Raw genomic sequence first — 144,179 nt, forward strand, 5'->3', positions numbered from 1 at the left:
TAGGGTATTACAGGGGAGATACAATTTGCAGGTCAAAATGTAATGGTAACCCTTCACTGTGCAAATTGAAAATTAACCTTTGGTGGTACTGAATCATTCACAGCTGATGCTGTATGTGCACGGCAAGCGTTTTTTGGCTGTGGTGGAAACAGTTGTTGGGACGTAGGAGGGCGATCAGTGGTGATGAAGATCATATTTATGACTCTGTTTTTCTTTCTCTCATTTGTTTCTCAGGAACGAGATGGAGCTCTAAGAGGGCAGAGCGTGTACTGTCCTGTTTTTTTTTAAAAACTTTTTATCTCCATCGCATATCATAAAAAAATACATTAAAAAAAAGTCTGTTTTGTGGCCCACTGGTCATAAATCAAGCTCTTCTGTGTAAATGAATGAGGTACGAGCGCTCTCCCTTTCCAGATGATTCCGTCTGCAAAACAAAATACCACTCATTTTTCATAGAATTATGAAATCCAAAAACAAATGACTCAAGGTCCAGTGTGTTTTTCCCTCCTGGATTAATGCATTTATACAAATAGGTTGGCCTCTTTTCACTGTTCCTGGGGCATTAATCCATGCCCTAAACCCCCTCTGCAAGAAAAGGCTTATGATGCTAACCTTGTCATATTCAGCAGCTGTCAGCGAAATGGCCACTGTACCGGGCCAAGCAAGTAAAGTGGCCTATTCATTATCCTAATCTCATTAGTTAAGATCTGTTAAGTAGAGACTGGTTTTAATGCATGCTTTTCCCTTTTAATTATTGACCATAAATACATTGGAGTGCATTAGGGTCCTGGGGCGAAGAGCAGAGCGGCTACTAATAGATTAGGGGACAAGCACATTATCTAAATGTACATATCTAGCTAATCATGCATCAGCAGCAGCCATGTGAGCAGCGGGACATCAATTGCAGTTTGACATTTGACCCCCTCGGCTGTGGCCTCTCTGAGGTCCGGTCTCATAAAGGTCCGTCCGAAAAACAGGAAGAGAAGGAAGAGTGACGTCATGATTGCAGGAACGCAGCCCCCGCTCTGCTCCCCATGATGATTAAGACTGTCGTGTTATTTCTGAATGCTAACAGATTATTTCTAAATTGCTCCATGCTTAATCATGTTACAGATTAAATCATTTGGGGATTAGGTTTGAATACATGAATAAGCGCTGTACTGTGCTGTATGTCAGCCTGCGTGGCAGTGATCTCATGTTGAGGAGACTCAGGAGAGAAAAGGAGGAGGAAGAGGAGGTGGAGGGGACGAAGGAGGACTACCTCTGTTCTCTCTCCTTCTCTTTGTCACTTTTGCTTTCCGTCAGTCTTGAACGAACATTTTTCTCTCTCTTACACACACACGCGCACAAACGCACACACACACACACACACACACACACACACACACACACACTCACTCAGTCAGGCTCATTCTCTCAGTGAGGAGTGTGCCGGTCGCCACACAGAGGAGCTCTTATACAGCTGTGAGAGCCTATTGTGTAAAACAAGTACGAGGGCACGCTCCTCAGAAGTATCATCCCAGCTGAGGATCATCATTGCCTTGTCTGTGTGTGTGTCTGTGTGTGTGTCTGTGTGTGTGTGTCTGTGTGTGTGTGTCTGTGTGTGTGTCTGTGTGTGTGTCTGTGTGTGTGTGTGTGTGTGTGTCTGTGTGCGCGTGTTCTTTAAGCACATGGAGTTATGTTCACTGTCCTTTGGCCTTAATGTTAAAGGTCCTATAACAAGTTATTAGTTTTGTATCAGATCAACTGTGGGTCATGACGAGCGTGATGCACTCTGATTATATTTTACACATAACTTGATTTTATTTGACAAGCAACTGATTGGTTTAATTGACCTATAAGGTCATTAAAATAGTGGATCCTGATTGGACAAAAACATCTGATGAAATCCAGCTGTGATGCGTTCACTGGTAGATATTCTGAAATAAAAGTATTTATTACATAAACTATATTAGCTTTAAATTTAGAAATGCGAAAATAAACAAAATCCTCATCAATCAGCTTTTACTGTATGTAGAATTCAAAATTTTGAATACATTTGTAATAGTATAAAAATGACAATTCAAGAAAATTAAGAACCAAAAGAAAAAGAAAAGCATGACCGCATCGTATTTATTGCTTTTGTACCCTCTCAGTGCATAAAATCTGTATAAAGCATTGAATAAACCTAATAAATATGCAGAGTAATAAAAAGATGTGTATGAAAATGCTAAACCCCTCGCTTTCACCTTCACCCTTTAATTTACTCATGTTTGTTTAATTTTTTATGATCCTATAATATTCCATCTGATGAAAGGTTAACATCCAACCTATTCTGTCCATACTCGTATATGTTAGTGCAGCATGTGGCTACAGAGCAGCTGTTGAACTCCACAGCACAGTCATCCCCTCACTCCACGTCCAGTCACAGACGCACAGAATAAGGACTATTGTCTCGTCCAGCAAATATCCATAACAGCATACAGTGTGATTGTGTGTAAAAGAAGAGCTTCAGTGTTGCTTCGCCTTCACGACTTCTAGCAGTCACCAGAGGAGTAAAGCACAAGTGTAATGTAATGTCTCTCTCTGGTCTTTACATTCAGATTCATCCTCTTTCTGTGGTGTATTTGCACCGCTGTCCGCAGCAACAAAGTCATTTTCTCATATTTAAGTGAGTCAAAAACACAAACAAAAATATTTCCCCATAAGGCAAACAGCACCGTTACGCCTCGGCAGTCTTTTCCCAGCACACTTCCTGTTTGCGTGCATTTAATAAGCTGCTAAAAGGATTATGAGTTTTCAGCATCACTGTACATCGAGATCTCTGCTTGAAATAACACACTGCGCACACAAACGTCTCAGTAATTGCAGTCTCCTTTTCTCACGTGAAATACAGGTGATTCCCTTTGATCCATTTAATTACTGCATGTATGACAACACGTGTGTGCAGCAGGCGTGTTTGTATAACTCCCATCCGACCACTGCTTCGTCATTGTCAGCCTGCTCCATACGTTACAGTCTAATTCAGCTGAGGCAATTATTGCGGGGCTAACATGTATGGATGGATGTCTGGGAGCAGCAGGTCATAACAGTCATATTGTATCGGCCATATTAGCGAGTCAATAGGACCCAGGGCAGGTTGATTTAATAACACTGTTATATATTAGGTTGATTAGACTGCTTTCCCTGGAGTAAGTACAGACTATATGTCATAATTATAAGAAGGGTGCAAATGATGAACAGTTCAGAGTAATATCCCTCTGTGGTTCGTCATTGTTAATCATTGTGGTTAATGATTGTGTGTTGATGTGAATTCATGCTGTGCCTGCGGTGTTGATTTTATTGGGCTTTGACAAACTGTAAAGAGAAAATGAAAAATGGCATCAGATCTGAACATTGTAATAGAAAAACATTTAATTTCACATTAGTTTTTTTCTCAATATGAGAAAATAAAAGCAGAAAATCTGTGTTGTGACAGTATATACAGATGTGCATAAATGACACCCCGGAGCTGACATATTCATATCTCCTGAAAGCATGCTGGGTAAAAAAAAAAAAAAAAAAACGGGAATAATTTGCTTTCTGTTATGTTCAGAGACATAATGAACGACTCCAATCAAAGCAAACTCGACATTTAGTCGTTGTCTTAAAACAAGTAAATAAATAAATGAATAAGGTGTTGTCTTTGTTTTAAATTAAGGATTACACCCCAAACTAGCACCTATCACAACGCAAAAATAATTAATTTGGAAATGTTATTTAGACATAATTTACATATAAATGTGTTTTGTATGAAAATAAAGAAATAATACAAATACACCATGGTGAGAAATGACACCCTCAAGACTACTATTTATAATTAAAATGTTAAACGTGCTGATTATATTCAAGAACAATTTCTTCTTGACCTTTCTTCGTTCCGAGTGTTTGGGCCTCGGCGGAAAATTCACCTTTTCTGTTGTCACCAATATTGTCGTGTTATGTTACAACACCTGGTAATGTTGCTAATAATGTATTATGAGGAACATTATAACTGGTTAATATAATAGTCAGAGGTGCAAAGTACATTTCTAACTTTAAACTTCTACCCCCACTGCATTTTAGAGGGAACTATTAGACATTTTACTACATTTATTTTATTTACATAACATAAAATTGGAGATCATCAGGAGCACTTTGTTTTGAATGTAACCAAAACCAATCAGTAATTGTTATTAATTATTTTATGGACTGGAAAAGGCAATAACATTTCCATTCAGAGTTGTTTTTCTCATCCATCCAAAAATGCACTTTATAGTTTCTATTATATATTGGCACTGACTAAAAATCTGGTAAACAAGCTTATTATTAATAATAATCTTAAAACTGCGATGTGATTTCCTTTTAGTTTAGAGAGTCTGATTCAAGATTTGTTTAATATTAATATCATTATCAACCCTCTTTGGCGGTAGGTTTTGTTTAATTTTGTTAATTTAAAAATAAAAAAAGAGCCAAAGGAAATCTTCAGTGAAGACATAAAAATGAAACATTACATTTTGTATTACCTTGTCATTTGCAAACTGCCTTCATCATTTCAACTAACAGTTAAAAAAAGAAAAAAAATTTTTTTTATTGATCCCTAAGTTTATTTTATGATAATAGCACACAATAATTGACGCAGGTGCATAAGATTAAAAATCAGCAACAACTGAAATTAGGCTCATATTATGCTAATGAAATAGGACATTTAGATAGTACTTTAGTTATGAGGCTGATACTTCTTCATTTCTACTAAAGTACACAATTTTAAGGCAGGACTACATACATTATACATTAAAGAATCTGAGTACTTTTTTTTTTTTTTTACCACTGACTGTAATCAGAGCATGAAATGTCAACAAATGTAGAATAACTGAAAAGCACACAAGACATGTTGTTATTTTATCTGCCTAGAAATAAGGTGTGTGTTTCTTATATTTTTTTTTTCTGTCGTTGGAAAATTGTGACCAACTATTCCTCTATATTCTATAAATCTCTTCTACAGAAATTAAAACAGATTAAAGCCCAATCATGGAGCTTCAAGCTCCAAAAAAAACATTGTTACACACTGTATACCGTGTTAAAACATGAGTGTATAAATGCAGCTCCAACTTAATTTCCCTGGGTTACATGTGGAGTTAATGTGCCAACAACATCCCATTGTTGCCTCCAGAGTAAGCAGTGCCATGCCTTTTCCACACGGTGGCAGCAGACGTGTGCATTTTGCATGTGTCCCCATACTGTACAGCTGTGTGTGTGTGTGTGTGTGTGTGTGTGTGTGTGTGTGTGTGTGTGTGTGTGTGTGTGTGTGTGTGTGTGTGTGTGTGTGTGTGTGTGTGTGTGTGTGTGTGCGCCTGCACATGTGTATGCTATCACATGTTTGACAGCACTGATCTGACTGACTGACTGACTAATGACTGACAGACTGACACCAGGACAAGAAAAACACCCTCTTCTCTCCGACGCCTCCATCTCTGAGCCCGTAAATAGCCCCCACGTAGCCCGCTGCATGTTTATTAGTCATGTATCAGACCAGCAGCTGATGGACACGAATGCTCATTACCAGTTAGTGTTGCTTCACAAGAGACCAATCAGGCGCCCTGTGAGGGTCGTCACTCGGAGCCAAACAGGCCTGGCAGTAGCAGAAGTTGAGCTTGAACAGGAAATGTTGCACATTATATTCAACTGAATGAAAAGGCAGCTTGTGATTAGATGAGTATTCATGCAGCCTGATTCTGCTAACAGTGCAGAAAGGTCCCACGAGAGTTTCCACTACTAATATTCTCGTCTGTGTCCTTTCTTTCACCTCTCCAGGTATTTTCTCACTGGCTTCAGTTACCTTACATCTGCATAAGTAACACACGTCTTTTTTTTTTCTTTTTTTTTTGAATGGGGTGTTATGTGATATTTTGGCACTTGTGCAGTGTGACACAAGCAGGCCAGAGAGGCAGACCTGCTACTCCTCTCTCTCTCTCTCTCTCTCTCTCGCTCTCTCGCTCTCTCTCTCTCTCTCTCTCTCTCTCTCTCTCTCTCTCTCTCTCTCTCTCTCTCTCTCCATGCATGACATCACCGTGTATGCTTTTAATTAAAACACAGCAAATAGCATTGTGGGAAATATGAGCAAAATATTTGAATTTCAATCACTATCACATTTCCACTTATTTCACACACACTGCATCTGTGGAATGTGCCAAAGGGCTGCATATCCAGTGATTGGATCAGTCACTGAGCATTAGGCCTGTGAGTGGAGCAGGAAGGACAGGAGAGGACTGGGGGACAGGGGGGGGGGGGGGGGGGGGGGGGTTGACAGGGACTGAAGAAATGCAGTTGAGTCTGTCTGAGGTAGCAGGTGTCTTTTATATGAGAGGATTCAGTTTGCAGGATAGTGACATTTTGACTTGATTCACTTTTGGAGCCTCTAACGGTGTTTGCACTGGCTGTAGTAGACACGCAGATTTGAAAACTAACCTGGGAATACTTCTCCTTTTATGCAACAAACTTTTCCAAGGCAAATCTCAAAGTGATCTTCTTTTTATGGTCAACTGTTAAAAAAAACAAAAACATGCTCTAATACTTCTATGATGATTTGCTCATTTGCATCTCCTTTTGTGGTTGTTTTTATTATTCCTGGAGGCACTTAAAGGAATAAAAAAAAAAATACGATTATGTTCTATGATATACTGTTTAGTCTTAATGTTTTGTCGTTATTTTGTGCACAAAATACAATGCATGGAGTAAAATGATGGTGCAATATAGTAAGAGCCCAGCAGATGGCAGCAGCAACACACAAACCAGCATCACCACACAGTCCAACTTTTGAGGGGGAAAAAAATAAGTGCTCTGCAGTTACCTGCAACCAGTCATCTCTTCTATTCTGTACAAACCTGGCTGCATTATCTCAACCTTGTATAAGTCTTACTTCAATTTAGTTAAATATCCACTCAGTGAGTTGCACACACTATAAATGTGTAAGATCCTCTTTCAAGTTATTAGTCCACTGCGAACTTGGAGATTATAAGATTCTGATGGCGTGCGAAATGACGTGTACAAAAGCAAATTCAGCATTTAAACTTTAATCTGGAACCTTCACTATCCTGAAACAGTCTGATCACAAAGAGGATAACTCTTCTGGCTCTATAGGCAAGTTTACACCAGTCTCACCTTTTGCCAGATTCATAACATATAATTTCATGAGGGGAGCAGTTCACCATCACGTGTGCAGTCTTTTTAAAGTGACTCAAACAGTTGGCAAAGCGAGCTGCTTACACACTGTAAAAAGGCCTTTGATATGACAGAAATAATCCGTCTGTAATTAAGAGCTGATCTTCAAAGTTAGACTCGGATCTATTCTGTAATCCTAAAAACTGAATAGTCCCATCAATTTGTTCCTCCCAGGTAGTCTTCAGCTGTGATTCATTATCACTTAGCCCACATTCTACCTCTCTATCATTGTTGGTGGGCTGACATCCAAACAAAATATATACTCTGGGTGCTGGACGTCAAGAGTTTTCGGAAGAAAGTCAGTAGTGACCAAAGTCTGTGTAAACTCAACCCGTCTGCAGTTATTTTGGCTTTCCGTACAGTAACTTTGTTATTCAGGGACAGAAAAGTCGAGGCATTCACGTGAATAAAACATTGTGGTTTGGTTTGAAGAGAGTTTCCCTGCTGACTGGAAATGCAACAGAGATTCAGAGAAACTTCAAAGCTTCTTCATCAACAAGTTTGATTTGATCAGAGCTACTTTTTAATCCTGTATGTGCTTCTTTTTTTTTTTCTTTTTTTTTTTTACCATTCTTCTTCTTTCTTTTTAACATTCAAATTCAGAGTTTGTGCTTAAAAAAAACTAACTTTAAGAAATCTGAGGCCCTGATTTTTTCTGTTTCATCAGACTGATAGAGCTTTTATCTTTCGCTACAGATATATCAAATTACAAACTTTGAGTTAACTTCTCAGCTCTGTCTACAACTCTGTGCTAATGTTATTCCTTTCATTGCATCACAATGTCTTCAAATTGCACAAACTACAAACAAATGCAAATGCCCTTGTCTTTTGTTATAAAGATATTCAATTACATTATTCTGAGTACAAGTGTACCCCAAAACTTTGTCCAATTTATACTATGCTATAGTTCTGTCTAGCTGGAGTAACTAGTTTTGTACAACTTTTAAAGTGCAGTGGTCATGTTTCGTTTACACTGATGGTTCCCAAAGGAACCCTCACGTCCAACATGGGACTTCAGGCGCTGCATCCCTCTGAAACCACCTCATGGAACCATGACTGAAGTATAATAACATATTTGCTCCATGAGTTTTGTAACCGCAAGTCTGCTCTGGTACCTAATGTGAAGCAAGGACACAGCTCTGGTTCTTGTGATGATATGTAAATACTTCCAGGAGCTAATTTTCCACCTCAAGGATCTGTGGAGCTCCGTAAAAACCCACAAGTGAGTGCACACGCAGACACAGTACTAATGTGTTCCGACGGGAGACCGACCACTGGAGGGTCTCCTCAACTCATGGCCTGGCACGGCTTTCTGGGAAGTGCGGGAAGCTGAGACACTGAGTCACTCTAGACAATGGGTCAGGGTGGTTTCAGATGGTTGGAAGAGAATTATGTCAGATCTCAGCCGGGGCGAGCAGGGATTCCCTCTGACAAGACCTGAGCTTTATTTTCTTATGAGGCAAAGGGAGGGGGGGGTGATGATGTGTGAAATGATATTGTCCAGGTGTATTTACACATGCAGCCACAATTGCAAGAGAAGAGAAAGCCATTATATTTGGCATCGACCCTTTCTTGACATGTGTGCACAGGTGTCTGTAGCTCACACCCATTTCCTCGTACGTACATTTCCTCGAACACGTGTGCATTTCTTAGCATGCTTGTGTGTTTTTCCTTGGCAGAGTGGCAGCTCCTGATTTGCTTTTACTGGAGGATGATTATGAGTCCAGACGGTTTCCCAGAAGCCGGAGCAGCGTACGGAGATAGTGGTGCAGTTGTGACACATGGGAGCCACTGAGTAACACTGCCTCCTGCTGCCAGAGCTGGCGAACTAACAAACCATGAAGTTATGCAGGATTTCACAATCTTATGTCTTTGACTGGTAGGAATGCGTCAGAATCCCGAAACCCATCATGCATCTAATCAGCGAGGTATTATTTCACCATATGTTCTGGTAAATATGATACTGTAAAGAAGACCGATAAATCCACTGCACCACATGGGCAGGAAAAATACAAATAGTCCTATGATTCCTCTTCATAAACTGTAAGTCCCAGGGCATCAAATACTGTAGTTTGACAACCTGGGCTGAAGAAGGAGGTCATGTGACAGTGCAGAAAGAGTGACAAAGTCAGGATTAAGAAGAGGTTGGGGGTGGTTGGGTGAACCCAACACAGGGCTTTCCACCAGGAGACTGATGTTCAAGTGATTGACTGTATATATAAGTGGATGTAGCGTTCGAGTTTGAAAAATAAGGCTGATGCGGAAGTGCCTTAAGCTGCAATCAACGAGTGCCACTAAGGGTTGTTTCCAAAACGCCTCCGGCTCCATAGATTCCTATTCAACTACTAAATCAATAAAGTTTTTACACGACTTATTTCGGATTTGCTAGCTAAAGTCATTCGCCGGTATCGCCGGATTTCCAATCCCATCGAGTCAGATCCACTGCTCGCTCCTGCCGAGCTCGTCCAATGGTTTCTTCAAGCACCTAAGCTCCCGGTACTAGCAAGATGGCGCCGGTCAAAATCCAAACTCGAGGCTTCATAACGGCCGTTCACAAACTAATGGGTGACGTCACTTTTGGTTGCTGCTTGGTTCAAGTCCGTGAAAAAGAAAAAGCCATTGTGTTACTCAAAGTATGAAATATGACTTGCGTAAAATTACTTCCCCAAACAATAATCTTTTCCTAATCAAGTAGTTTTTGTGCATACGCTTGCAAAACTGCAACCACGTCATATTAACCCAAACCGTGTGGGTTTTGGTGACTATCTTAAGTACCTTTTTGCGGCTCTCTGAGACGTGGGCGAGCCGTGGCAAACAAACGGGTTGTATATCCCTACTAATGCTTTGGATGAATTAAACAAACCCTCAAGCTGTATAATAAACGATCTTGTATGTACATACAAACGCTTCAGCTGCAGCCATGCCCTCTTAGAAAACACCACAATATGGATACCTGCATTTGATCACAACTTCTGGAGGTCGTGTCAACAAAAAGAAACACCCAACACTAGGCAGGTAGCACACGATCACGCCCGGTCCATTAACAAGTCAGTCCAGTCAGAGCTAGTCCTACATTTACTAACTTGCATACACATTCTGAATGCATGAAAATGTGCAACTGTGCAGACGTGGTATCAATGTTTTATCAATTACACAACATCCACAGTCGCAGTATGGTAGACATCAGGCTCCTGATTTATTTCAGACACTATTCAGTGTTTACTTGCTGGAAAAGAACTGGACTTCATGAATCATCACATTTAGAGTCATTTGTCTGCGAGAAAATATGACAATGTTTTAACTGAAAATGCTGATTTGTACTGTGGGTAGCAAATATGACTGTGGCATTGGCAGGCACAACTAACCTAAAAAATGAATCCCAGATCCCAACAGTCACTGAATATGAAATGGTAATTTGTAAATTGAGACTATTACTTACTGAAATTGTGCTTTTATAATAAACCATGCAAGTTATCAGCTGGAACAGCAGCCAGTTTTCCTACTTGACTATGTTTCCTGGAGAGGGATCCCTCTACACGATTATACTATTTGGTTTCAGTGGAGAGGGTCCAAACTGCAGCATCAGGGTATTCCTCCTGATTGGGATCACTGTCTGAGGTCAGGAACACCACTGTAGAATTCGAGTGAAAAACATACCAGCAGATTAGGTTTCCAGAAACTGGGGAGACGTTTCAGGCTGCAGGGTGGAAGGGAATGACTTCAGATGGATCCACAGCAGGGCAGCACGCTCTCTCCCTGAGGAGCGGCACCTTATTAGGTGTGGATTCATCTAAACAGTATTTTAATGGTATGAAATCGACTATCACAGAAGAAAAACTGTTTCTCCTCTTCCGTTGATGTGTGTGTATATATATATTTCAGTTTCGTGCGATTCAGCCACACGTGAGTCATTCTGACCTGATGAGTTTTTCATCCGGACACGCACATTCTAATTTGGCCTGTGCGTCTGTGTCATGCACATTTAACACATGCTGGTTAAATGTGTGTGCGTGTGCGTGTGCGTGTGCGTGTGTGTGTGTGTGTGTGTGTGTGTGTGCGTGTGCGTGTGTGTGTGCGTGTGCGTGTGTGTGTGTGGTTGCTGTTAGACCTTGTAAAGAGCTTAAAAAGCAGAACACAGCCCGATGTAAACCTGACATCTACCAGCTCTGTCAGGTGAGAGATGTGAAGGTCAGGTCAGAGGAGTCGTCCAACACTTGAACGTCACACAATGTGGATTATTCCATTCTTGCCCCAGTCGTATCAGAGCCAGATGGGGGTGAATCAAAGGAGGTGGCTGACTAATAACACAGTGTGAATCACAACAGGGCTTTTGCGTTGTGCAGCTTACAGCCACAGGCACAAATGCACAACGTATGTGACCGAAATAAATAAATATTATTGCTAAATTAGTTTTTTTTTTTTTAAGCATTTTGACTTAGTCAAGTCAAATATTTGCTAATATTAATTGTTGTTACAAAAGCAGCCTCCTGAAGTCAACTCAGCAATTTCTAAACAAGATACGAGGTTCGATCAAAAAGTTCTGAGACTGTGCCTAAAACAACCAAAGTCTATACCTGATTTAAATCTGGCCGCTATCTCTTTTAAAGTAGTCCCTTTGACACATCGATGCCAGTGCTCCTTTCATACTCTAAACTCTCCCTGGAAGCCCCGTTTGGGAAACGTGTCAACCCCAATCTGCTATTTGCGCTGGATCTCCTCCACAATGTCAAAAACGGTGGCCCAAAGGCCACTGGGAGGTGTGGGAGGTGCTCTTGGACAGTGTCTCGGGCAGCGACGGTCAAAACACCTCTTTCACAGCTCAGTTTCCCTGCCGTAGGCTTGTTCGAGTTTGACAGATAAATGTGGGCCCTGGGTTCAAGTTTCAGGTCCATGGTGAAATTGTGAATGTGCGTGTAACTGGTACACAAAATCATGTGAAACACAGGTGATGATGTTGATCAAACAACCAAACTTGGAATACTTACAACTTCCTGCTGCTCCATTCGTGCACTCCAATAGGAACGGTGTCGGAGCTCTTTGATCGCAGCCTGTATTTACATATATCAAACATGGACAAATGAAATTAGAATGACAAACACAAAAGTACAGATGGAGAAATGTCAGGTCTTATTTATTTATCTATTGTTAGAAAGACTAATTAATGAAAGGCTCCATTAGCGATTGCACTGATTTACACAAGCCAATGAAATATTGGCTAGCTCAGAGAAGATGTCAGGACTTTGTGTCTGGGTTTATCAGATTTGCACATAAGAGGTGAGTTCTGTGGCTGATGAGAGTAAACTAAAACAGCGGTCCCAAAACAGTGAGCTAAAAGATGATAAATTGCCTCATAAAGCAGGTAGACGACAGAGTTAGGTGATCCTTTTCCATAGCTTTGTCACTAAAAGTGACAACATTTGCATTATACATAGTAATGCGCACTATTTTTGATTTTAAAATATTGATTACTGCAGCTTTAAAACTAAGTATGGCAGTTATACAGAGTTACATAAAGCCACGGTAAAGTACCAAAAAGCAACTATGAATATGAACCAAAAGTAATTACTCCAAATTTTGTAATCCAAATTAGATTTTTCAGATTCATTTTAACATACTTTGAATAACTTTAACTTTGTGTATTGCTGTAATTTCCACAGTATTTTAAGGTTAAGGAGGTGGATAAATCAATTTAGTGGAACGGGGCAATACTTTCAATGCCAACATTAAAACTGTGAAGCATTAAACCCATATGCTGAACTTGTAACCCTCTAACCCCCCAAGTCACACTAATAAAAAGACCAAAAAGTCCCCCCCCAACTGGACAGCTGCCATGGTTTCCAAGCAACTCACAAACAGCAGGAAACAGAACGGGAGATCCCATCACAGGGGCCGTGAAGAAGGAAAGGCTTTGGCTAGAGACAGGAAAAGGAGAGAGAAAAGAGGAAGAAGACGGGGTTGGTTGTTCAGTTGACCCCCCCTCCACATAAATGTCCAGCAGGGGTTATTTTTTCTGGACTCCTCCGAATGCCTGCCGGACGATCTTACACCGGAGTGTGACTTGCTGCAGCACTGTAAGCCAGGATCTAGTTATTTTTAATCTTTTTATGACATGTCAATACCAACACCAAGGGCAGGTCACATAATCACTTTAACAGCAGTGGAAGTGACCTGCTTCAAGCCTTCTCTGGTCTGTACATGAAAGGCTTTATAGATCCCATCTCTTCATTTGCATTGAAGGACACCAACTTGAAGTTAAATATTTCTCTTGTCAATCAGCTGTTTTTGTTTCCATGAGTGGCATACTTACATTTGTCATTTAAAACTTGAATTCACAAACCTTTGTAATAGACTAAAATGCAGGTATTTCTTCACTTGTTTCCATTTTACAAGAAAATAAACCGAGAACTGAGAAAATTCACGAGTGAGCATTTACAGCTGCACAACATGACAAAGCTCAGTAGAGTATAAGCTTCCACCAGAGACTAATAATTAAGCCAGTTTGCTTTTATTTTCACAATCAACATAAAACAGAGTAGTTCCAGTGGGTTGGTTGTTGTTGTTTGGTCCATTGGCCGAGCGGGGAAAAAGGTCACAAAAATCAATAGGTTTCCTCATGGTGAGAGCGAGAAAGCACACAGCAAATATTGTGTGTTTTTATTAGCAAAGACTCAGGAGATGTGGAGTTATTTGAAAATGTAAAGGTTAGCTTGATTTGGGGCCAGTAATGCAAAGGTCGTGGGGTCACCAAAGCTGACTTTTTTTTTTTTTTCTGGTGATTTTCATGCCAATCAGCCCATTAATGACAGCTAGTTTGAATTATGGAGATTACAGAGAAACAAATAACAGACCATAGACTGTACATCACAGTGGATGTAGCTTCCGGGTCAGAAAAGTGAAGCCAATGCAGAAGTGCCTTAAAGTGTAATACCACTGAGGGCCACGAGGGGTTGGTACCAAAAAACTCAGACTTAAATAGACTCCCGTTCAAAAAGCACCAACTTCTCTCGTTAAATATTTAGTCAATCTTCTTTTTCACAAGCCATTAGGTGCCATTAGCTAAATTTCTTCCTTCTGATCAATGTTTCGATGACGTCGCGGTGGGCTGCCACTTGTAACAGACAGGTGGAACTCAGTGTGTTGATGGAAATAATAACAATGAAACATTGAAGAGCCTTAGAGGGGAGTATGATTTAGTGCAACACTAATTATGGGAGATGTTACTGGTTATTCAAGAGCATTTCCTCAAACAGTTATACCCTCCTCTTTTCATGTGCCCACATTTTTAAAGGAATAGTTCAACAACTTGTGAGATATACCCTTCCACTTGGCCCCATTCACCTCCTTGCCAGTAGTTAGATGAGAAGATCGAGCCAACCCAAACTACTCATCTAAAAGTGAATAAACTTATTTCCCAAAATGAATTTGGGTGACTTCTGTTTTCTAATCACATTTCTGTCCATTTAGTGTTTCATAAGTATCATTCCAAACGGGGTAAGAACAATAACAATTAGCGTCTTCATCAGCAGGGGGGAATGTTTGATCCTCACTTGCAAATGAAGCATCATGCAGCTTTGAGTTCAGTAAATTATGCATACAAAATTGGCAATCAACATGTAAAAAGGAAAAAACAATGACTGCAGTAGAATGCTTATCGATCAATGACCTTTTATTCAACAACATACACATTTGCAAAGCAGTAATTTTCTTTGTTAATTCTAAATATGTATGCAATTACAGTTGTATATGTGCCCTGAAGCCCTTCTGTCCTGCCATCTTCTACTTAAATCAAACAGCAATGGAAACAATGACTGCCTGTGACAAATCATCTCAGTATTTAGTCGACAGGATGATTCAAAACGCACGGAGATTGAGCTCCGATTTGTGAGCGACCCTGTCGCATAACCAGGACTCTGGCTGTGCTGGACTATATAAATGTGTTTTAATGTATAGCAGCCAAGCTGAAGAGCCCTGCAGTAAAAACGCTCTTGGCATATATGCTTGGGTTTAAATCACTGTAATGGACCTGGATGTGACAGTCATAGGCTAGAAAAATGAAACCATCCGCCCTCATAATCCCATAACCATTACTGGGATTGCAACAAAACTGAATGGATGCACATTTTGGTAGAGGACAAAAAAACAAAAAAAACCAACAGTGCTTACGTCATACTGTTTTGTTTGAAACTGACATTATGGCCCTCCTCAGGTGTCTTGCCTGAGTAATTATCTGTGTTAGAAGTGATGTAGGAAAATTGTCTCATAGGTCATGTGCCTTTGACCTATAGAAATTGTTATTGGCCACAGGTTTTGAATTAGCTACACATGTGGGTAAGATACAGTACCCATGGTGGAGCTCTTATCACAACTCACACCGTCAGCAAAAGCAGTCGAAGAGAAAACAGCACTGACAAAGTGCAGTAATAGATCATTAGTTAGAAAAACACTGTTCAGATGCTTCAACCCTGTGGAGCTGTATTTAATCTAGACAATAACAAACAGTGGAGAACATTATCATACTTTAATGATTATGCTTTCCCTTGGAGTTACTGTTGGCTGAGTGTTTTTTTCTACTTTAAATATACTATTTTTCTCTATATTTCACTAAATTCAGCCATGCATCACATCAAAGCGTGTAACACACCCATCAGTCCACTTGAGTGATATTGTCACATTTTGCCTCACTTTGGTGTGAAATGTACACTCATGTATGACCGGAACAAAAAAAGTAATGAGACAAAGTATAAAGTCGGAGTACAGAGCTAGGTCAGACCAAGTGGCAACCAACCGTGACGTCACCCACTGGTTTGTGAGTGGCTGTTCTGAAGCCTCGAGTTTGATTGAAATGTATTGATTTCATGAGTGAAGTTGAATGGGAGTCTGTGGAGCCAGAGCCAGTTTGAAGCCAGCCCCTAGCGGCCATCGGTAGTATTGCACCTTAAGGCACTTCGGCACTGGCCTCATTTGTCAGCCCGGTAAGCTACGTCTACTGTTATGTAAAGCCCATGGTCGTGGGGTGGTTGGATAAATCAAACCCAGGACTTTCATCCAGGAGACCGGGGTTTGGTTGGTGAGAAAGTACCGGAGATTCATTTTAAGTAAATTCCTCACGTAACTTATTTAACTGATGTAACATCCGACTGCATCTGAGGTAACTTGTGCAAAGTATGTAAAGTTACTAATGCAAAATGACTTATTTTAACCCAAACCATATAGTTATTTTCCTAAACCTAACCACATGCAAAACTCAGGCCACCTTACTTTTACCATTTTAGACGAGACATAGCATGACACTGACACCTGTACCCTGTAGTGGAATGACGGGTGTGTTACAAACTTTGGCATGATAATGGGTATCTGGTCTCTTACATCTGGTCTCTTGAAGTGACATTAACTGCACGGTTGCAGGATATGCAGAACAAAGTGTGTAGCAATAGTATGAAGTGGTTTATTAATCTCACTTATCACAACAAAGCAACAATGGTGCCCAGAGACATGTTCATAAAGATATCCATCTCCTGTATAGCAGGTAAAGAATAGTGACAAAGCACCGGCTTCACGCTGTTCCTTCCTGATTTTCCAACCACACAGAAACTTAGTCAATGGCCGTGTGACAATGACAGCCCTCCTTCTTTGGTTTACAAGCCAGACATGAATGCTACTTCCTGTTCATAAGAGGAATCTCTGAAAAAAGCCAGGAGCTAAACATACAGCGGTGCCCAGACATGCCTAAGATAGCTCCAAGCAGTTCTCTATTGTGAGCACAGAAGTATGCACCTCCATGCATCTGTATACTAACAGAGGAAAAGGAGAAGTGGGGAAGCGTGTACAGCCCGTGCCCGCGTGTACACTCACGCCAAAGTACGGAACTGAACTCAGCCATTCACAACTTGCCTTCATTAACCGCAGACTTCTTCATTTAACAGCATCACCACTCGCATCAGACAAAAAAACAAAAAAAAAATCACAAGAGGTGACTAGTAACCACGTCTGTGGCTGCGGTAGCTGCCACTTATGCTGTAGGGTTAAACACGGATGAGTAATAAACTTGTATCAACAGAGTGCACACAAATTTGTGTTTACGGCTATTAAAAGCAGCCTGATTCAAGTTATGGCTCACAGAAAAACTTAGAAAATAGATAATAATAGTGTAGGGAACTCAAGATGCCAGTGTGCACATTTCCCCGGATATGTCAAACATGAATTATACGTTGTAAAAGGAGAGGATTAACTGTGCAGCTTAAGGGAAGTGCTTGGGTTTGCAGCCTTGATTTTTATGTAACACAAAGATTCACTCGGCGTGAGCTGCACTTCTCCGGGTTTACACATCTTGTTAGTGTCCATGGTCTTATTAATATCTGCCTAAAGCGCCCTGTTTTTCCAAATGGTAGCGTTCCTGAAGTCTAGACAAACAAATATGACAGGACTGAGCCCCGAGCTTGGAAAGCCTCAGATGTGATTATTTATACCTGTCAAGTTTTGGTTTGTCTTTTACGTGTAAATCTGTTATGGAGAGTTCTAAGAAACACACTCTGACCATTCCAGGATGGAGCCGGACTCCTGGGCCAAACCACTGGTTTTAAGTGCACCACTCATGCTGCAAAACCTACTCTTGTCATTTATTGTGTCATCAGCTATGTTGGCAGAGATTCCCTGTCCCTTTACAGTGATGCACCGCACTGAAGCGATGCACAGCCGAACAGCAAGAGCACAGGAGGAGAAGCATAAGAAACCAAGTTGGAGCTCCGCATCGGACACTCCTGGTCTGGGTTTTGGCACATGGTGATGCGTGAGTGGATCACAAATACCCTTACTTTAGGGAATAACAAATTATAGGAAAAGAGCAAAACAAAATAGTAACAGCTCAATTTGTGCAAATGAAAAAGCAGCATGTCTCGGTTTACAAGGACACGAGAAATTACCATTTTCTGTGAAACACACGAGCAAGGAGCAGGCCACTCGTAAATCTGAGCCCAAGACGTCCTGTGTCTCTAATGCTCTCCGCAGACATGTTGTGGCTGCTCAGTGCGTGCAATGTCACAGGGCCAGATGTAGTAACACTATAAATTATAATCGTACATTTCCAGAACAGATGTTAAGTCCTTCCAGTCTCTTCAAAACAACCTGTTTAGAATTCAGCTTTACTGACGATGTGTGGCAAATCATAATATTTAACCAAGAAAGACACAAAGACAAACTTTATCATCAGTGCAGTCAGTATCACATCGAAGTATGTAATACACCTGCCAGTCTGCTAGAGGATATTGTGTCAGTGTCACGTTTTGCCTCGCCGACCTGTGTAAAGTAAGGTGCCTTAGGTTTAGGCAGCAAAAACATCATGGTTTTGGTTCAGGAAAAGAAAGTGGTTTGGGGCAATGCAAGTCATTTTACGGAAATAACGTCATGTACAGTACGTCTAAGCGGCAACCAACAGTGATGTCAACCACTGGTTTGTGAACGTCTGGTTTGTGAACATCCGATCTGGGGACGCGATTTCGGATTTTGTCTGTCTTGTGAATTTGGAGCAGTTTGGAGCAAGAAGTGACCATATTTGGACGCGCTTCCTCGCAGATTCAACACCTGTCTCTCAGGTGAAAGTCCTGCATTCATCCCATCCAGCATACCCCGTATCGTCTCTGTATGGACTTCATCACTCTGTAATTCATCGTATGACTTCCCTCTTCAAACGGGCCAACCAGACCATCACCAAAGTGCCCCTTTGTGGCACTGCCAATTGCTTTGCATTGCACTCATCCTGGGAATGAGAACGAGATGATCGTACGAGATGAGTATCTTCCTGTTGGGTGTATCACATACTTTGGTGTGATAAGAGGGTGGAAAATGGCATGACACCAATGCATGAGAGAATTCCAATGTAACACATTTTATGCACCAATTAAAGCTTTATAGGCACATTTGTTAGGTGGCAGCACGAAGAGACAACATTTTGACAGCCAGCAAGCTTATTAAGTTTCTCCCGTGACAAATCTGAATTAGAACTTCTCAGTGTGGATATTTTTTTTACATAAAAGTCTAGGCATAGTTCAACTGTTTGGGGGATTTGAACATGAACCTGACTCTCACTGCTAAGTAATACACAGCCATTACTTATTAAAAAAGGTAAAGTTACTTAAGCATAGTTACTTCACTACCTTCTGAGAATCATTAGACCAGCAGGTTCTCACAACAGGGCATATCTTTTTAAATGATTTATAGACTGCTTAATGACCTGATGGCTATAATGTCTGTCACTGTAGATGGTCTGAAGTGCTCTGACTATTGTTGACAGACTGTAGCTAATGGTTCTTTATTCAGTATCACAGAATCCATCAAGATAAGCCTTCAGACTGCCACTGAACTGTGCCCCACCACAGGGTTTTAAGGTTGTTCAACAACTAGTGCAGCCCCGTCGCGCTGACAGTGCCAATCAGTTGTGTGGCTACTTTTTTCCTACCGCTGGTTTGTATCATAATTCATCTCCCGAAGTATGTGATTCTGCTTTTTCATCTTTGAGCTCACACATGCACATCGGCCAAGCCGCAGCTGACGCCAGAGAGCTACTGTAGGCAAAGAAAACACAGCGTACTATTACTTTCCCCCGTGCAGTCTGCTTACGCCTGCCCCACAGCCTGCCTGCCCCCAAAAGGCTGTCTGCTTCTGATTATGTGTGATCATCTTCAAGCTTGCCAGCTACATTTCAGACTCACGGGAGTCTGTTTTTTTTCTTAAAATCTGGACGCCGTTCAAAAGAAATTACATCGTAGCTTGTCTAAGGCATTGTTAATTGCGCTCATGGCAGCTACCAGCACTCCAGTTCCACTTGTTATACGGGATTTTTCTATTTGTCATTATCATTTCCATGCTATTTGTGACCCATATAATGGAGACTCTATTTTCAGGGCTTTGCACATGCCAAAAGATATGCATTCAACAGATACATTTTTACCCCCCATTAGATTCTCTCACCTTTTAAAAGCCTCTGCGGGTATGTAAGGACACACATCTTTACAATTTCTTAATTTATCTGTGTAAGCTTACAGTGTCCATTACACTGTCAGTTGCTTAAGTGTTCCTATTATGGAAATCACTGCAGTTGGCACTCAAAGATTTATATCATTTCTTCTGCTCAACCATATTTAAATGTAAATGCAAGGTATATTTACATTCCCCAACATTTTAATCATGTATATATTCAGATAGCAACACCTATTTTTATCTTTCTGTATCAGTCTTGACCCCATAATACAATAACATCATATAATAAGAACTATTACTGTGAGGAATGGCAGTATAGTGCAATTAAGAAAACAAGTAGACGAGTGAACCTCAGTATTTTCCTCAAACAGAAGCAAAGCACAAGGCATTGCCGCAGATTCATTGGGGACCGAGTTGATGCAAAGTAGCGGAAAGCAGAGATGAAGACCACGGAGCGTCTGTGCTGTCTGTGGTTCAGGATGGTTGTTTTGGGCGAAACTGTGAAACTATATTTCCCTCAAACACAAGGAAAACCAATTTGGAAACGATATGTGATCGTGTTTGAGTTCTGATTGTAAACGTGGGGATCGGGTGAATGTTTGAATAACGTTAATGATCTTATAATAACATGATTGCAGATGTTAACGGGGAAGGTCTTTATGGTCATATCAGTAAATGTACTGCAACACACGATACGTTGTTGTTTCTGCAGGGTACCTCCATCCACCCTTCCACTTAAACTCCCCAAAACTCTTCTAGGGGGAAATCAGACTGCATTCAGGGTCTTCTATGAAAAACATGGAGAAACATTAGCTTCATTGTGTTCTCATCATCTACAGAATATATAACTCTTGAATTATGCTACATTTACATGTTGGAAAAACTAAGGGCCTGTTGTGATAAATAATACATAAACATATCATTTCATTCAAAGACATCAGTTTCAATGTAAACATGTAAGCTATTAAGTAAAATGTAAACATCTAAGATTCCATAACAACAAACAAAAGCTCCCATAAGTACAAAAAGAGAAGCTTGTGCTGATTGTTTTGTTGACTATTTACACTATAATGTGATGGATCACTTGTTGACATCAGTTTACTATAGTCTGTCATTCTCTGTCAGTCTCTTACTTTCTCTCCTACCTCACTCTCTCTCTCTCTCTCTCTCTCTGTCTCTCTCTCTCTCTCTCTCTCTCACTCACACACACACACACACACACACACACACACACACACACACACACACACACACTTCCCACCTCCTCCGATGGGATCCCATGCTGGAAGACATCATCAGGCGGTCCAGGAGGTTGCAAAAGCCGCTCGCGTCATCCTCAGATGGGCGGCGCACTGACAGGAGGACGGAGGGTGTTTTCCAGCTTTAAAAGCACGGGAGCCGGCCCCTCTGACAAACCGCGCTGCGTCATCGACCTGGGGAGACTCTTTAAGGTCTTCATTGAGCCGAGGAGAGCCAAACTCACCTCAACTACGGTCCCCTCAGCAGCCGTACCTGCTCCGGTCTCCTTCTCCATTCCCACATTTACTCCTGTTCCAACTGGTGCGCGCTGTCCTCCGCGCCGTGTTTCAGAGTTGCTTTTCTTTGCGAATCATGCTTTTATTTAACGGTGTATGAAGTGAATCAGTTGTGTTGTGAATAGTCATCGGTGAAAGCGTTGCTTATCAGACTCGCAGCCGGACAAAGTTGCGCATCGCTTGTTGAATGCAGGATACCTTCTGCCAGAGCGTCAATTTCAAGTTCAGCTTTGGAGCAACAGCTGGTAAGGAGCGGGGACTCCAGCTTCGCACCGCCGAGATGAAGTCTGCAGAAGAAGGTAAAATACATTTACTTTTTTTTTTTTTTAATTCTAACTTCTAACAGGCGCTTATTGCCCGTCTTCGCTCTTCTTCCTCTTGGTTTTAACGTGCCTTGACGCCAGGTGCTGCATGCAAATAGACGGGAACCTTGTGCACTGCTGGTCTGGGTCAAGCGTTTTGTGAGCTTTTATTTGGGTACACTAGAAAACTTTTCATGTAGGCTACTGCAATGTAATCCTCGAGACAAATACAGATCCTTATTTGGGCACTTAGATATATTATTACAAGTTATAACCATTAACTTCAAGGAAACGTCTTTTATGTGGAGTGACTTGTATTTATTTTTTTATTTTTAAATGTCACCAATTAAATGCTACATAATATTTTTGCTTGATCATTGGACAATAATTAAATTAGCTCAGGGATGTATAGTGAGAGGCATGCACTCATTTTACATCTACACCATTAAGGTTCTCCAGCTGACTTTGCAGGTGCTTCTCATCATATGCAGTGAAAGATAACAGAGTCACACTGCTGCTCTCACCTGCACTATCACTTTTTAAAATCATTATTCATTATTGATTCCCCTGGTGCAGTGGGAGGTCAGGGGTCAGGGACCAGCTGAGGAGCAGCCTTCAGGAGCTGCTAAATATTATTTTCTTTAGAGTTCGCTGTGGAGGATGATTCAGCTTCAGTTTGCCACTAAAAGCAAAGTCTAACTTTGAAGCTCTTTGATTCAAGATTTATGGTGGCAAAATCAGATTTGGTCCATCAGAAGTCATCGATAGTAGGTTCTGTCTCAGCTCACTCTGCTGATGTCACTGTCTTTTTGTGGATTTAGGAAATTTAATTTAGTCTTTGAGGTTTCAGACGGATGGTGGCAAGCTGTATTCATTTCAGTCCCTCTGTACTAAGCCTTATAATTGGTTGCAGACGTGTGTGTGTGTGTGTGTGTGTGTGTGTGTGTGTGTGTGTGTGTGTGTGTGTGTGTGTGTGTGTGTGTGCGTGTGTGTTGTTTGTGCGAGAGAGCTGTGATCTGTGCATTCAGGGACGCTTGCTTGACAAGGAGACATACTTAACCACACACAGCTTCAGCAGTATGCTTTACTGTCACACATAAACCTCCACACACACACACACACACACACACACACACACACACACACACACACACACACACACACCCTGCTGGTGTTTTGCCATGGAGCCCATAGTCAGCCATGTGCAATAAGTGGCCCCAGGATTCTTAGTTCCAGAGGCTGCAGATGACTTCTTTGGGCGACCACCTATCTCTCACTGAGGTCCCGTCAGTCTGAGTCTGGACCAGACCGCAAACCCCGTGGATAAACCCATCCATTCTTTAGTCACGCTGGTTGGCTTGTGGGGAGAGAGTGTTTTGATCACGATAGCATAATTGAGAAAAATTGTGGAGGACAGACAGCACGCTATAATCTGTGTCATAGTCAGTGTTTTCTAATTAACTCTGCTTACACCACATTTTGAACGCACTGCAAACAATTGCAGAGGCTTGGCCTTGTGTTGAAGATTGATTCTTTTTTTTTACTTTCATTCGTGTCACCCTGTGAGTTCTCATCTAATATCATTTTGTTAGCTCAGCAGACGTGACACGTGTGACCTGGAAAAGCCAAGTTTCAAGATCATGCAGCACACATAAGTGAAAGCCTCAGTGTGTTTGAGTGGGTGTTAGAAAAAGTGAATTATGTTGCGGCGCAGTGCACTGATCACACACATTCAAAAGGAAAAAAAAACAACAACAAACAGTTGAAACTCTAAGCAAAGTCAGTCAGGCCTGAAGTAAGGAGGTGTGTCCCAAAGAGTGGAGTGGGCAGGAGATTTGCATCTGTTCAAACCAGAGGAGAAAAGCAGAAGACTGAGCTGAAGGCATTACTGGTTGTTGTGTGGAAACAGTTTATAATTCTCAAAGATGAGTTTTCAGCAGGAAGAGCAAGAGTTTGATTTCAGATATACGTTTGAGTACAGCCAAGGTGTCCAGAAAGACCCTGAGAGAGGTGGGTACGAGGGTTTCTTATGTTTATTCTGCCATCAGAAGGAAAATGATGCAGGTGAGTGTGTTTCTCTGTGAAATAGGCTGTAAAAAAATCTCATATTAATCATTCTGATAACCCACTTTTTTTTTTTTTTTTAGAAAACTATACTTTCTTAAATCTCTGTCTAATGAATAATGTGTTTCACAGTTTTCAAAAAGAAAGAGTGTATTTCAGATTGCATTTACTATACAATTATGCCTGAATAATTCCAACTGATATATCAAACATTTCTGCGTCACATCGCACATCCACCTCTGAAAATAGCTCGCCCACCCACGTACAATTTGTGTGTGACAGATTTGTCATTTCATGTGATGCACAGCATTGTGGTTGACAAATATAGCATTGAGGGGAATGCCCTGTGCTGGGTTTCAGACTGAATGGTATTCTTCCTGTGACCCCTTTTACCCTCATTGACATTATCAATAAAAAAGGCAGGGGTGAGGTTTACAACTGTTGACACAGCAGCCAGCATCCACTCACTGAGGAGACGTACCTGCCAGGCTGTATGACTGAGTCTGCATGTCATTGCACTTGTCTGTCTTTGATTTCCTTGTGTGCTTGCTTGTGCCTGCCCTTTGTTTGTGTGTGTGTGTGTGTGTGTGTGTGTGTGTGTCGGCGCATCTGTGTGTAACGCTGCAGCAAACTCTCCTTGACTTAATCACGAGCTCAGAGCGATGCGAGAGTGCTGTCAGTTTTCCACAGGGGAGGGCCTAATTCACTCAGTGAGTGATGCAATCAATCAAATAAAGCATCCATCAGCGCTGCTGGAGGAATTCCTGTAGAGTACATATGACAGCAGGGTGTGCCAAATAGAGCCTTAGATGAACTGATCAAACAAACAGAGTGGCTGTGCAACTTGCAACTACACAGCAACCGCATACAGTAACTGCTCTGAGATGATTGCTAAGCTTCTCCAGATGTTTGTACGTATGGGGGGTAGTCGGTCTCTGCAATACGTACTGGTAGGATTTGTGTAGGGGTATTGTTCTTAATCACAGTTAATTACCACCATAATGTACTATTTCCAAGCACTTATAGTTCGACATATTGAAAGTCTACTTCTTTTTTTTTCAGATGCATACTGCTACACACCAAATGTCAGCCTGTCTATTCCACTGGGTATGGGCAACCCCTGTCTGGCCAGTCAGTACCACACCTTACAGTCCAGCCCAGTCATCTCCGTTTCTTCCTGCCACCAGACAGGCTACAGCCTCCAAAATGACAACCATGCAGCGTCAGGCTATTACCTCCCCCACGGCTTGAGACCCAACGGGGCTCCGGCCCTGGAGAGCCCTCGTATCGAGATCACGGCCTACAGCCAGTACCCGGAGGACGAGGTAGAAGAGAGCAGCAGTGAGGACCACATCATCAAACGGGGAGTTAACTCCATCGTCACGCTGACACTGCCCAACGCAGACGGCTACCGCGACCCCAGCTGCCTCAGCCCCGCCAGTAGCATTTCCTCCCGCAGCTGTAACTCCGAGGCGTCGTCCTACGAGTCTGGCTTCTACAACTATGACAACTCCCCACAGAACTCCCCTTGGCAGTCTCCCTGCGTTTCTCCCCGTGGGTCGTCCTCGCTCCTGTCATGTCCGCATGCCGTCGGCCCTGCAGGATCCCCTCACCATTCCCCCTCCACCTCACCTCAGATAGGAGCGGTGGCAGAAGAAGGCTGGCCAGCGCAACCTCGCGGCTCCAGGCCAAACTCCCCTTCATGCAGCGGAGGCGGCGGAGGCAATGGCGGCAGCATGGGGAAGAGAAAGTACAGCTTCAATGGCACCTCCTACCGCCAGACATCCTGCTCACCCAACCAGTCGCCCATCCCCTCTCCGCATGGTTCCCCCAGGGTCAGTGTAACAGATGAGAACTGGCTCCCCAACACCAACCAGTACACCAACTCCGCCATTGTGGCAGCCATCAACGCCCTGACCACAGACGGAGTGGTAGACATTGGGGAGGGAATACCAATCAAGACGCGGAAGACAATGCTGGATCACTCCTCCTCCATGGGTCTGAAGGTGGAGCCCGGCGGCGAGGAGCTGGGTCCTGATGGGGAGCTCTGCCATGAGGACTACGCCTCCCGCCTGGCTCTGAAGAAGGAGAACTACTGCGGCGGCTTCCTGGATGTTCCCCAACATCCGTACTCCTGGTCCAAACCCAAGCCTTACCTCAGGTAGGTCGACCTGCTCCGTCTTCCAGTGTCATCCTTTATCAACATTTACCATGTGTATCCACATTATGAAACACCCAGCTATCGTGCTTAAAAACTGCCTTGACAAGACAAAGACACACGTGTTTTACTTATTTAGATTTACAGTTTCTATCATTAAGTCTAAGGACCATTATTTTACAGACAGTACAATTCATCCAATAGCATCCCTATGTTGTTGTTGTCTTTTTGTCTCCACATTTTGTGTTGTTATTTATTGCAATGACAAGATTGTTTTCATTTTTAATCTTCAAAGGCCATATCAAAAGGCAGAAATCCAAAGTTGCATGCTCTTCACTTCCAAAAGAGCTCTCTTTGAAGATCAAAACTATTTCATAAATCATATTTCACAGGGAGGAGTTGTCCAGCATGTGCCACTGTTGCTATAACAACCCACACACAAACATAAAAATGCATAGACACGCACGAACGCACACAAATACACTCATGCACTCAACAATGCCATTGATTTTTGTCTTTTAAGCAAGGTAAGCTTTTTTTTTTGATTCCCTTTGTTTCCTTCGTGGTTTTTTTCTTTTTTTTTTTCCAAGCCAATAACACACTTTCCTGTCGGAAATCAAGTGTTTGATTAAGATAGTGAGCAACAGGAAGTAACGGTGACAGGCCTGGCTGAAGGGGAAGCAGCCTGCGGGTTAATCAGCCTGCTCGCTGCGTTGCTCTGTCGCGCCGTCGGCCCATCTTTCTCTGTGTAGCTAATGTGATGTCATGCACTGACGGGGTAGATAAAGCCCTCCGGGGGGAAATCGGTTCGTTTTGGGTCAACAAACAGCCCGCGAGCTCCACAAAGATGCCAGAGATTGGTTTCAGTCGAGCCACCCTTCAGGTCAGGGATTTGCGTTTACCAGGCATCCGGCACAGACAAATATTGTCTTGCGCGTGTTTGTTTTGGTTTAGATATCTCCACGGTGTTCACATGGGAAGCTCCGACTCGCCATCTCGAGAACAATGATGTTGAGGGAGGCCAGCTGTAGCTCTGACAAAGAGATATCATGCTCCAACGCAGGGTGTACTGCTGACCTTATTCCACTATATATACAATAACTCCATTGTCTAAACACTGGTGCTACTTTATAATTTTTTAGTTATCAATTTGAAATGGATAATAATTGGATCAAAAAGACAGCCTTATTGCCAGTTAGAGAGATTTGTTTTTGTGCCCCAGAAATGTCTTTCCTCCCACTGTCACTTTCATAACTCCCCATGTCTGTTTCCACCTGTCACACCATAAGGCAAAACACACCGCTTTCTAACCAGGGCACATTTGTCTCTCGTTTATTTGTCACAAAAAGAAGGGCGACTAATTATTACCCAGGCCAAAGGAATTACACACGTCAGGGAATGACTTCAATTGATTAAATTATGGCCCATGATGAAATGGAGGAAGATCAAGCCAGTTGGATTACAGTAAAGTGTCCCAATTCAAGAGTAATTTAAAGCAAGTTTACAAAGTTTTGATTCCGACTTCCTTGACAGCGATGGGACCACTGATCCCTGGGGAAAAAAATGCAACCTCACCATTACTATTTTGGCAAATAAAATGAAAACTAAAATAGAGAAAACAGAAAGACAGTGATTCTCCATGTGTCCTTATGGTTCTATTTCAAGTAAACTGGAATTGTAAAACACAGCACCTGCTGTTTTAATACAAGGAATAACCACACACTGTTTAGCACAGAAAGTTAACATCTTTGGACCAGATAAATGGTAAAACTTTCACTAAATAACGATTAATGTGTCGTATCACTGCAGCCCATCTCTGCCAGCACTCGACTGGCAGCTTCCGTCGTGCTCCGGCCCGTACAACCTACAGATTGAGGTGCAGCCAAAGTCCCACCACAGGGCTCACTACGAGACGGAGGGCAGCCGAGGAGCCGTGAAAGCGTTGTCTGGAGGACACCCTGTGGTGCAGGTAAGTCACCACTTTATGTTCAGAGGGAAAATATTTTTTGATTGAATCGGATCTTGACGACTCACTGGGACCTTTTTTTAAATACCAGAGATCAAGTTATCTTTGTGTGTTTAAACTGTGTACAAATTTGCTGTCATTACAGCAGAAGTGGCAACAAGTGCACGCTGATTAACGTCAGCTTCTCTGTCCAACAACAGCCGAGTGACATGGACGTTTGGCTGGTGCTGACTTTATGACAGCATGAAGTCACAGAGCAAGGTCACAGCAGCCATGACATACTGTAACTTTCATGAGTCTGGACTTTGATGTTCTCTTGCTACTTGTTTTTTCTTCATTTCAGTAACAAAATATTAAAATCAGTTTGGATGATCAGTTTAAATCTCAATGATAGTTTAAGATTTCTGTTGAAACCATGCACACATTATCTGATAGATCTGTTTCTGCTTTTTATTGAGAAATAGGATTACCACATACTAGATGTACCAAAAGATCAGATTTAAGCAGACTGTCTCCATCTATTAAGGTTTAAATCTGAAATATTAGAAACCATTGTAGGAGGTGCGATCAAAATGTTCAGAGAATGTTCCTGCTGCACAGTGAAGAGCACAGAGCAGGGGGAAGCAATAAGTGTTTGAAGTTACATCACTTGATCAACATCAGCACTTGTGTTACACATTGTTTTGTGTTCATCTGGACAGTTTCATTTGCAATTTAAACATGAAGCAGAAACTTGAGCAGCACATCAAATTTTTTGTAAAATTTTAGGGAAGAGAAAGTAGTCGGAGGGACCAAATCTGTTGAGTAGGAAGGGTGGACACTGTTTTTTTTCAGGCACAAAATTGGCACATTTTCAACCTACCATGAGTGGGCAAGCCAAAGTGCCATTGTGCCACTGTTCACGTAGTGCAACACTGCAAATGTCAAAGAAAACCCACCTTGTTGAACTCCTGACTTGATGTACCATTTTCGGTTTTGAACAGTAACTTTCTGCCCCTCCTGAAACAGGAACGCCACTCAAAACACCTCACCTGGCTCACTGCTTCATTGCTGTAGGCTTTCTGAAGCATTTCACAGGTCTCAGTTGCCGATTTATTGACTTTGACTCAATATGTGCGCTGTCGGCTCAAATCCATGGCGAAATCACAAATGCACATGTACAAGTGGTCAAAAAACCCCGAATAACGCAGGTGCTGATGTTGCTCAGTAACTTTGAAAACTTACTTCCACCTGCTCCATGTCCATTATTGTGCTCATTAAAAGTAACTACATTGTACGGGTCACTCATTTTAAACTGACATGATATTCAATGGTCCAATGCATTATCATTGCAGGTTTAGTTAGCTGGCTTTTAAAAAAAATTGTGTAACTTTTGACTGCAGCAGTCCTGTATTTCCACTGTTCAAGCTACAGTAGATGTTTCAGTATGCGCTTGTATACAGTGTTATTAATGTTCCCTGTAACTAAGAGTCAATTTACTGCTGTAAAAGGTCACCCTGACCAGCAGCAGTGCACGCTGACTCAATTAGTATAGAGGAGGACCATCGCCTCTCACTATTGTACTTGGCGAACATTTAAAGAGCACGCGTCATTCTCACCAGCAGCGCAGCACAGACCTCCTTTATGTGCTGCGCTGTCATCCCACTGTGCTGACATCTCCGTTTACACAAGGTGAGGATTTAGTGGCCTGTGTATGCCCTGAAGAGTGACGCTAAATTTGCCTTTAATGCACTTCATCCAAACTAAAACTGGATTTATCCTGGTAGTTGTCGGGGCATCTGTGGCTAATAGCTTTGTAAAAGAATGAATATTTTACATGGCAGATGCTCTATTTTTCATGCAGCCAAAGCAAACCCTGCACCGTGAAATACTTTTTTTTTTTATTTTTATTTTTTTTTACACAGTACAGTTTAAGGTTGGTGGTCATTCCTTGTCACACACTTAGCATTGGATGTTGTTAGTGTTGCAGCTGTTTTGTAAATAGATGTTGTCAGCACATCCTGGTCTGCTCAATGTCAAATGCACTTGACAGCTGTTGGCCAATGTGGTGTTATAAACATTCCTGTCAGCCCTTCAGGTTTTCTCTGTAAATACAGGTAATTATCCCCCTTCATTACAAACCTTTGTATATCAAACATGCGGGTGAATCGTCGGTTTACCCACAGACCCTCTCATGCTACAGCAATACGCTGACCAGACTGAGCCTGCGGCGCCCAGCAGTGGCAGGTGAAACACGTTTTTTTTAGTTAACGCCCCTGTCTAACTCTGTAGGGGCCAGAGTAAGAAGTCACCAGTTTGTCTTTGCATACAAACTGTTGTCCAGATTATTTGATTATTTCATGCTTCGCAGGCACTAAATTATTGTCTACTTTGTGAGTCTTACTGCATATCCCGATCAGTTTTAGTGAGCAGTAGCCACGGAGAAAATATGACGACAGCTGTTTTACCGTTACACCTGCTTGCATGCTTGCATAGCTCACATTTTACTCTTACTTCTTGGTGAGGAGTGATTTATGCCTCTTATTTTGCATGTGCAGTCAATTGGGACACCTCGAGCGTTTCATAACAGTGGAAAACACTGCCAGCATGGCAGCTGGCAGAAAGATAAATCTATAAGGATTAGGCAACCATGTGTACATGCTAGAGGGTAAAATGTAGAAGAAGGAGATGCAGTGTGTCTGCAGGGAGTTTTTGCAGAGTTTTAAGTACAGAATCTTTCATGAACCTGACTTTCTTACTCTTTATCACACTCTTTGTCTTTGTTGTGGTGTTGTGTGAGATTGTGTTGTTGTAATCTTGGATGATAGGGCATGCTGTAGTCCCCAGTGCCCTGTGGTAATGAGTGGCAGGCAGTGGATGGGTGAGGTGCAGTCAAGGAGAATGAGTCAATAATGACATGGGGGCACGGGTGTAGGAAGCAGCTAAGAAAGTGTGTGTGTGTGTGTGTGTGTGTGTGTGTGTGTGTGTGTGTGTGTGTGTGTGTGTGTGTGTGTGTGTGTGTGCGCTTGCTGCTTAACAGTAGTGTGTAGAGGGAAAGAGAGAGAAGGGGCAGAGGGAGTCACCAGGCAGCTGGGGCTTGGCTTTGCTGCCCCTGGAGATGCTCTGTATCCTGCTGATTAAGACCTGAGTAGCCCTGAGGTTGGCTGAGCGTGGGGGTGGATAGGAGTCAGAATCCCAGCACCCATCGGACGTCACCTCCCCTTTTCCGTACACCGGTGCCTCCCTCTGTCCCTGGGGGGCCCGAGGATGTCACTCCATGTGAAACGTTCATCCTTCAGCCATCTCCCAAACCCACACCAGGAGGCCTCCCTCGGTTGAAGCCCAGTCATCTAAGCCTCCAATGTGTTTTTATCTCACGGGTGATCAGACACACAACGCCATGAGTGATGGTGACATTTGTGTTGGAAAGCAACACTGGGTGAAAAAACAGCCAGATGAAAAACATGTCAGGATACAGTGTTTCTTTAGACTACGATATACTCTGGAGAGACGGCAACTGACAGATAGTCAAACCAAAATGATCAGGTACTCATTTGCTGTTGTTGTCTTGTTATTCCTTAACAGACGTGTTTTTTAGCCAGGAAAGTTTAGCACCTATAAAATGTGACATCATCCTAAACTGCAGCTAATCTACGAGACCACATTCAGTGCTGCCAAACACACAGGATGGAGAGAATGTGGGATGGGTGAACGCATGGAGAACGGAGTGTCTTTACTCCGGCCGCACACCGATGAAAACCTCGAGATTATGGGTTACCTCGACTCATTGCCCTTCTGCTGGTTGCACCCGTCTCTCAGCGCTTCCCGTTCCGAATCTCGGCCATTTATTCTGCACTCCGTCCTTCCCTCCCTTCCTCCGAAGCCATTGGTTCACTTTGTGACCCCCGTGGCTGCTTTTCCACTTTATTTACTGCAGCAGACCACAACGCCATTAAGGGGATCAAGGGCACCCTATCAGCTCCTCTCACACTGTTCCAGACGCTCCCCTCTCTCACCACAGCTATGCCAAACGTCTAGAAGATGATTTTGGAAGCAGGAAAAACCAACAACCTGGTCTACCTTTGCTCATAGTACCGCCACAACAATGATTGATGGGTTTTTCCAAAGGAGAACATTGGGGAAAAAAAGTGGAATTGTGCCGGATTATTTGCATTGAGAATATAGTAACCGAGGACGTGACCTTGCTCTGATCTAAAATATGGGTTCAGTTGAACACAGACATCCGCCAGGCCTCTTGGTAACAGCAGACAACAACACCTGTAGTGTATTAAACCCACTGCACAGCTCGCAGTGCAGTCCTGCTTATGGCTAGTTCATATAGGATAATCACTGGCCTATAGGGCTTCCCCCCCCTCACACATACACACACTCTCTCATTAAGTCTAAAGCAGCAACAGACATGGTGTAATTTCAGCAGGATGTGGCCATCATCCCTATTAACGTGTGCGTGGCTTAATACCCATCTCCCTTCCTCTGCAACTGTATGTAATGCACATCAAATTTGCAGTATGTTTCCGCCACGACGACATAAAAGACCTCGGCAAACATGTGCTCGGTTATTCACGTGTGCGGTTTCACCTTGGGATCCGGCGCTCGCTGGCTGCGTAATGTCTCGGAGAAAAACCCTGATCTACAGCACCCTATACTGGAGCTGCTAATTGCTCATTAAATCTACTGCCGCCTCTTGTTTGATATTCAAAAGGGCTCGGCGTACCCTGAAGTAATGTTAGGGCTTAGTCAGGGCTATTATTCGTTGCCCAAAGGGGTATTCATGCCACTCGCAAATTGTGGTTCTCCAACTGTGGGGCTTCCCTTACACTGGTATTGGGCTACCACTAATTACCAGTTAATAACAAGTGGAAAAAGTGGAGCGAGATGTGCATCGTTTTCACTGGTCTGAGGTGATAACCAGACAGCCCACAGATTTATGAGGCAAGACACCAATGGGTAGTCTTGCTTTTGGGGGAGCACAGCAGTCATCCGTACATCATCTTACTCAAATTCTCTGTAGGTTTGGATAATATTTCATATGGCAGGCTGCGCTGGTGACAAAGCCATTCCTTTTATATGGAATTTGGACCATCACTGGTCTAGACATGGGCTTGTGTTTGAAACTATGCCCTCAATGACATAACACCAGCGCACTCAATTCAACAAAAACTTAAAGGCTGTTTGGTTGCTTATAAAAGGAGCTGCTTTTGCAGCCATGGAAACGCAGCACATTAAAAGATTGCATATGTTGCCTTATGCATTCAATATGAGGCGCTGGAGACATCGGCAGGGCAGAGGGGTGATCGAGTAAAGTCTGGAAGGAGAGACAACTTGGATGAGTGTACATTTAATTGGGTACAGCAAAGGCTGGCTGTGTGAGTGTGTCAGCACTTGACAGAGAGGGGAGCGTGATAATGGGAAAAAGCCTGAGTCTGCTGTTGTATTTCAGTCTGCCCCCCACCCCTCCCCACCCCCACCCCACCCTCCCTCTGCTGCTTCCAGTCGTCTTCTCCTTCTCTTCTCCCCCAATTCTCTGCGCCACGTGGACTTCTACGAGTCTTGACATTTCTCCAGGCAGTGATGAAATCACTGCAGAGGGATAGAAGGCAGCACACTGCAGGTCTGTGGAGTGTATTCACACTCAATTTCTAGCCAGGTCAGACGCATCTAATTTACCACCAAGTCATTATTAAACGTTAGCCAGTCAGGCCAGGTGCAGGCAGCATTGAGGCTGTCACCATTACTGAAGAAACTCAAGGATGAAATGTCTTATGAAAACAACACTGTTTAATACATAGATTTAGGTGTTAGAAAAACACCCTCTATCATTATTTTTTTTTATCATAACAGATTATCAATGCGTGAAGCAAATAGGAAAATTAAGAAAACCAGCATTTGGGGGGGCTGTATCCCAGGGCTGAAACTTTCTGCACTTTGATAAATCTGAAATGGTCCAAAGGCGAATGAGAAACGAACGGTGGAAAGGGAACAAGTTTCACTCTTCTCTCCCTTTTTAGCTCACCCCATCACAACTGACCCAGACAATGCAGCTGCCTACAATTACACAATTAATGCATCAGCTGCCATATCCGCAATGTTTCACTTGAGCCTCAGCTATCAGAAATGATTCGTGCAACAGTGGCTTGCGGTGGGAGGTGTAAATGGATCGAGCTGAGCACAGTGGCAGAAGTTGGCACCCAGAAACAGCTGCAAATCAAGCCTCGCTTTAAAGCCGGTTTAGATTATCTCAGAATAAATATACAGTGCGTGTGCCAGAGAGGCTGCAGTTACAGCAAGAGAAGCTCATCTGGTCAAAATTAGCGTCTTTCTGGTCCAGCCTCTCAGGCGGCATCAGATACAAATACAAAGTTGAGGTCACAGGTGTGTGTGTGTGGAGCGTCAGCCTCCCACTTGAAGTTTACAGCACTATCGCAACTCCCCCGCATCTTATTCCCTTTTTGAGAATAAAAATGAAGAAGTAAGTTTTGTACTTGTGGTGCGCAGTTGAGTGAGCATCACAGGAGTTTAGCAGAAGCGAAGGGGGACTGTAGGGAGAGGGTCAGAGGAGCACATATGGTAAAGGAATTGAGGGAGGTCGCCCAGGGGGGACTAGACCGCCTACTTTTGCTGCTGGGAAGACCAGCGTCACCATGAGGACTACCTGACCTCATTAATCACTTCCTCTCCTCCATGAGGTCACGACGGTTTTGAGGAAGACGCCACTGTCATCTTGCGCTACCACAGGACGAGTGAAGATATAAGCACCCCCCCACCCTCCTCCTGCCTCTCTTGTGGGCCTCCTTACAGCCACGTGGCGGCTGAGGTAATGTTTGGAGGTCACCGAGAGAAACCCAACGAAGTCTACCGAAGCATAAGTGACAGACGACACGGCTTTGGAGCGCGACTGCCTGCTCTTTATTAAATCATGAGGCAACGTCATCTAATTTAACGCTCCGGTGTTTCAGATTTGTACCTCATGCTCCACCATAGGCCTCCCGCGAGTCAATGCGCCAGTAACTGGTAGCATGTGCGGCTATGGATAATTACTTCTGGTGACACCATAAGTAAAATATAACAAGGGGAGCAGGGTCTGCCGGTGAGATCACCGCGTAGATGAAGTGGTCCCTCGGGATGCCAAGACTTCAAGAAGCTCCTGACCTCGGCCTAACTCACTGATGACTAGCATGTGTGACTAGCTCGCAGGTCAAGACAGCTGCTAGAGACACTATGGGGAGCTGAAGAGAAAAATATGATGGTTGGAACTGGAGATGAATGACAGCCTTAGCTTTACCACTCCCGTTGCACTCCCTTGATATCGGAATAAAAAAAACGAAACCAGATAACCACTGGTGCTTAGATTATTGAGGCATATGGATATATGCTCTGCTCCAATGACTGCTCGTATCCTATTTTTATTCAAGATAATTAATTCTGAAAATTGTATGGCTGGGAAGGAAAGGATCACATCCTCCACCTTGTCCCAAATCCAAAAGATCTGTCGTCATTTATAGACTACTAGAGGCATTTCATCTTTGTGTTTATCATCAGACCAGACAGCTTTAATACAGTATCCAGACCAATTTGTTCTCAAACCAAAGGCATTAGGTGTCTAAGACACTGTAGCACTAATTTCCACAGACTTCCAATGACATAGCTCTAAAGTCTTCCACCAACCTTGCTCTTCCTCACACCCTATCCCTGCCTGCCCTCTCAAAGGTAATTATAAACTCATTAATCCGATTATGTCATAGGTTACATGTGCCTTTTGATATATGACTCAGTCTGTTAGATAAACATCGGGGGTCTTTTATTCCGTTTGACGTTACCACCGTTTTCACTCAGACAGAGCTCAAAGAAAATTGGTCTGAAGCAAAGCGCTGGTGTGCGCCGGGGTAATTGGACCAATTTGTGGGATTTTTCACATGGCCATGGCTTGGTGAGCCCTGGTCTTGAGAAACTGATCCCTCGCAGTAAATGTCACATGTGGTCAAGTAGCCACCTGGGTGGATCTACGGAGGTCCAAGCAATGAGAAGTTAGTCCTCTCGGTTTTCTACGTACCAGATGGATTCTGCAGCTTCCTGACGGTTTTTAGGTTTGGAGAGATTTCTAAGCCCGCACCAACATCCGCCCTCACAACCATATGTCCCCTTTGCAGTGCAAAACGAAAGTATATCCTGGGAGGTCTATGGTGTTAAGACTTTCTTCCACCAGAAATCACTTGGTTGGCGAATTATTTTGGTCTGAAATCACTCGCAAAGTATCAGTTGTCCTTCACCACACTTTGGAATTTAAACCCCTGTCTGTGTGCTCATATTTTTGAGCCATTAAACACTTGGTTAGATCATCAAATCATGTTACTTTAGACACTGTCGGGGACGCTGAATGTAAATTGGCAGCCACAGTTTATATTTCAAGCGCACTTGACCCCAAAGTTGACAGCACTTTTCAAACTATGGAGTTTTTCTTCCCTTTTTTATAAAGATTTGATCTTTTTATTAGTTGAGCAGCAGCAGCTAATGGAGGCCTGCTAGAGGAAGTGGTAGTTGTTTGAAGTGGTGGTTCTGATACAGGAGTCTCTTTCATCACAGTGGGACACAGTCTCAGAGTTTTAATGGAAATCATAATGCATGTTCATAACTGCCCAAAGGCAAAGGGGCTGGATCTCATCTGCATGCCGCGCGCTCCGTGAAGTTTTTTGGCGTTGTTACCTATCACATTTAGGTGTTGGGTTTTAACCCCTGTACCTGTGTAGAAAAATGTACTTGACATTTATCTTCGACTGCAAAAAGTGGAAAATTGGCACAACCATTACCGTATCATGTTTAAATCACAGCTTGAGACAGACCTGTGATGAATGCCCATGATTCTTGATTTTTCTGTCACGTTACACTGAGTCACTGTCGACTGTTTGCTTCTCTGCAGGCAGTTTTTTTTAATAGCAGATGAGATGGGAAGCAAGCCTCGCGTCAGTGTCCATGTCTCTGTACACAAGAGATCCCTACCCCAGACACAGACTTTTTTCTTCGCCCTCTTCTAAAGGAATGAAGAACTAGTTCACGAAAGAACCACTGAAAGACTTTCCAACCTAACTAAAAAACAAACAATGAAAACAGGCCTATTTTCACAGCCCCTTTATTGTATCAGAGCTAAAAGTAAAGATCCCTTTAACTATCAGTAGTTGATGTGCATTAAATCTCTATTTCCTAAATGAGGGGTAGCCTGAGATGGGTGGGGGGGTCTTAAAACCTGATGTTGCTTCTCACCTGGGTCCCTTTGTTCTCCCGCCAGCTTTATGGCTACATGGAAAGTGAGCCGCTCACCCTGCAGCTGTTCATCGGGACCGCAGACGACCGCCTCCTGCGACCACATGCCTTCTACCAGGTCCACCGCATCACTGGCAAAACCGTCTCCACCGCCAGCCATGAAGTCATGCAATCCAACACCAAAGTTCTGGAGATCCCTCTGCTGCCTGAAAATAACATGAGAGCAATGTGAGTGCTCTCAGACCACCACAAGATTGTACTGTCCATCTTTCCACCTTTCTCTTTCCACATTTTTATCCAGGAACTCTTACTTTAAAACATGCACACACAGAGAAACACCCTCTGTTCTCTCTTTCTACACCTTCCTCTCTGCTTTAGCTCCACAAACAGAATGCCTGATGATAGGTTATATGCAGCACACACTTCTGTAGGCCTTCATATCTTAGATCTGTACTTTCATCCCAAGAGATTTTCTACCAAGGTAAAGTAAGTAATCACCACATAGACTTGCGACTTCAATCTGACCAATGACTTGCAGTTGTGAGGTATACATTTTTCCTCGAGCCAAATTTCCGTCCCATGGTCCACCGGTAAAATGTGGTCTTATTCCATTAGACTTGGACAATATATGCCAGTAAGACGAATGTATTAAAACCTCCATTCTTAACCAATAGGTTTGGTGAAAATGATACTGCATCCCAAAAGCATGATCCTGATTTTGGGGCAGTTGCTCACAGCCCTGTAGTGGTCCCCAAAGCCAAGAAAAACTTTATTCTCATACAGAACAGAACTGGTAACTGTGGTACCCATTTAGCAATAACAAAACAGTGTCAATCAATTAGTATGAAAATAAGTAAACTAAACCAAACCTACATTTAACATTATTTATAAATGATGTTATGTAAACATTTTTTTTAAAGTATTTAGTCAAGCTGAAACAAAGTTGTTCATTCATAGCAGACATTTTGAGTCGCCATTGTAGAAAAACAACAGGTGCTACTAATAACATTAATGACAGTTCTGTTCTATTTAATTATTCCAGTAAGCCGTGACCAGCCAGCATGCACAATTCCTGAAACCAAAACAGCTCAATGGAGTTCGGCCATCACTGAATTGATTATACGCACCTCTGTTTTATGTTTAATGTGATGTCAAAATCGGCATTGTCAACTGGTAGACAACAGAGGCAGTCTGCAGCGCTGTGATCGCATAGAAACGTCTAGATGTGGTTGTGAAGTAAAAAAAAAAAAAAGTAGCACAGTAAGTTGTCCTGCAAGACAAAGCTCATGTTAGGTAGCTACTACTTCGTTTACCACAGATCTAGGTGGCTAACGAGCTAATTTTATTTTTCTGCCAGTTAGGGTTTTGCAGTCTGCTCATTAGGAGCTAATAAACATCCAACATGTCACATAATACAATCATAAACATATATGAATTGAATCTCTGAAAAGGAAAGTTTGGTCAGAAACAGAGAGAAGTACTCTCTTAAAAATAATCCTGGTTAACCTTTAGAGACATTAGCATCCGTCTGCTAGGCTGAGGCATCAGACTTGGCCTCTCTTCGTCCCTCCAGACCAGCAGTAATCCAAGTGGCTGTGCTGTGCAGCGTATCCAGGCAGTAGCTCCTGTCCTGGGGCTCCCTTCAAGGCAGAGGCAGCACTGAATTTATTGGACTGGGGCCCAGATCTCCATGTTATAGATAAAACCACTGTATCTGAGCTTTGGTTACAAAAGGTCATTACCGTCTTACTGCACCACATGATGATCTTTCACCATTTCAAGTTGAACATTTTTTCATAAAAATAATTGGTAATGCATCTTTAATTTTTAGAATATAACATTTGTTTAAACGTTGGGGATTATGAAGCTATTTATGGGACATAAGACTTTCCTGACTGGACAGTGGCCTTCTTTGGTTAGGCATGAATGATTTTAACATTCGTACAATATCATTTCCAGCAGGGCTGCAGCATCTTTTATTTTGTAGCTTACACATTTAAGGGCACCACTCACCCATTTGACTTAATATGTCCCTTACGTTTTGATTTTTTAAAAAAATATTCAAATGGAAGTGTTTTTTCCTCATTGTCGTCATGCTAAAAGCAGAGGAGTGAAAGTCCCCTCTTTTTGATCTCAACAGATTATATAAAAGATTTTAACTGTCTGTTTCCACTGAGCTGTTAAACAGTCGCCTTGATAACGCTGCATCCATCTCTCTGCTCTCGTGCCAGCAGTCATTTGCTCGCTGTGTGGGATGCAGAGAGAGCTGTAGTCAAACTTTCAGAGAGCTTCAATCTGTCTTTCTTTCCTCTTCTCAGGAAATATGCACATAAGGCAGCTTCATTTAAAGTTAATTTTATCTAAAACTACAGTCTAATCAACAAGGTAACATTTAGAACAAGTTGTTGACAGTTATCACTATACAAGTGTTTTTAACTCACATACTGAGCATACTTAACTTCAATACTGGCAGCAAACACGATCACTAATGTGCCATTTAAATTCAACTTTAACTTGATTGGATATGCTGTAGGCCATAAAAGGTGACTTTAAACTACTCCACTACATCTATTATCTTCTGTTTGGTTAAAGGCTGATAAGGAGTGGGTAGTCAGCATGACTGTTTATGTTATTTTATTTCTTTATTTGAATTGTGAAAACCAAAAGTCAAGGGAAAAATGGATTGGTATAAAACCTGACATTTACCATGTTCCAGGAATAGTTCCCAAAAAGCTACCATGTAAAATAACTGAAATGCCAAACCATATCCCATTTGTATTCCCTCACTTTTTTACCAGCCACACTAGTTTTATTTAAATTCATGAAAGGCCATGCCTGCAAATGAATGCCTTTTTTCCACTAAGAAAGGGGAAACTTTACTCTTTTACCTCCCAAATTGTAAAATGAAATAAATATAGACAGACAGCTTAGAAAAGGCTCTATTGACACACGTGGCAGTGATTAACAGTGTTTTAAGCCACAATGTATGAAGTGAATGTGTGAAAGAACAGGATGGGCTTGATGTACTCTGATAGCGAAGTGACTTACTGATGGACCCTTGTGTGGAACTGTTAAGCCACGGTGTGCTCAGGCCAGAGGGTTTCTCCAGAGGACCGTTAATTCTTGGACCACAGTGACCTTTTAAAACCGTGATGTCAAGTCAATAATGTCCAACTTTGTCTTTGATGACATGCTGGATTAATAATGACACACTCATGCTCCAGTGAACTTCCAGTGCATGATCTGTAACACCGGTGGGGACTTCACTGCAGGTCCTAATGCACAGCGGCTCTGCTCAGTGTCTCGGTTTAAACAGAGAAAGTCAAGAAATCAAACAGGCTCCCATTTCAAACCTTATCCTGATTTTGCGTAAAGGATACACTGTAGAAAATTTCCTGTGTAATTACAGAGTGTGTTATAAAAGGGAAAGCATAAATTGATGCCTTGTTGAAACTGTTGCTCCGTAAAAGCAAACAGGTTTGCCCTGAAACAAACAACAATAAACTTAACCTTTCCATTATCTTGTATATGTAACGTCATCTTAGAAGTTTAAGATTACATTTCCTCCTTCCTGTCTCCACCCTAGAATTGATTGTGCAGGAATCCTGAAGCTGCGTAATTCCGACATTGAGCTTCGCAAAGGGGAAACAGACATCGGACGTAAGAACACACGTGTGAGGCTGGTGTTTCGTGTGCACATCAACCAGCCCAACGGCCGGACGGTGTCCCTCCAGGCTTCCTCCAACCCTATCGAATGCTGTAAGTCTTAGACACTAACACACACACACACAAACACACACACACACACACACACACACACACACACACACACACACACACACACACACACACACACACACACACACAGAAAGAAAAAAAAAAAATCACAAAATCTGGCATGCTTTTTTTCTTGGCTTTCCACTTAAGCAAAAGGTGGCATCTATTGTTGTAATCCAATAAACAGAGCTACTATTTTACTACCTGCTGGAGCAAATTCAGTGCCTCTGCACCCAGTAAGCTTTATGTGATCAAAGGAATTTGCCAAGGCAATGGATGCATTGTACATGATGCCAAACACACGTGTTATCTATCTCAAATTCACATTTTATGACTGAATGCACACGTTATTGTGGTAAGACTACCCCATTAGCACAGGTTCCACAAAGGTCATTTGCCAGCCCTGGTTTTGGCACGGTTGAATGGGCCCATTGAAAGAAACCTCTGTTTCTTTGTCATTCATTTGTGTATATAGGTGTGATGTTATTTGCACCCAAGGCAGCCAGTTAAAGTTAGATGGTGAGACAGAGCTGGGCATTATAGTTTATGGTCCAAAATAAAGTGGTGGATGTTAATCTGTGTTGGTTCATTTGAAATGGTTCATCATTAGTCAAGATTATTTAGTGAGAATTAGAGTTCCTATGAAATACTTTAATACCTAAAATTAACAGATGAAATAAATCTGTCAGTATATATTTTACTGTATGTCTCTGGCTATGAATCTGGTCACCATATTCCAGAGGTTAAAAGTGACTAGCTTGCCTCATTTCATAGAAAGCAGAGACAGGTGGTTGGCCGAAGGCTGCTAGACGGAAAATAATGAACGAAGGTCTGACCATGAAAATGTTGTTTTGATCAATTGTGCACTTATTTTCAATGTCATTTAAAGAGCAGCTGTTGGCTGAAAACCTCTTAGCTAGGGGTCATGAAATCATCATAATAAAGTTGATAAGCCTGTTTCCCTAACCAAGAACTGCTGTTCTACTGGCCGCGAGCTGGGCTTGTGCTTCTTAGCAGGCGGCGTGATTATGTGGACATTCTGTATTGAAATCCATGTCTTTGTTTCTACTTCATTAGCTCAGCGCTCAGCTCAGGAGCTTCCCTTGGTGGAGAAGCAAAGCATGGACAGTTACCCAGCCACCGGAGGCAAAATGATGCTTCTCAGCGGTCTCAACTTCCTCCCTGAGTCCAAGGTGGTGTTCGTGGAGAAGGCCCAAGGTGAGCTGCAGACCTCCACACTGTGTTTACTGTCCTTCAATTTCCTTTCCTAATATCTCTTTCTAATGTCTCTCTCCTCTCTCTTCCTCAGTTGCGTTCTCTCTGTCTCTCCTCCCGTCAAAATAGACCAAGACTTGCCAGCGAGCCACATGTGGTGTGCATTAAGCCACTATATTTTTAACCAAAGCATATTTACATTTGCTGAAGTTTCCATTGCCTGTTCACTGGTGCTCGCCACAAGTTAAGGAATGAATCACAACCAGAGCATGTGCAACGTCGCTTTCTCTCACTTTCCTCCTCTCCCTCGCTGTCCCTCCCTCCCTCCCTGACTCTCCTGCTTCTGACAGTTAACCCTCTCACTCACTCACTTTCACTAGCTCTCTCTTCCACCATTTCTACCGGACGTTCACGCTGCCTGTCATCGGCACAGTTAATAAGAGGCTATAACTTAATTTGTTCAGATTTTTTTTAGCCGTGTGTTTCCTCCCTGTGTGGGTGGAAGCAACGGTGAAAAAAACCTCTGATCAAGTTCACAGATTGACTGATTATTGTGATCATTTCCTCGATTGCACCCACTAAATCAGAGCAAAGGTCGAGCACAGTCGGACCGTCGAAGTCTATTCAAACACGATGTGGCTGCTGATGAGCAGCAAGTAAGGAAAGACGAGGGAGGAAAATAAAGACTGTCACACATATCTGACGATAGTATCTGCCAATAGATTAATAATGTACTTAAAAATACTCACCTCTTTTTTTCCCCTTCCCAGACCCTAATTCTTAAAAAAAACATAAACACAAAAGATAACCGTAAGAACTGAATCCAACTTCCATGGGCTGAGTGCAACTGGATTATAAGACAAAAAGTAAAAAAAAAAATAGAGAAACTTCCCAATCAGACCGTCAGACCTTTTTTGTCCACAACATTTATGGATGCTTTCACACCTTCACTCTTAAGTTCGGTCTCAACCAAAATAGCAGGAATGAAAGGTGCCTCAGACCAAAGGATCAAACATGGTCCATCAAAAAAGAGGTGCTCTCGGTTCGGATCAAAATTAATCTTTTTATTTTCATTTCATTTGCAGTGTGAAAACAGTTTCAGGATGGTTCAGACTTTCGGAAGAATAACATAAAATTGAGAAGAAAAATGTTTTAAATTGTGGTCACTATTTATCTGTAATTTGGTTCGACAAAGCGATCAAAGCTCAGTTGGAAAAAGGCATAGAAATGCCAAAACTTATGACCTATTATATTTTTGGAGAAGAAAATAAGTGATCGCAACAAAAGGAATTATTCATTTTTCTCAATTCAAACCAAGAAGGGCACCAGTTAAATTGACAACAAGCCAGCATGGATGCAAGCCTTCTACAAACAAATCAATGTTAAGTATAGTGACGCAAGTATGTCATACTAAGTGCATTACTGCATTCACAAAAGTGAAACATAACAAACTGGATCAAATGTAACAAAAACCTGAACCTTGGTTTGGACTTCCAGGTGTAAAAACACCCTAGAAATTACTGACTAAAACATTTATTCTACCATATACTGCTGGAGAAATCAGAATAAATTACAATTAAATAGTCAATCTTACTTCTATTTGAAACAATGTTAACTAATTTAAACACATGTAAATTCACCAACTATTTTAATTTTGATCACCAGGGTTGCATCAAATCAAATCATGGAAAATGTAATTAAGTCATCGTAATATGTGCAGTCGAAAAGACAATGGGATATTTCACATCTCCCCACTCACATTTGAATTGGTTACTGGCAACCATTTAATTTTTGGATGCACCGAAAGTCCTCTGATAATGAATCAAAAGAATCTTGATCAGAAAGTAACAACAGTTTAGAAAACTCCTTCACGTTTGAATCATGTATCACGGGTTCAAAAAAGATCAAAAAACGGAATCACTTTGGCAGGAGAATATATTGTTACTCTTCTCTACTTTGATGTCTCCGTACCTCGCCTCACCCTGTTTGAACGGTCTACTGTGAAGCACATTAGGGGTTAAGGATGCAGCAGCAGCGAGGGGGAGGCTGGATGAACTTGGTGATACGGGGTGTCCCTCCTCCTGGTTTCACTTAGTCATGGAGGGGGATCCCCTGGAGAGGAAAGCCCATACATACACAACACCTTTGCCTCTCCACCCCCTGATATCTCAGACTCCTGACCCCTGCTCAGTTGTATTTCCCTCCCTTCGCCCACTCTTCCTACCTTAATCCTCTGTTTCCTCCTTTCTCTCTATTTTTCACTCCCTGATCCTCATCGTTTTTCTTACCTCTATCCTCGATACCCGCTAAAGACATTAGTCGGCGTGGAGCTCTGCACTAGCGGGATCCCCACACTCGGGCCTGCCATTGACATTTCAGTGGTTTGTTTTCCGTCTCTGTGGTGTCGAGAAGGAGAGAGAGGAAGATCGAAAGAGAGGCTGTCCGTCTGCTACTTAGTCTGCTTTCATGTAAACTTTAATGACCCACCACTTCCAGGGTCTCCTAAGTCAAAAAACCCATTACGGACACACACACACACACACACACACACACACACACACACACACACACACACACACACACACACACACACACACACACACACTCTAAACACACATGCACGCACAGGAACGCACACATCACTCACTAATGGCAACTATGTATGAACGAGTATGAGTGTGGAAAAGTACTTATGTCCCAAATATACTGCAAACTATTGTCTTTTGGCATTTTAATCAGAGAATCCTGCTGTTTCATGATGGTCCTCAGTCTAAAGATTTCTCTGATTGTTGATTTAGAAGGACCAAACTGGGATGAAGAAAAAAAAGAAACCAATAAAATGATAATTATATTACAGATTTATTCTATAACTTTGGTTTTATTTTCCTCTGGAAAAGTTCATGACTAAACGCACCCATGAAATACAGAGCATCGCACCGCAATAATTACTAGTCGCAGACATGTGCTTACACACACAGTAGGACACACATGCGCACGAACAGCCGAGCTCTTTGTACGGCACAACACCAATCACTGCATTTGCCACAGTGGTGACAGCCATTACTGCCGCTGCCATCAAAGGTCAGGACAGCTGCTCACTTTCCAAAATTGACTCTAATAAACACCTTCCAGAAAATTCCACAAATCCTAAAGAGCAACAGACGGGTTTTTTTGAGACTCCCCATCCAACCCGTGTGAATAATTATTTACAGCTGAAATCATCCGAGTTGAGTCAGGGGAAGATCACACACAGCACAAAGGCCTATTAGCGCAAATGAGACAGCTATAAATCATAAATACATGCACTTCTCGAACTGTTTCCATTTGCACTATATTTCTTTTCACAGATGTTGCTGCTTTTAGAGCAAACATATGTATATGGCTGTATTTGATTTGTCTGCTGTGAAACCAACAAAATTAGATATCAATTAATTACCGAGCTCTTAAATAATGTATGCTGTCAACATTTGAGAGAATTTCCCATTAAAAAAGTCCTGTTAAAATTGAGAACACAGACACAGATATGTGTTAAAAAAAATGTCCCCTTGGGGATTAATAAAGTAACTACCTAACAGACGCACAAAAACATGCGCTAGTCCTTGACTGGAGTCTGTGACACTATCCTAAAAGTGAGGAAATAATGACGCAAAACATCAAGTAACATGAATCGTAGATCAGTGAAAATTATATTTACAATTTCAAGGCCAAAAGTAAATAATAAACCTGTTTACATATTTGTGTTGTTAAATAAGGTTGACTTTATAAGATAATACAGTAGTGTGCTGAAATATAATACAAATGAAGGGCAGTCGCTTCAGTCTGTGAGGGACAATTAATAAATCTATTTTTTAGGAACATAGACAAATAGAAGACATGCATGTGTTTATCTTAACCTGCCGTAATGTTAAATCATACTTTCACTGTGTTTATCTACTTCCAGCTTCCCCCCCTTCTCCCTGTGTTGTTTTGATTGTCTGTCTATTCCCCCCCGAGACGTCCCCCAGTATCAAATGAGCAGAGCTCGTCGCTGTAGCCACAGCGGGAAACCTTAATGCGCCTTGAAAAATAATTACTTCTACTTTTTAAATGCCACGTCCATCCCCACTGCTCCACTTCATCACCCTCAGGATAACTGATGCAAACTCTGTGCATCCACTGCGTGTGTGTGTTTGTTGTTGTGTGTGTACCCACTGTGGCTGCTAGCCCGCGGGCCTGTTTGCGTTGTTCAGTAGGAAGTGTTTTCAGTGAGTCATCCACAAAGGATTCCCTGTAGAGGGGTGAAACGGAAAAGACAAGACCCTCAAATTATAGATGGAGAGATGAGGAAGAGGAGAGGAAGACTTTCTTAGAAATTCTGCTTGTGGCCTTGTGAGAAATCTGAGCATAGAAATTGTCGTGCATTCTAACCTAATGTTGACTCTGGTTTAATGAATGAAAGCTAAGTGTAGAATCAATTTTCACTCATCCCCAAAAAAGGTTTGATTTATTTCATGTGACTTTCATAGAACGCAATTTATTCCATCATTGGATTAATCAACATCCTCGTGCTTTTTTAGACCACACATAGTAGAGAGAGCAAGCCAATCAGTCTGTAGCGAGATAATGATAGACTGAAGAAACCCTGATTCCATATTTTTGTTTCTGTTGCAGTCTCAGCATTCTTTCAACAGTAATTATTCAGACGAGTATCTAAAGTAAAGAATGTCCTCATGGCAGAGCCGCAATGAGGGCAAACTTTCCATCTTCTTTTGTATTGTTGTGCTCGGTTCAATTTGTCTGGTATTTTCATTCTGTCTATGTGTTTTCTGTCAGTTTTTTGGTTTGCCCAAACCGCTCCTTTGGCACGGGAGTAGGAAGACATACCTGTCGCACCTATTGCAGTGTGTGTTCTGGCTTGCCCTGCTTTCCGTCCATGGAATGAGTGCTGGAGGCAGGGAGAGAGAGAGAGAGAGAGGAGAGAGAGAGAGAGAGAGAGAGAGAGAGAGAGAGAGAGAGAGAGAGAGAGGGAGAGAGAGAGAGAGAGAGAGAGAGAGAGAGAGCTGGGGAAAGCCTACACTCTGACTCAGAGGGGAGGTAAGGGAATTCCCTGGTGAGCTGGATAGTTTTTACATCTGGTCAGATTGGAGCGTTGCCTGGAGCTCAGCATCACCACACAGCCTGGTCTGCAGTGGGGAGAGTGGGGAGAGGGCTGCGGAGAGACTTCAGAGCTATAGTATCATCTGTAACATCAGGACAGTATAGTCCACTACAACACTCCGAGGCTATTGTTCTTGTCGTGTGAAGACTCCTCAGCTGAAATGTTTGGATATTCTTACCTTCCTGGTTTGCGGAGGCACGGCCTTGCAGACGATGATCTGACCTGTTAGAGTTCATTCACAGACTGTTTACACTCCGTTGAACGCTTCTACCTCGGGCAAGTCTAAACACCAGACAGACTGGTCGATGTGTTGCACTTCTAGCGGTTTGTCTAGACTGTCCTCTGCCTTTAGGCGAGGATAACCTTGATCATGTTGGTTCATGGTTTTGGCACTGTGGCAGGATAAGGTCGACCTCCACCCTTGCTTCAGGCTAGATATTTGAGAAATTATGGTCTCATTAGAGTGGCACACAGTAATATTTCCAAATCAATCATGATTTATAACTGTTATAGGAGATTAACCACTCATCCTCCTATGCTCAAATGAAGGCATTGCACACCTAAAGTCGTGCCTGTTATTAGAAAAGGGGTCAACAGGGCAAATAGAAGAGCGAACCATAACACACAGTACTGGTAGAGGTGACATCAGTTCGGCTGTATATTCAAACCTACAGTATCAGATTCAGTTACAGTGTAAAGCAACTGAAAGCCTCTCACTCTTCAACTTTCTGATTCTTTAGAATGTGAATTGTTCTAATGGTTTAGTGATTGAGTGGGCAGTCCACCATTTTGGATGCAAATTGTGTAAGAAAGCAAGACATATGCTCCTACTAAGAAATCCGTTAGACCTTGTTCAGTCTGCCAGCCCAAATACATTTTGTCCATATCGAAATGTATCCCGATTGATTTTTAAAAGTCTGAACACTAAAAAAAAAAACACGTGAAATAAGTTTCTGCAAACCAGATCCAAAACACATTTGGAGATTGTTTGTAAAGCAATTCCAATCGAATTTCGACAGATGCGTCTCGGCGCACTCCGCTGGCTCAGAACCGTTTTCTTGCGTCCCTCTTAACACGACACACAGTGACAACGTCATTTTCAGAGTGAGCAGAATCTATGCTACCGCTAGCAGAGCGCTATCAGAGAATGGAGATGTTGGCGCTATGAAAGACATTGAGAACAACAGTCCGTGGACAGATGCTGAAGTACATTTTCTGCTGGCACTTCGCTTCCACGTTGGAAAGCCGCGACACCAGCGTAGCTATGCATACGTTGTTACCACAGCAACCCATGCAAATACATTGGTGATGTCTGGGCAAACCAAATCCGATCTGCTCACTTGCAAATAACAGTGCGGACCGTCTGTCCTAAAGATCTGATTTGAGAAACAATTCTGATTTGCCTGCAGTCTGAACAAAGCCTTAGATCGTACCAGGAAGATGTCTAGATTGTCCTGCAGCGTCCACCTTCTCTTCAGACTTGTGTCTGAACACGTCATAGCCAGATATACCTTTCATATCAGTGAGAGACGATTGCCCTTTCTGGGGCAGGTCTGAAATTGTTTTGCCTCCTATATGATAAGAGTGATATACCCTGGTGAAATGTGGCTCAATGTGTCCCATTTAGCTTTAAGCTTTTAAAAAGATACCCCCAAAAAGTCTGTACCTGCACTCCTCTTCACCATATGTTCAGTTTGAGAGTTTGTAAGTACAAGTCTTGCACTGACTCTGGCAACACGCCACTGACAGCAACCGGTTTTAATGTGTTCCTTGTGAACGCGAGGCATTCTACAAATATTATAATGTACAAGTGTGGAGGATCCTCCGGCCATTATCCTGAATCTTTAGATCCTCTTCAGACTCAATGCCACACAGCTGGACTTGTGATAAAAGGATGAAATTTCACTCTACTGACCGTCATCCCCCTCAGCCTGCGCCTCCGCAGGTCAAGTCGGCTCACGCTTTCCCTGTTATACACAAAGAATAACTCACTTCCTGACCATAAACCCATCATAAATCTGCTGCCAAGTCATCATTTATACGGAAGCCTCTCGATCCGAAGCAGACCCACATTTTTCCAATTTCACCAGGTTTCAGATTGGCAGCAGCCAGGTGCTTGAGAGGGGAAAGCAGCTGTACCTTCAGGATCAGTCCTGGTGGGAATCCCTTTGGCCTCTCGGCTCTATTGCGCCTCATTGGACAACAAGGTTATTGCTGTGAAAATGTGTGTTAAATTACTTAATCATTTGCATTCAAGGTAGCAGCAGCAGAGGGGTAATAAAACAGAAAATAAAGTTGACGTGTAAACAGGAAAGAGAGAAAAATACTCCTGAAAAATCATCTCTGGAAAGCAGACTGTTCCAAAATATGTCTGGTTTGTTTCACAAGACAACCTCCACAATTAAGAATATGAATCATATTTTCCATTATGAAAAATACTGCAGTGAACTTTCTCTGGTCAGTGGAAGCTGCTGTGCACTACACAACGCTTTTTAGGAGGAATAATCATCTCTGGCTGTCAGTGTAAAACAAGAAAGAGCCAAAGCCTTTAAGTTCATTGTGAGGTCAAATATATCACTTAGTCAGCTATGTGGAGCTCCAGATTTGGAAAGTAGAAATAAAACCCAAGAAAAATTATTGCCTAAAAATTAGAGCTGCTGCATGAAACAGTCGTTTGCCATTTGAGGAGGTGGAGCTTCAAGTCTCTACATATTATTATTAACTGTAGCCAATGAAAATATTATAAACAAGGGGATTTGTTTATTTTTTGAGTACAAGATTTACTATAACAGCAACACTTGCCAGGTTTGTCACCAGGCACACAACATTTTGTGTTGTCAAGAAGTGAAAGAGGCCATGACTCGGAGAAGCCTCACCCTCCATGCGGTCTCATTGCCTGATGAATAAGTGCGTTGTCCTGCTCGTCTGGTGTTTGTGGATCTCATTTGCTCAAGTGAGTCATGTAGAGCAACAGACAGACTGTCGGTTTACCTTTGAGCAGAAAGCCTAAAAATAAATGCGTGCTTGTATTTGTCGGTGTGCCTGCACGTGTCCATTCATCCGTGTTTAACGGTGATGGGATTTTACCAAGACTTCTCCAGATACAGCTCCTATATGACGCCTATTGTTTTCTGCTTCCCCCTCTTATAATTCAAGTTGAAGGCTAAAACAAAAGTAAAGGATACTGTGGCTTGCGTGTGTGCATGTGCGTGCGTTACGCGTGGGCGGAGGTGGAGGAGGTGTTGTCGGGAACAGAAGCGTTTTGCAGATGTTGCAGGGAAGAAGGAGCGAGCGGAAAGTTCTGTGGTTATCAGTCGTACGGTGCTCTCTGACACGCAGAGGTATGCCACAGGTGGCCGCGTCCCAGTTCGATTTTACATTTAGTTTTACTGAGTCGGAGTGAAAGGTTTGCTGGAACAAAGTGTTTTAGAGGTCTAAAAGGTGAGAGAAAAAGATCAAGAGGACGCTAGAGAGAAACAGAGGAGGAAAAGTTAGAAAAACACGGTAGAGGTTGGGGTTGACGTCGTAGTCTAAGGTTCCCCTCTTGGAGTGTCTCCCAGAGCGGAGGTGGGTGAGATTCCCTCTTGGTTCCCCGAGACGTAACATGAGGAACGCTCATCCCTGTCTGTCTCTGTCTCTCTCCTTTTCTCTGACCTTCTCTCTGTCTGTGCTCCCTCTAATTGCCCTTCCATACTCTTTTCAACTCCGCAGCTTTACGTGTGCCTCGTTCTTTTGTTGCATCTCAATCGCCTGCCATGTGCACAGGATCATAGCCATGGTCGTTAGAGGCATATCCCTGCTACTATCCCCAGCCGTCCACTTCATCTCCATCACGGCGAGGCACATTTCTCCATATGCAACTCTTATTTCCCCCAGTTCAGATAGAAAGCCCTTATCTGATCGCCGCACCGTCTGTTTTTCTCCTCCCCTCTGTTTTAATACGACCATTTTGGGAAGATATATCTACTGATGTTCACTCTGAATAATAAAGCTGACCACCCGCCCCCACCACCACATCTCACAAATAATAAGCCAACCGTGACTGGAATCCTTTTTTCTTTCACTCACCGCATGATGTGAAAAACATTGTACTTGGGGAGAAAAAAACTAAATAAGGGTTTTACATCTGCCAGAGCTGCAGGACTTCTGCTCTTTGGAAACTGACTGATTATCTTATCTGGTGGCTTCCTCTCTTGAAGCCTGTTTCAGCAGCAGCTTTACCACTGTGTTCATACTGTAAGCTGCTGCTCACACCCACTAAAATATAGTAGCCGTGCCACAGTGCCCATGCCATTGGCTCACATGGTGTGCCACTGACACAAAGGCTGTTCTGTGTCACTTCTATTTCAGACAGCCGTAATGACTCATCGGTTCTGAAGAAAAAAAAGAAAAAAAAACGGCACTGTGGTCGGTGCTGATTGCCCTAACAGAGCCCAGAGCGTCTGTTCGCAAAGGTGTGGCATGAAATCACAGAGAAAACGCAAAGAATGCGAGCTGAGCTTCTACAGGCTCACCAACAGCTGCAGTAGCTCACAGGCCCTTTTATTGTGCTGCAGCGAGGGAAGCCTCTTTGAAAAGAATGAAAGCTGACACTAGAAATAAGGAAGAAAAAGGCCCAACATTTATGCATTGTGTAAGAGAGTATTCAGCCCCTGTTGAAGATCAGATTCAAAAGAGGCCAGGTTGTCATGAACAATACTTTTCAGAGACTTAGAAAAGCAGCATATTCTCGCATTTTAGATGTTGGAACCGGCAAATACTTTCCATTTTTCTTTGATAAAAAACACCTAATTCTTTATCTATCAGTACGGTGCCCTTTTCATTATGCGTTATGGTGGGGGTCGGGGTGGCAGCACGGCTGACAAGAACACTGGTCAAAAAAGTTGTCTCAGTCCTTGGACTCACTGGGGATAGTGGTGGAGGGATGAACACGGAGCAAGGTACTGGCCATAATGGACAATACCATCCACCCTCTCCACAACATCCTGGCAGCTAACTATCTAACTAAATGCTCAAACCCTCTTCCACCGCTACTGTCTTCTTCTTTGCTGATACGAGTGTCATCCGTAGGTTGTAGCCCCTCCACCTTCTGTATGGAGCTGCAGTTCATGCTGAACCACACTAAATATTGTATTTTACTTTGTTAACAGATGGCCATCATCTGTGGGAGACAGAAGCCAAAGTTGACAAGGACTCTGTCAAATCTGTAAGTGCGCCTCACCTCCATGGCTTATTTGAAACGATCCTGCCGTCCTCAGCCTCATCCTCCCTTGAGACTTTCTCCTTTCCTCTCTCTGTCTCCTCCTCATCTGTCCTCTGTAATGATGTAACCTTTGCTCAGGTGTTACAAATTGCAACATAGACAATGATGATTAGCCGATGCAATCCTGAACGGAATTTTCACCAAAATGTCTTTACCCTCGTGGAAGTAAACACACGGCTGTCGTATTTATTTTTGCATTTAATGCGCAGAAACCCACGAGTGGGTTACAAAATGGAAGCATAAACATACACACATAGACACACACACACACACACACACACACACACACACACACACACACACACACACACACACACACACACACACACACACACACGCACGCACAGCACACCCCTCTGAGCATAGCCAGACGTTTAGTTCACAGTGAAGTGTTGTGGTGTGGTGAGCTGGGCTTAAACACCTCGTCTGTGCCGGGATCTTGCAGCCAAGAGTGGATCACACCCCAGCTTTTACCTGCTGCTTTTCATGAGGGCCGTAATGAGAAAATAAACCAGGGTGCTCGTTTTACCGACGTTCAGTCACACATTCAGATTGTGTTAATATAAAACTGAGCTAAAAAAAAAAAAAAAAAAAAAAAAAATCGTCAGCAGAGGGAATGAAGCAAATGTTGTTGTACGTGTCACAGAAAGCTGCCTGTGCTCTGGAGTTAATTAAGATTTTGTTAGTGCTGCTTTTAGTGTGCAGACTCAAGCACAGGGTCTGTGCAAACCTGCTCGCCTGTGCATGATGACAGTATGTTTTGAATTGCCGATGCCTTTCATCAGCGGCGACCCATCCTCCCCCTCTTTTTTTGTAAACTAACCGAGGCCATTCACACTCGAGCCCAAAATAAACACTGTGCATCTAAATGCTGCAACTTCAGGATGTTTTTCTTCCTGCTGTCGCTGTTTTTTTTCACTCAGGTAAATGACCTGGTTGCATCAGGAGGGTAAATATGGACTCTGGTGTTTTAATTGCTCTTTAGGGCTGGCTGATGTGCTGTGGCTGGAGTCCCACATACTGGAAAATTAGCGGGTGTGCAAGGCTCGGCCGGGAGTGCTGGTATGGGGAGGCGGCGTTGATAAAAGACAAACACTACAGTGTGTTTATATGTAGATCTAACAAACACGTATAGGGAGGGACATCGAGAGAACTGGCCTTACTCTTATGTCAGTTGCAACCAGACCACTTTAAAGTGCTCCAGTCTGCCTGCCTGACTGTGTTTTTATTGCCGTCTAGAGTGTGCTAATTTTCGTTGGTTGGGATGGAGAGGGGAAAGCCATGAGCATGCACACACTTAACACACTCAATCAGCCACCTGCATGTTTTCTTTGTCATCATCTGGAGGGCAGACTGGGGCTGAGCTCACCTCAACAAGGACACACACACACACACACACACACACACACACACACACACACACACACCTCCCTCCATACACAGCGATGACCCACAAAAACCTGCTTCCTGTCAAAGCTCCCCATTCTGTCCTGTTTAGACCTACATGAGGGTGACAGCTATCCCAGGAATTGGATACAAACACAGAGACAAATTTCTCCCTGTTCCCTTCAGAAATAAAGTCCGTCCAGACTTGCCGTGGGTCTTGCGGGTGGGCTGGGGGTGGGGGGGTGGTACAGGCGAGCCTTCCCATAGGAAGGCGCGGCTGTGCAAACAAATAAGCCGGCTACCTTTCGTCTCTGCTGCTGTATGGGGAAACAGCTAAAGCCCTGGGGTTTTCCTCAGAGACAAACATGGGCACTGGACCAACCTCATGGGCTCTACTGCTGCATCTGCACCGTCCATACGAGCTCATTTAGACCAGTCTCCTGGTCCAGCCTCTTGGAAACAGTATCCTAACGGCAGGCCAGCTGCAAAATAAACAGAAATGTTGATTAACCTCGTAAACCCCCACAGGGTCTCAGTCATTATAAACTCACACTGTGCAGCCAATCTTTCAAATACACTGAAGTTCATTATATAAATTTCAGTACACTTTGGGCTGAATCTGAGAAAGACTTATAAGATATCCTGAAGGATTTTGTAAACCTTGTCGAATAAATGCTAATTAAGTGGAAATAAAAGGAGTAACTTGGTCGTTAAAGGGTTCATTTGTTGCAGAAAGTCTATGACATGAAATCAAATACAACAAAATGACTTATCTGGTGAAGGTGAAACATCTTTTTTGTGTCTCATTTGTGTTTCAGAGTACTGTTATTGTGGAGATCCCACCGTACAGGAACCAGAGGATATCCAGCCCGGTGCCGGTGAACTTCTACGTCTGCAACGGCAAGAGGAAGAGGAGCCAATACCAGCGCTTCACCTACCTGCCTCCAAACGGTAATCATCATCGCCACCCTTTTTAATTCCCAGTGACACACATGCTTTGCACAAGCTGCAGTCATCATTTTGAGTATTTCTTTAAGTCTTGACATCCATCTACTGTAGTTTACTTCAGCCATCAACGTGTCATGTGAAATCCGTGGCCGTTTTTTTTTTGTTTTTTTTACTTTACGCTTGGCAACACTTGGCTGCAGCCCGTGAGTGAGAGCAGAAGATGGGAGGTGTGTTTATTCTGTAGTGAAAGCGCGTTCCCCAGCCATGAGGTGTACCCGCTGAGTGACAGAGCCTCCGAGCGCTGTTGATGCGGAGAAGTCAATCTCCAGGCGACCTGACTTTCACACCCCGCCTCGCACAATGCCCCCCTGGTTCACCACCTATGATCTGACAAATACGCACACACACACACACACACACACACACACACACACACACACACACACACACACACACACACACACACACACACACACACAACATCTCATCAGCCAGTGCTTTGCAGTGCAGTGCTCATTCATGTAGCAACCTGAAAGCCCAGGAATACCTCTCTGCGTGTTTATCATGTGCCCCTGGCCTCAGTGTTTATGGATGGCCTTCACATTGGAATTTAAAGAATGTATTGGTGCGAGTTGAGAGTTCAGCCTCAGAAGTACATCGTGAGTTATTTACTTTTCACAGTAGGCACAGGTGAAATATCAGCTTTGGTATCAGCTTCCAGCATCCCGCTAGAATAATGTTATTTCATTTCGTATGTATCCAGACGCAGTTGAATAAGCATGTTAGCTTTTCTTTCAGCAAAACAACTCTCCTCATTCAAGGTGCACTGAAGCACTTTAGAGTTTCTGAAGACACTGAACAACTAATCTGGCTGTAAAGACAATAGTAGCTGGAGGCAGGTTTAGTGATGCCACTGCCAGAGAATAGTCTGGCTGCACCCATATATCATTCTGTTATAGGGGGGAAAAAAATGCTCAGGCTTGTTTGTATTTTTAATAAACCAGTTACAATTATCTTGGCTAGCGCTACGCCCAGAATGCAGCCATAGTGGTCTTGCAAAATAGGCTTGTTTTGGTGGAACATTTAAAAGTAGGGAGCCTTGACTGTCACATAAAAGTGGACGTAGTGTCCAGGTCTGAAAAGTGAGGCCAATGCAGCAATGCATTAAACTGAAATTGCACCGATTGCTGCTCTGGGCTGGCTCCAAAATAGCCACTGGCTCCATAGACTCCCATTCAACTTCTGTCATGAAATACAAAGTCAATACATTATTTTTTACACAAGTCATGCTGGTGTCCATTCGCTAAAATCACCCCTTCTTATTAGTTTGCTGTTGGTCTAACTGAAAATAATCCTATAATTAATTGGATATTAGGCTTCAAAAAGTGGTATGTTGTGGGGCATGTCTGTTTGATTGACAGGTCTGTGGTGCAGTCAGGTTTCTGCTATAACTGGGCGGGTGTACTGTCTTCGGGTTGTCAGTCAGATCCACCGCTCGCTCCTCCCCAGCTCGTCGTAATATGGTCACTTCTGGCTCCAAAATAGCAAGACCCCGACGGCCGAAATGTCTCAAGGCTTCAGAACGGTAGCTCACAAACCAACGGATGATGTCACAGTTGGGGGAGGTGAGTCCTAGCATTAAAATGGCTAAATCACTGCAAAAGGCTGAAAAGAACCAAGCAGGTCTGCCTTTGTGAATACTTTCATTTTCAGCATGTAGGTTGCTGCCTGGAGGTTGTTATTGTTGTAGTTTCCTGTTGCGATGGGGATTTCGATAAAGGTAGGAGGAGAATGTCAACTGACGTAGTCGGCCAATGGCAAACTTTATACTAACGTCTACATCGGGTGAGCCAGGCTAGTGATGCTCCAACACCCTCATTGTCTCAGCTGGTTTAAGGATTCCAACCACCAACCGTGCATTTGCAACACCTGCCTCCCCTTCATAATAACTGGTGAAATCCATTAGGATCCAAACAATGGGATCTTGTTTTCATTGATCAGCGCTTAATGGGTCTAATGCTTCTGGGATTGCATGCGTTGTGTTTTAAATCTACAAGTGTTAATCAGATGTGACATTTAGATTATCAGCAGATGTATTTACGACCACAGGAGACAAGCGATCGGGATTTTGGATGAGGCTCTGAGAACGAGTCGAGCACAGCCCTATTTGGAGATGCCTGGTGATGTGATAAACAGGTGCATTGTGGCTAAATGGACCGATGTAGGAGAGACAAACTGTGGCCAAATATACCCTTCCCATTTAGTATTCTGTACTTCCACATAAAAAGAGACACAGAAAGATATGTAGCGGCTTCTCATCCTCCGCTGTGCATCTCTAAGTCATTTCCCTAAGCATAAACACAGCTCTCATTAAAAGATGACTTGTTGTGTTCTCTCTGTTGCTGCCAAGTGAACCACAAGTACAGTGTGGACCACACAGGCAGCGCCCATGTCTTGTCACAGCAGCATAATTAACTCATACATTTTGCAGCCAACGAGAGCATGAATCACACGTTATCGAGTTCTATTTTTAATATTTAGCACTCTTTTGCAGGCACATTTTAAAAAATAATATCATATTTCTGAAAAGAAATACTCAGCATTTCAATCAGAGAGTTGAGTATTAAAACTGCTGGATAACAGCCGAAGGAGGAAAATGTTCCATGTGAAACGACAACATTTGCAAATTTTTGTACCACTGAAACAAGCCAGAGAGATTTGATGGCTGCGTGATAGGCTCATTTATCATCACACAGTTTTAGGGCCATTGTTTTATTAGACAAACGTATCAATGATCTGGCAAAATGTTTTCTTCTTTTCATTTCTTATCCATGATGCGAGCCTGCATGGAGACAAATGATTGCTTGTTGCTTTAAAAGAAGACTGTATAGAGGTTATAATTAGCATAAACAGAAATCCTCGTCAAGCTGTTTGCTTTTGAAGGTTTCAGTGTGTGTGTGTCAACGGGTAGCCAGGTACTCCGGGTGGGTTGGGGGAGGACACACACACACACACACACACACACACACACACTGTTGTCAACACTTTTCTTGCTCATTCGTATGAAAAGACTCTTCCGGCCCGACGTCCCACTTCAAGCACAGTTGTGGTCGCTGACGTTGTTTAGAGAGAACATTTCTTTCACACTCTGGTGTCTGCTCACCTATAAAAAGGCAAAACCAACCCTTAAAATAGACTGACTTGTTTGAAACAGCAGAAGGAGGAAGCAAACACTCTCTGGGACACAGATGCTAGTGAAAACCACCTTTATTTTCCATTCAGGTCATGTGACCACCTTGTTATTCTTTGACGCTAACGCAAATGTGGCTGTGCATCGACGCCTGCAGTTAAGGAACCAAACACATCGGAAGAAAAGTTTCACTACTCTGCATGCACTCCTAAATAAATCAAGACATGTTATTTCAGTATTATTAAATGCAAGCAGATTTGATCTGTTCTCAGTCTCGCCCAGACTCCTGTGTGAATTATAACATATTATTATCAGATGTCATGTGTCGCGGAAACGCAGTTGTTCTCACTCATTGGAGCTAACAGACAAAAATCAGCTTCAGTGATTTTAGCAGAGAGCTGCTGTTGTCCTGTTGAAACATACTCATGCCTGGTGAAGGAAAAACAGGATTTGAAATGTGTCATTAGCACTGTACACTTACAGGATGTCAGAGTGTGCATGAACAAAGCAATACCTCACTCAAAATTCCGGGAATAAAAAAACTTCAGGTTAAGTTCCACAGAATCCTTTACTGTGTTTGGCTGCAGCTCAGATGGTTGAGCGGGTTGCCCACTAGTCTTAAGATGGGCGGTCCAATCCTCAGTTCCTCCTGTCTACATGGCGAAGTGTCCTTACGCATGACACAGAAACCAAGATTGCTTCTGATAGTAGACAAGCACCTAACATGGGAAGCAAATTGTAAAGTGCTTTTAGACTTTAGAGCACGAAGGTTGAAAAATCTCTATAAGTACAGACAGCAACATAAGGATTTGTTTTTTTAGAATTTAAAAAGTAAAAAAAAAAAAAAGTTAAATACAGAAGTACCCAACAGTTAAGTCAACATTTTGGAGCTGAAAATGAGGGGGATCTGCCTTCAGCCAGTGAATGAAGAGGACATTGTCTGATACCATCAGCAGCATTCGTGGTCCAAGCCTAAAGTGCTTGTCTTTGATGCTGAGATGGACATCCAGCACGACTGTCGTTGTCTGGCTCCCAGAATGAGCCTCGCTTTTCCGAGCTCCCTTCCAATCATTCTTGCGTGAGTAGAGACGTGACGTGTTGCTCCTCAAATAAGAAACAGTTTTCACCAACCACATTAAACAACAAATGCCGCAAAAGAAAAAGTGCTGGCAATGACCGAAGCTCGGGCGAAGAACTTCTCGGAACCCCTTTATTTTTACAGGCCGTTTGGAGATTCCTCTGTAATATCAAGTTCTATTCTTAACGGGTGCTCGCTCCCCCCGTCTCATTGGTTTGTGGTCGGTGAGCAGGGAGAGCTAGAAACATGTTCTGTGACACATACAGGAAAAGTTAATGAACCACACATTGTTCTTTTTCTTTTTTTTTTCTTTTTTTGTAAATATTTGCATAGTCATGTTTTTCCCAAAAAACGGACAATGACTGAAGTGTTTCTGCCATGTGGGCAGCTTTCAGACTCACCTACGTACGGTACACATATGCTGGTCGACCAGATTGCCTACACAGTGGGACATGGCACCAGGTACCTTTGAGTTAATGAACTACCACCTGCTCCATGTTAAATGTCACTTCAGATTTGTGCCGTTAGAATAAGATGACTTCAGCATGACTGATTCATTCAAAGTAGCATAATAATGTCATATCGTATCATTGGAAATGAGAATCAGAACCTTTTGCATCCCAAAATATATCTTTCCAGATAGCCACAAGCACACAAGGATCTCTTTTAGAAGATCATTTACAAATCTACATAAGTCCTTTTGCTTGCCCTTTGGAATAAAACACACAGACACACATCTATGTCTGTATTCCCTTCACAGGAAACAAGTGCTCAGTAAAATACCTAGATCATGCCTGATCAGTCTAATACGAGCAGACAGATGGGGAAACTGCCAGAAACGGAGAGAAAACCATGTGCGGCGCATCAACCGTCTGTGGGCCGTAACCCACAGGTTGGGAGGAAATAGAAGCCAGCTGAATTCGGGACTCGCCTGGTGAATCTGTTTTCTCAGCTCACATCCAAAGTGGAAAGAGAGACACAGATGGATCGAGCTGGAGGGGGGGACCTCTGTTTATATCTGAGGCCGAGGAGGAGGAATCTCAGAAAGAAAAAAGTGTTTGTAACTTTAAAGAAAGTCCATTAGTGCAAAGTGATTTTATTTCTTGTTTTGCTTGTTTTGCTTGCATCATCAGAAAGCAGACAGAAAATAATGTTAACAAGTTACTGTTGATGGGTACCTTTAGGCTGCTTTAAACCAAACTCCTCTTTGAAAATACAGCAGCAGCCCCGTCTGATTCCCCAAAATTGACTTCCCATGTTGGGATACAGTCACATGCAGGGAATCTGAAGAAAATACTAAAATACAAGTACCTCAAATTTGCAGTTGAGTACTTATTTACTTTCACTACTGAAAAAAATATTCAGTAATGTTTCTACTGCAAGAAAACCTTCCATCCACGTAGAGTATATACGTTTTCAGAATCCATTAAGCTTGATGATAATTGAATGTTCTGTATTTATTCAATGTGACTTGGAAAAACACTTTACTAGGCTAAAGGTCAAAATGTGTTTCAACTCCCAAATAACAATGCACTTTCTGAATCGAAGTGAAAATGATCGTATTTTTATGACATTTCCACATGACAGTTCTGACATCATCCCCCCCGGCTGCTTGGCACTCTGCTCTCCATTGACACCGATGAAAGAGGCAGAAAGAGGATCAACACAGTCGCTGAGTTAAGTGACTGTGGATGTAGTGCGACCATGTGACTCGCTTGTTACTCCTCAGGCTGTGGAGAGGAGGCCTGTGTGCATCACGGGACTCGCCTTACGATGCTCCCCCAGACGCAGAGCCCCGGTCCCTGGGCTCTGACAGCAGACAGGGCTGACGTAAATGCGCTCCCTGCTGTGTTGTCACCACACCGCAGCTCGGCACCCCCGAGGCCACAGGCGCGATTCATGTCTTTTCAGATCCAACTCTCCATAAGAAAAAAAAAAAAAAAACAGTAAAAAAACAGTCTTTCCTATGACAGCTTCAACTTCTGCTATCGCTCAAAGCTCCTGTTGTGTTCAGATTCAAACACACACTTTTAGACAGACACCTTATTCATATTGACAACCGCACGCCTTTCAGTAAATGTCACTTGGAGAAAGCTTAGCCAAAACCTCTTAATGGTTGGCATCAAACACTCACCACACCCATTAACACATTTTAACAATGTGCAGAAATAGAAACAGTGCGTCCATTGTGACTCACAGGCCTTTGCTATGCATCTGGGTATCTTAACACGGCCTACTACTTGTGTGCTGGCACAGTCTGTGTATATGTACTTGTATAATAACTCAGCAGTGAGCTTGTTAACGTGGATCCCGCTCCATACTTCTGCTCGTGAAGGCTCCAAGTTGAGATTGAAAATCTCAATTAATAGAAAACCTTTCTTGACGGCGAAGCGGCAGCATGTAATACCTGTCAGTCAGAGCTAATCAGGAAACAACGCAGACAGTCTGCACTGGATTAGAAATTAGGAGGCAGGATGATCAAGTGGGGTCACTGCACTCTGCTGCATTAGCTCAGGTCTGAAACTCCTGAAACCACAGGCACAGCTCTGCAGCCTCTTAAGGAGCTCAGGCAGCCTAATCAAAATCCAATCATCTCCCTTTTTTTCACCCCCCCCCCCCCCCCTTCCTCTATCTTTTGGTCCTGAGAGAAACAATTACTTGTGGAGTGTGGAGGAAACCTAGGGGTCCTGGGCTCCTCCAGCAGCAACAGCAACAGCAGCAGCAGTCCAGTGCTTTAAAGTACTTTTATTGGATATCAGCGCTGGAAAGAGAGTCCAAAGAAAATAGGTCTTATTCATTATTAGAGCCAGCTGCGGCTTTCCACACTGATGACTCATCCATTTTTCTTTCCCCCCCTATTCTTTTTTTTCTTTTTTTTTTTCTTTTTTTTTTTTTTCTTTCTTGGTGTGGTAAAGATGGGTGGTGGTGGTAGTGGGGGTGGGGGAGGGGAGGGGTTCTCTGTTAGAGGACTCGGCCAAGTTGACACAGAGCCCACATTCACTGGTTGTTGTTTGTTTGGATTACGGAGGGTAGTGCAGCCACAATAGTGCCTACTCACTCCTTTACTCAGCCTCACTGCGCCACGTGGACTCCCTGCACGTTTTTTAACGACTCCACCTTTTTTTCTTTTCTACTTTTTCCCCCCCCTCAGTGCCGATAATAAAGACAGAACCCAGTGATGAGTATGATTCTCTGGGAAGTGTGGGGCTGTCCATGCACTCAGAGCCCTACTACAGCCAGCCCAGGCTCACTACCATCATGCCTGTGGCCGATCCTGACGTCTGCCTGGTCAGTGGCTACGCTCCCTGCCCGCCTTGCCATGCCGCCATGCCGTCGTCGTCCCCCAGCTCCAGCCCCACCCTGCACGACCTGTCCCCCGTGGCATACAGCAAGTGCCTCCCCAACAGTCCCACCCATGCGGCGCCGCCAGGTCCGGTGGTGTCCCCCATTCATGAGACCCCCGGTCGCCCTAACCTCGCCCACCCGCCGTCACCAGACCACACTTCCCCGCTCGGGATGCTCCACTCCCAGGGCAGCCCCAACCACCTCAACAGCCCAGGTTACCACCCTATGTATGCCAACAGCAGCCCCTCGTCCTCGCCGGTGTCCCACCCGTCCACTCCTGGCGGGCCCGCGGAGAGCCCTTTCGTCCCGGCCTACAGCCCCATTCAGGCGCAGGCAGCAGCCAGTTCGGCCCCAGCAGGAGGGAGCTCACCCAGCCTGCTGTCCGAGGACGCCAGCCCCCCTTCGATGGCCATCACCGTCAAACAGGAGCCCCAGGAGTTGGACCAGATGTACCTAGATGATGGTGAGTTCCCACAAACAAGGTGTACACGTATACAAGTTTTCATTTGATGATAATTTTTAGTTTTTCGAGATGAAAGTCCCTCTTAATGAGCTCACTGTCCCTGCCAGGAAAGGCTGTTTACGTAGCACATCACATTTATTTAACACCTTTAGCTTATCTGCCGGCCCTCACACATAGCCGCGCCCAGCAGCACCTCTCAGTGTTTCCTGATGAAATTCTGGCAGCAGATTTGCGTCACATTTGTTTAATTTTAGACCCTGCGGCTTTATTTGCTTTTGGTTTAACGGGGCGGCGTGGCTCATGTTGTCCGAGTGGCTGCTTTTATACTTTCAAACGGTAAATTGCCTTGATGGGATTTTTGAAACAATCTGTCAAAACATCAGAGCACCGAGGTCAGCTGGGGAGCAGCAGAACAAAAACAGTGGCACACGCGGAGCCAACCAAACTGTTGACACAACGGCTAATGAAGGAAGCAAAACAATGGGTAGGGGTTTCCTGCACCGGACCGCTATTTCCCCTCACAACGTTTCAGGGAGGGATGCTGGGAGGCAGGAGGCAGAGGGCTTTGTTTTCCTGTCTTCTCCCCACGGAGTCGACACCATGCGGCTGTCGTCATCAGGGGAGACTGTGGGGTCACTGGTCTCCCTCCGGCAATGAAACCAGTCACACCCAAGGGACCATATGGTCGGGTTTATTGCCTCCTGCGTCCACCTCGCGTTCTGTCTCTCAGGTCAGCAACCTGTTATCTGTGTTCGCAGAGGCTCCACTTGTTGTTATGATATAGAACACATCACTGGCATCGTGCCCGCTTGAAATGCTAAAAATCCCCCTCCATCCTAGTAGAGCTGGGGGACACTCTCAGGAATATCACCCTTCCTGTGCACCTTTTGTTCTATATACCGATGTAGTGTGTGTGTGTGTGTGTGTGTGTGTGTGTGTGTGTGTGTGTGTGTGTGTGTGTGTGTGTGTGTGTGTGTGTGTGCGCGTGCTCATGCACGAGTATTCGCACTTCACTCAACAGCTCTGGGAGCAGACGGGTGATAGGCATGAGGGGACCAGGGGAGTTTTCCTGTGGAACTGTAATTGAGTTGAAATGCGGTTGTCAGCATATCTGTCAGTCTTGATGAGTCCCATTAGTCCTCACCTCATAAACACACAATACAGACACGGGGGTGTGGTTTGTGTGTGTGTGTGTGTGTGTGTGTGTGGTGGTGGTGGTGGTTTGGGGGAGGGGGGTCTATCTGTTATCAGCTCTATAAACTGATTTCAAACTTTTTTCTCTTCTCATTCCTTTTTTTTATTTGTCTTTTCTCATTTTCTCGAGCTCACAGCTACGCTGCATTTGCATTTCAAATCCTCTCTCACTCTGTAACTGCACAGAAGCTTTAATTTAAGCATTAATTGAATTAGGTGAAACTATAGCTTTATTCTTTGAAATAAGGAAGACAGAGGTGCTTTTACACCAACGGTATGCACTGATACGTTCACGTAAAATCATGTAACCTTGTTTCTGTTCGCCACCACTCCATCCACTGTCACTTTACCGAGCTCCATCTTCCTCCAACCCGGTGGCCAAATGTATTCAGCCAGTGATTACAGTTGCATTAGGGACGCGCAGAAATGTGTATTGATTTTCGTAGGACAGCGAGGCAGCCCCTTGAAACCGTCAGCGTGCTGACGGTTTGCATCACCTACCGTCTGTGCGCGCCTCTGTGGTGAGCTCCTGCAGTCCTGGTAAGTGTGCGGTGGTAACAGCATCCTGCAAAGGCATCTGCTGCTCCCCGGTCCGGCCCTATCCCAAACCCCTTCAAATGAGCCCTAAGCTAAAGTAAATAAGATCGGAAGGCGGCTCAAAGGGCGTCCTGCTCCCCATCCGCAAGCATTACCGCCGCATGTTAGCGAGCTCGGCGCTCCATTAGAGAAGGAAGAGAAGCAGATGACCTCACCTCGGCAGCAGTGATTTAACGCTAGCCGCGCAGAGCAGCGTTTCCTCCCCAGCAATCGGGGAGCCGGTGATTTGGAGTCTGCGGGAGCACAGTTGATCTTCCCCAAGAGTGGTGCACCTCCCACGCTCGAACGCTGAGGCCTCCGGCTCTCATCAGCCAGAGGAAATGTGTCTCTCCGGCGCGGCCCGGATTTTTAGACAGCCCCTGAGAAATCACTCAACTTATCCACGGTGAGCTACTGTACCGCGAGGAGCTGGGTTAGTACGGAGGGAGTCTGAGACGTGAACCCCCCTGACTGCCGTACACAGTCTCCACTGGAAACTGCTAAACTTTTCCCTCCGCCGTGATAGAAGCTCACTAACTACAGTGCGAGGCGTGAGGCGGTAATTCTGGGATCTACACCGAGGTTTTATGGGAGGAATCCAGTTGGCAGTCAGATCACCGTTGAAGCACCCATTTTCACTCAGCGGCACATTGGCTTTCACCTGCCACAGCCTCGCCCGTAGCTGGAGGCTCGGCCACAGATCAACATGGTTTTAGGTAAAGGAGTTAAGAAAAGCATGAAACACCCGCTGCTCGAAGACTGCGCCTCGTTGCATTGTTGACTAACTGTCGTAAACAACTCATGGTGGGGCTCACATAAAACCCACGTTTTCAGACATTTCGCACTTACTCACACCCCACTATCTGTATTTTACAAGGCGCACGACTGCTAGAAAAATGGCAGTCAAATGACATCAGGGTATATAACAGGAGAATTTTCTCGTTTGCCTCGTTAGCCGTGCCAATTAAGCCTAAAAAAAGAAACGCCAAGATGACGGCATGTTTTGTCATACGTCTGAAGGAGCGTGTCTGGTGACATCATACCCCCTTCTTGTCTCAAATAATCCCCAACACATATGTCCACCTATGTGCACACACACACACACACACACAGAAATACACTTTTAATCTTAGGCTTTTTTTTTTAGACAGTTTTGGAAAAGGCAGCCCACATCACACGCTGCAAACCCTCCACTTTGAACCCCGTTCCTGGTGTTTATAGGTATTTTGCTCTGTGTGTGTGTGTGTGTGTGTGTGTGTGTGTGTGTGTGTGTGTGTGTGTGTGTGTGTAGAGCAGGAGCAGTGTGTGCTGGCTGGGCCCGGCATTCGGCCCTGCGAGGCTGCTGCCGTGTGTCCTGTCTCATTAGCTGCCGCTGTGACGGGTGATATCATGAAACGTAGCTGAATGCGGCGCACAACGCAGGAACTCGTGCTAATCAGAGAGCCAGATTTCTCCCAGCTGCCTCTGCAGGGAAACAGAGGGCCCTTATTCCCCCAAACATAACAAAAACACAGAGTGCAACGTGGCCTCCGTCGATTTCTGACATTTGACATATGTGCTCTGATTGCCTCGTGTTTGCAGGGGAGCTTTTCCTTGTGATTGTTTCCTCCTCAATTCAGGGTTGGTGCATTTGAAACTCTATTAGGGCTTGTTTTCTCAAACCGAAAACAGAGATGTTGTCGATTCTCCCTTTCCCCCCCTCCATCCTTCCCTCCAGCATCAAAAAAAAAATAAAGGCCTCCTAACCTTCCTGAGGATCTCCGTCCACCACCGACGCTTCTGAAGGCAACTTGAGGTATTCCTCATGGAAACTTTTACACATCTTGGCGAGTTGCCCAGACCCCAGGACTCCGCAAAACCCCTAATGATGATTGAGAGCGCGTCCGCACCGTGCTGAAAACATGCTGAGTCGCTCACATCGGAGTGTGCCGCAAGGCTGGATTGGACGGAGGGGGAGCAGAAGACTGAGAAGATTTAGTGGGGGGGAAGGGTGTTCATTAAAGTGGAGGTTGAAGTGTCTAATGGGACTCACTAAAGAAAGGCTGCTCCTGTATGTTTAGACAGTACGTTTGTGTGTGCGTGTTTGTCTCTATTAGTCGATGGAGTCGGCTCCGTGCGGAAGCACCGTGAGCGACAGCGTGGGCTTTCACAGCGCTTCACCTCTCACCCCTCTGGCCTTTTGGGAGCAGGTCAAGCTCCAGCTAATAGTATGCAGAAAGAAAGGCTGTCTTGTGGTTAAGTGCAATGCCTAGAACACCGTCTCCTGCTACACATAGGGATATTGACGGTTACAAGAAAAAGCGTTATGGCTTTTTTATTATTTATGACCACAAAGAGGATGTGGATATTTTACTATTGTTGTTATTGCTGCCTTCTCATATTAGGGATCCCGTTTTCCTGGCAGCTCCTGACATGGTGAGGTACGAGCTAAAGTTTGGGCTTTGCTGGAGAAGTTTTATAGTCATGGGAAAAATGAATAGGAGAGTGCACTCGTGGATTGGCCTTTGGGTCATTGACCGTATATGCTAAGGAGCACCAACTGCACTTCTGGGATCAGCAATAGACTTGATTAAAATTTCTTCTCATTAAGATTAAAAATCATTAACCTTTACTGTGTGAATTGAGCAGCTTTGGCTCTTATTGCCCATTATCAGATACTACAGACCCCACTAAGCACTATAAAGGTGTGTGTGCTCTGTAGTAAACATGATCTGCTTGTGGTAGAAGTTGTATTAACTGATCAATTCACTTATACATTTTAAGTGAAACACATCAACTTTTTAGTCTTTTTACAGACTTGTTAATCGCACTGGAAAAGAGGATCTGTGGTCAAATAAAAGTCCTCACACCCTGTGGCAGCACACAGTTGGAGACATGAAGTAATTCTCATAAAGTTAGATAACAGCGTGGTTAAACACACTGTTCGTTTGTAATATAAAGTATGGAAGTACAGTAATGGAACCCAGCAGAAGAGGAATACCTTTGCAGTTGAGTGAAAGTCCTCTGGATCACCTTCTCGCCCTCTGTTTCCTCTTACATCTCTTTTATCTCCATCCCATTGGCTCAACATAAGAGCCTTCAGATTCCTAGTTGGGACCAGATTTTTCTTTTTTTTGTACAACACGTTATAAAACCAACTCAATTGTAGACACTATTGTCCCAGATTGCTCGCAGTTTAGCAAATAATTGGATCTAAGTGGTTACATACGACAGTGGCAACAGGGTCACCGTATTCATCTCTTTTCTTTTTAGTTTGTGTTTTATTATTATTAGTTGTGATGAGATGAGATGAATCTGTAAGACATCAGTCCATTTGTTACGGCAGCAGGTTGGCTCTTTTGTGCGCGTGTGCACCCCGAACCTTTGGCAGCGGACCCAGAGGATCTGGTCTGGTTTCAGTCGCTCCGTCATAATATCCACAGTCACTGAGAAGGAATGTGTCTGCTGAAGAACTGCAGCTAAATTATCTAAACAAATTGGATTTCTTCTGTGTCTGCGATCTGCACACGGACACATTTAGATGAGAGATTCAAGTTTTTTCTTTTGCCAAATGTCAGAAATGTGCGGCACAGAAATGATTTGTGTCTACTTTCTGTGTGAACTGACACACTGTGTTTGCTTTCTATGGAAGGCAATTACCTGGCATCAACAGCACAATTAACTTCAGTGAAGTGTACAATCAAATCTAGCAGAGCAAAGCCACAAGGCACAGTAGATGCTTCACTGTCCAGGCACATTCGAGTCTATTCATTAGAGCTATATTCCTTCACTTCATCATACGTCATGTATTTCTTGTAGTTTCTCCTGACGCAGCTGTTTAGAGGGCTCGGTTTGTGTGGCGAACATTCTGAGGTTTGAGAAACACGCGTTGAAAAGCCGCCGAGCCGCACGGATCACAGCGGGTCAGGACTCAGACAGGGCCTGTGGCTTGGCTGGGACCTTCCTGTGTATATCTGTGATCATGGAGCTGCCACCTCATGCCAGACACCCTCATTACTGAATCATAATATGACAAATGTCAGTGTGGTCTACTGCTCTGACAGGATGATCACTGAATGAGTCTCCTTTTCCTCGGAAGGTCGTTATCATGCGTTGGAGAAGTTGGAGAAGGCTGCGTTTAAGATGTGATTTCATTCTCATTTAAGTCCTTGTCTCTTGACTTTCTGACTTGTATTATCTGATTTTGAAGGCTGTATTGCTCAGCGGGCGAAATGTCATCGTTTCATGTGCAGAACTCAAATGCCTTCGGTGATTTCAGTTGCTTCGTTTGGTTTGTTTGTGACTAAAAGAACTCACTGCTCTCCCCCTAAAACACTGTTCCCCTTTGGACATGGCTGATCGTACTGTGAGCACCATAAATGCTGCACAGTCACAGAAACCATAAATTTGTTTTGAATCCTGGATATTTCCTCCTGGCTTTAAAAAAAAATATGAGCACATGGAAAAGTCATACAGTCCAGGCGCACGCTAAACACCCAACGAGCACTGAATCTGATTTGCTAAAAGACTACGTTAGCTTCTTCCAAAAGGAAGGACAGAGGTCACGATCAGCCTCTGTTCAGCAGCCCTGGAGCTTATAGTGTGTTTTGCTCAGGGACACATAAACAGTCACAAACAGTTGAATGTGCTTCAAAGAGGGGATCGTCCATATGAATACAGTGACCACAGCAAGCTGCTCACTAGTTGGACATAAATACCTGCGGCATCAGTAAACAGGAGCAGGTCTCCATCGCAGACCGAGAAATAACAGATCTGCATCTGAAATCCGTTACCTCAGTGAAATAGTATCCTGTAGCGACGGATGTCAACAGAGAAGTGTGGTCCAGGCTGGTGGGATGGGGAAAGCCGTTGAGTTTTGCAACTGTTGGCAGAGTTCGCCGTCTCCTTCCATGCACAAATACCTCTGATAGAAGAGGGAAGGAGAGGTCGTCATAAAGGGAAAACGAGTGGAGGAGGTGGAGGAGGGTGTCAGGACAGAAAGAAGAAGAGTGAAATATAGATGCAGATGTAAAATTTGAAAGAGTGAGAGTAGAATCTGTCACAAAAAAATAAATTAAAAAAAATGCACATGTCCATTTATTTTAGCACTGACTAGTCATTCTAAACACAAGCAGGTCAACATAAAATACAGATATTATGCCATTAATAGTCAATTTCTTTTTCAAAATCTACATTTAATTCACTTGTTAGAGATTTTTTTTTTTAAGCTGCTGTCTTACTGTGAAATGGAGGGACAGCCACAAGTCATGGTTTGTATTTCATGGTTTGGAGATTTTGGTCAGGAGATTCTCATCGTGTCCTCACATACAGGAATATTCAGCGAGCATGAAAAGAAGCAGGTCAGCCATAGAAATAAAAGAGACACAGAAAGATGTGGAGAAAGAGGGGAAAATCTGAGGTGGAAGAAAGTAGCATGCAATCTTGGTGATTTTTCCCTGGGAGCTTCTCCCACTGCCCCTGTTCTTCACACACACACACACACACACACACACACACACACACACACACACACACACACACACACACACACACACACACACACACACACACACACACACACACACACACACTCTACGTGCTATTTCACAGCTAAGGCTGTTAAAACCAAAACACTAAAAGTCAAAGAAAGAAAAATACGGGCCGAGTTAAAGATCACATTTTCTTCCTGTCCCTTCGGCGGCCGCTCACAGCGCAGAGACTGAACAAGCAGCGGGTGAATGGGTTTACTTCAGGGCAGGGAATGATCATAACCACTGAACTGTAAGTGTCCTACTGTTGACATGAAACCCATGGCAGTCATGAAGCCCAACCGGTCCCCCGACTCTCTGATTGTACTCGGCTGAGCCCAGTTGCGCTTTAAAACAACATGCTAAGCCTCGCTCTGTAAGGCTTTTTCATAATGGGAGAGATTAAATGATGAAAGTCCGCACTGCCGCTACGCAAACATCAAAATTAAGTTCTGTGGCTCAAGAAAGGCCAATGTGTTCTTAAAGTATCTGCCGTGTTTAGGACGGAAATATCCCAGATTTCACATGTTTATGTCTCATGAGTCAGTCGGTGCTCAAGCCCAAAACCCACAGACCTTATTTAGTGTAGAATAAATAAAACAGGTTGTTGTTAAGGAACTTAAATGTAGTTATAAAGAGATGCATGGACGTTTTATGTGTTTATTAATGTAGGCTACTAAGACAAACTCCCCCAAAGAGAGAATGACTGATAATGTGACATATTTATTATAATTCTGTAAATGACATATTGATTTTCACATACATCTGACCATCCTCTTGATGAAGGCCATGAAGTTCAGCTACAAGGAAATCTAGCAAGTGGACCATGAGTTAATAACATTTTGATATAGTGATTATTTATATGACTTCATATGTCTTTTCATAATATTTTACAGGTTATTAATCAGAACAATGTTTTTTTTTGTATTTTTGTAATAGTTATTCATAGCTTATAAATGACCAAAAAGCATTGTTCAATTATTAATTAAATATTATTGAAGTCATCATCTACAGCACTTCATAAAGGTTTTTTTTAAATAGAAATTGAAGTCGTTATGCCCTGAAAGTGAGAACTTACTGTTCTCTTAGACTCCTCAAATCTATTGGTCTAGAAGACCAACTAATTCTGTCTGCTTGTGCAGTAAATCAGCCGTGTCGAATCTGGAGAGTGCTGGAAGTCGGGAAAGCTCCGCGCCCAAACACTGCGAACCAAAATGTCACGTACATTTTAATAAAATCCGTCAGATTTACTGCACGACGGAGTGAAATAGCAGGCTCTTGTATCTGCTAAGGTATTCAAGTGGCAGGTTCCCTCCCTCGGCCACGGCAACTGTTAAATCTGTAAGATTTGAAACAGCACGAACAGAAGCAGGTGAGAACGGGGCTCTGTGATTTACAGGTGGCAGAAAACATCTCTGTCTCACTTACTATCTCTGGAAGAGTAGCTCTGTTTTCACCTTGCACTTGGAGACAGTCGGGGTTTCTTGACAACTATACAGACTCCAGATGGAAGTAAGTTTGTCTATGAAAATCAAAGCGAAGTCTGGGGGTGTTGGAAGAAGAGATAAGTGCATGTCTTGCCAAGATTGCATCTCTCCAGCTTCCAGAGTGAATGTGTCCATGATGTGCCCTGAAGAGACCTCCTCCTCTGTGTCCTTGAATCCCTGCAGGTGTTGAGGCTTTAAAGTTGTAGGGCGGCTCTCGGGGTCAGCAGACAGTGTTAATCAGATCACGCTCAGCTTCAGTACGGAGTCAGATTGCCAGCGGGGATGTTGGAAGAGAGAGGCCGTGTTCTTGAGCACAGATTTTATTACCTTTAGTATACTAATCTGTGCTTTTTCTGTGACTCTGAGGATGAAGCTGGATCAGTGGAAACGTTAGTTTCAACAGAGCATGTGAACCAAAGCTATAAAATAACCAATAAGACACTGAGGCTGCATGTTTTTAGCGCTGGTGTCCTGTTTGCTGTAGTTCTTATTTATTTGGAAAAAGCAGAAGGTGCTTTCTGAATCACATACTTTTTTTTCTTTTTACATTCGGGATGTACTGCAGCTGCCCTCACAAAGTATTTACTGTTGCATGTAGTATGCATACAATGAGGACATACTACTTTGGCCGTGAACTTTGACCCTTCTGGTCATAGCCGCCGCAATCAGAAGTGCAACATTTGAAGTAAAAGAAAAAGGATGCGATTTGGAACGAGTACTCTCCTCCTCTTCCTCCTTCATCTTCTTCTCCTCCCTTTTCTTCTTCTTCTTCTTCTTCTTCTTCTACTTCTTCTTCTTCTTCTTCTTCCTTTTGTGAACATTAGCGCCACCAACTGTCTCGGCGGCTCAGTCTGTTTGACGTATCTTCTGCTGCACAGAGGATTGTGGATAATCACAGCTAGAGTAGCATGCTGGCCTGCATACTGCAAAATATGACTTGATATAGTCGGACATCCTGGTACCTTTCACATACTGTGTATCGGGACATTGTAATTCTGTTTCTGGCATGCGGGGTAGAACGGTAGAATGGATATTGGAATGCACAGAGAGTCTAAAGGACACACGAGGGCCCCTACAGGCCTGTTTTTAGTCACAAACAACCAAACTAAACCAGTTTTGTTTGAAACAACAACAAATGAGCAGTTTTGGCATCGCACACACACACACACAAGCAGACATGCACACTGAACAACAGGAAGGGGCCTTTCTGAGCCATGTATTTGTGATGGATAGCGAGTAATAAAGCTTACTGAGGTAAGCTTTTTTGGACACGGAGAACATCGTTTGTCTATATATAAATAAAAGACAACAATTGTGATATCCCACATTTTGTCTGACAGGCAACATGTGATTTAAAGAAACGCTCTACAAATGCAGTAGTAAATTGTGTTGTATGCAGGTGCACAGCCAAAATCACTCCGAAATGGCTACAACCTACTGGAGTGTGATCGTTTCAATATGCTCATTTTTTTTAAAACGTTTTTTTAAAACCAGTGAAATCTTTAGCCATCTGCGTCAGCCGCCGCAGCAGCATACGTTTCTAATTCAGAATCAATCACGGTGAGTTTATCAGATGGCTGAGATATTTTACCATAAACTCTACGGTAATGAGCCATGCAAAGAGTTTTAATCTGTCTCCTTTCATATCTCATTTGCTGAGATGTGTGTTTTGCTCATTTTGCTGCATTTTTTTAAGGCTTTGGTGTTTGCTTTATGCGTTTACGCTTCACTAGTTTGTGAAACGGAGCTTTTGATTTCACAAACTCTTGAGTCATCCGTACACACAGAAGCTCTTTAGCTTCTGACTTTTATGTTTTTCTTTTGAAAAAAAAACACTTTGATTGTTGAGTTCTGCTGTGCTATTCTTCCACTGCAGCTAAAGGCGTACAATTTAAAGCCGTCAAGCTGAGCTGTGAAATCAAAATAAGTGAAAGCACCATTTTTGTGCAAAGCATTCAAGCATCTGCTTGGCGCTTGGTGACATCATCTGTCAATCAACCAGGGTGGGCAGTACATAACATTCATTTCTTTTCTTTTTTTATGGGCATCTCCCATAGTTTTTTTGTCAGAGGGTCCTGTATTTTCCTCACGCATTGCATTGTGGGAATTTTTTTCTGAAAACGTTTAAGCACTGGTCTCCATTTTTAAGTATTCTATATTATTGAATACATTTCTTATGTTTCCACTGTTACAGACTGTTTACTGTAAATTTAAACCCCTTTTACAATATATTTTTATGATGTGTTATTGTTAACGATGCAGTCTGTAACGACTGCACACCAAATTCAGAGAAGTCAGTGATAAGGGCACTGGAGAGCAGCTCCAACCATGTAAACACCCCCCCCCCCCCCCCTCATCCTCCCTGGAGACGGACCTCGAGTGAGCACACCCGCGGCCCTCGGGTCCCCGGGAGGAAATGGGAGGAGGAGGAGGAGGAGGAGAGGGAAGCGGCAGGCTCACAAAGAGAGACAGAGTGAGGTGAGATAGGGAGAGGCAGAGCACACCAAGCAAGATCAAAGACAAACGTTCTGCACTGCCGCGGCCAAAATAAGCACGTCAGTAAAAGTTGTTGTCTTTAGATTTCTAATTTGGGACACTGCTGTTTTATTGTCCTCCAGCCTTTCTAGTACATTTGGCTGTGCTTAAGTGATTAGAATCAGGGCCGGGCAGACACCTAAACCCTCCTGGGTCGGGTCATTCGGTTCGGTAATATGTCCGATTCATCTGAGCACAGAGAGCCGTGAACCATGTCCTCTGAAAGGTGAGGCACATCAGAGGCTCGCAGGTGGAGATTAGAGCCCAGCTCCACTTTGTCTCTCCGCGTGAGGCTCGGGGAGTATGTCATCGTTATTTCTCACGGCTCTCTACTCCAACTGAGCCAGGAGTCTAAAAACGGCAGCAGACATATCGATTGTAAATCTGTTCGGTGACATCAGAGCACATTTTGTTTACACTCTGTACTTTATTTCTTCTTTTCTCTTCATCCCGACAAAAGATGGATTGTCTCACCTTTCTCTTGGCATCCCTGCACTGCCTCCTTAAGAGATAAATCAAGTGTAAAATTTTAGTACCGTACTTTATTGCCTCTGTCCCACTTTTCTTCATCTTCCTCTTATTTTTCTTCTTCCTCTTTCTCTGCTCCTTCTTTTTTTTTTTTTTCATCCATTATATCTCAAATTATTCTTCCCTGCCATGACTTTACACTGAAATCAGGACTTTAATGGTGTCATTGCTCACTTCAGCAATGTTGGTAGATGATTGGCTGCTGCCAATAAAGCAACAGTGTCACCTCCAGCTGCTGCAGGCGTTTGTAAAACCTCCGTTCTCGGGATAAACTCTGAAACAAACTCAGTTGCCCCGTCTCTTCTTCTTTCTTTTCTTTTTTCTCTCCAGCTCCTCTGTCAGTCGTGGAGGCTGAGTGGTTCCACATGGGGAAGCCTGGGGCTTCACACATCAGCTTAGCTGTGGGGATGAAATATACTGTCTGTACATATCATCACATCATTAGGCCCAAAGGGATCCCTGCGATGGATTAGAAGCTGTCTACCTGCGAGGCTCGGATGAATTTATGAGCACTTCATCACGATGAAGCACGAGTGGAACACTTTGTCTCTTTCCATTTGTGTTTATCTGTGGGAATAAGGATTGCTTCCCTCTTCGTTTCACTCATTCTCCTTCACTTACTCTATCTCGACTCCTCTGTCTGTGTCATGTGTGTATGCGTGTGTCCTGACCTTTGACCCCCTCCCTATTTTTGACACGGCTTGTTATGAGCACAAGATAAGTGGCGTTGTCCGAGCCTCTCCGTCCAGCCGTGTGTGTGGGAGGCAACAAATTGTCCATTAAGTGTTTCTGCTGAGGCCGAGAGAAGATTTGATATAGTGGGGAAACAAAAGTAATATGTAGCAGGAAATTCAATTGTCTCTCTGCAGCAAGTTTGAGCGTTAGTTTGGCTTCCCCACCAAATCAATTTCACGTGAAATCACAAGTTCAGATGAGGTTTAGCTGCCTCGGAGCCAGTCCCCTTTTACCCTATCTGAGCTCCTGCACAGATTCGATGCCAGTGTTTGTCAGTGTTTACATAAAAGGACTTCTATGACTCAGATGAACTTCCTCGCTGAGAGTCCGAGCGCCACAATAGAAGGAAGCTACCTCGTCTTTCTCACAGAGCTGATGTGGTACTACAGGAGGTACAAGCAAGCATAGGAAACAACCCCCCTTTGCAACAGTGTAAAGGTCCGTGATCCCAACACAGCTGCAGTTAATACATGTTGTGAAAGTAAGAGGAGTTCAGGAAGGTGCCCTCCACTCCTCCAGTATCAAGAGGCTCCAAGTGAGAACAGAAGTCGCTGGCAGGAAGCTGCCGTTACAACCTTGAGTTCAGAGGTCGTGTTTTGGGTAGTCAGCTGAGGGAAGGTGAAGTCACTCTCTTTGCCAGTCAGGCCCCGATCTGACTGCGGGGGATTGTGTTACGACAGCAGGAACCTCCAGGAGGCTCTCAGGCCTCGAGGCTCTGCATTTCTCCAGACCACAGGGCATCCTCTGTTCTCTGAGGACGCCCGGCTGTTATCGAACCCCAGTGTGCAGCGCTCTCCTCTAACAATGCTAACTAAATCCCCAGTGCAGGTCAGGTTCACGCTGAACTCTCAGAGAAGCCAAATGAAATCATAACGCCCGTGCTCGGATTACTGGATAACAAGGAGGCCGAATCGCAGCACCATAACTTCTTTGTTCTGATATCAGAGTCAGAGAAAGCATATAGTTTGTATATGAAGTACTCATTGTTAACACAACAGTGAAATTGAAGTTTTTGCTACTTTCAGAGACTCTTTTACTTTTATATACTGTTATTTGTATACAAATCACATATAAGCACACATTTCTATACATTTGTATAGTTATATATGTATCGAAAAGTATGTTAAAAGCAGAGTGAAATTGTTAACATAGTTTTAATGGTCAGATGCAGGACTCTTTGTTGTCATATGTCAACTTATGAATGACATCATCCTGATCAGGACTAACTTAAAAAGCGTGAATAAGCTCTAATAATAAGCTTCCATTTATGTCTCTTGGATGATCGATTCTTTGTATAAGGCATTACAGACCAGACCTGTTGCTGTTTTCTGTTTGCTAATGGCACAGCACTCAGCAGCAGACAGACACAGAAAACAGAGCTAGAAGAAGAGTAAATGTTGCATATACATTTGCCAGGTGGCCAGAAACACAACTCCAAATGCTGCTCAATGTGTAAATGTACAGTTGTTTACTGCAAGCTCAACTTTAAGGGCGTTGTGTTCACAGTTTGTTTCGGCTGCTGTTTAAACGATTTCTAGAGATCATAGGCTCATAATCAATTTATTTAGTTTGGGTATTCTTGCAAACAGTTGCAGCAACTTTTCTGCCTCTTAAGTCCGACCATCACTCGTGCTGCTCGCCTTCTTATTCTCCTTTTTACTTGAATGAAAGGTAAATTGCAGGCCTCCTGTGCACTGTGCACAGTCTTCTTCTATTCTACTATTTACCTCTCGACCGATCAAGACAGAAGCTAGACGACGTGTTGCTGTGGTAACTTTCCATAGTTGTAAACTCCTCACTCGTAGTATTATAAACAACCTTCCAGTGATAAGTCTTGTCCGATTCATGTAGTTACTACTCAAACTCAAACTCAAACTTCCTGAATTACATTAATCGTCTCACCAGTACCTGGTGCAACATGCTCCTTGTGAGGGCTATTTTTGTTCCGACTGCTCCTGCTGGTCAGAACGTGTCACATGACGATCCGCTTGTTTCCCACCAACATCATGTAGTTTATAAAAGCTACAATCACCTGCATCGTACATGTTTGTGTCACACTTGCAGGATGTCTCCTGGAGGTAGCTGACTCCCCCTCCTCACAGGTTGAAGCCAATCATCTCCCATCACAGCGAGGTTAATTTAGCGAGGTCAACATTTATACAGCCAGCAGTCACACCCAGTGGAGACGGGGGGTTTTGCAATGACACACTTTCCCTGCCAAGGAACACTGGTCGGCCCCTCACAAAGGAGCCGAATTGTCCGTTGAAGTGTTCGGCTTGGCTGGCATCGCAGTAAAGCAGTCATATTTCTGTGTCACTCTCACACCTGCCTGAAATAGATCTCCCAGCCGCCCAGCCTCAAGTATGAGTCCTGACAGGTCCGGACCGCTGTTTACTGATCGCACTGGCAGTGCAGCTAATAAAGGATGTCACTCTGTTTGACAAAGACTAGCAGTGTACGTGTTTTCTTTTTCTTTTTTTTTCAGCAGGGGAATATTTGGAGCTCAGTTTTCCGCTGTTTTTGTTTATTCATGAGAGGGTATCCTCCCAGTTACAGCTTTCCATTATTAACCTGGGAAACTGAAAAAAAGAAAAACAACAAAACGAGTTTCCAGTGCTTGTTGAGAGGGATGCCGGGTCACTTTACTTCATTATTGTGCAACATTAAATACATTTTTCTTTTTTACAAGAGCAAATAGAGATCATGAAAGTGGAAAATAACCCTCTGGCATGTTTTTTCAAACATTATATGTATCTTTACAAGGCCTAGTTTACTGTAGAGATCTTGCACCGTACCTCTGCCCGGACACTTTTTTGCAAAGGGCTGAATTTTTGCAGCCAAATTCCACTCAGAACAAAATGTTCCCCAGCATGTCTGACTGACTTCCCCGCTTTGCTGCAAATTTGTGGTTATCGTGTCACTTCACGGAAGGTGAAACAGACTCAAAAATGCAGAGATGTCATGCAAAAGTTTGTCTTAAAAGGAGAAATAGAAAAGTTTGCGTCGATAGAGCTGTGACACCTGATTTTGGTTCATTATTCAGCATTTAGGAAAAAAGTATATCTGAAATATTGGACTGCATACAAAAATTCATCAAGTAAACAAAATGTTGTTTTTAGTAGTTTTTTAGCTGTTACATACCGTGTACAATTACGATATGATCATATGTGTGTTTATCTGTCACTCATTCAGATTCTTTAAAATTGTCTTCATTTCCCAGAAGTTGTTGTTACTAAATAGTGACATGAAGCAGTTATAAATAGCCTCCTGGTGTTGTCTTGTGGTGTAACAATTGCCCACATCCTGTTTCTAGAATTCTCACGTTGCTGACAGCGTACGTATATGAAAACACAATAAGGGCCATTGATTTACCTTTTCTTCTCTCTCTATCACTTGTTTCTTCAGAATGGAACATCACTGGGCATGCCAATGGAAAATATTAGTTGATAGAGCACCGCAAAATAACACCACAGTGGGTGGAGGAGACGTCATATTGTCTTTTATGGTGACTGAAAAGAAGAAAGGAAGCCAGAGCTTTCAATCTGAGAAAAACAAAGGGTACATTTGTGGCTTCTTGCAGCCAAGCTGTTGGGTTTTCCCATCTCTTCTTCAGAATTACCTGGAGCTGTTTGCTCACCTCGGCTGACAGAGGCGAGCAGCGACATTAAAGTTTCATCATTTTAATTATTACACATGCTCACACTTCCTTTATGCCCTGCGATGGCAGAACTAAAAATAACCTCAGCATGTAAATGCCTGTTTAGCCCGGAGCGGAACAGGGTTGAAAACAGCCAGCAGTGTTGGCACAGGTTGGATTTTTCCAATGGGAGTTCCTCCTGTTGAGGGAGGTGAGTCCCAACCAAACCGTGTGTGTGTGTGTGTGTGTGTGTGTGTGTGTGTGTGTGTGTGTGTGTGTGTGTGTGTGTGTGTGTGTGTGTGTGTGTGTGTGTGTGTGTGTGTGCGTGTGTGCGTGTGTGTGTGTATGTGAAAGGTGAGGTGAGTGTTTGACTGCCTACAGAAAGCAAGGCATGCTATTATAGGTGTGTGGCCTACTTCTTTTAAACCTGTTACACATTATTTACGGACATCATTTTGGTCTCCAGTCTTGGTAACATGTGTCCATATTTCTTTGGTGTTTCTGCACTACGTTTCCCATGAATCAGTTCATCTGTTCCACTGTGGAAAAGTGTAATTCTTTTTTTTTTTTTTCTTTTTTTTGTGTGTGCATCTTTCCATGTTTCGTCAGCACATGAGCCAATCAATATATCATTGTACCAGTTGAGTAAATGGAAGGATCCAAATTGTTTTCTCTTCTCTCAGTGTTGTTTTCATCTTGATGCCTCGCCGTTCACCAAACAGTATCTAGTGATAACAAACTGCAGGCCTGCTTTGAACCTCAGAGTGGGTGGACTTCCTGTCTCGGCTCCGCTGGTTGGTTTTCACCAGACTCTTTCTGTCTCTGTCTCCATCAGCTCTGCGTTATCACGCAGAGCTCTGCGACTATGAAGCTTCTTGTTTGTGTCGAGCCTCAGGTCTCGGGGTGCTCGCCATCTTCTCAGTCACTTCCCTCTGTTTTGCCAAAGAACACAGAGCAGATAAAGGCAGGGGACAGATCTCTGTCTGCACTGGTGTGGGAAAAGCGCGGGCACAGGAACCAGTGCAGGAAAGACAGGACAAGGACTTTGAAACAGAGATGTGTGTATGGAGCCGATATGAGTTAGTAATGACACTGTTATGTTTGGATTGCAGTGACACAGAGCCAGTAATTCTCAGCTTGACCACATCTATGCCAAGTATTCAGTGTGGTATTTCTGTGTAAATTCACGTGCAGTCATGAGAAAAATCAATTTGATGCGATATCACCAAATTAAATAATAAAGAAGAATATAATAGAATAAAAACTTGCAATAGAAACATTGTTTTACAGTAGAAGCATAAGGTACACCGGTTAACTGGATTCTTTGTATGGTCAGTGATCATGGCCTGATTAAACTGCGAGTTGGGTAAAAAGGATCTTCTGGGCCCCTGGAAACCCTAAAACGCCCCCCGCCCCCATTTAAAAAGTATCTCTATGCAACTTGTACAATGTGTTTATTTACAATTTAGTCCTAGCTGTGTAAATTAGACTTAACACAATATTTAGAAATATACAAATTCAAGCATAAAACTGAAATGATAAAGACCTTTAAAACTAGAAATAAACACAACAAGGATCTTCCAAGATCAGGCAGTAAAACAAGGCCCACTGGGGGTGTGTGTGTGTGTGTGTGTGTGTGTGGGGGGGGGGGGGGGGGGGGCTCTTATCAGATCATTTGTTGTGTTCTTTGTTGTGCATGTAAAAACAGAAATAAATTAAAGTGATTTCATGAGTGGGGGGTGAGAGACTGATTAAAAAATAAATAAATTAAATTGGGTGGCACCATGATGCAGTGGTTGTCACCTCACAGCAAAAAGGTTCTGGGTTCAAACCCGCTGGTCGGCTAGAACTTTTTGTGTGCAGTTTGCATTTTCTATCTGTGCTTTCGGAGGTTTCCTCTTGCTTAGTTAGTTTAACCTAACAGGCATGTGTCTGGTTGTGAGAGTAAGCAGTACTCTCACAACCAGACACATGCCTGTTAGGTTAAATGATGATTGTAAGTTGCACTTAGGTGTGAACATGAGCGGGAGTGTTCTGGCTCTCTGGCCTGTGATGGACTGGCTCCTTGTCCTTTCCCTAAAGTCAGACCCTCAACAAATGAGTCACATCCCAGAAATCATGAATCCTACACTTCCCATAATGCAGCTTGATAACATCCCTCTTTGTCCTCCACTCCTCCACTTCTTTCAAACTTCACATCATGGTTATATTTTCAAGCGTCAGAAAGATCCCATCACAGCCACATTATACAACTGTTGTAACAGACTGAGTGCTAATAACTAAGACAAGTAAAGTGATCCTTCAGTGATCTAAATTGTTCATCACTGTGGCTCCTTAATAATGATCTGCTCTTTCTCTTGTGTTTCCACAGTTAACGAGATCATCAGGAATGACCTCTCCAGCATTTCTGTTCACACTCATGCATAGACATCTAGAAGTCTTCTGCAGCACACACACACACACACACACACACACACACACACACACACACACACACACACACACACACCACACACTCCTGCATCAACAAAACGAGGACAAAAAAAAAACGCTTGAGGTCCAGATAATGAAGAATAAAGTTTTGACCAGGATCTCCCACCAGACCACCGCTGCCATCAGCTCCTCAAAGACTCGCTGCAGACTCACAACGACAATCACTGGCAAGCTCCATTTCAATAAACAGGTGAATGTTATATTAACAAAACAAAAAGGGAAGTGATATCAGGAGCAAAGTACACGACTACACTTGCCTTAATCCACAGCAGATGTTCTTTAGTGGACCAAGCAGCTCGATGAGACTGAATTACTCTCCCCTCTCTAACAAATGACAATCTTCATTTCGAGTGTGATCTGTATGTTAATGCACGGACAGGCTAATGGGACAATAAGTGTCAGGCTTCATCACTATGGTTCATTTGTTTGTGCAGTCAGTCCGCAGCAACCGAATCGGTGCCTTACAGCAGTGATATGGACAAACAGCAGCAGTCACACAAATGCAAACGGTTCACTGTAACCCAAAAGTGGAAGTTTTTATATGACCTTTTTGTATCATTTCAATGATTTGTTTACAGGGAAACAGAATAAATAAAAAAAAAAGGCTGGAAAATATGTATGGAGTATGTGAATAGATTAGACTTGTATTTTTCTTGCTTTCTTCTTCTTCTTATTATTATTATTATTATTATTATCTTTGTTCATTTATACTGAATGTTATGTATGATATTCTTTTGTATAAACATGTATTTGAAAATATGTATGCCTTATGCTTATATCATGCAGTTTAGCTTTCTGTTTGTCTTCTCCTGATATGATTTTCTTCCATTTCTGCTTCCCTGCTTTATGCTTTTTTCACCTTAGTGCCTATTTTTTATGACCCCGTTCCCGGTCTTCCAGTCCTCCACCCAGACCGTGACATAATGAAGCAAAGACAATCAGAGAAAATATATCATACATATCCTGTGACTACAGTTCCTGGTTTGCAGGGGTTTCTAAAGGCAGATATGAGAGATTTTGTTTCTCCCCAGCTATGAGATAGTTGAACAATGGTATGCTTACCTGCTGAATTTAAATGAGAATACTCTTGGACAATATGTATTTGTCTGTTACTTCTTGCACTGCAGGTTTGCATGTAAATCGGCACAGGGATAATCAATGTACGCCAGTTTTACTCGTCATCTGGGTAATTTCACCGAGGCAGGACTGTTACTTCCACCTGGCAATAATTGATCTGAGTAAACCAAAGGATTTTTATCTTTGGTGAAATTATTGCCCGAGTTTCCTTTTTCTCTCGGAGACTTTAGCTTCGAGTGCTTTCCCCCGTCCCGAAAAAAAAAACAAAAAAAACATTATGCACTTTACTGTAGGAACATAGCAGATTTTCTCGCCTCCAGACCAAATATTGTAGACTGATTTCCACTGTAGTGTTACAAACATCAGCTCTTCCTTCACTCAGCTGCAGTCTTTTCCATGTTATGTGTCTTTTGGAGCATGCACACAGTTAAAAATGTTGGGGATCATTTAGCTGATAGTAGCTTCCACAATAGCTTCCTCATCCATTTTTAGACATATATTATAATAGCATGACTAAAACTGTATGAATAAGGTTTCTATTTTGTGCCTTACTCTCTTTCCTGGCTACAACAATTGTCGCAACTCTGTAATGCTTTTTCTGTGTAGGCACAAGGTGAAACATATTTCTCTTTAATATGAAATATTTATGAAAAATTAAATGTGTTTTAAGTGCATTTAATGTGTTCTCAAAAATGAATTAATAAATGGCATAACATTGACCATAAATACAAGTCCTGGTGTTTACATTCGAGCAAACACACTTTGTCAGTGTTTTTGGATTTGTTTTTATAAGTAAAGATGTATTGTAATTTGACACTATATATTGTCAAGTAGCTACATGAACTTTTTGGTTTAATCTGAGATTGTCTCTGAATCTATGAAAGTCAAACATGTATGTGAAAGATCTGACTTCTTGTTTTAGTTCCAAGTAAAACATGTACAACACTTTCTTTATTGCAAAAAAGTAGTTCATTTAATTTCATATTACATATTTAAAGTAACATTAAACATGAAAAAAGGAGTGTCTTTACTTTTAGAAACTATTTATATGTATCTGAAATGATACATTATAAATCACAGATATTGAATCAGTTGGACAATGCACAGTGCTTTCTAACATTGATTTTTGAATGTGTTTTTAAAAAAAAAAAAATTGAATCATAAAAAGTTATTTTTGCCACCCACACTGTATAAAATGAAATAAGCTGCTGATATGCCATCTACGAGCTAAGGCCTGTGTGTTTTCCGGTGAGTATTGTTAGTGGTGATTAGTTATGAGTGTAACATCTCCTCGCCATGGGAGCTGTGCCACGCTCCTGTGTACCACCTGCCAGTCCTCCAGACTTTTTCCATTCAGCAAAGTTATGAAGCGCCCATCCCCATAGTGACAGAAGGCAGGCCGAGGCGGTGCTCCCCTGTTTGACTGTGGTAAGCCCAAAATAGCCTCACTATTTACAGATGCAGTCACGCCCCTTTTTCCTGGCACCCTGTCCTTCTTACCTTAGTCTTAGACAGCGCCATCCCCTTTGACACAGTGGGGAGAAGACGCAGGCTCACGGCTTCCGCTGCCAAAGCAGCAGTCAAGAAGAGAAGCTATCTAAAGCAGTGAAAATTGATCAACATTTGTTGAAAGATTTTTCTATGCTCAGATGTACAGAACCTGCAAAACCTTTTAAAAATATTTTGTGAAATGTATTGTGTAATTTTTACAATCTCTCAGTGTAAGAATGAAACACTGAACTCTGCATGCTTCAACAAAGACTGCTCCAAAGGTTTATGTTTTTGAACACATACCGATCAGTCACAACATTTAAACCACTCTCCATGAGAAGCATTAATACAAAAGCCCAATGATAAATATTTACTTCAAAAGTTTTTTTTTTTTTTATTTATTTATTTTAATGGTCATTTTGTAGATTTAAATTTGTAGCACAGATTTTTTTTTTTTTTTTTTTTTTTTTTTTAACCCAATTAATTTAAATGGAAGGGGCAAAATATTAGGAACACCTCTCGGTATTACCCCAAAACTGTCGAACCACCATCCTAAATAACACTTAAAAAGGAGTACATATGACACGTTGGGGTTTTAGAGGATTGTGTGCTGCACTATCTCTTTCACTGCAAGATAAAGAATATGTAATGTGTTAAGTAGTGAGCTTCACAAGAGCTGGTAGGTGTTTTGTTTATGTGTGTGTGTGTGTGTGTGTGTGTGTGTGTGTGTGTGTGTGTGTGTGTGTGTGTGTGTGTGTGTGTGTGTGTCTGTGTCTGTACTTGTTCAACTATCTTTGAGAGGACCCGTTTTCATTTTAGGTGTGTGTGTGTGTGTGTGTGTGTGTGTGTGTGTGTGTGTGTGTGTGTGTGTGTGTCTGTGTCTGTACTTGTTCAACTATCTTTGAGAGGACCCGTTTTCATTTTAGGGTGTGTGTGTGTGTGTGTGTGTGTGTGTGTGTGTGTGTGTCTGTGTCTGTACTTGTTCAACTATCTTTGAGAGGACCCGTTTTCATTTTAGGCAATCGGAATGAGGACATTTTGACAAAGTGAGGACATTTTGACTGGTCCTCATTTCCTCACACCCTTCAAAAGGCTGTTTAGGGGTTGAGACTTGGTTTTAGGGTGAAGTTTAAAATTAGGTTTAGGTTAAGGGTTGGGGTTAGGCATTCAATTGTGATGGTTAAGATTGGGGACTGGGGAATGCCTTAATCAATTAATGTCCTCACAAAGATAGCTGTACAAACATGTGTGTGTGTGTGTGTACAAGCGTGTGTCTGTCTGTTTGTGTTTTGTTGTCTTTACTAAATGAAACAGGCCAGATGTTCTCCCTTGAGTCCAGGCTTTACGCTAACATAAGCTCAGCTAAGCAAAGCTAACCTTCTTCTGACCATAGCTTCATATTTAACTGAGAAATATGAGTGGCATTGATCTTCTCACCTTAGTCTCGGAAAGAAAGTGGATTGAAAAACTTGAATGATGCAGTATTCACACTGCTTTTGGGTTTGAGTTTTGTCATATGGTTAAAATAACAATCACTTTATTAATAACAATAATACATTATATTTGTATAGTGTTTCTCGTGGTACTTAAAGACACTTTACAGAGTTGAAATGATCAAAGAAAATAGCACAATACAAATATAAATTATAATTAATTTAAAAGTCATTAATCGTATACATGATCACACATTGAAAGTAAGAAAGCACTTATATCTTTGCCAGGAAATCTCTTTCACTCTACTTCTTATTTGATATCGAGGAACATTTTCATAAAATGAGTTATACCAGCTTTTATTTTTTGTCATCAGAAGTTTGGAGGCAGCTAAATGGCTTCCTTATCTTTAGATATTTAATCTGATCTCATGACTTCTTGGTGATTTGCAAAATACGTGTTTCTGACCTGAACTCCAAACAAACGGCTGTTTCTCTGTATATTCAGTGCATTTGTGTATGCGATGACATTCAAAGATCAGTGTTTCCCATGATCCAGCAGTATTTTGCACACAGTTGTCTCATGGACGCAGGAGCTGCGTCTGAACTCGGCTGAAGACTCCTCCGATCGCCTGACCAAATATCAAATGGCATGATCGACTGCTGACTGACAGGCTGACTTGCCGACAGACAGTCCGAATGAGTCCTCGGCAGAAAACTCACACACTCGGTTCGTTGTCGACCGTTTCCCCAGAGTGAAGACGACAGCAGAGACGAGCCAAAAGCCAATCCCCGATCATAATGATCGCAGCGCGTGCCTTCATCTCCCCGAGGTCCACATGTACACACCACCTGGCAGAGGGCACGACTTAGAAGTTTCATTGTACAGATTTACAGTGTCTTTACGGCCTCACTTCCTCCCCTATTGTATTCCCACAGAGCCCTTGATTTGCCTTTTATAAAGCAAGTGCACATAGGCACAGTGCTGGAGCTCCTGCCCTCATCTCTCATCAGCCATCTGCAGGCAGTAAATCCTCAATATACCTCTGTTATGAAGGGCATGTTGAGAGAGCCATGGGGGTGGCTTTAAGAGATGCTTTAAGAGATAATTGTTTGACCATGCTGAGGGATGTTCGATAGCTTTGCCCCATAAGCCAGCCCTGCATTTAATGTCTTTGGGTTCCTTTGAATCAACTTTTGTGATTCTTTTATCCTTCCGAAACATATGTCAGGGGACAATAAACAGACCTTCTGATCAGTTATCTTTAGAAATATAAGGAGAGAAGATGAGGACCATGTGTGTGGATTTGAGCATGTGTGTTTACACATGTCTTTCTAATCTGTTTGGGGTGAGGCTGTCAGGCTCCACAGGTGTACAACCCAGCCTTTTTACAGGGCCGTTTCACGTGGTACAGGATCAGCAGATGACATGGTCACATCGTTGCAGACCTACAGACAAATCACCGTTTTAAAAGACACTTTAAGAGATGCTCCGAACAGGCAACCAGATGGGGCCTGGAAAATCTTGTGCCGCCTTTTATTCACCATCTGCAATCATTCAGCTTGATTCGCTCTTTCTTTTGTGATGCGTGAAATGTTGTGGAAGGATTTATAAAATTTAGCGGCAGGACAGATGTTTCAGCTTAAGAAATGTGAAAAGTGAGAATTATCTTAAAGTGTCTGTTTATATGATCGCAACACGTGAGTTCTCTATTTTCCTCATCAAAGTCACAGCATTGAAAAGCACTCTGAGAGCTCTATTTCTTCATGGAAAGAAGAAAAAAAAAAACCTCTGAGACATCCAAAGCAATCATTCCCCCATTGTTTGCTGTAAATATTTCGGTACATATGCAGAATGTTTATGTTGAAGTACACTGTAGCGAGCATTAGGGATGCTCTTAATGGGCTACAGTAAAAGCCCTTGCTAGTCCCGAGTTCAGGCAGGTGCAGACTCTTACAGTAGATAAAGGAGCCTGGCACTGGAGATGAGTTCACGACAATCACTGTGAGGCTTTTAGACGCCTTCTCCTCGCTCAATCTTCATTTCCCCTGACACTGATTTTGCAATAAGGATCCGGAGAAAAGGGGAATGTCCATCTATTCATTTTAATGATCCCTCATTATTGACTGCTGGCAGGGAGGGGGCGGGCAAAGGTAATGATTCTTTGTCTTTGCTAGCCAATCACTCCTCTTAAAGGAATAAGTCTCTAAATAAGACCACTAATGGATGCCCAGTCTGACCTAAAGCTGACCCCAGATGCAACCCCTGCGAACTGACTTCCCGAAATGAAGGACTGACAGGTTGCAGCTTTAGTTATATCCTTTTTTTCTGAATTGTTTATGATTTGTGCAAAGAGGCGAAAGAATCAAGATCGTAAATGTGTATCCACAAATTCTGTGCTGTATGTAGATACTGATTTAAAGAAACAAGCAAAGCATGACACTCCACAGTCCTAATCAGTGTGTTGCTGTGAAGTAAATGAGAAAATTGATAGCACACCATTAAACATGAAGCTAAAGCAAGCACCCTGTTGTGATAGTTTAACCTTAACACTGAAAACTTTAAAGCAGAATATTTAACCATTTAAAAGATTTAAAGAAAAATATGTGAAAATGACATGTGTTACAGGGGTTTGTGTGTGATTATTGATCAGCCATTTTGCTCTCTGGAATTACCTAACAAGCTTAATTTGATGAGAAAAGTTATTGCGCCAGGCTAAGAAATACACTTGGATATCTTTTTCTGTCTTGTTGTAAGATAAATATGAAATCACAGCTAGGAAATGTTTACTTAGGAAACAGCTAGCCTAACTCTGCATAGGTAGAGAAAAACACCTACACCTTGTTATGTAACAATTGTCATTCTATAGTATGTTGTCCAAAACATCATGAAAATGTCATTATGGTATGTTGTCATAAATGTCATAAATATGTTATACCATAATATATCCTCCAAAATGTCATGAAAATGTATGTCATCCAAAATGTCCTAAAAACTTAATAGTATGTGATGTCTGTATGTTAATATGGTATGTTGTCCAAAAAGTCATAAAAATGTTGTGCTATAGTATGTAATCCAAAATGTCATTAAAATGTAATATGGTATGTGGTCCAAAAAGTCATGAATGTCATAATATGGTATGTCGTCCAAAAAGTCATAAAAATGTCATAAAAATGTCATAATATAGCGTGTCGTCCAAAAAGTAATAACAACGTCTCACTAGAGTATGTCGTCCAAAAAGTCATAAAAATGTAATACTTTAGTATGTCGTCTAAAAAGTTATAAAAATGTCATATTGTAGTATGTCGTCCAAAGAGTCATAAAAATGTAATACTTTAGTGTATCGTAAAAAAAATCATAAAAATCTGTCGTCCAAAAAGTCATAAAAATTTCATGATATAGTTTGTCGTCCAAAAAAAAATCATAAAAATGTCATAATATAATGTGTCATCCAAAAAGCCATTAAAAATTTCATAATATAATTTGTCGTCCAAAAAGTCATAAAAATTTCATAATATAGTTTGTCGTCCAAAAAGTCATGAAAATTTCATAATATAATGTGTCGTCCAAAAAGTCATTAAAAATTTCAGAATATACTGTCGTCCAAACAGTTAAAAAATTTGTCATAATATAATGTGTCGTCCAAAAAGTCATTAAAATGTAATACTTCAGTATGTCGTCCAAAAAGTCATAAAAATGTCAAAACATAGTATGTCGTCCAAAAAGTCATAAAAATGTCAAAACATAGTATGTCGTTCAAAAAGTCATAAAATTGTTATAATATAGTGTGTCATCCAAAAAGTCACAAAAATGTCATAACAGTATGTTGTCCAAAAAGTCATAACATTTTTATAATATAGTGTTGTCCAAAAAGTCATAAAAATGTCATAACATAGTATGTCGTTCAAAAAGTCATAAAATTGTTATAATATAGTGTGTCATCCAAAAAGTCACAAAAATGTCATAACAGTATGTTGTCCAAAAAGTCATAAAAATGTCATAACATAGTGTGTTGTCCAAAAAGTCATAAAAATGTCATAACATAGTGTGTTGTCCAAAAAGTCATAAAAATGTCATAATATAGTATGTCGTTCAAAATGTCATAAAAATATTTTAGTATAGTATGTCATCAAAGATGTCAGTCATCGCACCCAACCAAGGACTAGTTTGACTCATAACCACTGGTGCTTTTCCTCTTGTGTGTTTTTGTACACATAAAATGTGATATAATATGTTAATTTGTGACCTTTAGAGGAGCTTGTAACCTTTCAAAGAGCAACTCTAACTTTTTCACTGTTAATGTGCTGCTGATCGACTTGACTGTTGGTTTCATATTTACCTCAAAGACGTAGGAGTGGTATCAATACTCTTATCTGACTCTTGGCAACGAAAAGAGAATTTCCCAAAAAGTCCAACTATTGATGTGAATCCTTTTCCCACCGAACTTATTTTAGAACCACATATTTTCTCTGCACCTTTGGCAAATTTATATTGATTTAGATGTCTTCCCCAAATAACTTTCAGATGACTTGTGAAGAAGTGAGAGCTCGAGAAAACACAGAGGTACCTCCTTCCTTGACTGTAACGCAGGCATTCTGGTTCATGCTGAATCCTACCGTGTGTGAAAAGCACAAGGATCACAGATGGCACATCATTGCACCTTTATTCTACTGGTTTATGTGAGTGTGTGCATCTCAGCCAGTCTTGGCTGTCATCCGTCTGTCAAGCTAACGAACCCTACTTTACTGCAGCCTCCAACAGCTCTTTAAGGCATACTTCACACCACCGAAGAAATACACCCAGGTATTAGTTGTTCTGCCCGGATCATCTGGTGGACGACGGCTGGGCGGGGATGTTATTAGGAGCATTCATCTACAAGGCTCCCCAAGCAATACTATACAGAAACTGACCACAAGACAACCCTATCATCCTCAAAGATTACCTGTCTCCTGCACTGTGGATGAATGTTTTATCATAAAAGCTTTTCTTTTTTGCTAAGTGCCTCCTTGAGTGTTTGCTTTTAACTTTTGATTACTTTATGTCTTGTTGCGAAGAAGAAAAAAATAAAAAAGGCCCAGCCCATTTGAATATAATGGACTTAACGGGAAAGGTAGTCTCTCTTGCTTCATTGACAGGATATTTCGCGGTGGTGTAATCCAACACAAAGGGTGTTAATAAGTGTTGGCGGAGTGGTAATATCAGTGTCTTGAAGTGAGTTGAATTTTTATCTAGACATTGTCAAAGTGAGCCAAACAGGTGGAGAGCAAAGGGAGAAAACAGACATGACACAATCATATAAATAAAACAGTATGGCAGGCCATATGTTTCTGTTTCTATCTGTGAGGAAATATAGGATGTCATGCATTACGGTGTATAAAGACTCATTTACAACCATTAAAAGCAATCCAGTTGAACATCTCCGCTTTTGTTGTGCTGGATCACATCTCATTTGGCTCTTTTTACACACGATAGCCAAGTTCCTCTTTTATAAAGTCTTGAGTCATTTAGAAGAAAAAAAAATGTTTTTCTCTCTTTTGGTCCAGACGTTGAGGTTTCCAGCCCTTGGCCCCCCTCCTCCGCCCCCTCCTCCGCCCCCTCCTCCACCTCCTCCTCCACTGCGTTTTACCAGACGTCGCGTTGTGAGAGGGGAATGGTCGATTGCATAACGCCAGGCGAGACTTGATCGTTCCTGGCCTTCTCACAAAATTCAATCATTCTCTGCATACTCCAATCCCATGACGGCCCATTAAAGAGCAGCGCGGGTTAGGATTTCCCCTCATGTGTTTTAAATTGAAATTACGGTCACAAAGTCTGCCATATGCATGAATCGAGAAAGACAAGGAGCTCAGGGAGAAGGAGATATCACAATAGATGAAGGAGAGGAAGAGAGGCTAGGCTAGAATGATAACCAGGAAGACCCCACTCTCCCTCTTTAAGTCAATACATAAAGACTCAATATGTACAAATGTTTTTGTTTTAAACGCTCAACAAATATCAACAGTATGTGAAGAAAGACAGTTTTTGCATTATGACAAAGATTTTTTTGGGCGGGTCGTAACGTCACCCGATTCCCAATCAGATTGCGGCAAGATGGCGGGGGCCAAATTACAAACTCAACGCTTCATAACGGCAGATCACATACCGATGGGTGACATCACGGTTGGAAGCCACATGGTCTAAACCGGGGGTGTCAAACATACGGCCCGCGGGCCGGATCCGGCCCCGCCAGGGGGTCCAGCTCGGCCCGCCGGATGACTGTGCTAAGTGTGAAAATTACAGAAAGACATAAATTGCATTTCTATGAGAATAATGGAGGTTTATGAGTACCAACGTTTTGTAATTTTTTTTAATCGATCCAGTAATTGCTTCAAAACCAGCGTAAATGCGACGTCTGCTCCGGAGGCAGCAGCGCTCGCTGCTCGCTTTGTGACGCGTTTGACGTCAAACGCGTCACAAAGCGAGAGAATCTGCGGAGGAGAGCCCGGGCAGATAAACAGTGGGCTGATGTCTGAGGTTTTGCTCTTTATGTTTCTAGTTTATTGTAGAAAGACCTTAAAATGGGGTTTATCATCCAAAAACCTTCACCAATGATTCAAACAAAGAGAAATATTGTCGTTATGTATGCGTTATTATGCTGTGAATTTACTGGTCTGGCCCACTTGAGATCAAAGTGGGCAGTATGTGGCCCCTTAACTAAAATGAGTTTAACACCCCTGGTCTAAACCGAGAATGAATAGAACAGTGAATGCAACGACAGCTGACATTTTTTTTCCAATAGGTGACTATTATCACCACGACCAGCTGCCTGCAGGAAACCACCATTGGTGGCGAAGAAAAGAAATTACAGAGACAGAAGCAAAACAAGAGTTAACACTGGCGTTGCTTTCCACCACTGAAGACAGCTCTTGGTCAGTAAAGAAATAACATCCCATGCTGAGCTGGCAACGTTTCTTCTCGACTGCTGGGTAAACAGTTGTTAAAGTTAACGTTGGCTATAAAGCGCTCGCCAATATAGGTAGCCAATCGTGTAACGTCATTGACAATGTTATAAGTTTGTTGTTTGTTGATATGCGGTCCAGACAAGTTAGAATAGCTGTACGTGACTAGCTGAATTGGTTTGGCATCCTGCTATCTATCGAACTGAAGCAATTTTATGGAGCAAACAAATCGGGCGTGCTGATCATTTTTGGACAATACAAAGCTGATCTTTAGTGCAAGTAACTAAACTACAAACACATAAACTACAGAAAAACATTCAGAATGACACCAATGTATTGATTTGCCGTGGCTGTTTTCTTACTACTGTGGTCTTGCTAAAAATGAAGGTAAGCAAGCTGTAACATAAACTATAGGCTTAAACTATCGATCACGATCTCAACTATTTAAGTTTCCAGTCACCAATAAAACAAAAAAATCCAAATCAATATTGCACCACATATTGGTCATGTGAGAGAGACTGTCCATCTCACTGCATTTTTCTTTGTATGATTTCACAATACTTAAAAAGACCTGTCAAGATTTCCCAATTTCAGAAAACCAAATGAAAAATGGACCTGGTCTTGAATGTTTCTCCATATTCAGACCTTGCTAAAATCATTTCAAAGAGGTCTGCAGCTTTTAAACTCAGCACACCATAAGTCACAGAAGCAACAGGAAGCGATAAGGAGAATAGGTGAAGTATGAGACACCAGGAGATGATGACCCCAGATGTTCTCTGAGGAACTACTGGGATCTGAATCAGACTCTGACTGGCCATGAGTTCCTCATTCATGTTTTTCCCCGCGGACTGGAGGAAGGATAAATACGGACACACATACTCACACACCTACATGGATAAGACACTCTCTCTCTGAGGAGGATGTGATGCAGACACAGTGACCTGGGCAAACGACCCAGAGAGACACATCACTCCTTCACCATAACTGAGGTTGGGCTATTTCTGTTTGCTTCAGGAAAACTCCAATACACACACAAAAAAAAAAAAAAAAAAAGTTTGTATATTTATGCCCAGCGTTTCAAACTGAATACATCCAAGATCCAGTTTTACTGAACGACAGACTACTAAATATTATTGTATTGTGTCATTCAGCAAATTAGGCTCAACAAAACAACACTTGGACTTTTTTGTAAAACTCAGATCAAATCACTGTAGCAGCATTTGATTCTTGACATGACTGCAGCAGTGAAACACCGTCAGTTCCTGGTGATGATCTTTCAGTCTCACAGTGCCATCTAGTGCTGGTTATAAGGAGGTGCAGGCTACATGTACCGATGCTCTGCAGTACATATGAGTGTGGAAAGATTCTGACTAAAAATAGCTTTTTTATTAAAAAAGAAGAAAATGAGTGGTAAATTAGCATAACAATACACAAATATATGATGATGAATTGTTTTGTAAGGTCGGCCATTTTCTAAATAGATAACCTGAGGAATGCATTACCTTTCAGATAATATAAAGCCCGATCATTGTATGACTTTCCATATATTTCATCTGCCAGATTTTTTTTCTTTTCTTTTTTCTTTTTTTTGGTCGTGCATATAATCGATTGAGTACCTAAAAACTGCCCATCATAGCCCATTGCGGAAATTCTGAGTTTAAACAGTGGATGTGGCCTCTCGTGTTTAGTGAAAAACACATCATACTGTCTGTGTAAAGCGGTACAGTGTCTGTAGGGAGTGAAGATTTATTCAAGCATGGATCCCAAATCCAGTATTCACCTTTGTAACTAAATTCCCAAAATCTATTTGTACATATTACATTACCACATGTTGTTGAGTATCCTGACAGTCATTATTTTTAGTTTCTTTTATCAGATAGTAATAGGATTAACATTCAATGCCTCCCAAGCACTGTGCTATTGAAAGAGAAGTCACTCTTTAAGTAAAGTATTTTTCTTACTTGTTTGAAGATTAGAACATTCTTATTTAAAGATGTAATGCCCCACATGGTTTATATATTAAACTGTGGATGTCCTCCTTTTACAATGTTTTAGGTTCAGACATAAATATATGTAAATTGTCTGAATGAGAGAGTGTGATTTTTAATTTACAGTTAAGCAAATGGTTGTTTTCTTCCTTTCTTTGGTTGTTTTTCTTCTCCTTTTCAGTATTTTCTTTTCATTTTATTATATTTTGAGCTTATTCTGCAATTATATATCAGTTGTAAATTTACACTTTTAAAAAGCTTTTATGTAACACATGAAAATAAATAAATCGCAAGACATGCAAACTAGAACTTCTTCCTCTAACATCCTGCCTGAATACGCATATATTATTTGACTGAAAAATGAATGACCTTATTTATACCATTTAACAATAAAGACACAATAGAAGCCATTTAAGACAGTTTTAAATGAACACTGTCTCCCCCTGGTGCCTAACATGAACCCTGCTCTTTTATTTTTTTGCCCCATTTACTCTCTCTGCTACAGAACATGACAACTTCTGCTGCAGCTGGATAAGGATAGGACTACATGTTCGATGATTTGCAACACAATGAAACACATGTTTTATTTGGCATTGTTGAATAGTTTCTCTAATCCAGTAACAAATAAAAAGCAAGTTATCATGTTAAACAACCTTGTACACTACAAACGAAAAACACAGATCTTTTAGTGTTTAGAATTAAGGCACATTTTAAAGCAAAAAGTATCATCCGTTAAAATAAAACGAATGACTTTCACAATCATATACTTTTACATTATGTACATTATGTTAAGAGTTCAAGTAAAATAACTTTGACCTCTTGATTGAGGGATTGTAATATGTTCAGTAGTAAAACACTATTTTTGGTCTTGTGTGGTCATAGAACCTTACGATGTATATGTAACTGAAGCTTTGTGTATAGCTCACTCTATAAATCAATAAATACAGATATATGTATAAAGCATCGATCACTCATAAGAGCAATTCTATTAAAAAAAAAAAAAACAAGGAGTGATGCAATGGTAGATGGTCACCTGTGAACTCTCTCTCTAATATGTAAATCTCATGACTGCAGTGAGTTCAGTGCTACCAGAAGAAGTGCAATCTATAACTGACTTATGTACAGCAGTGTTTAACTTCAACATATTTACTGTCTATCATGGGCACTTGGTGTTGCAAGCATCACCTGACTTGAAAAGGCCATAGACACTGACCAGTGGGAACATGGATACAGCACCGAGCATGGAGCCCAGCTGCACCACAGCCCCACACCACACGAGGGCGCTGTGGCCCTCATCTCTCAGAATCACCCCAATGATGACTTTCACATAGGACAGGCAGAGGACAAACAGGATCCAGGCCAGCACCTGCAGAGGAGGAGAGGTCAATGTGTGCATGAAATGGTATCCAGTTCCTATATACAGAAATAAGTCCGACTGAAACGCGTCCTGGTTTGACCTCAACATGTCAGCTGGCTCAGCGGGTGTCAGTGTTAGCCACCATGACCATGTTTTGGACAGGAAGTTTTCACTCAAAACTAAATCTGAGTCAGTTCACTTATTATTTCCTTCTCTCTAGTTGGTGCTTCCATTTAAATACAACTGTTAAAACCCTGTCTTACACCTGCTTGGTAGAACTTGTTGTACATCCCTGAAGGTTTTAACGTGTTGCTGTTGTATTCTGGGTTTTTAACAATGTCTGAATGTCTCATTATTTTTTGCAGTTGTATTGTTTGGAAAAGTGTATCAACAAAGTCATCATTATTGTGACAAAATAACACCCACTAGAAAAACATTCATAACGTGTTGTACCACATAATATAGATATCTCTATTGGGTTGATGTGCTCTCCAAACCTGCCAATCACAGTACACTCTACAACCATGACAAATCTTACAAACACTGAGTGATTGTAACAGGTGGGTGGTACTTTCATTCTTTAACAAGGTTAAGTCCCATTTATAAGAGAGGACTCACAACTTCTATTTTAGAAAATGACCAACGCTGTATCACGCCAAAGTGTGTTATAGACTCATCAGTCAACTAGTCGTCAATGTTAGGTCTAGGCACTAAAAATCATGTGATTAGAGTTAGGAAAATATCATGGTTTGGGTTATATGTGACAGAATCGCAGTTTGATTAGGTTTGGGCACAAAAAAAATGTGGTTAGATAATTTTAAGATAAGTAACATTACGTAGGTTAAGGAACTGAAATATGTTACATTATGTAAGTAACTTACTTAAAATTACCACAATGACTTTTCTTTCTTCCAAGTCCAATGTTTGTTCTGACCAACCACGCCCAACATCTTCTCTTTTCAGACTTTCTCACTTTGTATTAACTTAAATGACCTCCTTCTTTGACGGTCATACATGTGTGTACTTCTAATGCCGAGGCAAAACTCAAAACTTACACAGTATCTTCTAGAGCACTGGCGGGTGTATTTGACATGCAGGCGTGATATCAGGCTGGTATAACAGGCTGAGTTAATGTCTTTGAAAGAAAGAGGCTTACTATGACCACAGTTCCAGAATCACTGTGGACCAGCAAAGGACAGGGGCTCAGAGCAGCCATGGCCATGATGTAGGATCCGAATCCAGTCCCAAACATGGTCAAAAAACACATGAAGACAAGAGACCTGGAAACAAAATCCAATGCATGGGGAAAAAATTAGCATTTTCTGTTACACTGCATCGGTTCACATCACCAAGCACACTGATATGGTTGTTTTTCAGAGCTTGTGACGACCTCCACAAGCTATTTGTGAACACCACTTATTCCAACTGAATGTATTTCCTCTGTTTCCGTTTTCTGAACATCTTGTCATCATCAGATGTCATCGAATAATCATTGAGATGTTTGTATTTCTTACCTTACTGGCACAAACATGGCGATGAAACAGGCCACGGGGTTAGCGACAGCAGCCATGGTGGTAGCTAGATGGTAGGCCTTGTTCCCGTAGGGCAGACAGGAGTAGGACTGCACTGAGGGGAGCACTGCATTGGTCATAGCATTAACCCAAGCCAGTACAACGAAGATGAAAAGCAGCTCGAAGTTGCTGTACGTCCCCCTCCCAAAAGAGCTCCTGGGTTCCCTCTGGGCAGCCTCCAGATAACTGATCATTGGTCTCTGCTCAGGTGATTGGCCATGCAGTGACATACCCTGCTCTTTCTTCTCACGCTCCAGTTCCCCGCTGAAGTACCGGTCGTTCTTTCTCTCCCGAGCCACAGCTGGGTGGTGGTTGAGCAGAATGAAGGCCACCAGGCACATGACCATCATGGCACTGAGGAACATAAAGAAGACCTCGGCAGTGAATCTAGCCGGCTGGGAGATAGCTTCTAGCTCCCCACTGCCAACCGTACTGGAATCATTAGCTGTTATATTACCAGCCAAAGTGGCATTTTGACAGTGGACTACACCAACACCTTGAATCAGAGCTACGAGTGCCGGCACCAGACCACTGAGGCCTTCACCTGCAAAGTATGTAGTAAGATATTGTGGATGCAGATGCATCATGAACGGAAGGAAGGTAACAGATGAGGTGCAGTCCACCACAGAAAGCAGGAAGCTTAACGTCAGCAAGGGAACGCTGCGCGAGAAGCCGCCTATGGTCACTGTCTGCTTCCAGAAAAAAGCCAGCAGGAATGTGGCCACGATCCCCAACGCAACAATGCAGTAGATGACCGGCCGCTCGTCCAGAGCTCCCGGGCGGAAGTGGTGCATCAAGGTGATGAAGAAAGCACTTATATTGGCCAGTTGGATGAGGATTGTGAGGTCGGAGGGCAGGTACCATTTCTCTGGGATATCATGTACGATCAAGGGGAGTTCCACCCACATCCCATTGATGGCCACCCAGGAGCCCATACCGAAGAAGCACGTCAGCAGGTGAGTCAGCAGTGACATGATGGAGACAGGAATGAGGCAAAACAGGAAATGTTGATGTACACAATCTGAAAGACATCAGCAACAACAAGAAGGTTGATTAGTGAAGTTTGAAGAATGACAATCTCAAAATGTGTTTATAGTTAAATGGAGCTCAGTTTAAAGGAATACGTATAATTTTATTTTTTGGATATTTGGAATATGAGCCTTTCAGTTTTATCCAATTCTATATGTTATACCATTTGCATTTGCTCTGTTACTGCTTAGTCATACACAAGTTATCTGACATAAATTTAATAACTGAGGGTATTGTTGATATTGATCTCGTTACCGGTGTTCTGTTTGAGAGATTTCATAGATGACAGAGAAGAACATCACTATTTTCACATCAAGTAACCTTTGAAGAAATGACTTGCATTGGGCTCAATGTAAGCATGTTAGCATGCTCGATATGACAACACTAGCATGCTAATGTTTAGCAGGTTTAGTGTGTTTGCGTGCTGAAATGTACCCATTGGCGCTAAAAACAGTGTGCAGCTAAGGCAGATGGGAATGTCATGTCAGCATATTGAAGTTATTACATGAACTTGAATTTCTGTACCAGCATTCATAACAATCCATTCACGAGTTGGTGAGACATACATTCATTTGAAAAAGTAAGTATATAACAGTTCATATGAGTTTCTTTAGTCTGTGACAAACATGTGGCCAAACAACTTTATCTTTGTTCCATCTGCACATGAATCCATAAAGCCTGGTCTTTGCCTCTATGCTCATTAACAAACCGTAGTTTTGCTCTTATGTTCTTAGGCTCTTATGTTGTTAGGCTTTTTTCCGGCATGCCTTCCATACAGGTCAAATTTTTTGCAATATTTTTGTGATTATAGACACCTGCACTTTGAGACCAACAGTCGCAGGAGTTACCAGCAGACCTTGTGAAGAAATGTCGAGGTTCTTGGAGACTTCTTATTGTTTCAAACTGTCTGCTCTTGGGCTGATGGTTGTTTGAAATCTCCACCACTTGCAGATGGTTTTCTTTAAAAGGTATGATATTTTTTTTTTAAATAATTTGGAGCTCTTTATTAAATCCCTTGCCAAACTCATCGGCATCTACTGTAGGCCTCAGAGGGATCATTTGATCTCGACATGATGACATCACACACCTCGATCGCAAAGAGAACACCAGGCCTTCGATGTCAGAGGATTTAATAAAGCAGGTCCACCTGTCATAGTTAAATTTCACTGAGGTACTTACTTTTTCACATGACTGTATCCGTGTGGACCAAAGTGGAATACAGAGCAAATGTCCTGGGGATATTTGGTAGCTACATAACATGTTAACATATATAACACATAGTAATATCCAATATCCAAATTTTAATTGAATTTTGCCTGAATGTAAAAGCCTGTGCCCGGGTGTGTGGGATTGACCTTCCTATAATCTCTGCCTCCTCTTCCATCACTCTCACATGTCTTGTTTGGCAATGGATGCATGGCCTTTCACACACTGACACACTGCCCCCATAAAAAGCACCATGTGGTGCCGACATCAACACACACATTAAAAGGAGATGATTGTTTATCTATGTAGTAAAACTACGTATAGTACATAGTGGATGTGAAGAATTTGCTCCATTTCAAAATGTAAACAAGTGGAAAACCTTTGCTTACTATACCATCACATGTGTTTTTATGGAGTCCTCTAATGTCTTTCAATGGGACGGGGTCAAAGAGATTTTTCAGTGACAAAATACCTCCATATGAAGGGAACACCAGGGCTTGTAGCAGTCTAAAAGAGGTTTATTTAATGTAGAAGTTGACCTAAATATATATGAATGATGATAATAATAATAATAATAATAATAATAATAATAATAATAATAATAATAATAATAAAAAAGTATTTAATTCCAAACGCATATCAATAGAATCAATAATGTCACTCAATAATATTCAGAAACAAGAAAGAAAACTATAACATCAGCCTTACATGAAAACGTCCTGGTCATCAGAACCACAATATAATATCTTAACTCTTAAAGTTATCTTGGTAAATAGATGGACTACAGCACAGAGCAGATGCACTGTTAAGACTCGAGTCTTTGGGTTCTAGGATGATCCAATAACCCTTACTCCCTCCATGCATCGGGTCTACGCTGTTATCAGGAAGCAGAATCCATCTTACCTTCAGAGCACAGGAAGAGACATCTCTCCTCTGATCTCTGTCCTTACAAAACCGTTCACTCCATTGTGACCACACTTTTTTTCCTGTTACATCTGCAATGTAAGTGTGTGTGTCAATACACTCCCTCTCCCCTACTTTTCTTACACACACACAGGGTTACATCCCGCTTCTGTGTCTCTGCTGCACTTGACAGGGGAGGGACCGCACAGGCGCACGTGTCCTCTACCGCCATGACACTTGCATGTTTCTCTGTAGGAGATTGGATGGTGGTTTCAAAACCAGACAGACATGTGCACTCTGCTTCTGGGAGCTCAGCAATAGGAGGAAGCAGAGGAGGAGGAGGTCTGACTCCTCCCCTTCCTTTTCCCCTCCCCCAACCAGCAAACGACCTTGTGGTCTGCCCTCCTTTAAACACACAGGCAGCAGAGTGAGTGAGAGGAGTCCAACTGCTTTTGGCTTCACACTCAGTAGAGTTATATATCATATATAAACACCTCTACTCCTCTCTCCCTGCTTTTCTTTGTTTGTATGGCCTCACTGTGCCAGCAGTTGCCGTATGATTGTGAACCTACCCGTTTCCTCATCACAGATGGTGTGAATACAATTACGCAACTGAGAAGACCAGTCTGTCAGGTTCAACTTGGGCAGAGCAAACATGACATTGCAGTTTAGATGTTTTTAGTGTAAAATCAGTTTAAATGGAAACATGCCAAACATATGATGGTTGTTTTTTTTAAATTCTGAATATGGGTCAGTGCTCCACATTTTCAGTGAGACACATTTGACTGAAAGTCATTAAGTGACTACAGTAATATGCCATAGGTATTCTGCAATTTAAAACAATGAACAATGATGGTGACCTATAAACAGCTTAAAATCACCCGAGCTCATGTTAAGCCAAAAGTGTGTAATGTGTCTGTCAATCTGCAAGAGGAATCTGTGTCAGTGTAACTTTTTACCTCACTAGGCGTAAAACGTAAGGTGTCCTAGAATGAGCACCAAACACAAACGCAAAGTGCCAACCAACAGGAATGTCACCCATTGGTTTGTGAACAGCCATAATGAAGTCTCGAGTTTGGATTTTTGGCCGTCGCCATCTTGCTAGTTTGGAGCGGTTTTGAGTCAGAAGTGACCATATTTGGACGAGCTGGGGAGGAGCAAGCAGCAGATCTGACTCGATCTGTTTGGAAGCTCAACGATACTACGTACCGCCCACCGATAGCCGTAACCTGACTGCACTACAGGCCTGTCAATTAAATGAAACACCCCCAAAAACTCTGCTTTTTGAAGCTTGTTTTTTTTTTTTTTTTTTATTAATGACGGGCTTATTTTCGGATGGGCTGCCAGAAAACTAATTAGAAGGAGTGATTTTAGCTAACAAAACTAAAATAACTTAAAAATGATTCACTTCAAATTTCATGAGAAGTTGAATGGGAGTCTATTTGTTGTTCTCACCAAATACACCAGGATGTCCTTCTGCAAGCTCACAAATTAATCAAAGCAGTCCCCTTTGTCAAAGTTGTCAGCTACAAGTAGGAAGCTGGGAACAGCTTAGCCAAGGCTGAATGTAAGACACATTTTATGTTACAGATAAGATTATTCTCCTGTTGGCACACTGTATTAAAAAATAGATATTAAAACTGAGTTTATGCTGCCTTTATCTCATCATGAAATTAAAAGCTTAAAACAGGTCAAATCAAATTGCTTAACTAAAGTCATCTCAGAAGATTGCATTAGAATATCAAATTTGGTTTGGATTCAAATTATACAGTTTAGTTCTTACAGATAAACACGGGGTTCGATGACAACATTTGTTAACGTCAGGTCAAAATCTGTGAGAGTGTTGTAGAAATCTACAAAATCTATCTTTGGCTGTAATAAATAAAATCATTTCTTGTTATTTAGTTTTTCTAAAATCCAAATTTGTAACAAAATTCCTCGTTATAAGATTACCTAACCAAACACAATAAACCATGTAAGCTGCTTACATTAAATCTATTAATTATTCTTTATTACACTTTAGACACACCACCTACCTGCTTGTGGGAACTGAAGCACACAGTTGGTTTTGATGTGAGGTTACACAAGTGCAGCGTTGTTGAGGTGTTGCTCCGCTCAGATATTTAATGGCTCTGCAGCCTTCTGATGTTACTGTCTGTAGAGTATGCATGCACAGTGAGCCCAAGGGCTTTGTACTTTACTAGTCTGGATCTCTGAATCCGTGTCATGTGACTGTTGAGGGCTGAGCCAGGGGTTCAGTTTGGGAACCAAAATCCTCAGCAGTAAAAGTAGGTGGATGAAGGGAATGAGGACAGATGGAGGAAAGAAACGAGGGAGGGAGGATGTGGCTCAAATGTTGGTGTAAGATAAGAAGAAAGGAGTGGATGAAAGCCTGTCTACAATATTATTACATAGAACATAGTACTCGTCGTTTACTCAGAGCGAATGCAGGCAGCCTAGCCAACCAGAAGATGACTACGGACAGCTTTCTCAGTGGGTGTTGGGTCAGGGTCAGTTTGGCTTTTGTTCAGCACAAATTCCAGCTCAAATGAATGACCCCTGTTGAGCACCAACTTCACTGGATGGCATTTCATTGGAGTGCCCTTGCACCCACCTCTGCTCTGCCTGGAACTACATGTTCCCTTCCCAAGTACCAGCATGACTGTGAGATTTGGGATTCCAGCAACTGCTGCGTTTCTAATGAATTTGCTGTCGATATCAATTAAACTTCTGTTCTTTCTTGTCCCCACAATTTTTCTCTATTTCATACAAGAAAACAGCTGCTTGTTCTGTTTTGCTGGTAACAAATTAGATTACAGAAATGTAACAGCAGGGCACATTTTCCAGAGTAAGTGGTCTTGTGAATGGCTTTTTATATGTGCAGTAAATCTTAAACATAATGTGTTAATAATTGCACATTTTTGTTCACAACCCAGTCCCAACTTTTTTTGTGACGTGTGCTGGCATCAATTCAAAAATAAGCATATATCTTTCATTAAAAAAATAAAATGTCTTTGTTTCAAGATTTGTTATGTTGTCTTTGGTCTATCTGCAATTAAATACAGGTTTACATAATATACAAATCATTACATTTTGTTTTTATTTACATTTTACGCAGCATCCCTACTTTTTTGGGAATTGTTATCCACTGCAGCATGTTTGCTATCCTACAGGAAAAATACATCAGTTTTCCTCATGGGGCACATATAATAACATGGGGAAAATATGTGGAAGAGTTTTCACATTGTAATCTACACGAGTATCACATTACATCATGAACATTTTCCAAAACACGTTTCAATGGCCAAAATACACACATATCAGAATCACGTGTGTATGTCGTCACGTTATCATATGACTTTTTACACACGTGTAATTCATGTGGTTTTTCTGTAAGGCAACATGGCAAATTTTGATGTCTGTCCCCATGTGACCAATCTGCCATACAATTCTATAAAAGTCCTTATTCATTAATCAATCAATCAATTAGCAATCTTGTTTGCTGACATGGCAATGCTCCTATCTCTGGTTTTAAATGTTGTGTTTTGGGACTGAAGCGTGACCACAAAAGGAACCTCAAATTGCATTGAAGCTAACTTGGTGAGTCTGAGTGTCAATTTTTTTTTTTTATTGTGATGCAACATCACAGATACAAACTCTACGGTCTTCACAACTATGTGAGATTGTATTTTATGAGAGTCATTAACGCATCATCAAATGAATGAATACCTTTTGAGAGAATCGTGTCCAACCCTCCAGTAGACATTTGCAGACCTGAAGAGTTCATATTTTCTTTTTCCGACGTACCTAATGACCTAACGAATGATGAGTGAGCAGTAATAAACACATTGTACACATCGTGAAAAGATCCAAATCATTAAAGATAAGTTGGCTGTTCAGTTCAGATGTTTTCTGCTGATTTTATGACCTCTCTGGTCTGCTAAACTAAATGTGTTTTTATTATTGTGAGCCGAAGACACTGATGTCCAGCCACAGGACATGTGAAATAGACCTCAGGACTCTGGACGTACAGGGAACTTCAGTGACTTGGAGTCAGGGCGAATATTTGTGGAGAAACACAATACTCTGCTTTCTTTCTCAAAACTGCTGGGGCTCCACATTTAAACAAATATGTCTGTGTTTTGGTACTGCTTGTACTGTGTGAGTGAGTCTGAAAGATTCATGTGTTAGATATCAACAGGAGGTCAGTGTGAGCTGAGGAGCTGCTGATAAGATTTATTTCATTGCATACTTTATCATTAAATAAGAGTGAAGAGCATGCACACCTGACCTTCAGCCTCATTCTGTTTGCTACTGTGACTGGTCTCACAGCCTTTCAGCTTACTATTTGGATATTTACTTATCAGACTGTCACTATCATGTTGTGGAGCATCACAGACTAAACTTAACGACAAATTGGTTTTAGAATTTCATAGCAGCCTCTTTGAGTGCAAAGTTGCATCACTGTGTTGTAAGGAAATATTTAGATTATTTGGATCGTGATCATTACCTCTAATCTGAGCAGAAATACTGATTTAGTTGTGTTCCTGGTGAAAGTTGCAGCAGTTACTATCTTTACAGTAATAGTGAATTAAATGATAGACTTTAATGGTGAAAGGTAGAGGTGCAAATCCACACAGAATTATTAGCTGTGCAGTTCCCTCCTACACGGCAGGATTTCATCTTTTTGTCTAACTCTCGCAGCATTGTTCCCAACAGCATCAGGCAATATATGGTTTTGCTGTGGCTGTTTTCAGATTGCAGATCTTAGTGTAACCCTGAACTGAGGACAGACTGCCTGGATGCTACAGTGACTCACTACTGCCTCCTCATGCACAAAGTGGTATTACAAGATGGGAATTATGTTAATTCATAAGGAAGCGTTTCACCAAAAAAAAAAAAAAAGAGAGACAGTTTATCTCGTAATTATGACTTAAAATCTCATAATTACGTGATCTAGATCTCGTACGAGAAAAGTTAAGGTGTATGGTAAAGTTAAAAAGATATTGGCAGATTTGAACTTCCCGACAAAATAACAGAACACCTAAACTTTTGTCAAAACCCAAATGAAGGCCCTTCTCAGAGCTGGCAAAATTACATTGGCCTTTTTGCACAGCCGGCTGGGAGACAAGTGGACAGGGACCGTCTGAAAAGTGCAACACTGAAAAGAAATGCTACTCACTCAGAGTAGTGACACATAAATCAAATTACCTATATAGAAAGTATGATTTTCCCTAATTCTGAGGAGTTTTAAATAGGAAAAATATTAAATAACTTCTGTCATTTTCCTTGTCATATCTCCAAAATCACTCAACAATAGTCTCCTGTTGGTTATAGACTAGGCTACTGCAACTCTTAGTTTATGCCTTTGTATAGCTTCGGTCTTATTCAATTGTAGTGTCACCAAAATCACTTCTCACTGATGAAGACGTAAATTGAACACTTTTGGAGCATTTCTTTTCTTTTCATTGGTGCACTTTGCAATCGGTCCCTGCCCAGTCTATCAGCCGGCTAAGAGGCCAATGTAATTTCTCCAGCTTCAAGGAGAGCTTCTTTTATTGAACTACACCTTCCTGCAAGTAGGAAAAAAAAAAAAAATCGTCAAATTTGAGTTTTTGATTCAGTAGGTTTGAATCTGCCAATATCTTTCTAACGTTACAGTACTAGCCAACGTCAGCGCCATGAGGCTACACCTTAAGTTGTCTCATAAATAAGATATCCAGATCGTATACTTGTTATGTAATTGCAATGCTCTTCCGTAGTTTCAGAGAAAATCGTGGGTTCTTCTTTTTTCGTGGCACGGGACAAAAGAGTTTGCTCACATCTGTAATTGATCTCAATACTTTCTCCACCAGTGATGACTAAAGACCTGCGAAAGTAAAAACATTTTCATCCGTTTCAGCTGTACTTTGTGTTTAGTGCCTATTTGCACATGTTAACATGCAAACACATGAAACTAAAATGGAAAACATTATACCTGCTGAACATCAGCATAATAGGATCGCCGTTATGAGCATGTTAGAACATAATTTAATTAGTTATATAAAAGGTTTGGTACAAAAATCTTTATGATACAACTTCAATCCTGTTCAAGCTCAATAAAAAAAAAAATTCAAAATCATTTACAAAGATGTAGAACAAGCAATGATATGTGTTAGTTTTATTCGTTTTTATTTTTGGTTTAATTTTTTGGGGGGAAGGGTCCTGGGTGACGAGGATAGCAGAAAGGGTGGGTTTTGGGGAAGAAGAGGGGTGCGGGTGAGAGGAAAGGGAGTAAAATGGAAGTATAGGGGAGAGAAAGAGAGGAAAGAGAGTTTAAGGGGAAGGATAGAGGAGACTAACAGAGGAAAGGGAGTATTAGGGGAAGGATAGGGGAGACTAAGAGGAAAAAGAGTATTATGAGAAGGATAGGGGAGACTAAAAAAGAAAAAGGATTATTATGGGAAGGAAAGGGGAGACAGAGAGGAAGAGGAGTATTAGGGGAAGGATAGGGGAGACTGACAAAGGAAAGACAGTATTAGGGAAATGATAGGGGAGAAAAAAAAGAGGAAAGAAAGTATTATGGGAAGGATAGGGGAGACTAACAAAGGAAAGTGAGTATAAGGGAAAGGACAGGGAAGAATAAAAGGAAATAAATTAATAGGGGAAAGGATAGGGGAGACGAACATAGGAAAGAAAGTATTAGGGAAGGATAAGGGAGACTAACGGGAAAGAAATTACAAGGGAATGGATAGGGGAGACTAACAGTGGAAAGAATGTACTAGGAGAAAGATAAGTAAGACTAATAGTGGAAAGAGATTATTAGGGGGAGGAAAGGGGAGACTAAAACAGGTAAGAGAGTATTAGGGGAAGGATAGGGGAGACTAACAAAGGAAAGGGATTGTTAGGGGAAGGGTAGGGGAGATTAACACAGGAAAGAGAGTATTAGAGGAAGATAGGAGTAACTAAAAGAGGTAAGAGAGTATTAGGGGGAGGATAGGGGAGACTAAGAGAGGAAAAAGAGTATTTTGAGAAGGATAGGGGAGACTATAAAAGAAAAAGGATTATTATGGGAAGGAAAGGGGAGACAGAGAGGAAGAGGAGTATTAGGGGAACATAGGGGAAACTAAAAGAGGTGAGAGTATTAGGGGAAGGATAGGGGAGACTGACAAAGGAAAAGGATTATTAGGGGAAGGATAGGGGATACTAACAGTCAAAAGGGATTATTATGGGAAGGATATGGGTGACTCAGAGAGAAAGAGGAGTATTAGGGGAAACTAACAGATGTGAGAGTATAAGGAGAAGGATAGGGGAGACTGACAAAGGAAAGGGAGTATTAGGGGAAGGATAGGGGAGACTAAAAGAGGAAAGGGAGTATTAGGGGAAGGAGAGGGGAGACTAACACAGGAAAGAGTATTAGGGGAGAAAGGGGGAGACTAACAGATGTGAGAGTATAAGGAGAAGGATAGGGGAGACTAAGAAAGGAAAATGATTATTAGGGGAACAGTAGGGTAGACTAAAATAAGAAAGGAATTATTAGGGGAAGAACAGTGGAGACTGACAAAGGGAAGAGAGTATTAGGGAAAGGATAGTGGAGAATAAAAGAGGATTGAAAATATCATGGGAAGGATAGGGAAGACTAACAGAGGAAAGAGAGTATTAGAGGAATAATAGGGGAGACTAAGAGAGGAAAGGTGGCTTTCTGTTGTCAAGCCTTAGCTGAATAATCAGCCACCTCCTCGTCCTCTTTCAGATCTCCCTTTTATTTCTTCTTCTCCTCTCTTGCTTGCCTTTCTCGTTCTTTTCCTTCCTTGCTCATCTTTCTCCCTCTGCACCTTTTTTTCTGTTCTGTCCTTCCTCTTTTCTTCAGCTTTCTTTTTTATCCAGTTTTGCTTTCATGTCTTTTTCCTTCTCAGCTTGTGATTTCTGTTGTCTCCTTCCTTCCCTCTTTTACTTTCTGAACGAGCTCCTTCCTCTCCTCTCTTACTTTTTTTTAAGATCCCTCCTCTCTAGTTTACCTTCTTTCATGATCTCTTCCTGTTCAGCCTCCAACTCCTGATATATCGTCTGTTTCTTTGTTCGCCTTCACAACGTCTTTATTCTTGTCTTGTTTTTTGTCTCCAGTTTTTTGGTGCCTCCTGTTTTAATCTCGACCGCTTTCATTTCTTTTTTTTTTTGTCCATTTCATCAATCTCCTCCACTTTTTCAGTTGTCTCCTCAATTCTTTTCCTCTGGCACTTGCAGGTCTTTATTGTTGTCTTTAAAGTCGCTGTTTGTCGTTTTACTTTTATTTCCTCAGTTTCTGAAGAAACCAAAATCTCAATTTATTTTTTCTCCTCCTCGTTTTATTTTTTATTCTCCTCCAACTTGCTCTTTTCCTCTTCAGTTTCTGTATTCTTGTCCTGTTCTTTCTGTCATTCTGCAGATGATGTGAAGCACAATAATCTGGGCCTTGTAACTATTGTCGCAACATCCAAGAACATTAATATATGTTTCTAATACATGTGACTCGTCTGTCTGCACAATCTCTGCATATTTCATCAATTTTTTTCCCAATAAACTTTAATTATTACTGTATATGAGGCTTTCACTTTGAGTTTGTACAACATTATGGAACATATTTTCATTCATTTAATTTCATATATTTATCAGGGACAAATAAAAAGCATGATCAACAGAAAAAAACCCTGTATAGTTTCATCTGCTTGTTGAAAGACAACCTAAAATAAGAATAAAATGGTAGTTAACATAATTAATAAACACAAGCTAATACAGCCACCAATCAAACCGTGTCAAAACATAATTAGGAGGAATTACCAACAATCCATAATAAGTGAACATTTGTCTTTTGTGTTTGATTTGACGAACACAGCACTATGTACGGTTAATAATCATAATAAAGTTTTAATTTTATTACAAAAAAGATTTATTTTTTATACAAGTGGACGTAAAATTATTAGTGACTTTCATCTACAGTTTCCCTAAATTAGACATCAGAATGAGTGCTGGGTATAGAAACATTTAGAGTACAGAAAGATCAGGATGCATAGCAATAGAAGTGAAATCTGGCTGTTGTATTTTTACAGTACATTAAATTATCAACCTTCATATTCAAACATGAGGCAAAGAGGAAAAGGTACTTCATCATGTAGAAACAGTTTGGACTTTAAAAATTCCTTTTGACAGCTGCATAGACCAAATGCAATTACGAACATAAGCGACTGTCTTCAACCTCAGGAAGATCGAGTACGAAGGGACATGTACAAATATATCTGAAAACATATTCTGATGTGTTAATTGGTCTATAATGAATCCAGGCAGTAAGAGCCAGGCGCAGTGCAACACTGGTCAGCCTGCGCAAGAAGCTGCAGTTGCTTCTTTGTCAAAAAAATGGAGTTCACCTTTTTTTTTTTTTACTACAGCAAAGCATAATAGTGTTTTCAGGATCATGGGTGACCTCGGAGGAAACTAATGTTATATGTTTCCTTAAAAAAAACGTTAAAAGTGGAGTAACAAAGTTAAGAAAGGTATGAAAGTTTATGATTTGATTGGAGATCAAATAAATCCAAACTCCAGCAGAAAAATGAAGAAAAAAAAAGTACTGCTTCTGTTAAAAAAAATGAAGGAAAAGGAAGAAAACTGAAAGATTCAACTGAAAGAAGTACTCTGTTCAACCATACAGTCCGACCTCTAGTGCATTCTCATCAATCACTATTGTAAAAAGTCTTCATTTTTATGAAACGCAAACTAAAATCATAATTTGTGTTTCCAAATTAATTCTCTTGCTCATGACAACTGCCAAATTTCCTGCTTAGCAAACAAACAGACAACATATTTTACAGTAGTGGGACACAGAAAAGTGCATATTCATGAAAAGAATGTGCTAAAAGAAACTTTGCTAGGAAGTTGAGTGTTATAAAGAAAACAACACATCTACATGTTCACAGTAATGTTCCATAGAAATACATACACCAAAAGGCAAAATCAGTCCTGAGAAAATAATCTCTACAAATCAACAATGACCTGTCGTATTTCAGTGCATTGTTCCTCACACAATCTCCAGTGTTTAAAACAGCCTCACAATAAAGAATAAAAATACATCATGATTTGAAAACATGGTGTCAAAATCAGACAAAAATCCGCGTGGCCCTGCCAACGATATCATCTTCATAAAAACAAAACTATCACAAAGCTGAAGGTCAGCGTACTGCACCCTTCATGTAGGTATGGTTTTGGTACATGGATTTATTTGGACACTCGGTAGGACAGTCAGACACCATCTATGAGTGTGTTCCAGCGGTATGACACTTAAAAAAAAAAAAATCAGTTACGCCACAGCATCAGTGCCGGTTCCTGGTATCGTCTCACTCGGCTCATCTTTACAACCATAAAAGAAGAGAAAGATTGAAACTAAAGCAAAAAGCAAATCTGACTCAAGCAAGGCTCTGGCTACCATGCAGTAAGTATCCATGCAGAACGTCCTACTCTCTACGCAATCAGATATTAATGTAGGAAATGCAAGAGGGGACAGAAAAACTCTTTGTCTTGCATCTGGACTGACCCCTCACTGTCCACACAAAGACATTATCCTCACGTGGATTTCTCAAAGCTACAAACCCTTCAGCATCACCTCTGCATCCTACAGTTTCTGCTGATCACATGTGGCAAACTGCATTGTTTTTTCGGCCCCTCCATCACTTCTGCTTGTCACTCTGAGTCGGGAACCCGAGGCTGTGGTTGGGTTGAGTGCTGCAGCAAACGTATGGTGCTCAGAGGCAGGGGTTATCATGTGGGCAACTTCTCAGTTTCTTCTAGAGGGTGCAAAAGAATAATAATAAAAAAAAAAACAGTGCAGTTAACTCACCATATCAAGTTCTAACAGTGAATATTGTAGTTCTGCAGGATGTATGACGAAGCAGGCTTCCTGAAAAATAACTGAGGCGACTGCTGACCTGATGGAGAAGGAGAGTTGTCCACCCCTGCTGTGACAAACTGTAGATCAGACCCCAGAGCAGCTATGGAGCTCCTGGGACGTATGCAGCGGTCACCTGAGAAACTCCTGCGGAGTAACGCCTGAAACAGGACATGTGACACCAATCAGTGTCAGATACTTCATGTCATGGTGCTTACAGCGCTCTGGCACTGTTGCTGCATGGAGAGTTTTGCATTTCTAGAAAACCTTTAAAAAAACAGTTTTAGGATGTTTCAAGAAATTCAAACTTTGCAACTCTAAACAGTGTCACTGGAAAAATGACGTGTATTAGTTGTAAGTTCAAAAGAGGTGAAAGTATACCCACTTTGCATTTTACAGGACACAATTGGAGAAAGGAAAATTAAGCACAAATCATAGTAGATGCTGCAAGTTGTCTTCTTTGTTTGTGGTCATGATATAGAGGGCTCTTAACTTACATCCGGCGTCAAGCACAACACAAGAGTCTTTGTTCATTTCAGACCCACATGGTTATCATTTTACCGTCCAGCGCTCACATTGTTTAAATAGCAGATGTGTTTGCACATATCTGCGTGTGTGTCGGCCTTAAAATGGTTATTATCAAAATAGCTCATTATCAAAGCAGTAATACGCGACTATGTAAGCAGGTGAACACCGCGCTTATACTCTGCAGCAGCACACAAACATGCAATAGATACAAAAAATAATACAATGTGAACGATTATATTGTGAACGTCAGTCTGTTCAACCAGCGCCCGAGCAGATCCATGTCTTCTGCAGAGAAGCATTCTGTCCCACTCGTTGGCAAGTCGGCTGTAATAATAGCAATCCACCCTGGGCTTTTACAGGGAGCAGGAGATGACACTTTGATTGGTTTATATCAAGGTACACCCAAAACACCCCTATTATTAATTAAGAAACTAATTGCAACCCTGTAAAACATGGATCTTACTTTACGCTCAGATTATCTGACGTTAAACTAGTGAAAGTGGATTGAAACATGGCGTAAATGCACTAGCGCTATGCACTTTAGACCGTAAGCTTAGATCATTAAAATAAAGCCAAAGAATTCTCAAAATCAAAAGGTTCACAACATCCTGATTGTCACATGCTACATGTGGATATAAATAAATGAATATCCACATGGAAAACAAGAAGTTTGTCCAGCTTGCCTTGCGTGTCATGGGGCTGGTGGGGGCGGAGGCACTGCTGTAGAGGCTGAGGCTGGAGTTGGACCTGCTGACAGTCAAACCCTTAGAAGTGCTTCCTGCAGGGGACAAGTACTTCTCTTTGATCTTCAGGTTGGTTCGACCTTTTACTGTTGGAGACACAGCAGGGGAAGTTCACAGAAAACTGTAAAAATGATCATTTACAGTAGCCACAACTTTTATAGTAGCCAGCAAACATGTATATAAAACATATTGAAGTTATAGCTGTTAAGAAAACACATCAGCACTCAGATGGTGGACGGTATCCACAGAACACTGACTAGACCGTAACTCAAACTGTAGAAATGCGACATGTCATTTTACAGATTCATGAACAGATTTGTTGCTGTCTCTTGAAAAGAATGTTTCTCCACAAAATATTACATTTTTACGAGTTCAGGAAACATCGCTGGATTCAGCTTTGCAATGATGTAATTTTCAGATAAACCTTTGGATTCTATCACCTACATAGTTGGAGAATATTTTCACAGACAACTTAATCCTTTCCTTTTTCTGGAAAAATTGCCAAATTTTGAGATACATGGTTTAGAAAAAAACAAAATGCAACACATTGACACGCAATATATGGCTTTAGTAACAGCTCTACTTTAGTACAGACAAAAAACTATCAAAAATTCAAGCTGGACTACTTTCTATGTGAAAAATTATATTTATCTGACATCAGAAAAATCTGTTAATTACACAAATAAAGTCAATTGTAATGGATTTCTATACAAATGATCTGTAAGGCATTTTCATGTCATGTGCTTGTTGCTTACGATATTACAGTTAATAATCGGTTCTCTTTAAAAAAAAAAAACAGCTGTGCTTTTTTTTTTGTTTTGTTACAAGAATATTGTTTTTCTTGAATCAGTATTACTGACCTCTGCAGGGGTCGTTTTTGACCAAGAACTCGTCGAGAGCAGTCCAGCCTCCTCCGACTCTGACCATCAACGTGCTGCGCAGGATTCGAACCATCCGCAGCTGTTGGGAATCTCCAAACTGCAGCAGACAGACAGTAAAGATATCACATCTTATTTCACTTTGAGGTCACACATACTCAAGTAAACACATGGAGGCTGGTGACATTTTTGAATTTTCCCATTGCTCTGAAGGCCACGTTCTGTCTTTTATGTTTATTCAAGCAAACCACAGATGTAAACCAATCATTTCCTGTGTGGTGAAGCATTCAAGGATTCAAATAGAACATCAGTAGCTGCTTTAATATTTTCTGAATCCGGGCCTGTAGAAATGACTCACCCGGTATCTATTGGCACTTATTTGCTCCACTTGGAACCTCTTGGGACAATTGCACTGCGATACCTGTCGACTCACCTGAAGAAGGAAAGATAATGACAATAAACACACCACTGTGATCACTGCGTTTCCTTCTGCACACGCTGTCCTCACCTCCTCATTGATCTGATCTGCATCCAGTGTTTTCCTGTACGGATCTCTGCTGGGATGCAGCGCGCTCACAAACTCGTAGTAGTCAATGAAGCCGTCGCTGTTCATGTCGAAGATGTTTGCCACCGCGTTCATCTCCAGAGAGTTGGTTGGAAACTCTGCAGTAGAGGAGTGGGGAACAATATTGTCATGAACAGCAGTGGTACAGACATTTTCCCACGTGACGGGCATCATTGTTGATGTTAATGGGAGCTGATTTCATTATAACCCAGAGTGATACATGGGTGTCAACGCTAAGCTGGTTATTGACCAGAGGGTCTTACTCGAAGCGAGGACATAATCGATGAACTCTTTCTGACTGATGCGTCCATCCTGGTCCCGGTCGATGCTGCGAAACACGTCCAAGATCCGAGACTTCAAATGACTGATCCACTGCATGTAACGCTTTCGCCAAATATTGAAGTCAAAGTTTGCAAATTCTTCCATCTGCACAGAAAAGCAAAGCATCACAACCTCTGCTGTATGTTGGTTAAACATTTTGTAAAGCAGAATTTCTTGTTGGAAAAAAAATCATTTTAAGAAACTTTCTCTTATTATAGCTGCCTATAGTGGCACCAGAACCTCTTGACATTTTCACACTGATGTTTCAAAAGGCACAATAACCTCTTTGAGCATCTGCTGATGTTGTTCCAAACGGTTTTGTCTCGCTGCAGCCAGGAGCCACAGTTTCTGCCACTGACTGACCAGCTGACTGAGCTGGGGGGTCTGGGGGTCGAGGTGCTCCAGGGGGAGCGGTGCAGCAGGCTGCAGCTTCAGGGCGCTCCTCCTCTCTGGAGGAAGAAACAGTCACAGGGGAGTCCAGGTTTAACCAAGCAGATGGTGCACGTACTCACAGAATGTAAACTACACTGCTGTCATGGTGGCTTACTGGTGAGCGGCCGTTTGCTGGGGGAAGCCTGCTGTTTGGAAATACTCTTGTGTTTGCAGGATTTTGTGGCGTGTTCGACCTCTGGGAACTTTTTATTTAACTCGTCCATGAACACCTGCAGAGAGGAGTGAATAACTGTGATTACAAGGTAGAAGTGTAACACTGTAACCGCTGTAAAATGTATACTTAGATTCAATTATTTAAAGAACCATTTACACATCACTGCGCCTTGATTTGAGAGCACAGTTAACTATGTGCCCTTGGTATCTCTGACTGGAGAAGAGAGAAAACTCGTACTGTGTGCTGCTCAATCAGCTCCTGGTTCTGCTCCGTGGTGTCGGGCAGAGGCTCTTGATCTCTAAGGTTGAGGGCTTCCTCTGCGGAGGACATCCAGTCCAGTAGTCTCTGGACTTCCTCTCTCTCTGCCTCCAGGGCTGCCAAGCTGGCCTGGATCTTCTGGCCCTGCTGCTGGGCCCAGGTCTGAACCTGACTCAGAAAACGGGGAGAGGGAGGAAATTACACAGCTCTCAAATGTTTGACAGTGAAATCCATTGAACTTTTTGTCATCTTACATTCAACACCTCTTAGCTACATTACTGATAGCTTCCTAATTAATAGAGTTATTTATTGTGTATTTAATCCCTTGGTTACGTTTTAATTTGTAAGCACTAGTAGACACTCACCTCCTCATAGCGGGTCTTAGTGACACTGATCCAAGATTTGAGGGTGATGATGGAGTCTGGGTGACAGGAGGCCAGGATCTCCTCACCCAGACACTGGATGTTTTCTAACTCCACTGCATGAGCCTGCAAGGCACCCACTGACTCCTACAGAGGAGCAGAGATAAGATTTATTGAGAAGCACGAGTTGTTATCTTGAACTGACTGAACAATACGTGCGGTATAAGTTGTAGTCTGTGGCTGAACAACAGAGTTGCTTGATGGTCAAAGTAGTTTTCCTTGCAGCCGGGTTCAAGCATCGCCTTGTTTAACTGCTCTTGAGCCAAACACTGAATCCTTATCGGCACCAATTTGTTCTGTAGCTGACCCCGACCTCTGACCTCGCTGGGAGCAAAATAAGATGGGGGAATAAAATGAATTAACTCTGCAGGGAGTGACAAAGTATCATGTTAGACTGACCTCGTGTTGCTTGCGGAAGGTAAGCAAACCTTCCCCCTCCTCCGGTATGACCCCGTATTTCAGTATCCTCTCTGCCTCAGTGAGCCGCTCCATGAAGGAGTGAACAAGGCCATCAAACTTCTCCGCCTAACAAGAACAGAGATAAAGATACGGATAAAGGTATATTCTATCATATTTCTACAACTTGAATTTCATATGAAGACAACTTTCATGGTTTGCAATTACTGGTAAGATTTTTTTTTCGGCCAACAAAACTGAAAGAAACAAAACTGGATGTCATTATTTTGCAAGGAAATTGTTAAATTTAAAGCCAATATCAAAACAAAGTGTTTTTGTGTTGACAAAATGTCCGTTTATACGTATACTTCATAACAGCTGCTGCCCATGCAGGATGTTTCAGGTCCTTCCCTGTTTGGGAGCAGTACCTGCTGAAGTGCAGCCTCCAGCCTGTCCTGCTTGCTGACTGACAGTTTGCACACGGCCTCCCAGCGGCCCTCCAGTTCATCCATCTGCTCCTGCAGCCAGTGAGCGTCAGCCGTGCTGCTCCTGGTCAGGTCCCTCACAGAGCGCTTCAGGGTCCTAATGCAGCCGGCTCGCTTCCCCAACTCCTTCTGGAAGGCCTGTGAGAAAGAAGGAAATGCTGAGAAGCTGTAATATAGTTTACCTAAAGGACCGAATGTAAAGATACTGCTACACAAAAATGCAATATGAAGTCAATGTTACACACTGTGTAACACTTCAGCAAGTCAATAAATGATGAGTATTAGTTATATTGCTGGAAACAAATGAGACCACCACTGAGAAGACTGGACTGAACTGCAGCCTCTATTATATAAAAAAAAAAAGAGATTTCAACCACAAAAATTCTACACCAATTACCATGAATCCTGGGTCTCTGCTGCAGATATTGCTTGTTTGCAGAAGCTGCATAAAATACTGCATTATTATCACATTTATTAGCAGAAGAGATTCATTAGCGTGACACCTGTACCTTGTGTTTGTCTATGAGGTTGTTGACCATGTCTTTGTCTCCACCAACAGGAACATCTTCAGCCAGCTGAGGCTCTGCTCTGTACAGCCAGTCGTTCAGTGCCTGCAGGGCATCAGTGAATCTTCCTGAGAACAGCAGCGCTTCCTCCAACTTATGTTGTCTAACAGAAAAAAAACACGTACACATACAACAATGGGTATATTTTTTATCATTACTTTAAAAAAAATGTTTGGCTCATTAGTAGGTAAAAATGAATCTGCTTATGTTCCCATTTTAACATTTCTATACCTCTCCATTGACTTGCCACTGATGGTGTCCCACGTGTCTTTGAGTTCGGCGAGGAGGTTCTCCAGATGCTGCCTGTCATGGCTGGTTTGAGCTCTTTCATGGAGGCTGCGACCACTCTTCATTGAGGCCTCGTACATCGGCCTCTTTGATCTCAGCAGTTTCTGGAACTCCTATTTACAAGAGTGATCCGTAAATATTATATTTACAACATAGTAAATAGACACAGTATTATACTAACAAAATTGTATTCACTGTAATGCCTGATGTACCTTCTGTTCAGTCAGTTGTTGCTTAATCTCCTCATGAGACACTGCAATCTCTTTATGTGTGTCCAATGTCTGTTCCACCTCACTCATCCAATCCACTAGGAGGCGCCAAGACTCATTAAACTGAAATAGAAGAAACACAGGCAGACTTTATGCAACGGTTCCTCTGAGTGTCACTTCTAATTATAATTTAAGAAAGATGAAAGTCACGCCTTTATTTTGGAGGTGAAATAGACTTTTACCTGTTTCGCGTTCTTTTTAACATCCTCCAGCATCCGGCCTCGTTCTGAGGCTCGCTGCTGCACCTTCTTGTATCGATCCTGGACCGTCATGATTAGATTATGAATAACATCGCAGTCTTCCTTCCTGCTCAGCTCTGTTAGTCTGCAGCCTGCGTTCTCCACTGCGGTCTTCTTCTCACCGTAGACATTCACGTCATTCAACAGGGTCTGTGCAGATAAAAGCATTTCATGAATCAAAAACAAACACTCAGTTTGAACTGTGGATCTGAGGAAGACAGAGGAAGCAGGTATAAAAGAAAACCTACTCTGTGATCCTGCAGCTGAGTGCAGACTGTGTCCAGAACAAAGCTGGGAGCAGGAAGAAGCCTAATAGACTCCTCACACTTGCTCATCTTAGTGAGAAGTTCCTGGACGTTACTGTGAAACTCCTTGGCTAGACTCAGTCCTTCTGTGAGCTTCGCCTGCAGAAAGAGAAATACACTCCGATGTTCTGTAATCATACACTTGTATTCATGTTAAAAACAAGCTAGTGCTGAAAACAAATGTAACTGAGGTAACATGATGTTAAGTTAAATCACCTTCCTCTCCTGGACTTTGCTGTAAACAGACGCCCATTTCTGCTCCAGAATAGATAAGCTGTGCTCGGTGCTCGATCCTCGGACGACGTTGCTGCTCTCCAGCATCCTGTGAATGGCATTCTTCACATCTGTGTAGGCGTGGAGTTTCGACTCCATCTCAGTGCACAACTCCTGGTACGGGACAGAAGAGGTAAGAAGTTTAGTGATCAAGTTTTTCACTGGAGAACAAATGTTATTTTCCTTGGTTATATTTCGAATTTTGACTGTTTAATGAGTCTAATAAGTCTCACCAAGTGTGCATTGAGTCTTTCATTTGCAGAGTCCGGCATGCCCCACATGGTTTTGAAGGAGGACAGTCTCAAGTCTGTGTTTTCCAGCCACTGTAAAAGATCCTGAACCTCCATGGTAACATCTTGCACCTATAATATAACAATATTTCAATTAAATAAGGACATAAAATGTATCCAAATCAGCTATGGTAATAGAGGTGGCCATTTAGCACATACACAGTTAGCAAAGGTTCATTCACGTAACATCATTTGTGATATAAGTTTTAACCATTATTATCATTATCATTATTATTATAATAGAAGATAGTTAAATTATTGGCTTTGTGACAAAAACATAACTCCAATATCTACTAATCTATTCCAATAAAAAAAAAAAAAAAAAATCTAAAATGTGTTACTATTCAGACAGTGGTCACAAGAGGGCGCCTGCACACAATGATGAAACCCAAACAGTGTTCGTTATCATCTGCATTCCTTTACACTGTATTACCGTGTACTGTATATATATATTTATATATATACACAAGTAACTACTGATCTGTACCATCCTATGCATTTTGCTACAATTTTAACAATACAATAAAACATGTTTTTGTCCACCTGGCTGAGTCTGTTCTCCAACTCCAGCTGCCTTCGTTCAGTCTCACAGCGGACAAACTCCCAGCTTTCATTGAGATGCTCCAACCGAGACTGCAGACCATGTGGGCTGTCTCCCGACCCAACCTCCAGCAGCCCCCTGCCCGCCTGGTTGAGGGACTCCATCGTGCGAACGTGGGACATGACGTCGTTCCGCAACACCTTGGAGAAGACAGGAGAATCAGATGTTAGAGATTCATCATGGTATCAGTGTGTAACGCATAAATGAAACAAAACAACACAGAAGGTGCACACGCTAGTGGAAACAGAAGAAGAGGTTATTCATGAATTGTTGTCTGCAGCCTATATATGACAGTGCAGCCCCACTATGGGCCTGATTTACTAAGATCTCAAATAACGCGTACTAAAGTTCCTTCCAAAAGTTAGCAAAAGAAATGTTTCACCCGTTTTGCAGGTGATTTACTAAGAGTATTTACATCTTTGTTATCAGGCGCAAATCGCTGTATTTAAATGAGAGGTTTGCGTGTGTTAAAGTGATTCCAGCAAAGGAAAACAGAGCGACCGCAAAAGCAAAAGGAAATCTGACCCAATTGAAATGAAGAAATATAGATATAACAAGAACAAAACATTATCTGGAAAAATATCAGCAAGACAGTGAATACAGTGGGAAAAACAAGAAGGCGGAAAAAAAAGGCTTAATAATAAAACATCGGCAAATAAAAGAGGAGGGACGGTGGATGAGATCCTCTAACAAACACCGATCAGCAGGTTCAGATCTTTCTGTGATGAGCAGGTGACTTTTCATTCAGTGTCCCGCGAGTGAACTTAATGAAGTCACCTGTGAATTCTGCGGGACACATTCAGGACCTGTGACATCACACCTGAATAACGGGACTGGGTGGGATATTCAAGCAGCGACAAGCTGGAATGACCCAGAGGCAGGAAAATGCTGAGTCGTGAGAAGTGTTTTAATTGCTGGTATTTCGTGGTTCCTCCCTGTTGTTGGCTTTAAATCATTATTCAGTTCGTTCAAGACATTTGAAAGATGCAATCTTCACTGCACGTTGTTGGTAAATCTGCTTGGACATTTTTTTGCGGGTGGTGTGGAGTTTACACGTGAGTTTACACATGGAAACCTTTAGTAAATCAGGCCTTAAGAGTCTTATTTTGAAACATTGAAGTATTGAGGCCACCACCAACCTTGTGTTTGGCCAGCTCTATTTCACAGGCCTGCAGGTCAATGCTGATTGGCTGGCTGCCCTGCAGCTGTTCAGCGGTCCGGGAAAGCCATGTGTGAAGCTCGTCCAGTGTATTTTGAAACTGACCCAGACCCAGCAGAGCACACTCCAGCTGATGCTGCAAACGTAACAATGCATAGAACAATTTCAGATGACATACATTATTGATGGCAGCAACTGCAAACAAACCATGTATTCTTTTTGTTTTTCAGTTGGGCTAGCTGGCTGTTGTTGTAGCAACATCTTTTTTCCATTTGCGAATATCCTGGCATTGTTCATATAGTGGATGACTGTAGCTTGTTAGAATTAACTTGACCTCATTGTACCCGTTTCCATATTCTCACCTGTCTGTTGACAGTCTCTGACTCCAGCCTGTCCCAGCGCTGTCTGAAGTCAACCAGCGGGGACACTGACCCCGGACGCTCTGAGCCTGGAGACAGCCGGCACACAAAGCGATGGTTCAGGCTCTCGATCTCGATCTTCTTCTGGTAGAGTTCCCGCTTAAATTCCTGAAGAACGGAATAAAAAGTATTTGTTGGACTAACTTTCAGTCAATGAATAGTGGGTCACTTTTACAAGGAAAACGCAGGTGATGGCAGTATACTAGTGTGTGAACTCACCTTGAGATCACATAGCTGCTCTTTGACTGATTCCAGGTCAGTTCCTACCATGAACTCCTCTGTAGACCTTAACTCAGCCGACTTCAACCACTCAAACAGACCCTGTTAGCAAAGCAGTAACAGATCATGCATGAAATAATAATAATCTACAGTATATGGCATAAAAAGCTCATCTATTTCATGTTCATGATACCATCCAACTCATTTGCATGTTTGAGAAGACCACACAATCTGTCATTCACTTACACAATAAGCAAAGCTGTGGGGAATCTGAACTTTCCTAGTACAACAGAACAACAGATGAGCTGTGTCTTTGGCATGAGGCCACAGCACTGCTTGAGTCAGGCAGTCTTATCCAAACTGTCCTGTTTGTAATTGCTATGATACCAATAACTGAATGTCTGTAATATAAAGGAATGCAGATACATATAAAGAACTGTATTTCACCACACACCTGCATGGTGTCTTGATAATGCAGCGCCATCTGCATGGACTCTTCCAGCTTTTTGTGACATTCAGTCCACAGTTTGCTCAAGTTGTTCCACGTGCAATACAGCTTTAAGACAGCAACAAGACAAGGTTTTAAGTTAGTCAACACGACATCGAGAGTTAAACATGATTTAATCTGAACGTATTTCTTACTTCATCTAGACTCTTTGTGACATCTGGTTTGTCTGTATCTCCACATGCTGACATGAGGTCCATTCCCAGAACGCCCAGGGTGTCCAGATCTCCCTGCAAACTGTCTATATCCTCCCTAACAGTCTACAAATGGAAAGGATGGAAAAGGTTATATATAGAGTGTTTGACGATATGGATTTCTCACACACGCTTCCTTTGAGAGCTTCCAGACAGACCTGCATGGTTTCAAGACTCTGGCGGATTGTTTCAGAGTCTGTCCGACTGGCATTGAGATCCAACACTGCCTGCTGAGCGTCATTGAGAGCCGCCGTGACGTCACTGACATCACTCCAGAACTTCATGGCGAGATCCAAGAGCTTGAGCAACCAGCTCTCTCTCTCCTGGCCCTGATTATGTGTCTCATCCCACAGCGAGGACAGGCTGGACACTCGCTCCTGGATCGCTGGGATCACAATGATGTAGCAAGGATATTGCTTAGAAACGACACTTTTCCCACCATGAGTGGCATTATTACTCGTACTACGGTGTGTACCGTCTGAGAAGATGATTACCTGTGCCGATGGCTCCATCACCAGCTGCCTGGGTGTTAGCCAGCAGCTCGTCTGCCTGTGTCTTGACGCTGCCGAGTCCCAGCTCCAGCTTGGACAGCTCAGCCAGGGTCTGCTTGTTGTCCTGCAGCTGCTCCTGGATCCTCGGGGTGAGGCCCTGAAGGGACGTGGGTGTCTGTATGCGACTGCGCAGGCGGTCGAGGCTCTCTCTGATGAGAGTCATCCTCTCATTCAGCTACAGGATCAAGAAGAGACAAACAAGTCGTTTACTTGTGTGAATTTGCAATACAGTGCATTTCCAGGATTAAAACAAGCATTCTTACCTGCGTGAATCGAGGCAAAGACTCCTCGAGGAGACTGGCGGTCTCTCTGACCCGGTCTCTGATGGCTCTGTGCTGCTCCTCGGCCTCTGTTGCCTTGAGACAGAACTGGTCTCCATGAATGGGGCTCAGTTCCGACAAGCGTTTTGCCACAGAGCATAAGCGTGCAATCAAAGGTCTGTGTTCAGCGATGGACTCCCTCAGACCCTGGGCAGTGGAGAGAAGAAGAAGGTTTAATTACAATGTGGAGAGCACATTTCTATTCCAGAAACAACCTGATTTTAGTTTAATCCCTAAAATAAGTAGAGGAAGTTTTGGGAAAAAAAATAAATCACATTCTCTCACTTTCAGTGACAAAACAGAAATGTCTTTGTAAGAAGAGTGACCCTGGCGTGAAGTAGAGTACATTAATGAAGAGTGCTTGAACAGTTCAGATCTTTTCCTCGGGGGGAGAAATGGCAGACTGGAGATTATAAAAGGACTTCTTTGTTAATCAGGACAAAGAGAGAGAAGCTGGCACTGTCATGTGGAGAAGCAGGTTTCTCCTACCTGTAAGAGGTCCTGTTGTTCCCGAAATGCTTCATAGCTGATTGTGCTCAGGGAGAGCTGGCCAATGAGGCTTTGGGTTTCTTCAAGCCAAGGTGAAACCTCAGCAAAGCCCTCGGAGAATTGGAGAAGAAGCGACTGAGCATGCTCAAGTTGTAGGACCACGTGGGCATTGGTGGCTGAGGTGGTGTTGCACTGTTCCTGTAGGGCCTCTATCGGGGTCTGCATGGAGATGTAATAGTGAAAATAAAACATTTCAACACCTTAGTAGTACATCTGTTTGCTTGATCAAGAAAAGGGTGATGTGAATTGCAGTTAAGAGTATACCCGGAGGTCGCCCGTGTCTCCTTCGTCACTGTATGTCATCAAGATTTCAGCGATCTTCACCATCTTCTCAATGTTGAACCTGTGTTGAAGAATCTCCACTGCTAAAATCTGTTCAGGAAATATGAATTAAATCCAATTCAATTAAAATACATAACACATTTTGTATAACATGGTTTAAAAACAGGCTTGTATGCATATAATGTTCTGACCTTCTGCTCGTAGAGCTGCTCTGCTATGAGCTCTGGATCCAGATTAATGGTTTTCAGCTTTTCAAGACTGAGAGCTGTCTCTTTGAACCAAGCCATCTCCTTCACCACCGCCTGCTCCAGCTGATAATAATACACAGTTTGTTAGCATTTCAACAATAACATGAATATTTCTGATGTCTGACTGAGCATTACTCGAAAAGTTAATAACAGTATTATACATATATATTATATATCTTAATATAGACGCAGATGGATATGATCTCACTCAGAGGGCTCTAACATCTTCCTTTTAACATCTATCATCTTCCATCTTATTTCTAACATCTTACATCTTATTTCTAACATCTTACATCTTCCTTTTAACATCTATCATCTTCCATCTTATTTCTAACATCTTCCATCTTCCTTTTAACATCTATCATCTTCCATCTTATTTCTAACATCTTCCATCTTCCAGACCTCTCTAGTGACATGACCTCCACCTGAGTCTTCCCTGCAGTTCTTGTATCTGCTGTAAAGTTTCCAGTGTTCACTGTTACATTAAAGACGGGCACCACCTGCAGGTCTATCCGCTAAATATGGTGATATACAGTATTTGTTTGTTTGTAGTGTAAACACACTTACCTACCTTTACCCTTTTACAAATAATAAAATGTCAATATATCCATGGTTGCTTGGTTGAATTGATGTTTTGCCAAATTGTTGTGAATTACTGCGCCAGTGGGTCAGCTAACGAGCGAGCTCACTTTTTTTTTTTTAATCCAGCAAATTCCCTTTTTTTTTTTTTTTTTTTTAAAGGATACGAAGTTACAACATGCGCTTTTCATTTAGCTTTGCATTTCTTGGCCATTCCAAAAATTAGAATTCACTTTTTTCTCGCACAACAAATTTAATGTAACTTATTCAGAGTCCACCAGTGTGTAAAAAAAAACAACACATTTAGCAGGGAATTTGTGGGACGAGATCACGTCCTGGTTTTTGTCCCCCTGAATGTAAGCGAAGAGGCTGTCATCTGCAGTACATTGTGACGGGAGGAAGCCGCTCGGAGACCGCGGCAATCTCCGGTAGAGCAGCTCGACCGGGCGGGGAGCTTGTCGAGAAAACAAAATAAAGCAAACATGCCCAAACTCCCGGTCGTAAAAAAAAAAAAAAAAACTTTACTTCGACACCGTCTACCCCAGCTGTCTCAATTTGGACAAGAAATGCGTCCTCCTCCTGCTACAGACACAGCATGTGAAATAGTTACGCAATAAACAGGAGGATTGATGTTTTTAAGGACTAAAACACAGCCGGCTGTATTAACTTTGTCTTTAGGCTGCAGCACAAAGTAGGAAATGACAACAATGACCGCAAAACGGGACGGAAAAAAAAGAAGCCGTTTAACAACATTTAAATCAAAGAAACGTGTCCAAAATGAGGACGGAAGATAAAACGCTCCGCGCAGAGGACGGAACGGAGACGCATCGCACATCGTGAAGGACACGTCTTCAGTGGAATATGCGGGTAACGTGGCCTCCTGAACATCTTGATTCATTATTCAATATGTTTCGAGTTTTGAGGATAAACTTGAATATTTGTCAAACAGATTATTAAACTGCGCACAGTTTTTTTGATTTGTTACTACATATTTTTGATGTTTTTTGTTTTTTTTTCAACCACAATACTCCGTACTATCAAATCCCTCTTTTGAACTTCCAACTAATGTTCATCTCTGACTCCTTTTAGTGTTGTGTGGCAACGTTACCCTCTGTCTCTCAGCCGCACAGAGTACTGCATCTCCAACATGTGCCTGCGCCCCTGCTGCCCCCAACAGCTCCCTCTCGATGCGGCTCAGCCACAGGTGGAGGTCCTCCTGGCTGGTGGTGCAACGACTGGAGGCCTCGAGGGCCTGCTCCAGCCTCTGCAGCACATCCAAACTGCTCAGGCTCAGCACCGAGCAACGGATACGCAGTGCGTCCATCTTCTCCTGTACCTGCTGGGCTTCCTCCTCTGAAAAGGGGAAGACTAAAATATTGATCTGCAGATATGTGGGGCTGATATTGAAAACATTAGACAAGATTTACAGAATGCACTTATATTTTTATTTTCAAATTTCATATTTCCCAGACATTTGTTAGAAATCAGTTACTTTGACTAATTTTGAGACAAACTCTGCAGGATCATTTAACAACACTGAGTGTGTGCAAATTGTGTCGTTCATGATAATTTTGGTAGAATTTTTTATTTGAATCAAAAAAAAAAATTCTAATTGTGATAATGGCAATAGTCCGACTTGTTCAATCAGGTCGTAGCGCTACGCAGCGTAACGCAATGATATACGGTCTGTGCTCCACCTACATGCAGCAGCAAGCATGGCTGAAAGGGGCTCCATGGTGGAGGAGCTAGTTCCAAAAAGGGGAGCAACTTCAATAGTTTGGAAGCAGTTTGGTTAGAAAAGATCAGATATACAACTGCAGTGATATGTTCGTTTTTATTATAGGCCTACAACAAGTACTTCCGAACCAGCGATCTGATTGGTCAACTGAACATTTGGAACGTGCTCAAGTCAGCATAACATCACACCCTCCTCATCACCAGAAATATCACTCCACCTTCTGAGTGGGGATATATATTTGGGATTTAATTTATTAACATATGCAATATAATGTTGTTTTTACTTGTTATAGGTCTATCAAATGTGATCAATTTGGTGAAATCGCGTCTGTTTTGGTCCTTTGTCGCTCCGAGCAGCCGTACCGTAACACCACGGATACTCGCGCACGTAAAATCCTGGCGGCGGGAAACTTGACCGGTAATGTTTTAACCATAAACCGGTTTTAACACGACACGGTGCGACGTCTTTTTTCAGCGGATATCTTACTAACAACAAGATTGAGCGAGCTACGCAGTTTAGTGTTTCTATGTGTATTCATTCAGTTTGAGAATCGATCTCTGGAAGCCAATAAAACGGACTAGATCTCGTCTCTGTTGCTACGTCGTTACGAAGGATCGGACCACTTCCTGGAGTAGTAAACACTGCATACATTACATTAGCTTATGCTGACGTGACTGATTGTTTTCCAGTTGTTAGTCACACCCTGTGTATTGCCATGGAGATGGAGATCACACAAACAAAAAGTTTTATATTTTGAGAGCAAATTTCCCCACAATATGAATACATTTAGATTACATATTTTATTTAGCTGGTAACTAGTTGTATAATCAAAATATTACACAAGAGGGTGTGCTTTAATGTCATTGTTGGCACGACAGAGATGCGGTCAGTAAGCATCACTGAAGTACACCCTCTCCTGTAATATTGCTTAAATGAATATTTGCAGACAGACTGTTTGTTCTGTGGCTGGAGAACACATAACTTATTCTCACAGTTTGCTTATTCTGACATATAAAACTGCAACACTTTGGTTATAATTCATTTTAATTAAGTTCAAATTAATGGTGAAAGATTATTTTAGGGCCTTATCAGGCGACCCCTAAACAACATTTGCTGCCACTTGCAGGATTCTAAATGTCAGAATTTGTATAAATTATTCCAAGCAGAGTGACTAATGCGCTTTCACAATATTCAGTAAAGATTACCTGAAATTGCTTCCATTAGATCATGACCTGACTTTTGTAGTTTCCCTAGTTCAGCAGTTTTCATTTGAATCTCTTCAACAACCGCCTAAAAGAAAAGAAAGTGTCATATATTTTATATATACATTCACTTTGAATGCAGTAGAACCACATTCGGTAGATTTCTGACCTTGGCCCGATCTGTGGCCTCTGACAGGTGCAGCATCACTCTCTCTGCATTTCGTAGTTCAGCCAGCGTCTGTTCCACAGATATGAGCCACTGCTGCAGGCTGTCTACGCCCTCCTGGAAGAGCTGGGCCCTGGGCAGGATGAGCTCCAGACTCGCCCTCCTACCGAAGGTCCCATAATCAGTGGGTGAGATTTGTATCATGCATCAGGCCTTACCAAAAGAAAAGTGTGACATTGAAGCTGACCTTTGCTCTGCCTCCAGCTGTAAGGCCTCCCACTTCAGTTGGAGAGCGGAGAGCTTGACCTTTGCCTGCTCCCCCTCCTCGCCTGGGTGGGCCTCCACCAGCCGAGGACCCTCCAACGTCATAGAGTCCATACTACGCCTTCGGTCCGTTAGGAGGCGCTGCAAGAGCTGCAGAACAACACAACATCTCAGGTAAACACTTTGTGGACTGAAAAACATTTTAACATACGAGGCTTAATTTCCGAGAAGAGACGTTGCTAGCAGCAAGAGTTAATATTTATCAAGGCCCTATTCTGTTTTGTGCCTGCCTTTGTGTCAGGATGGAGGAAGCCCCGTCTCATGTGTCAAGCCTACATTGTCAAGAAGCAGGCCGGTTTCACCTCATCCAAAGAGCTCACAATGGGTGTGATTGCAGCTGAAAGGTGAGAGACTTCCCTGCTTTTTTTCATACCCTCAGAACATGTTCACAAAGACTTACTGAAGCTCATTGTGGCTCTGAACGCCACCCGTTTACCACTGAATAGAGCAGAATTCATCTTTTAAACGAAGCGGCTGAGCATTTTCCATGACCTCAGCACACATTTCTATAGGTAAACCTCGGAGGTGTACTCTGCCTGCTATAGAACCTCAAAGATGCTTTCTAGAGCAAGAAATGAGGTGATGAGAGGATGGAGATAACAAACCTTTTGCTCTTGGAGCTGCGCTTTCACCACTTTGACCTCTGAGGATGGGGGTTTCTGATTGGCTGTGAGCTCCTCTATCTCACTGACCCATGTGAGCAAAGCTTCCAGGTTTTGCAGAAACGTGTCAGAATCTGTAGAGACATCTTTCAGCGCCAAGGCGGATCTCGTTCCCTTGAGAAAGGCCACAAAGTATGTGCTTAAGTTTAAATAAATACAAAATTATTTCAGAAGAAATCTGATCAGCTGCAACACAAGTAGAACAGAGGTGAAGGCGGAACATACCCTCCATCTGTCCAGACTGGAATCCTGGTCTGAGCTAGAATGTCCATCACTTTGAAGCTGCAAAGCAAAGACAGTCCATGTGTCGTGTTAGTTCATGAAATTGTAGTTTTAAAAAGACCCACCACCACGTGATAAAGACAAAATATAGATTTTAAAAACAGACACTTAGGTGAGAAGTTCAGATGATGGAAGGAAAGACGGAAAATGGAGGACAGATGAGATTTGTCGTGTTTGAAAGTTGGTGTTTTTGTTTTTTTTTCAACCTCAGCGAGTTCCTCTGCGACACCGTTCAGGACTCTAACAGTTCTGGTCACTATGGGGTTCCCTCCTTTGTCTCCTGTCGGATACTCCGTCACTTCCACGATTTCTGTCACAGTCGTCTCTGTCACCTCCGTCACTTCTGTGACCTCACGTGATGCCACGGTCTTCCAGGACCAAGGGCTTCCCTCCCTCGAGTCTCTCCTCTGGAAGCTGGCCCTCCTCTCTGCACTGCTCTTGTCTGGGTGGGCCAGGGGGGATCTGGCAAACTCCGGAGGCACCGTCCTCCTCGTTAGTGTCCCATTTCGGGATGTTTTTATCGGAGAAGGGCTGCTGTGCCAAGCGTTTTCCAGAGTGCTGGTACTCCTGATTGTTGAGGCAGGAGAGCTGTTCAGGGGTTTATCTGAATTAGGAGTATGAGCCCCCTGCTCCCTCTTAAGATCGATTTCCTGTGCCTCCTCGTCTCCCTCCACGTCGCTTTCCTTGTTCGCATCGTCCTCGGCTTTGTCCTTGAAAGTTTCTTCTCTTTTGACCTCCCCATGTTGCTCCGTTGGCTGCCACTCTCTTCGTCGTTGGTAGCACTCCTTCAAGAAGTCCTCGTCCGACCTCACGTGCTTGGACTTCTGGCCCAGGCAGCTGGGCCGGCTGATGAGGTTACCCATAATTCTTCAGCCCAGAGGCTAGTGAGGTAATAGGTGAGGTAAGGCCCCTCGGCCATGCAAGCGGAAGATCCTTCAGCTACCTAAAATAAGACAAGGCGGCTCTGGGTCATCATGCAGTGAACAGTTTCTCATTTTGTAAATCAACAAAATTATGCCACCTCTTTCTTTATAAGCACAACTTTCCTGTTATAAAGCCACTCAGTACTACTTGCCACAGCCTACGCTTCCAGAAATCTGCTATCAGACAAAATGAAAACAGTCTTCCACCCTTTGTTTGCTAAATATCTGTGCCAGCATTGCCCTTCTCTTGGCACTGAAGCACCAGAGGGAACTACAGCAGAGGCACACGGCCAGGATATTCCCCGTCCTTTTGTTTCTCCTTCGACCACATACACACACGCTCCCCACTATCTCACATCACCGACTGAAATATTCTGGGCTTAGAAATCAATGTGACAGGCTTGTCGAGGATCCCACTGTTGAGCCTGGCACAGAAAATCCGGTGGCAACCAGCCAGCGCTTTCTGTAACTCAGCCTGGACCAGTCCTGGGAAACCCGTGAAGGATCTGATCAAATATGACAGCCATAAAAACGCAGACATCGTCCCATTTCTCTGGAGGGGGCGGAACACTTAGTGGCATGAGAGCAGTGGGGGGTTGTTAGCAAAACAGAGAGCAAACACCTTATAGTATGGAGTATTCAAATACAGGTGCTTTTACGCAAACAAATGCTTCTCCAGAAGGAGCTTGGAGGACACGTGCCTTTCTCTTACTACTACGTTACTCCATAGTACAACATTTGGAATCCAACATTGAGCTAATCAGCGTCTTATTTGACCAGAATTAGTTTTATATCTGAAAAAAACCCGATTGGCAGTGACAGTTTCAAACTGTGTCGTGCTGTCTGCTGCCCCCCCCCCCCCCCCCCCCCCAGCTCAGCGCCTTCATGGTTTTGACAGAAGGGTTAGAGGTGAGTGTAATTATCTTGGCCTAGAGGAGCTGAGGTGAGCCCATCAGGAGATCACAGGGAGGATTCCTGTTGATGACCGATCCTCCCTCTGAGACAGAGCAGGACCGGTCCATTCAGAATGATACAGGTCACCTCAGGTCACGCTTGGTGACTAAAGACCTGTGGGGGGGCAATATGGGTCAGCAAAGGGGAAATCGGGATGTTGGCTCCTCAAACTACTGACAGGGATGTTTTTTCTGGGGCGGATGTGCAGCGCTGCACGGATACAGTTACACGTCAGTTACGGCCATGCCGCAGGCGGACAAAATTATGCTGAATATGCAGCTTTCTTATCTTTGTCAGAGGTTAGACAAAGACAGTCTGCAGCCAGGGAGAACTTCACATTGTGCTGCTGTCAATATCCACCCCCAGTCTGAATCTAATGACATTTGGGTGTGTAAATATGAAACAGAATAATCATGTGACTGTGTTTAACCCAATGAGAATCTAAACATTAGCTACTTCAATATGATCCCTCCATGTGCATTAGGCAAGTAATTAGCCACATCATGAATGTCTCTGCTGAGCAGATGATGCAGTCGGGGGGGTCCACAGGGGAGTACACAGTCTGATCAGAGTGGTGCCCAGACAAAGCCCTCGCCTCCAGATCAATGATTACCCGGTTAGCTCAGATCACTGGCCAGCGGGCTCCCGGGGAGGCCGGAGAGTGTCTGTGGCCGTGTCCACATGGGTTAGCAATTCAAGAGAGAGGGTGTGCCGTGTCTGGTTACTGCACCACATGTGTGGTCATTTGCTAAATGACATGCTTGCTTATACAGTGATCTCACAGCAGAGTCAGAGGCTATGCTGAGTAGTTTCATCACATTCTACACGAACAGTGAGATTTTAAATTCATATGCTTCTCTATTTTATTTTTCAGCATTTGATTCGACAGGGCCACTCAGACGCTGATATAAAGGAGGCATGAAGCAGGCAACTCTATCATTTAACAGGCGGTTTTTGGCCCTCACATGAAGGCATCCAACAAAACCGTGACCTACATTATTCTACAATGGAAGCAAACCAGGAAAACCCTCTCAGCACGCCTCTGTGTCTGATACACACCTCACACTCTCTAGTACAATCATACTAGACAGAGAACCACTCCACTGTTGAACTCATATTGTCGATGACCTCACCATCTCATCACTTAACCTATTTTGAAATGGCCCTTAAGTCAGACCAGCCCTTTTCTCTCTGCTCTCCACTGTGATTTATGACACATGACCGCAGTCCATTTCCTGATGAATCTGATCATGACCATCGGAGCTTTACCATAGTATGGCAAGACAAATATGAGATTAAAAACCCTAACGTTATTATTGGTATCTCTGCAAGAAAGCACATACTTTAATTTAATTTTTCACGTCTAATTCTTAATGCAGGAGGCATGTATGTTTGTGTATATATACACAAGTGTATTTAACAACATTTTAAACAACAATATATCAGACAAAAGGTCCCGTGTTCATCTTATTTGTCTAACTCTACGGTTAAAACAGCTCTGGATGGGTGGAGCTGTAATCAGTAGCAGAACAATAATCATTCACCACAACAGTAGAGCACCATGACGTTGTGTCACTGCTGTGTGTCAGTCTGTGTGAAGGGAGGTCCTGAAGTAGTAATCACTGTAGTGGTCTCTAATCAAGGATGGCAGCTGTGCGTTCACCCAAGGGACCCATAACATGTTAGGGTGGATATTGTACAAGGTCACCCGTTCATCTGCAACTCTGTCCTCTAAATGTGAAACGCAAAGCTGCAGTTCGAAATCAAATGTCAGCATGGTTTTAGCCCAATGAGGACTTATTTAATGAGGTATTTTAACTGTCAAGAGACTGTACACAAAGAACAAACTTTTGAACTGAATAAAATATACTCACATCAGGATGCTCCATTCACTCTGATGGTGTTTCTACTGGAATATTTCATGGCCTGCTGAACTTGTGTTTTTCCCGCAGTTAGAATAAATAGAGGAAATCCCTCAATCAGAACAAAATCACTGTCACATGGCTCCCTGCTTTAATCACTGACCAGCAAAGTCCAAAAGCAAACTCTCTCTCTCTCTCTCTCTCTCTCTCTCTCTCCCCGCGGGCCAATCCTGAGTCCATGGCAGTTTTGGCGGTTTGAAGCTGACGTGAATTGAACTTACCCCGCAGCAGAGTCGAGCATGAGTAAAGGAATCCGGCTCGTCCTCAATCACCATTCAGAAAGGAGGGAGAGAGAAAAAAAAATCCAGCTTTGTTTGAGCATCCTTTGAACGGCCTCCCAGCTCCAACATCCCAAACTGAAGGCTCCTCACACACATGCACATGTTTACTCCCTCCAACACACACTCAATCAAGTCCACTCATTCACACATGCTCGCATACAAACACACTTTCTAAACACACTCACACATGCCCTGATAACTCCTGCTTTTCCGTTGCCCACAGTCACAGGCAAACAATGTCCTCCTCTCCCCTCACAGCGCACCCCTCCCCTCCCTTCCCCTCCCCTCACTTCTCCTCCCACCAGCTCTGCTCCTCTCCCTTTCTTCTTTGTTGTGGGAGCTGCGATAGAGGAATTCCTTCCTTGTTAACGCCCGCCGATGAGATAGTGCACCCAGATGGAGACAATGTATTCCAACGGCTCAGTTGAACTCCCACAGTTCCCGGCCAAGAGCAGTTTTCACATGGAGGTCAGATTGTGCCAGCTCCATATAACGACCCGGCGGAGGCATTTTCACCAGCCCTGCTGCTGCTGCTGCTGCTGCTGCTGCTGCTGCTGCTGCTGCTCAGGTTGCTCCTGTACCAGGCAGCGAGGCGGCAAAGTGCCCCCTTTACCTTTCTGAGGCTTTATTCACTCACTCTCTCCCCCTTCTCATCCAACAAAGCTCCTCCTCTGAGTCTGACTGTGGCTCAGAAACTCCATGCTGCTTCTGCTTGAAAAATGGGGTGGGGTGGGGGCAACAACAACAAAAAAAGGAGAGTTTTCTAAAGACCCCTGGGCCGCCCTCGAAACATTCACATGTTAAGTGACAGCTGCCTCAGCCCGTACCCTCTCACTCGATGGCGAGGCAGAGAAGTGCAGGCTACAAAAGAAGGGACCCACACCCACCCTGCTATCCTCCCACTCACACATTCACCCCCAGCCCCCTTGCAGTCCCCGATTCTCCATTCAGAGTCAGTGCAGCAGTCTCCACAGCAGCAACAAAGACGACTAATTACTGTAAAACATCTCAGATTACTTTTCAACTCACTTCCAGCCATTGCAGCCCAAACCCATAAACAAAGAGGCTGCAAGCAAACAGAAAATAGAGAGCAATGGGAAGATAATGCAGAGTGTTTTCTCTGCTTTTGGCATGAGAAACCAAGGAAAGACCCCTATGGGGTTGAATTCTGTCATGCCCAATTTAAATAAGTCACAATATTTGCCTTGGAAATACAATAAACCGAGGATACTGTATGCCAACACATCACAGAAACATCTCCTCACATTTTCTGCTGTTTGAACTGAACCCTGTGAGCGTGGTCTGTTTCACACATTTCAGGTATTAATTCATTCACAGCGAGCAGGTGCACTATAAACCAACAGAAGAGCGCGCACAGGTGACTTCCTTACAAAGAGTGTTTCGGCCCCAGATCCTGCCCTCTTTAGTCCTCTTTCTGTCTTTCTCCAGCCAACCAAATAATCTACCAATCGACTGATCCTGCAAACGCACGCATGCATGTACAGTACACCCACACACTCTGTCTCCCTCTGTCTCGCCAGTAAACACACACACACACACACACACACACACACACACACACGCACGCATGCAGGCAGATACCCGCCACTCAGCCTCCTCCCGAATGCACATGGGCATAAATCAAAGTGTTCCAGTTACTATCGACTTTTACCAACAGCGTGAAGTGCACGTATTTGTTTTATTTTTTTATTATTGCGAAATAATAAATATACAATTTATCTCTATTTCATTCCACAACAGTGTAACCAGACATTGTAATATCTTCTAGTAGCAGAAATGTGCATGCTTGCATTCCACTGTGCAGGTGCACACATCACCTCACAAAATGTCGTCAATACCACGCGCTCTCATGTAAAGTGCCTGCCGTGTTACATGCGAATGGAAACGTCCGCCAATGCGAATTTAGTTTAATCGGCATGAGATGTGTGCAGAGTCCTGATTTATTCAGCGAAGGTCACAGATTACGATGTAACCCCGTTAACAAAGAGTTACAAGTCCACTGTCATCTACGAGAGCTCCACGCAGTGTGTGAGCCTTTTCAACTTAAATACGCTGTTCAACCAAAGGTGACAATTTTGTCACTGCAATGCCACGTTAGTCGAAACACTTGGAGACAGTGGATCGAATTTTGAGGACTTTGTGTCAAATCACATCTACAGCCACACTGCGAGGCTGTATTTTGCCACACAGCTGTAATTTACAGTCCTAGTTTAGCCTTTCTTTAGCATGCTAACGTGCGCTATCTAACATGAACTTCAGGATTTGGGTATTTTACTGGTTTTGCTGATACTGAATTTATTCATCAAATTGAGGTCAAATCAGACCCAAAGTTCCTAGAATATTTATTAGTTCTGGGGTTTTAAATCCACCCAGTCATTATTCATTCCATTAATTGGGACCATAAATATCTGTAAAATTGTATGGGAATCAAAGCATTACTTGTTGTGAGGTTTGAATCTGGACTTCAGCAGTAAACTGATAGATGGTCTTTGCCATTCCTAAATCTACGTTGCTAAAAATATATATAATATCAAATTGCAGCTTTTCTAAGTCGGTTGAAGGTGGATGTGATGAGGCTCCGCTCTGATTAGAAACTCTGACGAATCATTTGAGACAACTGCTGAAATCTATGGGATGTAAGCGAACTGGTAAAGTTTTGTTGTAACTTCACTTTACGACTGCTAACATGGCTATATTCTAACATTAATATTAGTGGAGTTCTCATCTTGAAAAACTGTCTTTCATGTGCTCAAAAAGCATTTAAAACCTCTCTCTATTAACTCAGACTCTGTAAGTGTTAAAAATAGGCTGTTAAACGTGCTGTGAAGCTGCTTCAGGTTTTCAGAGCGTTCCTCAGCTCCAACATTACTGCCCCATTTCTGACCCTCCTACTGCCTTCATTTATACTGATAGTGATACAAAAACAAAACAAAAAAAAATGGCAGGGGGAAAAGAAAACTGAAAATGCCTGTGGCCAGTGAGAGAGTGAGTGAATTGAAAAGAATGACCCCTGGAGGGTCAAGTTATTTAACCCCTAAGTACTCCAGAGCTGATGCAAGGCTTCCCAGTTACACCACAAAAGATGTCCTACAATCCTGGAAATGTACAGTTGTACACAACCCAGGTCCTCTTATACTATGGACTGCTTTATCTGACTAACTCAAACAGTTTAGCCATACAAAATCCACAACCTCACTGATAGCTGTTTCTTTGGGTCACTTGGAGAGCTCATGTCTTTAGCTGTTTAATGAGAAAGTAAGGCCCACATTCCCTGTCCTCCTTTTCTTTATCTGAAAGGAGCTGGCAGTGATGAGGCACCACTTTGCCAGTAAGACATTGTTGTAAAACCATGACACCTGATCCCAGCTTTCAGCATCATCCAGCCCCTCTGTACTAATTAAATGTTTTGCCAAAAATCTCTGCTCTCCATTTCACAGTAGGTGAACATGAAGCCTTCACATGGTTCTCAAAAAAGAGAGCTGATGTGGTTGAAGAGCGCCGGGCACACCGAGCAATGCGCTGATGCAATAAAAGCTGCTAATGTGATTGGTAGCTGGTGAAATCAGCTCATTTTTCCTTCAGCAGAACCACATCCTTCCAAAATGCATGCGATGAACGAGCGGACGCAGGTTTGGAAACGGAGTAAAGTCAGCTTCCAAATGAATGTGATTCCAAATTAGCGGCCGATGGGAGGCTAAATTTGATCCCTTTTCCTTAAAGGATCTGAGAAAAAAAAGAAAGATACATTTTACGGGTGTGTTTCCCCCCTCCCCCGCCACCTCAACCTCTCTGTTGCCTTCAAATTAAATAAGACCTCAGTGGCTCCTCTACAGAACATGGTAATTAGCCCTCTTCACCAGAAAATAAAAAGAGGGGGTCCCTTTTGGGGGTCAAACCAGAAGCACCATTCAGCATGCACACTGTCATTTATCACCGAAAGAGGTTGCTTCCAAGAAAAGTGGATGAAAGGCTGATGGGCTTCCCTACTGGGTTGCTCGGGCCCTGCTGGGCTGCCTGGATACTGAAAATCACAGTCATGGCTGAGAGGAGGATTTAGCCACTTGGGGATAGAGGAGTTCAACCACATCATCAACTCCACGTTTTATTCAATTGCTCCCAGGAAGAGAGGATTTACAGCCATAAGTTCACATTTTCTACTGCGAACAGGAAGCCATGGGCCATAAAAGAAGAGGCCCCGTATTGCCATTAACCCTGATAAAGTATGAATAAATCAAAATCTCTTTTGGGAGAGATTACTTAAAGTGTTCCAAGATGAAAATATATTTGACACGCCAAGCAAGAGGAAAAAAAACATCTTTTGGTTATAATATCCCAATTTGAGTCAGAATAAACAAGTTTATTTTAGCGCCATCTGAGTGTAATTCATTATTCATTTGTCTTGTCGGTGATTCGCTGCATTGAAAACAAGCCCCCCCTCTTCCTTACAGGTTATGACAGCGTCAGAGAGCGGGGACGCTGTCTGCTGGCTGTCAGAGACAGAGAGGCGACGGTAATAGGCTGTGATCTCTCACCCTGCTTCTTCAGCCTGTTTGTAAGTGCTGTGTACAAGGCTTATTTGGGGTGTAGCATCTGCCAGACTCAGGGAAACCAGAAACCTTTAAAACACAGAGTCTTTATCCAGAAGAACCTCATCAGCAAAGGGGGGGGGGGGGGGCAGACAGAGAGGAGAACTTTTGACCCTAACCTGACTGTCAGATGAAGAGACATCCTGTTCCATGTTAACATAAATACCTACAACTATTAACTTGAACCTGCACTTTCGAACTGTCTCTATTGCTCTGTGAGATAACCTTATGACCAATCTGTATCGGCACCATGATGTTCTAACTATGTTGATTTTACATGAAATTAAAACTTTCTAACACAATTAATAACATAAATGTTTCATTCATTGTGTGTCAATTCGAATGTTGATGTGTGCTAAAGAAAATTTTAATAGAAGAAAACAAATCGAATTTTTAGAGCGTTCAGACACCCAATGTTATATGACATAGGGCACACAAATGACGAAGACAACGATCTCAAGGACAACGCATGGAGCCGCGTCGCCGAACAACCAGGCTGTCAGGACAGTGAGTAGTTGATGGTTTTTTCGGATGTACTAAAACACGGCAGGTTTGACATAACGTACTAAAATATCTTCTTTTATCGAGTGAGGAGGAGCGGGACAAGATCTTCATCACTGGATGATGTTGAATCAATCATTTTTCTGAAGAATGAGCTGGCGGGAATCTATTCAAACCCTTTAATGAACAACTGTCTCAAATCTGCATCGCTGCCGGTATGAATATACATCTGAGGGGTTTGAGTATTTCACATTTTTGTGCCGTTCGTTCCTCACGCTCCCGGTGTGTAAAGGCCTTTACTACAATGTTTACACTAAGAGAGTTACCTCTTTAATATCTTTGATAGCACTGGACTACTACAAAATAATACTCATAAGATACTACTAATAATAGTGCTATTCATGACCATACGGTATGCGTTCACAAATTACATGGCATTTCCATTTTGATCCTTATTATGGTCATGCTTGACAACCTCCAATTTAAGGCGCATGTGTTTCCCAGTGGTCATGGGAAAACAGTTTAAGATGTGCCAGTGCTTGCCTCGTGTTAAGGAGCAGGTGTGAGACTCTCTCCTGTGTATTGTTGGAGGGTCTTTATATGGGGGGGCTGCAGAGGGATGTCGTCATTCATGCTAGTAACTAACGAGTCCCTCAGGTCCAGACTGCAACCAGCAGTGTAGCAGACTTACAGCATTACCATGACAAAGGTCTGTGGTCGGATGCTGTATGATAAAGGCATGGCAGAGATGAAAAAAAAAAAGAAAGAAAAAGACACCCCCTTATTTCACACACTCACACTGGGGGTCAGAGTAAAGCTCTACAAAGTGCTCTAGCTTTCACAACGTGATAAGACATGCCTGTGCATCTTTCACGTTAGTCCCCAGGGAAACAGGCGTCTTTAAAACAAAATGTGACTGTTAAACTATTTAGATAATCTCCTGTTGAAAAATGTTGCGACAAAACTCTGATCGTGATCACAAAGTGTCATATTTTGTTTCTTGGCCCTTTTAATCAGTTAATGGTTCAAACATTCAGTCAGGACAACGAAACGCACTCACCTCAATGGACCATATAACTAAATCAGAACCAAAACTTAATCTTAGTCAAACAATAAAAAACATCAAACACTTGTGATCTCTGGACTCACCCTTCACTGAGAATATTCACATTCATTAGAACCTCTCCATCAGTGCTGCACCTCAGAGTTGTGTCATGTTGATGTTGTGTGCGAGAATGGTCTTCAGTTGCTGCACAATATGAACCCCAATGAAAATGATCTGAAATCATGCTTTAAATGCCAATTAGCACTAAAATCCCGTGGGACAACCCCACAACTTATTGCTCCCTTGTACCATCCGACAAAGTAGCGCTGCTAATCAGACATTTCAGTTCCATTTAAATTAAAGCAAGACTATATAACTTACACAACAACACATCCCTACACTCTAATAAAAAGTTCAATTTGTAAACCACAAACCACACCCTTACTCAGTTTGACACACATCAGGAGTTCTGCTGATACAGCCTTACTTGGCCTGGTATGAAGTGTTTTTTTTGGGGACTATATTTTGCTCAGTTTAGTAAACCTTCCATAAATCTTGCTGTAGCATATGACTGATGCGTCTTTAACTTGTGTTACAGTTAAACTGCATTCATCATTTTCCTGTCATTCTAATTGAAACTTTTAACCCAGTGACACAATGACTGGCTTTAGCTGTGACATCCATGTATAAATATTGGTATAAATAGTTGTATGACAAAACCTAGTTGTGTTCAATAAATGCCGACATGGTCAGATCTGAGCGCTCTTACCATAAAGATCCTGTTTTTCTTTTTATTTCTGCCCCCCCTCGCCTCTTCCTCCCATCTGAGTCTGATGTCTTTTCACTGTGTTCATTCATGTGTGCAGAGGGCCTCCAGTGCCAAGCGCTCCTCCAGCCTGGCTGTCCAGACCAGGCACAATGGAGCCTGATTCCCTCGCCCCTCCGTCCCCCTGTGGCCTAAAGAAGTCTCCCTGCAGGAGTGGAGGAGGACCACCTCAGTGTCCGTCTGAGGATTTCAGAAACCTCCACGCTCCTTTTCCTCATTGTCATGATCTTCAAAGTGTCAGTTTACTGACTGGCATGAGTCATTGGTTCAGTTTTCTCTTGATATCTTTGCTCTTTTACCTACAAATTCAATTCTGACCGACAGACATAGTTTTCAGGCTCAAGTATACTGTTGTTAAAGTGAGGTAAAATCAATTCGATCATTTGAAAAGTTGGCTGCTGAAAAACGGGATGAATGGAGAGGTTAAAATTACAGGAGGTCGTATGGCAGAAACTACATGGAAGTACATCATACTATGTGACAAAACAACATACATTAATAAAACAATTAAAAAAATACTCTACGTTTGTAATCATATCCACAGATGCAGCAATTCAATGAGTTACAACAAAGCAAATTCAAGATATTTAGCAGCTTGTTTCTTTATTCATGTGGAGTAGAGCCCCAACAATGCTGGATTTTGAAGTCCGATACTTATATTAGGTAGTAAAAAAAAAAATAATAAAAAAAAATCAAATATTGATATTTTGGCCCATATTTTTTCTTACCTTTTTATGTTGCTACCCAATTCAGTTACTTTGTCTTTAGTGCAAATGAAAAATGCAAGCAGGCTAATTTACTAAAACAACATGACCTTGGTAAATTTATACCTGTTAACATCAGCTTTGTCATAGTGAGCATTTTATCATTGCTGGCGTTGGCACGTAGCTCACAGCCCTACAATAGTAAATGAAAGTGCAGCCTTACAGAGCAGCAAGCATGGAACAAGTCAGGAACGAGTCTTCTTGTTGACTGATAATAACACAGTCTTTTTGCATTGTTTCTTGGTGTTTACAACATGTGGGCCCACACACGTATTTGGAAAACTACTGGAGGAGACACACAGGAGGAGACGAAGAGCAAGAGGGAACCACAGGTATAACAGATGGATTTTCCTCATGTTGACATGCTTGGCAGGATGCCCACAGACACTAGTTTGGTACCAGGGGGTTAGATTAATGCAAATAAAGTCATGAAAAATAGAATTAAAAAAAAACCTTGAACTGAACTGTTGAATGTCTGATTATATTCAATAACCTGAAATTTGAGAGTGAAAAAAAAAAAACCAGTTGAAAATCTGATGAAACACAGGTAAAGGTGCTTTTCTGACCACTTGAACATGATGTATGGTGAAACAAAGCAGGCAGGGGAGACAACAGCAGGCAGGCAGACAGACAGTAAACCGAACTGACCCTGGGGTCCAGAGGAGGAAGCCTCATCTCCATGCTCGTGAGCCACTGTCTCAGTGCTCGGATTTGACTCCTGAACTCACACTGCCACTGGCTCATGTCCTCCATATCCCTCCTGAAACAGAGGAGAGCAACACAAAATGAAACGTTATATTGGTCACATTTTACAGTCAAATAATATTGTAAACATTCTCTATAGTCAGGGAAATGGAAGACGTTACTTAAAAAGACAGTACAAGTAAATCATGGTGAATGTATGTCATCAATCAAATTCCTTTAATAATCATGAGGTTACAGTACACTGGTGTTTGTCAAAAAGCACCTCACCAATACCTTGGTGTTATTTCCACTACGATGATTAATTACTGCTCTGTCAGGAAGTAGGTCATTTGGAGAATAGATAATAGCACAGACATGATTTGCTCTACAACAGGATGAGCCCTTCAAGAATTATTATTCTTATCAAAGGAATACAACCAGGGCTGCTCGGCCGAAAACATGATCAAACTATCTCATTAGAGAGGCATCTGTTCTCTACGTCTGCTGGGCTGGAACCTGGTTCTTTTTCTTTCACTGTGTTTCAATTATGTGATTTATACTGTCTGCTTACTACACAGTTCAGAGCTCTGTCTTTGCACTGATGGTGAATGCAGACGCACCGGTCTGCGAAGCTGATACAAATGACCAACTGTCGTCACAGGCTGGGTGTTTTGTTTAATCTCACTGTTGGTGGCCACATTCAATCAAGCAAGCATTCATTCCTTTGGACTATTGATTTTTTTCAAATTTTCTCACTTGTATATGTGATAAAGCAGAGTATTTCATTTGTACAATGTTACCATGTGTGGATTTAGTTATGAATTGTGGCACTCGTTTACAGTAGCATACCCATATCTCTGATCCTGTGATGAAGGTGTTGGAGATCCAAACAAAGCACTTCCTTTATCCTACAAGAAAGCAGTTGAAAAATACAGAGAATAATCCTTTTTCCACCTGCTGGAGCTCATACTGTTCCTTCAACAACTCATCACCGTACAGTATACAGTATATTATGACGTGTTTTTACTGTTCTCTGTGCTCTTACCTCCCTGCCATCAGCTTCAGACGCAGGGAGAGCTGGGAGGGAAGGGGTTGCATCAGAGTAGTCAAGGGAGCTGAGTGAAGAATTCAGGGAGGTGAATGCCCCGTTGCTTCTGGTGGCAGAATCCTCCATCAAACCCAGTGGCTAATGTTGGCACAGAGCAAAATATGTATGCATGCAGTATGGTGTAAATCCACATCCATACAGATGGCTTGAAGATACTGTTCGGGGTCTTTTTTTACATCTCAGTCAGAAGATAAATTCCAGGGTAAAACTGAAAACGTCATTTTATAAGAATTTTATAAGACAAATTGTAGTTCAAAAATAAGACTATTATGATTCTAGTTATGACCTCACTAATATGGCAGATGCCTTGCACATTACATACACGTAGAGGGATGATCAATTGTAGAGCAGGTGCTGGACCAAGTAGCTGTTTCACCTGAAATAACTTTCTTCCTTGAAGATAAGAGTGTAAGTCGGTCTAACATTGCCCTCATGTGGTCAACGACTGCTTTTTCTAGTGGAACATTTCATATCGCCAGTAAGCTGCGAGCTTCAGTTGACAGTATTATATCAACGGAGAATCAGTGCAGTTGTTTCAAGTCTTAAACCCACTGGGTATCATTTTCATTAAATAAAATTCACTTTCTGCGCAGTGGTTCTACTGGTAGTATTACTGTACCAGGGTGAAATGCACAAAACAACAATATACTTCCATGACTCTTTATACATATGCTGTTCATCCAATGTAACTTGTGATTTGTGCCACCCTAAAATGTCTTCATGTGCATGGGTAGTGATGAATGACAAGAGTGCCTCTTCAGAGCATATTTATTTACAACATAGTGTTATGTTCACATACAACAACAGTCCTCACTGTATCATTCAAAGCAATATCTGCCCAATAAGCAAAACCAACCAGTTAGTTTGTGATTTGATATACTGCTAAAATTTAAATCAGCGCACTTCCATCTGAAGTTGTTTTTATTTTTCACAAAATATCCTTTGAAAAGTTAGTAAAACATGCAAGACAAATTAATATCAAAAACATGATGAAAACAAATTGAAAAGATTTACAGAGGTAAAACACTTTAGAGAAGCAAAACAGAAAATCTTTGATGTGGAAAAAATAACTATGAGCAAAATAAAGCTTTGAGCTATTTTTCAGTTTGCAAAAGAAATCTGTGGCAAAATGCCACCTGTTCGTTTGATATAATACATACATTCATGCAACGTGGTGCTGCATCAAATAGGTCAATTCTCCACATTTCTCCTGTAGGCCCTTTGGTTGAACTGAATTTTCTGTCAGATAATCAAAAAAATGTACTCAGTGGACTCGCTAACTGAA

General features: G+C 42.3%; 4 protein-coding genes across 15 annotated transcripts in view; 1 reads left to right on the forward strand and 3 right to left on the reverse strand.

Annotated features, from left to right (window-relative positions):
- Window positions 1-21,630: 21,630 nt before the first annotated feature.
- Window positions 21,631-83,803, forward strand: LOC138194540 (nuclear factor of activated T-cells, cytoplasmic 1-like). Its single transcript, XM_069143353.1, has 10 exons — window positions 21,631-22,024; window positions 25,154-26,252; window positions 28,059-28,218; window positions 37,496-37,698; window positions 41,057-41,229; window positions 42,325-42,465; window positions 52,750-52,805; window positions 55,067-55,199; window positions 62,616-63,272; window positions 81,843-83,803. The coding sequence occupies exons 1-10, from the start codon at window positions 21,913-21,915 to the stop codon at window positions 81,896-81,898; spliced, it is 2,790 nt and encodes a 929-aa protein (XP_068999454.1). The 5' UTR covers window positions 21,631-21,912; the 3' UTR covers window positions 81,899-83,803.
- An 11,644-nt stretch (window positions 83,804-95,447) lies between these two features.
- slc52a3-2b (solute carrier family 52 member 3-2b) lies at window positions 95,448-103,118 on the reverse strand. 2 transcript variants are annotated; one of them, XM_069143355.1, is made up of 4 exons: window positions 102,992-103,118; window positions 97,761-98,838; window positions 97,403-97,526; window positions 95,448-96,255 (listed from the first exon to the last, which is right to left on the reverse strand). In XM_069143355.1, the coding sequence occupies exons 2-4, from the start codon at window positions 98,789-98,791 to the stop codon at window positions 96,046-96,048; spliced, it is 1,365 nt and encodes a 454-aa protein (XP_068999456.1). In that variant the 5' UTR covers window positions 98,792-98,838; window positions 102,992-103,118; the 3' UTR covers window positions 95,448-96,045. The 2 variants fall into 2 exon arrangements, with proteins under 2 accessions (XP_068999456.1, XP_068999455.1); XM_069143354.1 differs by lacking the exon at window positions 102,992-103,118 and adding an exon at window positions 100,956-101,550.
- Window positions 103,119-109,818: 6,700 nt separating this feature from the next.
- On the reverse strand, window positions 109,819-133,590 carry macf1b (microtubule actin crosslinking factor 1b). The gene is made up of 40 exons (XM_069143369.1): window positions 133,300-133,590; window positions 129,486-130,222; window positions 129,223-129,279; window positions 128,941-129,111; window positions 128,259-128,425; window positions 128,015-128,174; window positions 127,849-127,933; window positions 126,014-126,258; window positions 124,270-124,389; window positions 124,061-124,168; window positions 123,737-123,955; window positions 123,191-123,394; window positions 122,871-123,102; window positions 122,535-122,761; window positions 122,320-122,442; window positions 122,132-122,233; window positions 121,678-121,779; window positions 121,402-121,566; window positions 121,020-121,175; window positions 119,823-120,020; window positions 119,223-119,351; window positions 118,933-119,103; window positions 118,660-118,815; window positions 118,355-118,561; window positions 118,116-118,235; window positions 117,847-118,016; window positions 117,559-117,718; window positions 116,993-117,187; window positions 116,568-116,693; window positions 116,112-116,255; window positions 115,726-115,914; window positions 115,429-115,543; window positions 115,164-115,330; window positions 114,824-114,986; window positions 114,504-114,658; window positions 114,354-114,428; window positions 113,978-114,095; window positions 113,058-113,203; window positions 111,887-112,007; window positions 109,819-111,745 (listed from the first exon to the last, which is right to left on the reverse strand). Exons 2-40 carry the CDS (start codon window positions 130,140-130,142, stop codon window positions 111,720-111,722), a joined length of 6,351 nt encoding a protein of 2,116 aa, XP_068999470.1. The 5' UTR covers window positions 130,143-130,222; window positions 133,300-133,590; the 3' UTR covers window positions 109,819-111,719.
- Window positions 133,591-143,644: 10,054 nt separating this feature from the next.
- plecb (plectin b) overlaps window positions 143,645-144,179 on the reverse strand; it is a 137,030-nt gene continuing 136,495 nt past the window's right edge. For all 11 annotated transcript variants that reach the window (XM_069143361.1, XM_069143360.1, XM_069143362.1 and 8 more), the window contains one exon: window positions 143,645-144,179. This exon is cut by the window's right edge and continues 261 nt beyond it. The gene's annotated coding sequence lies outside the window, so the exon portion shown is untranslated.

Source organism: Embiotoca jacksoni, unplaced genomic scaffold (assembly GCF_022577435.1).
Source record: "Embiotoca jacksoni isolate LCO1_2020_lvr unplaced genomic scaffold, fEmbJac1.0.p SCAF_11, whole genome shotgun sequence".
NCBI lineage: Eukaryota > Metazoa > Chordata > Actinopteri > Embiotocidae > Embiotoca > Embiotoca jacksoni.

Bases quoted from the DNA above. Each gene is read 5' to 3' on its own strand.
- macf1b (XM_069143369.1), bottom strand. From the start codon at position 130,142: ATGGGTAACCTCATCAGCCGGCCCAGCTGCCTGGGCCAGAAGTCCAAG. The intron at 129,280-129,485 runs GTTGAAAAAAAA...TTTGCTTTGCAG, and splicing joins TCGCAGAGGAACTCGCTGAG to CTTCAAAGTGATGGACATTC. The intron at 118,236-118,354 runs GTAAAAGTCTAT...CTTCTATTTCAG, and splicing joins TTAAAAAGAACGCGAAACAG to TTTAATGAGTCTTGGCGCCT.
- LOC138194540 (XM_069143353.1), top strand. From the start codon at position 21,913: ATGCAGGATACCTTCTGCCAGAGCGTCAATTTCAAGTTCAGCTTTGGA. The intron at 37,699-41,056 runs GTGAGTGCTCTC...TCTCCACCCTAG, and splicing joins GAAAATAACATGAGAGCAAT to AATTGATTGTGCAGGAATCC. The intron at 41,230-42,324 runs GTAAGTCTTAGA...CTACTTCATTAG, and splicing joins CTCCAACCCTATCGAATGCT to CTCAGCGCTCAGCTCAGGAG.
- slc52a3-2b (XM_069143355.1), bottom strand. From the start codon at position 98,791: ATGTCACTGCTGACTCACCTGCTGACGTGCTTCTTCGGTATGGGCTCC. The intron at 97,527-97,760 runs GTAAGAAATACA...TTTTGTTTCCAG, and splicing joins GCCATGTTTGTGCCAGTAAG to GTCTCTTGTCTTCATGTGTT. The intron at 96,256-97,402 runs GTAAGCCTCTTT...CCTCCTCTGCAG, and splicing joins ATTCTGGAACTGTGGTCATA to GTGCTGGCCTGGATCCTGTT.